The sequence below is a fragment of the Hemibagrus wyckioides genome, linkage group LG12 (genome assembly GCF_019097595.1).
Source record: "Hemibagrus wyckioides isolate EC202008001 linkage group LG12, SWU_Hwy_1.0, whole genome shotgun sequence".
NCBI classification, from domain to species: Eukaryota; Metazoa; Chordata; class Actinopteri; order Siluriformes; family Bagridae; genus Hemibagrus; species Hemibagrus wyckioides.
Genome location: NC_080721.1, coordinates 4,657,996 through 4,802,174, shown reverse-complemented (window position 1 = coordinate 4,802,174; position 144,179 = coordinate 4,657,996).

Here is a 144,179-nt window from a genome sequence, read left to right as displayed (position 1 = left end):
CTATCCTGGCTTTCAATCATCTCCATTAGGGCTGCCTCAAGTCATGGCCAGTCAATTCATTCCCTTTTTGTAGACTTTGACACATCAGGCCTCCCTACCTGCACTTTGTTACTCTCTGTACTTTTCGTTGTGATCATAAGAAAATAATTTCAAAGCTCAGAAGAAAGTGCTTACTAAATGCTGAGTACATTTACCCCGGGTATGTGGTGGTCATGCCATGCCTCGCTCATTTTTTGCTTAATACAATAAACAAAACCATGCAGTGTCTTGTTCTACTTCTTTTCATTTCGAACCACCAAGATTCCTTCTGAACTAGTGGAGTTTCTGATTTGTTCATTTTCTTCCTAAGTGCTGATAACAGTCATCGGCTTCTGAATTTGTGGTCAAGTGTGCAGCCCATAAAAGCCCCTACTAGGTCCTGCATTTCCTCTTTGCCATTCTTATCAAGCAATTGAGTAAGTGGACTCAAGCAGTGCAGTGCTATGATCTTTTGATTTTTGCTAATCTTACTAATATTAAAATCTATTGCATCAGATAGAGTGTGAAGAGGTGCACCATAGGTGACGGTTGAGGCAGGAGAACAAGTTTTGTAAGTAATCCGTACTTCTTGCCTCTGAGAGCTGCATACAGGTTGAAGTGACAGTAGATTTTTCCCTCTTTCTCAAGCTTCTGTTGTCTGTCTCTCTCTCTCTCGCGCGCTCTCTCTCTCTCTCTCTCTCTCTCGTGTGCCTTTGTGTCCCTGGGGATGGCACTCCACTTCACATCTCTTTCATGACTAAGAAACCCTGCTTCCCCATCCACTCACTGTGAGATCGTTCTGGCTACCAATGCAGTATCTGCCATTAGGCCCTTTTCATGTTTGTGTTCAGTTTGTTGTAGCTTTGTGCATGTTCCCCTATGCAATCCTGTTTTCCCCCTATGCTCCAGGTCCATGTCTTACCCTGCCTGGTCATCTACCTGCTTGTCTACACTCGGCTATATCCAGCCTCGCTTTGCCTTCCTTGTAGTCTTCAGGCAGAGTATCCAACCCTCATGCTGTTGACCCTAAATTGAGCCCTGACTTTGACAAAAGCATTGAGTCACGCTCCTTCCTTACACATTGCTATCCTCACTAACACTTCAATAAAACCTGTTTAACCTTGTGTCTGTGTTCTGCTTCTGAGTCCCAAACCCCTCACTGGTGACAAAAGCCTTGCAGCAGGTCAATACCCTGGGATTGATTAATCCACAAGAAGGTGGTTCAGGTTATTTTGAACATTTACAAAAGAGCAGAGGTTGGCCTGTATTTTTGCAAACAAACAGACAAATCACTGACCAATGTGGTTGACCAACAGGGCAGAGATACATGCTTCGAGTCAGAATGTACTGGTGCCCAATTGACCAAATAACTGCTGTATGTTTTTCCCATAACTGACAGTTTTAAAATTGAGACTGTGGTGCATTCAACAGACAATGCACCAAGTATTGCTGTTATCCCCATTGTTTCCACCAGTTGTTGGCGTTACTGATGGCCCATCAGATTAGACCTAGTGTCCCAGGTGAATGGGCGGCTGTAGGACAGCAAACCACAGACCCTGAAATTAAGGTTTGGCTCTTGCCATCATGCTCACTTGTTTACAAGAAGTCTGTGCAAGTGTCTGTGCAAGTGTACATTTTTCAAGGTGATTTGAAATAATGGTTTTCTTCTTTTTCAGAGTCGACTAGAAGCATCTCTTTCTAGGTTAAAGTACATGAGGAACGACTGCTGATAGCATATAAAGCTAGACTAAACTTTTTTTTACTATGCCTCCAACCCTCATGCAAAACAGTGATTTCATTCCCCAATTCCCACATTCCACAACGAGATCTGGAGCATCTTGTGCAATTTAATGTACAGACTAAAGTAAGATACAGATAAAAAGTGGGTTTGCTTAAGGCATCTTTTTTACATTCACTGTGATCAGTAGGTGAATCGCATGGGTTATTGTTCAACACACAATCTCTATATGTTAAACTCAGCTTTCCTACTAAAAATATCTACTGTGCATAGCCAAAGATTTATGGACATCTGACCATCACACGCCAAAACTTTGAGACAAATTGTCTGAAAAGCCTTTGTCTGCTTCAATGAAATTAAGAAGCCCACAAAGTGTGCTATGAAGAAAAATGAAGTGGAAGAACTCAAGTGTCCTGCACCTGAGCTCTGACTTCAAGCCTATTGAACACCTTTGGGATGAACATTGACAGTGCACCAGGAATATGTGCTTGACATCAATACCTGACCTCACTAATGATCTTGAAGCTGAATGTTCAGAAGTTCCCATATGTTGGACATATTGTATATCACGGCCGCAGTAAAAGAATAAATCTGTACTTCCAGGTGAGAATTTGCCCAGTTGTACAGAGAAGGCTCTAAAGCGCTGTGTGGAAGTGACTGCCAACAGTGACTATAATCAAAAAACCATTTCTGTGCTTTGTGGAGGACCATAAAGTGGCTCTACTCTCTAAATTCAGGTAATTGAGTCCACTCTCTAAATTCCAGTAATTAAGTGATTGTGGAAGTATTCTTTAATGTAGGTTAAGATGTACCTTCTTCCATTACATGCCATTACCTACTTGCAAGTGTTTGTGAGGTGGGAACATGGAGTCCATTGTATAACTATGCTGGTTTTTACAGGCTGAATGTTGCTTTATTGCAACCCATGTGCTCTGCGGTGAGTTGGACTGAAGTCATCCGCCTTCAACAGTGTTCACTGTCAAGGAGTACCTATCTCACTTCTCACTTTAAATAAAAAGCAACTTAAGTATTTTGAGTTCTACTGGATCTCACTAAAGAATGGCATTTGCAGTATTTATGAATGCTGTCTGACATTGTCTGGCAGATGTGTTATGATCCCTTGTGAATAATTTATTAATAAAAATGTTTGAATTACGGCATGGAGAAGCTGCCTGGGTCACCCAGGTTCATAGGCATGGCCACTGTCATGAAGTGATGGCAATAGAGGCTCAAAAGATTAAGACCTCCTTCAAGCTTCCACTGAACTCTCTCTGCTCCAAGGGCAGTGTGCTCTGACCACAATTTCCTTGGCTGGAACATGTAAAGAAAATAATTTCATGGTGCTGTAATGCATATGTGACAAACAAAGGTTTCTTCTTGAACTTTGGTATTAGTACTAGGCTAGGTAATATGCAGATAGGAAAAATTTGTTATGAAGGAAACCACACTACCCTCCACTCTGTCATAAAACTATCCATTGGATCAAGCCTACAATGTATGCTCTGAACCAGTTTACCTAGAAATAGCCTTTATTTTTGACATATACATTACAGAACAGTGAAATTCTTTCATATCCATCCTTGGAGGTTGGGGTCAGAGCATTCAAGGGCCCAACAGTGGTAACTTGGCAGGGCTTGGACCCCCGATCTTCTGGTCAACGACCCATAGCTTTAGCCACTTGAGCCAGGTATGTGTGATATAGGTAACCACACAAAATTAACTAATCTCTGTGCTAAATTAATCACTGGGGTTGTTTGTTTTCCTAAATGTAGCATATACAGTGGATAGTTTTTTTATTTATTTATTTGAATAAGAATCTAAAGATGACTTTCAGGTTATTGATACAATCCTCATAAAATGGCTGTGTTTGTATGTTTGTATTAGCACGTGTAATCAGATTAGCACGGACAGCGATATGAACATTAATGAGTCTGGTGACTGTAATATTCCTGAAACTGCTCCCTGTGAGCGAATGTGTTAATGACTCATTGCATATCCTGTACATTCTCTTCTGGATTTAATGATGGATATTCATATTCAGTGAGAAGCATACATCTGTACAACAATACAGAAGCATTGCTGTCTTCACGTCTGGTTTCTAGTGTCAGCTTTATCAAATCATTTTATTTGCTGTCACAAACATGCAATTGATCCACAACTTCACTAGAAATGACAGTAGTCCCCTAAGGTGCAAGCGTCAACTTAACTGATATGAATCAGTTCACAGTGAACTCTTCCTCATCCACCCACTCTGTGTTTTACTGCTTGCTTCTTCTTCTTCTTCTTCTTCTTCTTCTTCTTAGTAAAATGTTCTTGATATTTTACTTAGAGCATATTATTCTTATGAGCCTCCACTAGCTCTCAGGGAGCTTCTGACTCACAGATCACCAGCCTCACTATTCATTTAAATGACACACTTTTTCAGTGTGGGGTGTTTGTGGTTTGTGTAACATTCATGCCCTGAGACCTGATCTGTTTTTTCAAGGATGAATAAGTAAGTAATATGTGTATTTTTTATGTATCCGCATAAACATACATTCAATAAATAGTGTCATTATATAAGTAGTAAATATCTGCTTGAGTAGTTATGTGCAAACGTACTTGGAAGAAAAATCATGGATAAAAGCAAAAGAAAAAGAAAGAAAGAAAATGGCCTGGCAGAATATTTGTACAAGAAATTGATTTCAGGGGAGTAAACATGATCCTGAACATCACTCATATCCTTCTGTTTGAGGTTGGACTAGAGTGAAGATCAGAGCAAGTCAACAGACAGAACATACAGGGCCAATCTACAGCAACATCATGAAGCCTGGTGTGCATCTGATACTCCACGACAAGCTCTCAACCCTGGTCCTGGACCCCCTGAAACATATTTCACATTTATCCTGCTCCTAGTACAACTGATTCTAGTCTAATCTAACCAAATCTAATCTAATCATCTTCTTTACAGTTTTTCCCGTGTTGAAGGGAAGGGAAAAGGCTTAAAGGTGAACGAACAGGGGGTATGCCAGGTCCAGGGATGGGAAACTGTGGGTTGTCTTCCTTCTGAGATCAGTAAGAGAAGAGAATGTTGTGGGTTTTAAAAGAAGCAAGAAGTATCCTTCAGTTACGAAAGGAATATTGTAACTTACGCTTGTGATGTAAGAAGTTCCAGTCACAAAAATCACCAGCTTTCGAAAGTATTATGTTAGAATGTTTTCAAGTACAGTATTTATGTCTATGTAAAATGCCTACCCAATTCTGATTCTGAACACAATCTGAAAGAAAAATGATATCAAAGCTCTCTACACCTTTAATGTGTATAACCAGTATATTGAATTCTTTGAGGTGAAGTACAAAGGATCCAATTTCCTTGGTAATAGCACCGCATTGCCTCATCATCTTAACGTATATGGTGACATTTATTCCTTTAGATAATCTCTCTCTCTCTCTCTCTCTCTCTCTCTCTCTCTCTTTTATGCACACCTTTTCTACAAAATTGAGTAATTCCTTGTGCTGCATCTCAGGGGTTTCAGAAACACATTTATTACAAACCAACAATAGAGCAATGGGATCTCTTCCAATCAAGTCCTTATAATGGCTTCCTCAAATCTAATGATGCCATATTTGCACCCAATACTATGTATTGATTTATGATATTCCATATTTTATACAAATTAAGTCTTAGGGAAGGTTACAGAGCTAAGCCAGGCCGACTGCAATAATCTTAGCTGTTTTCATTTTTACATACAAAATGCCTTCGTGCAAATGTTCAGCCAGGACATCTCGAGTAGAGTTTTAAATTAAATATGTTTGCTAAAATGGGGATGAAGAAATAGACCATTATTGCTAGTAACCACTGTTGGGGTTATCAAAAGCTGTTTATTCATATCTTCCTTCTTTCAAGGTTGAAAAGGCCATTAAATGGGATTTATTGTGCAAATGAACTGCTATTATGAAAATCTACATTTTTACTTCTTTTTATAGACCAACAATTGTACAGAGTATATCTCTGGTACTTGGCAACGAAGGGCTAAGCTTCTTGTTTGCTACATTAAAAAAAAATTCTTTTAGACTAATGATTTCAAAGTTCAAAGAATTGCATAAAAGCTTGGCCACATAATCAGATCCGTGCCTTATTAAGGTCTTGATACTATTTTCTTTGGGAATCTTCACACACTGAGACTCTGGTAATGAACACTTATGCTAAATCATTGCTTTATTTGAGGCATTATATCACTTTCTAATACTTTTTTATGCCATATATTGCCTTTTACAAACCTTCTACCTTTCTGTTTGTCTTCTAGTTTCTAGAACTGGGTGTATTGATTAGCCTAATTTTTGGCTGTAACACCCCACCCTTCCAATCAGAGAGGGGAATGAATGCACACTGACACTGATCTTTCAGCTACCTTCCAGATCAGTCGCAAGGTTCTGATGCAATGCAGGGCAGACCTGCTAGCAGCGAGTTGCAGGAATCCAATCGCAAAAGTAGAATAGGAATTCCCGGATCCTCCTGATCCTGTTCAAGAGAATCCCGCAAGACTGTCAGATTAGTTATGTGTCATCTGTAGCCGTCTGAGACTACCACAAGGTTGCTTGCAGTGACAGATTTTAGATTTGTCCAGGGAGATCACAAGATCTTGACACTCCAGGGATGTACAGCAGCTGCTGGATTTTAGTTTCAGCTGATGGCAAGATGTCATCCAGGCACGCTGAGATCCCTGCAGAAACATGCATGTCGGAGGGAGAAAAGGAGACGATGAGTTGAGTAGCATCAGCATATGTTCACTTCATTCTGCATGCAAATAAATTCTCATGCACATGCATCTGACCCACTTTTTTTGTTCTGACTCTCGTTCATGAAGATACTTACTTTTAAAACACTTGTAAATAAAATTAGCAGGTTTCCCAAGGGTCTGTGTGGTTAGGGAATAGAATATAAGTACAATAATTTGGGACTTTCTGAAGAACAAAGTAGTACAAGCCAACATTTTTTGTGTGTGATTTTATTTCCTGGGGAAAAAAAGAAGTTAACCAATAACTTAGCTAATAAGGCAAATGTTCCAAAAAAGTTCCACTTATCCAGCCCCATCAGCAAAAATTGTGATGACTATTGCCTGAAGCTTATTTTTCTCAGTGAAGAACTGCCCGTGTGCAAGAATCCTCTGAAATAAAAAAAAAAAAAATCGAAATAATCTGAAATCTCCTTCCATCATCACCATCACTGCACTGCTGCACTTTGGACATTAAACTTCCCACGCTGCAGGTGTGCTGACTTCATTTGCCCCCCATTGCCACCACTGAGCCATGGCAGAAATAGAAGAAATAAACCAAGTAAATCATAATTTATTTTTGGCTTTGCCTGAATCAGCTCTGTACCGGTCATATATTTCAATAGCTAGTAAATTGGGTATTATTCTGGGACCATTCAGAAGAAAAACTAATAGCTTTTGCAGCAGTAATTGGAGCCAGTGGTTGTGAAAGGGCTACAGTAAGGCATGATATCAGAATGTTCTCAGCAGATAATGCAATACAAATTACACGCTATTTTTTGCCATTTTCTCTCCATTCTGTCCTTGGGCGTTTGGAGAATTCTTAGATATCCATGCAGAAATATAAGGACTCAGCAGTCTTCAGTTTTAATAGCCCAGAAGTTCCTAAAGTTATAGCAGCAGCAATCCCTAATGAGCCATATTCAATGCATATGAAAAATTACAAGGAATCTCGTTTACACAGATGCAAAATTAATTTGTAATGTGCAGACAGTTACAGATGGTACCATCCACACACACACACACACACACACACAGCCATTGTTTGATGTTTTAATAAGCACCTGAGTGATTGCAGACTGAATTCCCTGTACGCCTGGGCAGAATTAGTTCATTAGCCGCTCCATTTGATTTCTTGGTCCCCTATTCACTGGAGAGAGAGTAAAAGACAGGAAGAGGGAGATAGAGAGAAGACACCTGTCACAAAACACTTAGCATTCAACTGTAATGCCAAGCTTATTTCCTTTTATTGTTCAGTACTTGATATTGGTGCTATGGTCGCAATTGCTGTGATTACTTGCACACAAACCAAATCCTACCAAAGCTGTTCATTTAAATCATGGTAATGAGTGTCTATGAATGAAACTGTAGTCCATTCTGATGCAATCATTAGGACCTTTGTGACCATTGTGAAGGTTAGGTGTGGCTACATATAAGTGCTGGGGGTCCTTACAGATCCTCCATGTCCCCTCTGTAGGCATCATCACTTCAGGCTGGACCGTTCCTTTTCTTCAGAGCGTGTATAATATATTATGAGGAGCAATTCAAGAAATAGATAAAAAAAACAACAACAACAACAACAGAGGGTATTGAATGAAGCCTGAATTCATGAAACAACACACCTCAAATGAAGCATGAGAATATAGAATGAAGCTCTGTGAGAAAAGAAAACGCAACAATATTGAAAAAACCAAAAGGCTATGCTGGCACCACATTGCATTTCCACAGGCATTAACTATATACATTTGTTTGCATACAACTCGGATAACAATTGATTCACAGCAATTTTACGGTGACGTGATACGTTTCTTCTTTTTTGTTGTTTTTTTTGGGCTCTTCACAAGCCTAAACTGAACTAATTGTTTCCAAACAACCGCGGTCTCATGAGGCACCTATTTTGTACAGATAATAGGATATATAATAAATAAACTGGTGAAGGAGTTATGTGCATCATGCAACAAAGTCCACCTTTAAATTAGTTCTATATCACTATGGCCTGAAATTTTTTTCATGCAAGAAAGAACACCTTACTTTAAGAGTGGAATAAAAAAGCTCAATTAATGTTTGTAGGTGATCACAGGACGAAGGCCAAAAGGTCAGAATCTAAAGATGTAGCTGTTTGTGGGCAGTATTGGCTCGAGTGGTTAAGGCTTTGGGTTGTTGATCAGAGGATCGGGTTTCAAACCCCAGCACCACCAAGCTCCACTGTAGGGCAATTGAGCAAGGCCCTTAACCCTCTCTGCTCCAGGGGCTCTGTATCATAGCTGCCCCTGTGCTCTGACCCCAACTTCCTCACCTGGGATATTCCACTGTGCTGTAATGTATGTGTGGCGATAATAAAGGCCCTCAGTTCAGTTTGACCATAATGATCAGCTCCAAGAATTGAGGATAACAAAAGAGGTTTTAAATCCAGACAACACCATCATAACTGTGAAGCATGGGGGTGGCAGCATGAGGTAGATGGCATCAAGTGGATGGAGAATGATTTAGAAATATTGAAACAACCAGCCAGAAATGATTGGAACTAGGTTTTCCTGCAAGACAAGGATCCTGAGTGTCTGTTTAAAATGGCTCAAATTGGAGTGGACATGACACCCTTTTGACCTGAATGTGGACCGAATTATATCGGTTCTGTCAGAAGGAAAAGGGGAAAAGTGTTGTGAGAAGGTTGTGGAAAGCTACTTGATACAAATGATATATAAAAAAAGGCCAGCAAATGAGTGAGTAAGCAGAGATGGTAAATAAAAGCTGAAATAAATCTGTCTTAGCTATTATTCTGAACTCTTACGGAAATAAAGAAGATATCCTAATTGATTTACACATTAAGGTGAAAAGTTTGGAGGTGTAAAACAAAAGGAGTGTGATTGTCTTTAGCCTGGGTGGATGCAAACGTCTGGCTTCAACTCGACCATGCATAATTTCCATTTTCAGGATAGGTGCAGAGTCAGCAGGAAATCTGGTGCCAAAAACAACAACAACAAAATTAATATATTAATTCAAACATGAAGGTATGACCCAAAATAATCCAAGCACAAAACCAACCTATGTTTTTTTTTTTTTTTTTTTTCGTACCCATACTGCATATTAAAATTGCACATTAAAGCGTACCTCCTGCTGCTGTTTCTCTTATCAAGCCTTTGTGTTCAAACACCATCTGCGTCACCGGCTGGTGGACATATTGATGTAGTGGATTGGAAGGACAGTCCTTTAAAAAAAAAAAGAGCCACCATGTTAGGAAGAAGATATAGCTAAAAGTATGCGGACACCGGATCATCACAATCATATGTGCTTGATTTCAAGATTTGCTGTTATAATAAGCTCCACTTCTCTGGGAAATTTTTCCACTAGATCAGGGATCCTGGCCCACAAGATCCATTTTCCTGCAGAGTTTAGCTCTAACCTTAATTAAACACACCTGAGCACGCTAATCAATGTCTTCAGGGTCATTAAAAAAAAATCACAGGTAGAGGAGTTTGATCAGGGTTGGAGCTGAACTCTGCAGTGCATTGGCCCTCCAGGGCAAGATTTGAGGAACCCTGCACTAGATGTTGGAGTGTGGCTGTGGGGATTTGTGTTCATTCAGCTACAAGCGCATTAGTGTGATCAGACACTGATGTTGGGTGAGGAGGTCTGGGGTTCATCCCAATGTGCACAGCATCTGTGCAGTTCTTCCACTCCATCCTTGATAAGACTCGTTTTTACATTTACAGCATTTGGCAGATGCCCTTATCCAGAATAACATTTATCTCATGTATACAACTGGGCAGTTGAGGGTTAGGGGCCTTGCTCAGGGGTCCTGCAGTGGCAGAATGGTGGTCCCAACCTTCTAATACATAAGGCAACACCTTAACCATTGAGCTTAACCACTTCCCCACATGCCCTCTTAGTCCCAGTGACGAGAAATTTGAGGCAACGGTTTGGACGTACATTTGCATGTGATGGTCAAATGTCTACAAACCTTTAACAATGTCTTGTTTAGTGGTGAAATTGCTTCATGGCTCTTGTTCTAGGGAGAGTTTGAGCAATTCTCACTATCAACAGAATATACTTTTGAGTTCAATTGAAGGTCAAAGTCCAAGCTTTAAAGGCAAGATTTTCTTGCATAATTGGACTACTTTTGAATAGGTAGGGTGGGGTTTTTTTGCTCACTCATATGGCAGGAGGATCTGTCAGGAAAACATTCATCAGTTTTTCTTATTCATGCTAGATCTCTCTTCCAAATGTGCAATTAGCTTTAAGCAGTTTGTTAAGCAACTGGTGTTAGAAGCTGGTCAAAAGGTGGCTGCAAACTATAAGTGCTTTTTCCAGCTATTAATAATATAGCATTAACAAAGCCAGATAGTTTGTTTTAAATGTTACAAATCTGTTGTAAGAAAACACACTTTTTAATTGTCACCCACATACCTGTTTAACTAATCACATTTTCCAGGATCGACTGAACGTGAGTTTGAGGAGATTTTTTTACCCAACAAATCCCAGGTGCATAATTTGGCTAATTAATGGTTGGGTTTAGACTTTTTAAGCTCTCTTCCCAAAACGGATCTATGCTCTCTAGAGGAGAATAGCTTTTAATCCTCCATGTGCACAATAGAAATGCGGATGATAACAGTGTTGCTCACACAGCAGCTGTGTGTCCATGTAGGCACATTTATGGATCAAGAGACCTCAGAATGCAGTTAGGTTTCCTGTCATGACTCAGGATTCACGGGTCCTTGATTTCATCAGTATCTAAAAATAGTTTTAAAAGGCCTATTCAACTGTGTCCAGGGTTAACCCCCCAGTCTCCTGGGATAGACTCCAGTCTCCCTGTGACCCTGTATAGGACAAACTGTATGAATGAAGGAAGCCTTATATAAACTTATATAATATGTTCTCTATAAAAGTATGCCATTGACATTTCATTGTCTGTATCGCTTATCCAATCTATACTCAGGTCATGGGGAGGCGTCATCGGGCATCAAGGCAGGATACACCCTGGACGGAGTGCCAACCCATCACAGGGCACACACACTCATTCACTCATGCAATCACACACTACAGGCAATTTAGAGACTCCAATCAGCCTAAAAGCATGTCTTTGGACTGTCGGAGGAAACCGGAGCACCTGGAAGAAACCCACCAAGCACGGGGAGAACACACACAGTGAGCGGGAGCAAGACTTGAACCCAGGACCCTGGAGGTGCGACGCAAACATGCTAATGGTGGTGCTGCTCAGGAAGTGCAGGGTTCGAGCCCTATGTGGCACTGCCAAGCTGCCAATGTTGGGCCTTTGAGCAAGGCCCTTCACCTCTCTGCTCTAAGGCTGGTCAACTGCCTAACAAACTGGGATGTGTATAGAAATAATTTTCACTATAGTCTAATATATACATAACAATAAATCGCTTCTTTTTTCCCTACTTTAAGTCATTGTGTAAGCATATAATTAAATCTGTCACAATATGAATTATAAATGGAAAAGCAGAACCAATTAACGTTCAGTTTCATCCAATCTGAACATGATATAAAAAAATGATATGAAGTAGGGCTGCCCCTTATCAAGGTCAAGGTTAATTTGATTTCAGACAGCCCTGCATAAAACGTGCACAATCTTTGACTTTTTCTTTTCTTCGGAAAATCGGTTGTTCAGCTCGGCTCCTTTTGGGACAAAGCCTAGCACACGTGTGTGCTGGTCAGTGATGCATTGCTAACTGGGGGTACATATGATATGCAGGGTGACCCACCCTAGTGACAGCTTCCCACGGTGTGTGTCTGCTTAAGGTAGATCATCGTGAGTGTGGATTCTTATCTGGACAGCTCAGAAGCCTGGAGGCAGTATACAGAAACTCATGTTTATTCTACTGACAGAGGGATGAGTTGAGTGTGCACTGTGGTCCTAGTACTGAAATTACTTTATTTTCCCGGGGTGGTATAGGTCATATTGAGCAGAACAAGCCATTGCTGCATTGTATGCTTTCAGGGAAGTATTTTCTAGTTTCCTGTTTGCACAAGCCTGAGAGAAGACTGCGGGTCAGAAGGTGGATGTTGAGAGAATGTGTGTATGTGTTTGAGCGAGAGAGAGAGAGAGAGAGAGAGAGAGAGTGCTTATGTGTGTGCCCTTCTTATATAGCTGTTTAAATCTGAAACAGTCAATGGTCCTCATCAGCGAAGGGCCCACCTCATCTTCCTTGTTGATCATAAACAGTTCACTTTAAGGCACTGATTTATTCTGGTGTTTAGGCATTTCTTTTGCATCACTTCTTTCCACACTGGGACAGATTAAAGATGCCGGATTATCTTTAGTTTTAGCTATTCAATCATAAAAGCCATTAAAAATCTCATTTGGTATACAAAATCAATTCACCATGCCATATTCATTATTTATAATACATGGGTTCTAATTTACAGTTTTATTGAACAGAAGTGCAACAATACAATAATAAATGAAACAATGATTCATAATTTGTCTGTTATTACGTGAGAAGTGGGGACGGCTGGGGGTCATATTAGTTGGGAGGGCAAAGCCAATAGTTCAGCAATTAAGCTATTAGAGTCGGCCAATGCATTGTATCCTGGGGTCTCATTGCTGCTGCTACGCCAACAACAACAACAACTAGTACAAATACTAATAATAATATTTATAATAATAATAGATCTGTGCTCAAAGTGACTTGCAGTAATGCATTACAAATGAGTACAATAGACACAGAGGCATTTTGTGTGTAGCATTTTATTGTGAATGTGAACAGATTTTATTTCCATTACTCATTTTGCATGTAATCACATCCCCTCACACTGAGCCTGATGAGAGGGTAAATAATTAAAACAAATAAATAAGAATCCAGTTATTCTTTTTTTTTCATCATTCATTCAGCTTCAGTAAGCATTTTAAGTATCTCGATATGGGTCACAGTGGATCTGGAGCTCATCCAGGGAACACTGGGCAGAAGTTAGGAACAAACCCAGGCTTGGATGTTGGTCATTTTGCTGTAGATTTTGAGATTTTTATATGCTACTAATAAATTAGTGCAACAAAATAAACTGTTTCCTGTTTGTAGAAAAGGATCTTTCTTTCTCCCCCTTATGGTCGAGGTTTTTTTTCTTCCTGATATCACTTCAGTTGTTTCTTACCACCACCGCCTCTGTCTTTCTCATCTAGGGTGAATAGCAATATACATTTTAAACCTTAGAATATTTATATTCCTGTAAATTTGCTTTGCGGCAATGTCCCCTGTTAAAAAGCGCTATACAGATAAAAATCTATTGAATTTTGCCATGTGCAAAAAAATGTAGAAAAAGTGTTAATGACACGGTTTTCTAATCATATTCTTATAAGATCATAAAATCATATTATCTATTAGGTATATTTGTGGCATCTCTAGAACACATGGAGGAAGAAGCAACCATGGGACCCAGACTTAGATGATGATGATGATGGCATTGATGCATTTACTGTATTTTTTTTAAGAGAGAGAGAGAGAAAGAGATGGAGAGAGAGAGAGAAAGAGAGAGAGAGGGAGATTGTCTAGAGAGATTGTCTCCAGTCTGTCTTTAGATAAAGGCCAAAAGCATTTTACTCAGATTTACACCCCGCCCTCTAACACCTGTACAGACCCGATAAACACAACAGATGTGTTCCTACATGCACAAAGAGAAATAATAACAGAATTATTTAAAAAAAATCACAATGATATTCCATGTAAAGGGAACAAATTGCTAGAAAAGCTGTTTTCCAGAGGCTCCATTTCAACAAGCAGGATTTCCTCGAGAGGATTTCAAGCTTTCTTTGCTCCCAAACACACCTGAACCATCTTATAGCGAGCTAGACAATTAGCTCATGAGTTTATTCAGATGTGTGAGCTCAGCGAAGCAGTACTCATTTCCACATTTCAGACAAAGCCGTCTTCTCTAAATTAACAAAATAAAAAAAAAAAAAGAAATGACATGTATACTACGGCATTGTGCTCGGTAAAATGGGAGTACTTTGTAAGATAAATGACATCTAGGCAAAATAATAATAATAAAAAAAAATATCACTTAGCCTGAATTTAGCACATAAAGAGGAAGGGGAAGGGAGACAGAGAGCATTCAATCTAAATATATTTAATATTTGAGAAATATTAGAGATGTCATTCGTTTTTTTTTGTCATTCGATGGAATGCAAAAAAAATCGATTCGAATTCTTTGCTCCTGATATTACTGCATCATGTCTACCTGAACTAATTGACCATGAGGGATATAAAATGATAATGTAATCATTTACAGCAGTTTTAGAAAATGTGCCGTTTTTATTGCTGCAAATCAAACAAATTACAGGTAGCTAATAAAATAAACATGGTTATAGAACTCACTGGTTCGCTACCTCACTCTCGTACAAATTCAGAACGTTAATAATTATCAATCCTCCACTATTTATTTATTTATTTATTTATTTATTTATTTTTATTTGTTTATTTTTTTTTTTATATTATTAACTATTTTTGTGACATTCTATTCTGTGATGCCATTGGCATTTGAATATCTCAGGCATTAATTACTACAAATCCAGTCCAAATAAATAAATGAATAAATAAATAAATAAATTTAACAGATTTGACAGAAACATGATTATGGCTAGTCTCACTGCCGATTCTACTCCCCACATCCATCGCCTTGAGCACACAATGGATCTCTAGACTTGAAAAGAACATGTGCTAATGAGTGCTGAAGGGTCATTGTAGAGAGTGAGACAAACTGTGTTGGGGTCCCACTGCAGTCTGATCGCAGCTCCATTTGCAAAGGAGAGCTGAAGATTATACTCTCACAGGGGACAGGACATTAATAGCAAATAAATCTACTTTTCAGCTCGAATCACTCGAAGTCAAACTGAATAAAGTTCAGAACATAACAGCAAATCATCATCATTTCCCTAAAATCCTACTGCTAGAGCTTCATGTTAGCCAAATAATGGTTGGTTTTTATTAGCATTGTACTAAAATCTATCCATAGAGCAGAATACATAGAGCAGAACTGTTTTTTTCACCCCCAATGCTCCAGCAACATTCAAGATTTGAGGAAATGATTGGAAGAAAGCTCAATGTTTTTTTCCTAATTGAAATTTTCTAATTGTTAAACCTGCAATATAAAATGAACGTGTATTAACCCACATCCAGTATTTCTGTTATTTAGCTTACGATTCTGACCTGATCATGAATCTCCTCCTCATGCTACAAGCCAAGCAGCACAGAGTGCGCAGTAGCACGCAGCACTAAAGCTAACTGTCACTTCCGCTTCTGTTCCGCTTTGTTCTTTGATTATTTAGCCAATGTGTTTTTGTTTTGATTCATGTCCTGTTTCTGCCCCCGTCTTGTCATTTCCTGTTTCCGTCTTGTTTCATGATTAAGCTCACCCTTGTTTCAGTTTCGATCTTGATTTATATATCTATTTAAACCTTTTGTGTGCGTTGTCCTTGTTGTCTGTGTTTGTGACCTGTTCCCTCCTGTTCTCTATGTTATTACCTTCTTTTTTGTCCTGATATTCTGTCTGCCACATTTGGTCACCGCCTGTTTGTTTTTTTTTTTTTTTGTACCTGCATTTTGCCTGACGTTTTAGATTATATAAACAGCTCTCTTGCACTTTGTTAAACTAAAGTTGGGAACTTCTTGTATTTCAGGACCCCACAGCAAGCAGTTTGTTCCTCCATGCGTCGATAAATAGATGACACTTGATTAATGCCCAGATTGTTTGAGACTGGAACATCTTTGAAGAGCATCCTGTCCTAACTGCAGCATAAAGCTGAAAGCAATACCAGACATGCACCTGCTGGCAATTCATTCCCTTCCTCTGACGCAGTGTTGCTGCAGCGGGGATTGAAGTAAGCAGTAGACATGGCTGTGGGGCTTTTCTGCACATTCAAAAGTGCATGAAAGATGCCATCTGATAATAGGACTCGCATAATGACTGCAGGAACAGATGCAGGAGCCCTAGGGCAGAGACCAGTAGAGAAACTGGTAGCCTTAGTGGTGGTACAGATGTCTTATTTTGTGCTGCAAAAGAACTGGTTTGCAAAGGATGAGATATTCTGGTAATTGTCGCTTGGGTCATTAAGAAGGCGACATTTATTCCTGGCCCTTAATGAGATCATTTCAACAATGGGATCTGGAGTAGGAAACAGATCCTACAGGCATTTATGAGAACCATAACAGTGGGGTGCAGTAAAACACTGGGTTAATTCAAAAAAGAGACGGCAAATATCTTGCCCAAACGACATTTCCAACATGTTTTTTTAACCATTTGAGGTTTCTACTTATTGCTAGCACCGGAATAGGTGTTTGTGTCACAAACCCAAGTAGGCACTGATTAAACACTTCCTTCTGTCTGAAACCTGAACTGAGGCAGCAGGTCCCCTCTAAAGCTGTCACAAAGTATGATTTCGAAAACAGCATTACGAAGTGTGTTCCAAAAAGCTACAACAAGGACCATGTATCCTCAGATACACAACAACAAGAACTTTGAACACAAAGGCAGTTTTATGCCAGCATTGGGTATGAGCAAACCTCCACAGCATGATGCAACAATGATTCAGCATGATCCTGGCATCCTTTCTGGAAACTGGAAAATAGTGGGCTGAGTTTTACCTTCTGCAAGTGAAGTGTTTTTTTGTTTTGTTTTTAATAACATCAGATGAGTGGCTACTGAGGTTGACATTTTCATTGTTTACCACAGGGACCAGATCACCTTGCTTGGTTCTTTTCAAGATGATTTCTGGTTCCCAAAAAAAAAAAAGAGAGAGAGGCAAAATCTGCCCCTATGCTAGATCTAAGATACTTAAATATCTCATTAAAATGCATGCCAGACGTCATGCAAAATGGTGAATAAACAAGATTTGGAACACATTCCTTCACTTCCACATAAGCAGAGTGATGTCGAGTGAATTATCTTAAATTTAGGTTAGCTCTAACATCAAAGTTACATTAGAACTATTTATTGGGGTGTTATGGATGACACTGTGATGAGTCTGTTATGAGATTATGCGAATGATGTTAATGTTAAACAAATAGGCTTGGTTCTGTCTGTTGTTGATGTTACTAACAGTCCCTTAATGCCCATCAGGACAGATTTACTGTTCCAGGTGCATCACACACCTTTAAATTATTTTCACTGCAGGTCAGGCACACTCTTATGAGGGTCTGTAGACGCTCCTTATACTGCACATGCCAGTTGTAATTGGGCAAGTGAAAAGTTTTTTCTTCACAGTGGTGAAGCATCTAAAATAAATATCTTAGCTTGCAGTACAAACAACGCTAAAACTTTTCTCTGTCATCAAAATATCTCTCAGGGACTTTTTGATGACATTGACAGTTTAGCCTTTTGAGTAAAGGAAGTGACTGTGCAGGTATATCAGATCCAAGGATAAGATGCAAATTCCTCCATTTAATGGCGTTTGATGCTCTCAGTAGCAACTTCCAACGGATCTTAAGAGAAGTCAGACTTTTGTGAAGCAGTGATCGGGAGCTTTCTTCATTCTGAATGCTGTTTCTTTGTACTCAGTGTGCTCTGCTGCGAGTTTCAGTGATTCTCATCCTCAGTAGAGGACAGCTTCAGGACAGTAGGAGTCATTTTTATTCTCAATAATGACAGTAATAAAATATTGTCAGTGGAGAACAATGAGCAGTAACACTCATCCTTAGCTGAGATCCCTACAGTGTCAGTACTATTTAATGAGTGTTGCTCTGTCCTGATATTCAGGTGTCTTTGGTAAGATCTCAAGTTCTGAACGATACCACTGTGGTGGTTCAGAATGAAAATCAGAATGGTTCTTCTGCAAAGTGGAGACCTGCCAGGCCTGAGACTTTTGACGATTGATCAGTTGGTTATGAGTTCCCAGGATCGCCAAGCTGCCATCGCTGGGCTCTTGAGCAAGGTCCTTTATCCTCAAACTGCTCAGTTGTGTAAAATGAGAAATGTAAGTTGCTCTGGATAAGGGCGTCTGCCAAATGCCATAAATGTAAGTGAGTCACTCAGCTTCACAAGAAGATGAGTGCGACATAATGGGGAATTTTTACAGTCTGTCAATTACGTGCCCCGTGGGTCACATAAAGAGGTAATGACTTTTGGCTATTGATACTCTGCAAGCAAACTCTACAAGTACCAAAGGAAACTTCTCTGGCAGTCCTTCACATAGTGTGTGCACAAGAATATGGAAGGTTAGCTGTGTGAGGCATGCTGTTCTACAGCTGATGTACTTGCAGATTTGATTAAACCCACAAGTTGAAAGACTAATAGGGTCTGCAGAGGACTGCATTTTTCAAATGATAGCACCTATTTAGCGTTCGTTTTTGAAATTGTAATTAGAGGGTGTTTCTAATAGTGTTATAAGGCAAATAGATTAATTTCACACCCAAGGCGAATAAGTCCCTTTAGGAAGCAGGTATTATTGAACACTACCTTTATACAGCCTGGTTTTAATAATGGATTGTTCAAGAATATGCCTCATCTTCAAACAATCAAAATAGTTTTTGTTAAAAAAGAAAATATATGTAGGAAATATGTATCAAAAGAAAGCCCGTAAAATCTAACTGGAACACTAATATGTTTCACGTTATATATTTACATTAAGTGACATCACAAACAGTGTATTTGTGGCAATCATTAATATTTACTTACTGTAATGTCACTGTGCTCTTTGCCTTCAGTGTTTGCTTTTTCCTTTTCTTTTTTTATTTGTTGTTGCTCACCTCTACACCAGTGTAATTGTAGGGAAAGGTAGGCAGTGGTTGTTGTGTATCATTTTACTTTAAAAGGACCATTAGTGAAGAATGCACTATAATCCACCGCTGCCTCTATTTCCGAAACTCTTGATTTGTCTATCCCTGCCTGTAAAGTGCTGCCATTAGTCAGTCTGCAATTGGTATGTTTGACAAGAGTTCTACTGGGGAAAAAAAATATTTCTAAAAATATATTTGAGATGAATGGAAAAGTTAGATACTTTTGTTGTTAGTGTTGTGTGGCTGCAGTCGTTCTCCTCTGAACTTCGGGGTGGGGTAGGGTGAAAAGGAAGGAAGGGAAAAGAAGAGAAAGGAAGAAATGGAGGAAGGGAATGAAAGAGTAAGGAAGAGAAAGGTAGGAAGAGAAAGGAAGAAATGGAGGAAGGGAAAGGAAGAGAAAGGAAGGAAGGGGCAGGAAGAAATGGAGGAAGGGAAAGGAAGAGAAAGGAAGGAAGGGGCAGGAAGAAATGAAGGAAGGGAAAGGAAGAGAAAGGTAGGAAGGGAAAGGAATAAATGAAGGAAGGGATCGAAAGAATAAGGAAGAGAAGAAAGGAAGGAAAAGGAAGAAATGGAGGAAGGGAATGTAAGAGAAAGGAAGAGAAAGGAAGGAAGGGAAAGAAAGAAGTTGAGGAAGAGAAAGGAAGGAAGAGAAAGGAAGGAAGGGGCAGGAAGAAATGAAGGAAGGGAAAGAAAGAGTAAGGAAGATAAAGGAAGGAAGGGAAAGGGTGAAATGAAGGAAGGGGTCGAAAGAGTAAGGAAGAGAAGAAAAGAAGGAAAAGGAAGAAATGGAGGAAGGGAATGTAAGAGAAAGGAAGAGAAAGGAAGGGAAAGAAAGAACTGGAGGAAGAGAAAGGAAGGAAGGGAAAGGAAGAAATGGAGGAAGGGAAAGTAAGAGGAAGGGGCAGGAAGAAAGGAAGGAAGGGAAAGAAAAGTAAGGCAGAGAAAGGAAGGAAGGAAAAGGAAGAAATGGAGGAAGGGAAAGGAAGAGAAAGGAAGGAAGAGCAAGGACGAAAGAAGAAAGGAAAAAAAGGAAAGGAAGGGTAAAGAAAAGAAAGGAAGAAAGGTCACCTCCTCTGGACAAGCACCTTGTGATTTTCTCTCCATTTTAATTAAAAAAAAAACCATTCATACAGTACCTGAAATATATATTTTAATGATTTTAATGAAACATGACCCATGACCAGAAAGACTAAATTAAAATATGACATTTGAGGAGAAGTGGAACTGTGTGCTTAAAGTCAAAGCACGGAATACAAGAAAAAGAAATGTTGTAAAAATATTTCCTTCAGACAATCTCTATGATGAATGTGAGGTCCTTGGCAAACCTGCTGTATAAGCTCTATGCACTGGTAGAGTCAGAGGAAACAGGGCAAAAAGCACTATTCTTTAAGGAATAATGTTCCTTAGGGGAAACATGGCTACTACCAGATCCTGACATCAAGCTGAACAGATTTATTGACCTGTTGGTGAACAGTAGCAGTAAGAGGCTGTAACTATATGTAAGAGGAAACCAAACACTATTATTTAAAGAATGGACACAGATTTGAGGTATAACTCCTCAGGCACGCTTTTAGCGCATAATCTTTATAATTATCCAAACAAATAACAACCCAACAACCAGCTATGGATAATCAAGGACATTAAAATACTTCATGAAGTGAATAAAGACTTGATCTCTCTTAATTTTTGTCATAACTGATGAAACATTAGCAGCTATCTAAGTCAAAGTTCATAGCATAATGCACAATGAAATAAGCCTGCTATATTTACATACTAAAAATTAATTGGAATACAAGAGCAAACAAAACCAAAAGTCGAACCCTTAACACCCTGGATCCCATTTGTCAAGCCAGACATAAACATTTGTAGGATCATATACAAGAAATTAAATGAAAATCCAATTTTTTTTGGAAAAACATTATTCATGCTCGAGTGTTATTTTACAAATAAGAAGATTGCGCTGTCAAGTTTAAATAGCATGTGTGTTTCATATTAAATCACATTAACTAAAGAAATATTAAATACGAAAAGCAAAGAAATCAATCCAACATCTTTCCATTTTCTCTACTTCCTCTCCTACACAGGATAGCGGGGTACCTGGAGTCTATCCCAGCGGACTCGGGGAATCATGTTTTTTAGGGAAACATGGTTACCGCTAGATTCTGACATCAAGCTGGGCAAATTTATTGCTCTGTTGGCGAACAGTAGCAGTAAAAACAAGTGGCATTCAGCGGCTGTAACTTTATAGCAGAGAAAACCAAACAGCGTTGTTTAAAGACTGGACACAATACTGTGGACAATGTAGAGATGCTATTCAGCCTACAACACATGTCTTTGGACTGGGGAAGGAAACTGGAGTACATAGAGAACACGCAAACACCACACACTGGGAGGAGACAAACATGCTAACTTGAGCCACAGTGTCCCCCTTCATCCAACATAAATCCACTAATTGAGACAAAAAAGACCAGTCATTCAGTTCAAAATTATTCAGCTGGATAAGAAGAGGATGAGCTCGGGCAGTACTAGTCAGTTCCACTTGCCACACCATTTACTTTTAATGTTGCACAACACTTTATTAGAGCCGGTACTAATAGAGCAATCAGTCATGCCTCAAGCTGTAATGTGCTGTATAACATTCAGTGTGTTTGGGTTCCTGAGTGTTTTGCTTTTCTAACATGGCATCAAGATGGGCACACAAAGGATTTATGACCAAGAGACATTATAAAAATACAATAAAATAAAATAAACATATTCTCTATTTTATTTTCAACTTTTTTCTTTCTGCCTCCCTTAATTTACATTTAATTCACAGAATTTTCTTTTAATTTAATGTAATTAAAGTTGAATTTAATTCAAATTAAAATCTTAATGTAATTAAAACTGAATTTAATGTAATTAAATTTACATTTAATTCACTGAATTCTTTCTAGATTTTATCCTTGACGGTGTACTGTTAGACTGTTAGAATTTTTATTATTATTTGCATCATTGTGAATCAAAGAAATACCTTCTACAGTACCTTTGCAAAAGTCTATTTTTGTCTATGGATCATCATTTCCACTGTGTGGAAAAAAAGCTTTGCTTTTTATGGAGTTTTGTGTCAACAAATGCAAATCAGCCATGTCGTGCATGCACCCGGTAATTTAGGTATGATTGGCATTCATCCACATACTTTTGTAAATCGAGCAGTAATTTTTAGCTCAGTTTGGCTTATGCAAACGATTGCACACAAGTTTACAAAGCTAATGTTAAATGAGGCTTAAATATTGGTTGTAAACTGTAGTCTGAGGAGGTAAAGAAAAATTTGGAATCTTGGTTGAAGTCTAATTCAAGAAGAGGGCTAATATCACAAAGAAACACAAGAACATGATGCAGTAGTACAAATGCATACAAAATAATTGTTTAATGCAAAACGAGTAAAGACTCGTAAAGTCTGTCCTGGTGCAAAAGATCAATATTAACTTTTTAGATGAGGTTATATTGAATGACTCCTTCTGTGGGCAAGAGTTCAGCAATCTCACAGTTTGAGGAAAGAAGGTGTTTTCAGGCCATGAGTGGTTCTGTAATGTTCGCCAGATGGCAGGAGGGACAGAGAGACCAGGGTTTGGGTCAGTGTTTTCCTTTATAATCCTCCGTGGCCTTTTCAGACCTCTCCTCTCTCCAATGCTTCTGATGTCTGTGATTGCAATACCAATGATGGTCTCAGAGGCTTTAATCACCTGCTGCAAAGCCTCACACTCACTAGCTGTGCAGTTGCCATGCCTCTAAAGCTGGATGTCTGGATGCTTACTCTAGTTGCTCTGTGAAATTTGTCAGAATGTGATGTTTCCGATGGGAACTGCAGACCACATCCACCTCTTTACTCTAAAGTAAATACAGACTAGTATTTGTATTGGGGCTGTGGGCCCAAAGAAACAACGAATGACATCTTAACTGAGGATGGAACAAGAGAAAAGAAGGCAGCTGAATTGAAAATATATTTTGACATGTAGGCTTTCTGTTTCTTAATATTACCAGGGCAATGGTAGACTCTCGGAAGGCTTTGAAAGTTCCCGTGGTGTGACTTGGAACGTATTAATATGTGAATGTCAAACACGCTTTAACTCAATATTTCATGTCACAGGTGAAAAATTGCAGGTGCACTGGAAAACATCTGTAAAGAAGTAATATAGGAACACAAGGTTTGTTCCAGACAATTGACATTTTATATCTCGTTATAACCTGAAAACAATACCTGTAGGATTTAAGGGGTGGGCTGACTCAAATAAGTGAATCTTCTTCAAGTTTCATGAGCAATAGTTTTCAAAATCCCTAAGAACATTTAAAGCTCCTGATAGAGCCTCATGTACAGTACAGCAGCAGCTTTCAACATTGATAGCACTATATCTATGAAATATTAGTCAAGAGGCTCACATCTGACTTTTGCTTTACAATCTTAAAAATAAAAGTGCCAGGAAGAACCAAAAAGGGGTTTTTCACAGCAATTCCATAGAAGAACCATCCTCCCAAAAAAACTTTTTCTTAGTAGCATAAAAAATGTTTTATAGTCCAAAGAAACTTTTTCCGCTATAAGTTCATCATAGTACCATACACCCTGGAAAAAAAACATTTAAGAGCCTTTAATATTTCAAGAGTGAATGTCATTATCTGGCACGTTTTTAGCATAACCCCATAATAGGTATAACAGTCCATAAGCTTGTTTTTATACAGACCTTTGCTCAACTGTATTCAGTCAACAAACCATTACACACGGTTTCCAGATTCCAGCTAAATTTCCAACCCAACTCCATCTTAAATACCACACACACAAGACCTAAAACTTGCGCAAACTACTTCCACATTCAAAAAGGCTTTTTCTCAGCCTTTAAATAGGAAATAAGGTCAGCATGGTGCACATGCATTTCTAATATACAGACATTAATCCAGTTCTTCACTCCATATCCCAGACCATCCTGTCTGAGCTCCTTCTCCACTGAAAATGTTTAGAAATTCAGCATTGTGTAAAAGAATTCCTGCCCCATTGGGTCCCTATTAGCGCTTGTTGCCCACTAGGTGCACTAATACCTCTACAGAGCTACATGGGGCAGTAAGCCTGCTGTCTTATAATTGCACATTTGGAAAAATGACCAACTCAATGGAGTGGCAGCTTCCAGCTTCCAAATCCCCAGAGGCAAGGTCCACTGCTGCCAGGCACGGTCATTAAGAAGAGTCTGAATTGAACATTAACTTAACAAATATAGTACAATCAAATAGTACTCAACTGAAGCCATCGTTGAGGTCCTTAACCCTCAAGTTGTATACTGTAAGTAAGATAGATGTAAGATGCTCTGGATAAGGACGTCTGCCAAATACCATAATAGTAAATATAAATACATTAGCATCTTGTTACCATCACTGGTGTTAAAGTGAGTTACTGAGTGAACGCTGGAACCCTTTATTAACTTTAAAGTTTTAGGATTCACTGACAATAGACACCTACTAATCATGTTAAGGACATTTAAAACAATACAATTGTCAATGAAACAAGATTTAACATTTTTAGATTGATCATAAACGTGTATTTCTTGGACTTACACTGTAATGTACACATTGTGAATGGTGTCTCACGAGTCCCCTGGGATAGACTCCAGGTCTCCTACGACTCTGTGTAGGATAAGTGCTACAGAAGTTAGACAAAAAATGTCAACTAAATGTTTTGGAATGTTTTTTACCCATGATGCATGAGGCTGCTAGTTGAGGTGTAACGAGTGCTATGATATTGTGGTTTCTCCTGCCTTGACCTCATCCTGCAGCTGTTCATATTGTTGGTACATGTGCTCATCTGCATGAGATTCTTCTGCATCAAAACCCAACTTGTGACATATTTTGACCAAAATGTTGCCATGTTCTTTTCCTCTTCCATTCTTTTTCTTCGTTACACTTCTCCCCACTATTCATCATAGGTCTAGGTCCAAGATTTTAGGACCAACAATTTCAAGATCTAAAAATTTTATGAACAATTTTAAATGTACACCACCTTACCTTGGAAAGAGGTTATAGCTCAAAACAGCTAAAGGAGATTATTATTTTATAATAATAAGAAGAAGCCACACATTACATATAGTAGAGTGGAATACTTTTGTTCACATATCACAGCTTTGGAAGTTGGGCTATAACATACTGAAGTTAAAGTATTAATGAATATAATAAACTATTGAGCATCAAAACAATTACAAGCCAAGTGGAAATGAAAGCACAATGAACGAACGTCACTAAGGCAATAATGTACATATACATACTAAATTCAGGCAGCATTAATGAAAATAATCCTGATACCAGTTCTGCTGCCTAGAGGCATTATAGTCTGTATAACCATTCATGCATCAATCTGCACTGACATTTATTGGGAGTTATTTTAAGAATTAATTTCATATACACAGAATTTTTATTTTATGACATACATCCAGCATTTAGGTCCACTTTTTTTTTTATAGCAACACACTTTCCCTCCTATTCATCAATGGAAAGGGACTAGAGGACAGCGCAGATGTGGATGAGTGATGTGTCCTTCTCAGCACAGCAAATATCACAACACACTAATGATTTGTAACATACTGTGCTTAGTGGACTGATAAATCTGGATATTTTTAACATCTAAGCATGCGTATAGAGAGGAAGAATGAACTATTTATTATTTAGAAATAAATTTTTCAATCATCTTGTCTGTCCGTCTGTCTGTCAGTCACTTGAGATACCTAGCTTGCTAGAAAGGATCATAAAGAACATTGTTGAGACTAGGTATGCATCAGTGTGGGGATCTTGCAGTATGCAGTAAAAACAAAGTCTATATTTATTCCTATAGGCTTTATGTTAATAAGTTATTGTCTGGAATGATGTTGCATATAACAACAAGCTAACAGAAATCACTTTTATCACAAAGGCACCTAAACCAGGACAGTAAAGGAAAAGGCACTGAGAACACACAGAAGGGGGGAAAAAACAACATAAAGGAAGGAGAAGAAATGAAATGAAAGAAAGAATCTACACTAAGTTAAGTCAGAGAGAAAGTCTCAGCTGTTCTTGTACAGGAGTCTGGAATGTTGAAGTCCACCCTTCACAAGCACTTGTTTTTTTAAAATATAGATAGATAGATAGATAGATAGATAGATAGATAGATAGATAGATAGATAGATAGATAGATAGATAGATAGATAGATAGAACTTTATTGTCATTGCAAAGTACAGGTACATAGCAACGAAATGCTATAGCAATGAATAGCATCTACCAGAAGTGCAAATAGTAGAAATTGTGCAAATGAACAAGTGCAGATAAATATGTAAATATGTACATCGATAAATAAGGCTATGTTAGAGTGTGCATAGGAAAGCCACTCCAGGTCCTACTTCAGGCAAACGTAATTAAATGCTTTGTCACCTCACATAGTAAATGCATTCTTCTATAAACTTTAATTACTGCCTTAACTTCACCTCACGAAACAGTGTGTAGTTTATTACAGGCACTAATTAGGAAAAACACAAGGAGGTGTGAGTGATAATGGAGACATGTGGTGAGTTGCTAGGACTGCTGGGAAATGTAGTACATTTTAGTTTTAAACCAGCGTTAGCGTTACACGGCTTTACTCGTACATTTAATCAATGTTAAGGGAAGACCGAATTGAGCTTGAGCTTTGACTCCAGTAGAATAAAGATTTTTGCACATGGGACAATTTTTACCTTTATTGTATACACTATGAGTTAGTTTGTTAGTTAGTTTGTTTGTATTTTTCCTTTAGAATCTCTGTTTGTATTGCAGTGTGGGATGAGGAACTAAAGAAAACATCACATGTATGTAATATACTGTGACAATATACGTGACAATTAAAGAACCTTGAACCTTGAAGATGAGAAAGGATTTACAATGAGGGCTTACAAGGAGTGTATAATTATATCTGGAAAACATATGTTATTTTCTAAAAAACCTTTCAAAACAACAGAAAAACAATTACAGCAAAACAACGTTTTATTTTAAGGCCCATTCTATGCCCACATTTCCACATTCCACGTCTTTTCTGAATTGGAAAAGACAAACGGCTCCTTGGCCAAAACCGCCTCCTCAGAACTGCTGGCTTCAAAGACCTCCTGGAGAGACCTCTTCTTGTTTTCATCTTCGATTTCTGAATGTGAAATATGTAAAACTCAGATAAATGTAATGTGGAAAAGAAAACATTTAGAGTTATCAGTACAGTAGCAGTACAGATACAGTAACATTATAGTTATATAAGATCTTCAGTGATGCAAAAGCCAAGGTGAATGTTTTTCATATTGTTCACTGTGTATAAATGTAAATACAAATAATATGAAGAAGAAGAAGAAGAAGACTTTATTTATTTATTTATTTATTTACTAACCCTAAACCTAACCCTAACCTGTGCCAAGGTGTTGGTCTGCCGTGGCGACCCCTCACACACATAGGAAGCAACCAAAACATCAACATCCAGTCAATAATCCATCCCTGAGACTCTCATGTATCTGCTCAGATTTCAGCATGTCTCCCAGACATGTCATCATGGATGGCAGCTCCTCATCTAAAACATAATCCCAGCAAACCTGAACTGCTGTTCATCCCAGTTGATTATGATCTTCCCAAACATCTCACTGGTCTCATCTTCAGTCACTGTGTGCAACCTTAGAGTAACCATGGACAATCAACTGTTTTCCTCTCACATTACTAATCTGACATGCTCATGTAGATTTCTCCTTTACAGCATCAGAAGGATTCCTTTTCACCCACACAGGTCACTCAGGCATTTGACTTTTGTAACTAATCCAAAATGCAACTGCATGACTTCTTTTCAACCTTCTCCAACACCCATTTCTATGCTCCCTTTACCAGCTTTGAGTAGCTGCCTGCATCAGATTTAAAACACTGACGCTTGTCTAGAAAGCCAAAAATGGACCAGCATCCACTTACCTCAAAGGCCACACTTCCTCTGATCCTCCAGCATTGCTCGACTGATCCTACCATCTCTCTCAGGTTACAAGGAAGTCATGCATCAAGACTCTTCCCTGTTCTGGCACCTATAGGTGTCCCTAGATGTTTGAACATCTGAGTCACTGGTAGTCCTCAAATGACCTTCAAAAGACCCACCTATTCCTGAAATACTTTATAGTGCTTTTCTTATAATATTTTCTTCCCAACAGGGTTTTTAGAATCTTAGTCCTAGTCCTAAGACTAGCACTATCACTATCATCTAGGCAGAAATCAGAAAGTATTTATTGATAGAGTCTGTATAGCCAAAATTACTTAGAATCCATGATAGAAAGACAGCTTGTTAATATACTGTGTGTAATCTTCGTGCACAGCGTACCCTTGTCCTAAGACTGTATTGATGTATTTTGTTGCAGCAATGCAAATGGATGTTGTTGATCTTTTCCCCTCTACTTCTTAATAGCTTTCCTTCTTGATAGTGTCTGAGTTGTATAACCTTCATGTTATTGTTCCATGAATCCTGGCCACCAGTCAGTGTCAAGTGGTTATGAAGGCTTTTATTTTGTGTTTCAAGGCTGACTGCTGGTCTGTCTGTTCAGCAGCTTAAATACAGTCTCAGAATTTACACTTTTGTTTCTATTACAGTCTGGATAATTGTTTTAAGAATGATATGATATGATATGATATGATATGATATGATATGATATGATATGATATGATATGATATGATATGATATGATATGATATGGTGAGGTATTGTATGGCATAGTATCATGTGGTATAGTATGGTATGGTATGGTATGGTATGGTATGGTAGGGTATGATGTAGAATGATTTGGGATGGTATAGTATGATGTGGAATGATGACATTGATGGTGCACTGTTACACCTCCATTATCGAGTCCATACTCACCTCTATTATTACTACTTGGTACACTGCTGTCACTGCCAAGGACAAAAGCAGAAGTGTCATTCTGCTGAGAAGGTGGCTGACTACAGTCTGACACCTCTTCAGGACCTGTACACTTCCAGGACCCTGAAGCGGGCAGCTGAGATTGTGGCTGATCTCTCTCACCCTGGACACAATCTTTTTAAGGCACTACCCTCCAACAGGAAGCTGCGGTCCATCAAGACTTAACCGTCACACCACAAAAACAGATTCTGATTCTGTGGTTAGATATGATGTGGTATGGTATGGTATGGTATGGTATGGTATGGTATGGTATGGTATGGTATGGTATGGTAAGAAATGGTATAGAATGGTATGATACAGTTCGGAATGGTATGGTATGGTATGGTATGGTATGACATGGTATGGTATGACATGGTATGGTATGGTATGGTATGGTATGGTATGGTATGGTATGGTATGGTATGGTATGATATGGTATGGTATAGTATGGTATGGTATGGTATGGTATGGTATGGTATCGTATGGTATCGTATGGTATGGTATGGTATGGTATGGTATGGTATGGTATGGTATGGTATGGTATGGTATGGTATGGTATGGTATGGTATGGTATGGTATGGTATGGTATGGTATGGTATGGTATGGTATGGTATGGAATGGTAAGAAATGGAATGGTAAGAAATGGTATGGTATGGTATGGTTTGGTATGGTATCGTATGGTATCGTATGGTATGGTATGGTATGGTATGGCATGGTATGGTATGGTATGGTATGACATGGTATGGTATGGTATGGTATGGTATGGTATGGTATGGTATGGTATGACATGGTATGGTATGGTATGAGATGACATGACATGACATGACATGACATGGTATGTTATGGTATGGTATGAGATGACATGACATGACATGACATGACATGGTATGTTATGGTATGGTATGACATGGTATGGTATGGTATGGTATGAGATGACATGACATGACATGACATGACATGGTATGTTATGGTATGGTATGAGATGACATGACATGACATGACATGGTATGTTATGGTATGGTATGAGATGACATGACATGACATGACATGACATGGTATGTTATGGTATGGTATGACATGGTATGGTATGGTATGGTATGAGATGACATGACATGACATGACATGACATGGTATGTTATGGTATGGTATGAGATGACATGACATGACATGACATGGTATGTTATGGTATGGTATGAGATGGTATGGTATGGCATGGTATGATAATATATGATAAGCTCATACATTCCTGTTTTAAATAACTAACTTCATACTTCCTACACGTATGCGCATGCACAGATTATCATGTGACAGTTTCCCCAGATCACGTACAATTACACCTGCAATTTTTACATCACATGGGTCATTCATACCAACAACTGAAGTGCGCAACACCAATTAAAACACAGTACACTTACAAGATCATCCAAAGAATTCATCTGATACCTATATACATTCCTAACTCTGTGTTAAATACCATAGAGGGAAGCTTGGAAAATATTATATATTTACAAAAGATTGGAACATCTGTTACGCACATGTGGAGTATCATATGCACAGAATAAAACTGTATTATTATATTATAATATACTGTATGGTTACTATGGTTTAACCAAATTCTTCATATGATCTGTCAGTCCCTCCATGATTTAGCAAACTTTGCAATATTCTGAGGCGCTTGCAATTTTTCAAAATAACTGCAGCCAAAGCCATTTTGCATTCACGTGTGTCGAATATGAGTACAGTTATCATAGTATCCCAGAAAGTAATCACATTTGTGTCTTCACTGGTAGGATTTTAAAATAAATTTCCTGTGCTTGTAATTTCACCAATTCAACACAACTTGCATCACAAAATCATACATTTTTGTCAGCTATAATCACAGAAATCTCCATGAAATCCTGGAAGGACAGGTCTCTTTCAACTGCATTCAAATTATACGTCTTTTTCTTCTTTCGGCTTTTCCCTTCAGGGGTCTCCACAGCGAATCATCTCTCTCCACCTATCCCTATCTTCTCCATCCTCAACACTTGCACCCACTAGCTTCATATCCTCATTTATTCCATCCATATACCTCCTCTTTGCCTCCTGCCTGGCAGCTCCATGTCCAACATTCTCCTACCAATATAGTCACTCTCCCTCCTCTGAACATGTCCAAACCATCTTAATCTGTCCTCTCCCTAACTCTGTCCCCCAAATGTCCAACATGAGTTGATGTACTCATTCCTAATCCTGTCCAACCGTGTCACTCCCAAAGAGAACCTCAACAAAGGGGGAACCAAAGAGACAAACAAAAAACAGAAGCTGGGGGAACGAGAAGGCATGTTGCCATCACAGGCAACGTGGATGGAGCCAAATTGTTGAGGAGTACCTGCATCAGTCAGCCCAGAAATCTGCATTTTGGGTGAAAACCTATGTTCCAACAAGCCAACTTCCCAAAGCACAGTACAAAATCTATTAAGAATTGCTTTTTGGGGTTATGTCTTAAATGGGCTGAGGCAAAGTAGAGTGAAAATAAGTAGCATGAGGTAAAAAAACATTTGGATGAGTTGAGAAAGATTGGCATTGAGGAATGATAGAAAATCAAAATGCGTGAAGCTAATAGAGACGCATCTGAGACAAATCAATGCCTTAATTGCTTTAAGGACAGTTCTTACTGAGGTGGTCAACACATAATATTATTAAGTGAGTACTTTTAAAAAGCACCTTTTAGATTTTTTATATTGAAATCATTCTGATGATTTTTGTCTGAGTCAAGGCAAAAGGAGCAGAGATCTCATTCTGATATACTTAGAATATGATGAATTGGGTGATTAATATTTTTTTGTAGGCACTGTATATCTCTCTCATATTTACTCTTAACCTAATATAGGGTCTTGGAAAGTAGAATTTCCTTTCTATGTTTTCCGGACAAAAAATGATCCTAGAAGATACATTGTCAGTAATAGATGCTTGATTTTCTTAAACTTTTCCAATATTTTTATATTATATTATATTATATTATATTATATTATATTATATTATATTATATTATATTATATTATATTATATTATATTAGTTGACTGTAGAAAACCAAGAACCTGAATGTGTTATACAATGCGGTAACAAAACTTGAGACCTCAGTTTGATTGAGAATCTGCAGCAAGACTCGAAAATTGCCGTCCACCAACGATCCTCGTCCAATCTGACAAAGCTTGGGCAATTTTGCCAAGAAGAATGGGCAAAAATATCAGGATCCAGATGTGCAAAGCTGATAGAGAAATCAGTCTCCACTCTGCTCCACTCACTCATTCCCTCTCTCCCTCCTGCCGTTCATCTCTCCATTTACAGTCCCTCGCTCTATTAAAGTTAGATGGTCTAAAAAATAAAAAAGAAAGGAAAAAGAAAAAAAGACCAGTTTCGGAGAAAATGGTTAACCTTGCTGTACTGTATGAATGTGCTGATGGAGGACAAAAGGACCTCATATTTTTAATATGGTGTTGGAATGTTTAATCACGTTCATTATTTCTGAGAAAAGTAATGTTTTGTTAGTGGATTAAATCAAATAAAAATAAATAAATAAAACATTGCATTGGGATTTCACCTCATCAAGCCTTATTTATTTCCACACTCTCAAAGTGCATCTTTGTTCTCGTCCATCAGTCCCAAACACACACTCATCAACCCCTGAGGAGTGAGAAAGCACTGAAGATCAGACGTTTAGCCTATAGTTTAACAGGTCAGGAAGTGCAGAGAGGCTTACTTCTATTTCTAAATCACGCTTCTACTGTATTATTAAAAGATTTCAAAGGCAATCTGTCTTAATTTGACTTCCTGCAAAGCTACTCTGGTTTCTGAACTCGTTAGGGTTATTGTTGTTGTTTTACTTTTCTGTAGGTTTGCTGTGACATAAGGAAAACTCTTTTAAGTTCATAAGAACATCAACATCAACAGCGCAGTTAATTCTTCCAGAAATGAAGCTGTAATCTTTATCCATTGCGCAGGTCAAGCTTGTCTTTCTTTCGCTCATGTATTTTATAGAGTCAAGTCATTCATTCAGTTCATACTAACCATTCATGCCCTGGTGAGTGCAGCTTCATCTCCAGTGCTTTCTCACTAAGCAAATCTTTCGCTCAAATTGTTTGTGTAGCACTGGTATTATTATAGACATGCATTAACACTAGATACAAACCTATGGAACAGTTTATTAGTTTGAGGAAATAAGCTTAATGTCGGTGAAGTCGCTTTCTGCACATAAGAACGCTTATTAAATCGGCAGCACTTATAACCTTTCATTAAGTTTTTAATTTCAAGACAGTGCAGCGTGCAATCACTTCACTTTTAAACACTTTCCCACGTAAACACATGCAGAGCGAAAACCACTAAGGTTCTCCATCTAATTTGGCAGAGTTGAAGAAGTTTTGCATTAAGGAATGGAAGGAAAATCAAAACAAGCTCATATAAAGAGACAACTCAAAGCTGTAATCACTGCGAAAGGGCAGTTCACACCGAGGGTGTGAATACTTCAATACTTCAAAATCAGTTTTGTTTGTTTGTTTTTATTTTTTACATTCAAGTAATTTTGTGGACATCTTTTAAGAACAATTAATTTTTTTTCACTGATTTTTTAAAATTATTATTAATTAATGTATTTATTTATTTATTTATTTATTTATTTATTTATTTATTTATTTATTTATTTATTTTTAATTTTATTATTATTATTATTTTTTTATTTTATTTTTTTTTTATTTTTTTTAGCAGTAAAACTGATGTTGGTGGCTAGGAATATTTTCTATACACACTGTATATCACTCTGACGTTTACCTTGAACTAATGATGACATCCTGATAATAGAATAATAGTAATAATAATATTTACTATTTAAATTTAAGCTATTATTATAAAAATAGTAACAGGGATAATAGTCGATTTACCCCAGTTTTTTATGATCCCACTAAAAATTCTCATTCTCTGTATTTTTGTTTTGTGAATTCAGGACAGAGTCATAATCCAACTAGATACTTCGACAGTAATAGGTACAAAGTGAAAAACATGAAACGAGAGAGAGAGAGAGAGAGAGAGGGAGAGAACACAGACTGTGTAATAGGTTCAGTTTTGTTGAGAGCACAAACAGAAAATGTGAGATCAGTTCTCAGGATTCGCTTAATTTGTCTGTCATGCATTTGAACATGCCCACACATTAATATCTCTTTTTTACTTTTTACTGTTTAGCATCTTTGTACTGCTGATTTCCTTCCAAGTGATTAAACCAAATTGTGTTTGAACAACGGGATGGTCGTTGTTTTTTCAGGATGGCAACAAAGAGGGCACTGAAGTTATTCTTTAAGATCCACAACTTTTATATTCTTTTATTTGTCTGATTGTTTGTTTCTTAATTGACTAGTAGGAATATACTATACACCTTCGGAACAATGGATAAAATCATGCAGATACACAACAGTCTCTAGAGTTTACCCAGAATGGTGTGAAAAACATTGAGTGAGAGATGGTTCTGTTCATGGAAACGTCTTGTTAATACGAGAGATCAGAAGAAAATGGAGAGAGGGGTTTGAGCTAGCAGGAAGGATAGAGTAACTTATAATCATAATCACTCTTTACGGCTGTGGTGAGCAGAAAAGCATCTCAGCATGCACAAGACATCAAGCAGAAGACCATAACAGGAATCTGTGGATATAATGATCATAGACTCAATGAAACTGGACAGCTGAAGACTGGAAAAAGACCATCTGAGTCTATGCCATAGATTCCTGTTCTTGGCTGACGGGAGTAAAACCCGATGTGGTCTTCTGCTGTTCCACTGCAAGGTTTGATGTTTTATGCATGCTGAGATGCTTATTTGCTCACCATAGTTGTAAAGAGTGATTTTTTTTTATTTTTGAGTTATTATAGACTACCAGTCTGTTCATTTTCCCCTGATTTCTTTCGGCATCAAGGTGTTTCAACATGCAGACCCTCCACACAATGTTATTTTTTTTTGCAGACCATTCTGTGTGAACTCTAGAGTGTGTGAAAATCCCAGAAGATCAGAAGTTTCTGAAATACAAGTGGATTCTCGGCGTATGAATTTAATTCGTTCAGAAGGTGAAAATCTGTATTACGGAACAAATTTTCTCGTAAGAAATGCAGATAATCCGTTCCAGTCGCCCAAAAATATGATCAATATTCCTGATATGAAGCGTATGTGGCTGCTGACAATGAACTGACCCAAGCCAAGCATTCCATGTCAAGGCTCCTCACAGGAAGTCGTGCCACCAAGCTTGGGCTAAAAATGGACCGACCTCCCACACCACCAATCTGTCAACAAAAAAATGTGCGAAAAATCACACAGCTTTTGAACGCGAGCCGAAGGCAACGTCGATATCGTGGGTTGACTCTTTCCTAACAGCTTTCACTGACTGAAAAAAAGTTTTGAACGGCTCCCAGATGTAGCCAGCGTTCGGTTTGTTGGTATGCCAAAAATTCTTCCAGAGAAATCTATTTCTTTCAAAATTTCAGGCAAAAATTCATAAGGGAAGGTATTCATATGCCGAGGTTCAGCACATTTAGAAACAACAAACATGCTATGGCTAAAATCACAGAGATCAGATTTTTCCTTTATTCTGAAACACCAACTGATTCTTCTGACCTGGATCTGCATGATCTTATGTAATGCACTGCTGCCACATGATCGGCTGATTAGATAACTGCATGGGTGGTGATTATGTTTAATAAATCATTAGGTTCCTTACAAAGCTGTATCTTTTTCTGGTACTTTTGAGACACAAGCCTTACCACATTATGTAGCCTCAAAAACAACATTTCCTTTAATGTGGCAAAAATAACACACTGGATCAGCTGAATTGAAGATATTTTCTTATTACAATTCTCCTGACAGTCAAGTTGGCACAACAGAACTTGTTGTTCAGACAGCGGATGTACTTAATACAACATTATGCATGTACTGTAGTCAGCTGGGGGGGGGGCAGTTGGTACCTGGATTATCATTCTCCTCACAGTTTGGTTGTGTTTGACCCAAGCGGGCTATGAAAGGATATCCGCAGGAGAGCAGAACATTTCACTGCCCTAAAGAGCATGAATAGATTCGACAGTTTATCACTCACACATTACATTCTACAGATTTCTAAATGATTAATGCTGCTAAAATAAAGTCAGTTATTAAGATGTTTGTCATTTCAATTATTAGATGAATGAGGAATATTTGATTGACGACATGGCTCACAATCATGATTAGCTTTAACGATATTGCTGGAAGTATTTTCTTGATCAGTTGTAATGTTTTCCTAGTCAGTTATTTAAAATGGCATGGTCATGACACGATTTATTCCAAAATGTCTCTGTGGGTCCAGTGATGTTTAAGATTTTTGTAGTGGTTTTCTCAAATACCTACATAATTGCTTGGTGCATATATTATACTGTATCACAGTGCATTATTAATCACTGATTAGCAGAAATAGCGCAGGATTGCTAGTTTGTTAGTCAATGAAATATAAGTGAATTACGGTTATTTTATATGTACAGATAACGAGTTCTGTATTGTCCGATCGGATGTGGCTACGCCATTGCACAGGGACGAGTTCACTGTTTGTTTACATTTAGCATTAATCTGCTCGTAGGCTCGGGTGCAGATGGTCAAGAACATAAACCCTTGTTGTTGTAAAGTTGTGCTTTAATAATTAAAGTTCCTTCAGCGGATTCTCTTTGTTGTGTGCTTCTCTTCACGCCTTCGCGAGAACACAGCAATAATAAAATGGGAGTAAAATTGGGAGTCATTTCAGTGTTCCATTAAAAACTATAGATTATAACCTGTGCCATTAGGAAGACATGAACAGCAATCCGTTCTTGAAGATGATGTGCTGGAAGCAGGAAAAATGGGTGTAGGTGTAAAGATATGACTTTGACAAGGGTCAGATTGTGATGGTTAGACAACTGGGTAAGAGAATCTTCAACACAGGGTGTTTCTTTTGGTTACTACCTATACCAAAATGTAGGACAGAGCATCCAAGCTTATTATGTATGTGGATCTACGCAATATAAAGCAGGTGGTTTTAATGTTATGGCTGATCCGTGTGCATCAGGAAGGAATTGTAATTTCTAATAATTAGGATAATTAGCAGGATTCAGCTTTTAAAGCTTCAGGAACAATTTGTTCGCACCGCTGATGGATTTTAGTCCAAAATGTCCTGTTTCAATGAAAATGTCGTGTACATGCTGACAGACCCCCAACCTGAGTGAATATTCAAATAGCATTTTTTTTTAAAACGAAATTGAATAAACAGAAAGAAAGGGATAGAGAGAGAGAGAGAGAGAGAGAGAGAGTATCAGGCGTTAGAAGTACCTGTCAGCTTAATTAGGGCATGGCTGGCAGAACTGTCACACCCTGCAAAGTGCAGTCATTGACAATCCTCTCAACTTTCTTCCCTGTCCCTCTAACTTGACTCCCGCAGAGTAGATTTAAATATTGTACTGTACTTGTTCCACCCTGTTATTGCTCCACCTCTGTGATGACTTTGCAGCCTCGAGTCTGCTCTGATCTCTCTTCTCTCCTATGCCTACATTCTGTCCTTTCTCATCACTGTCTTCTTACCGCTGTCGAGTTGAAGCACTATGTGAAACAGACCAATCTCGGGTTCAACCCTTCTTCTCCTCTCTCTCTCTCTCTCTCTCGCTCTCTCTCTCATTGGTAGAAGATTATTATGCAGAACCAGCTGCTGTTCAATCCTCATGGCAGTCTGACCTATGTATGTGTCTCTAATTTTGTTTATTTTTTTTTAAATAAAAGATCTGTCCAGAATAATTGTTGATTAATTTGATATGAGAATTTCCACCATGCACATAAACTACTAGACTTAAATTGTATGGTCAGTCAGACACTAAGAAGCAAAGACATCACTTTAGTTTCTGTGGTCAGGATAAAGATCATAAGCAGATGTCGAATATTTACTGGTATTTTACTAGTCCGGACATCACCTCGAGCAATTGTAGTCCTGTTCAGATCAAACTGTTTTAAGGAAATCAGCAAAAAAACAGGCAAAATTTCTTTCTTTTTTACTCAGCAGAATATTCAGCGAAGATTTTCTTCAGCTTTTCTGCAGCTTAAGCTGAACAGTTACTTGTGTTCAGAGATCATTTACGTCACACGTGCATTAAGCAGTTTTGCCTATTTGTGGATTTTTTGGGAGCTCCATTCAGATAATGCAGATCACCTGAGTGTATTTCATGCCATCAAGGTTGCCAGATCTTTCTTGAGTGCTGGTGTTTGATGTGGGGTTTTTTTTTCCCACTATCACATTGACCACTGCCTTTAAATACATGCACTTGCCTGTAAGCCAGAAAAAAAGTTAGAATAGAAAATACAGACTAATGAAGCATTTACTTTGATTGATTTTAATTTCTTTGCTGTGAAATGTAATATAATGTAACTATCCCGAATGTCCCCCCTGGTGCCGGGTTCTGCGAGCCAAGCTGCTCAGGTGATTTCATGCGTTTGCTTTGTTTTCATCACAACATTTGTTTTGTTTCGGTTCATGTCCTGTCTCTGTCCCTGTATTGTCACAGCTTTTTTTTGGTGCGTCATTTAACGCATCCTGATTAGTCTCATCTGTTTTTAGTTTGCTTCAGTGTCCTTGTGTCTTGCTATTTACCAAAACTGTTTGTTTGTATTTTTGTTTTTACACTGTTTTTGCTTGCACTTGGATTTGGACTCTGTTTGTTGATCGCCTGAACTGTGTCCATTCGTTACGGCATTGCCTAGCATTTTGGATGTTTCCTTGTGTTCAATCTACTTACACTTACATCCTCCTCTGCCTCGTAACATGACAGCAACACAAATGTAAGAGACAATTTAAAAATCCACATGTTTTTGGACTCAAGGTCAGGATTCAGGGATCCTGGATCTATGAGGTGGCAATGGCTCTTCTGCCAATAATTAAGAAATAGTGTCATACTTAATATTGGCTTCAAATGACATTCCATATTTCTCATATTAGTCCAAAACATAAATTTCAGCGGTATATATAATGTATGGTTATACTGAATCAAACATCAGTTAGATTCAGTTAGACATCAAGTTGGCAATCAACTAAATGCCGCTCTTCGTTCTAGCTGCTATCAAGCAAGAAAAATGGACTTAGGTCCAAGGTCAAAATCTCACATATTGTAGACATGTCTATGTTTTAGTTCAACTCTGCCACACATATGCAGTTCCTACACAACTGTCTGAATAGCGGTTAAGCCTGGAGTTATGTCTGAGGACAGAATACCAATGTGCACAATTTCGACATTAAATCCTCCTGTGTGCATGACTTAACTTTGAATACGGCCCATACCATATGACCCTGTAACACACGGAATGGTGGGAAGGGTTAAAGAAAAAAATACCCTTTTTAAGAAAGCATACATGGACATGGATAATAATCAACCTGATAATTCAGAAATTGTATTATGTAGGGAAATTATAAATAAATAAATAAATAAATAAATAACAGTAGATACATATTTATTATGTTTAATTTTATTAAATTTTGTAAAAAGAATATTTAAAACACAGCTCCATTCACATTCCTGAGGATCAGGAGATTCTTTAGCTGATATCATACTTTCTTGCCAAAGTCATTGTCTCTGACATTTTCCTAGTTCCTTTTCAACTTAAATACACATTTTATAACATTTTAAATTTGTAATATCCTTAAAAAAATGCTTTCAAATTGCTTTTGAATCTGTACAAATAACAGTAAAGGCATTGTTCTTGTGAAAAGAAAGCTTATTTAATAGTTCCCTTATCATTTAATTCCTCAAACTCATTAAGCTTCTTCAAACGCTGATGCTTTTGGATTCGGTTTGGTGTAAAATGTGCAGTCATTTTGGTTCAGCGGAGAAATGTGTCAGTTTAGTTGCTACAGAGGTATAACATAACATAATGCAGAGTTCCCCCAGTGTCAATACAGCCACTAACCTAATAATAACCTAATAATAAAAGAGCCATTCAGAGCTGACATGGGCCAGGGCAAAAAGAACAGTATGAATGGGGAGCTGACTGGCCTATAAAACTTTATGATCTATTTCACTGAATAAATGTGTGCAGCCAGGAAGAAATGCCACCTTGGCTAACATCCTGTCTGGATATTCTTCTGCGATGCGATTGGCTGGACACAGACTATTGTAGAGCTTAAAGAGTAACATGTAGGGTGTCAGGTAAGTTTTAACATCACCAGGTGTAGGACCTTTAATTATCAATCTTTAATTTGATTTAAAATCATTTCATAATGGCTGATCATCTTTGTATTCACGTATATATGTTGCTCAACTGTGAAGACAAGTTATTTGCATGTAATGACATTCACAAATGTGCACAGACAGCAGGAAGCACTAAATGAATGATTGCAATCAAGGCTGAGAGGCAGAAGTGGAAGTTATTTTGACTCACTTCTATACCAGTAATAAAGAAGCAGATTTCTTTGCTATCAAATGTAATAAAACGTGACATAAAAGCAAGAAACAGTTTAAAAGTCCACCTAATGTTTTTGGAAGTAACCCAAGGTCAGGATGCACCTGGAGAACAACCAGTTAGAGAAACTCACCATTGCAGCTAAAATTTCCTTTCGAGGAAACTCGACGCTGCACCATGGCTGACGCTATGGGAACGATTTTAAGCGGAAGCTCTGTGTGAAATCACGCCGGTTTATCGGCTCGGGTAGGTCATGTGATGTAATGGATCATATAAGGGCATCGATGTCACATCACTCCAGCTTCTACATGTCTGAAGGGAGCGTGAGTGGACACCCGGGGTGTGGCTAGCGACGCAGCGTCTCGTCCCCTTCTCAGGGACCTGGGTTACATACGTAACCTGGTGTAGATTTTCTCAACTAGTTATGATGTAAACAGCTGAGTTTAATCTAGTATTCCACAAAATTAGAGAAATTAAATACAGTTCCAGTTCAGAAGGAGAGAAGATTAAAATTTCTCAGTCCTCAATCTGTTTTCCTTTCATCAGATTTCTCTCTCACTCCAGTTTGCTTTGGGTCTCTCTCTCTCTCTCTCTCTCTCAACAGCTATTTGTAGAAGTTAGACTTGTTTCATGCCTGAAGTTGGAGCATAATGACATTTAACATGTCTGAGCTGGCGTATGATGTATGCGAACAACTTTCCTGCCAATTCTGTCTGACCCCCCCTGACACAGCACTGACTGTGAATTAGTATTGCAGAACTGTCAGAACAACTCACGACAGCTCAAGAACATCAGATAAAAAAGTACTTTTTAAGTATGTCGTCGCCCCCAACATCACCCACCTCCCAACTCAATAATCCTCAATAATCACATTTCTTTTTCCATATTTATGCACTCAGCCTTCAACTTACACACACACACACAAACACACACACACACTCCCTATAATCTTATAGGTTATAGGAATGCCCAGAAGAATCCACTGAGGTATGGCACAGCGTTATTTGTTGTATTGAAATATTAAATACCAAAAAATATTTTAAAAAATGATTCCTGGTATGGGGTGTCACGGTGGCTTAGTGGTTAGCATGTTCGCCTCACACCTCCAGCATCCTCTCTCCTGCTCACTGTGTGTGTGGAGTTTGCATGTTCTCCCCGTGCTTGGTGGGTTTACTCCAGGTGTGCCGTTTTCCTCCCACAGTCCAAAGACATGCTTTTAGGCTGATTGGAGTCTCTAAATTGCCCTAAATAGTTCTAAATAAATAAATAAATTGCTCTAAATAGTGTGTGAGTGGGTGTGTGTGTGTCATGCGATGAGTTGGCACTCCATCCAGGGTGTATCCTGCCCTGATGCCCGATGACGCCTGAGATAGGCACAGGCTCCCCATGACCCGAGGATAGATCGGATAAGCGGTACAGACAATGAAATGAAAATGAAATGATTCCTGGTATTATAGTTTCTGCGCAGAATAGGGAAAGTAAACCTGAAAAATAAATCGCTTCACTCAACAAGCTACAGTGGTGATACAAGGCATCAGCAGTCTGCAAAGGAACACCGAAAAAAATTCAGATTTAGATATGAACTTATGAATTTTCCTAATCTGTCTGCATTTTGTAGGTGAATGAAATCAAAATGAGTGAGTTACACCGCAAAAAAAAAAAAAAAAACCCTGACATTTTAGCCTGACATATATATAGTCACTATAATTTCCTATTACAAGATTAAAAGAAACCAAAGTTTATTAAGATTATTTCTACCATTTTTAAGCTTCAAAATGTTTAAAGTCTGTTCTGTTGGCAGAATATTTTCGCTAGTCGATTTCTTGAAAGAAGCTAAATTATAATTGTCTGCCAATTGAATAAGACCATTTAAAGCTTAAAAACAGTAAACTATCTCTAGAAATAGGCTTAATAGGCTTAACCTTAATTGCAATCCTACAGTAATAAATAGTAGACAAGCTAGACTAAATATATCCATTAAATATATTGAAAAATCAAATACAAAAATGATTTAAAAAATATAAAAATATATATTCAGTTGTTTGCAAAAAATTAAATAAACTCATAAATAAAAAGCGGTTTTATATAGAAGCTTTTAGGAAATATGAAACGCCAGATGTACCCCTTTTTCGGTTTTATATAGAACCTTTTGTCTGAAGAAAATCCAGTGCCCTGGTTCCCGGAATACAGCTGTATCTGTTGGGGCCTAGCTAATTTCATGTGTCATAAAAAATAGTCCTCTCTAACCCAAGCACATTCGACTGGCTTCTCAGCAGGTGCCTTAATAAGTAGAGCAAACCTGTTAGACATGTGAATAAGAGAGGAGTGGTACTCCCCACGGTGAGCCCTAACATTAGCCTTGGCTTTTCGCCAGACTGTCTCTAAGACACCCAAGATACCTGGAACATTCTATACTTCTCCCAGTGTCATTAATCCTCTCTAACATATGGATGTGTACTTCTAATACTACAATCCTCTCTATCAGACGGCCTATTAGGCTACGCTTCTTACAAGTAGCGGTGAAGGAGGAAATTAGCATCGTGTACTAAAGAAAGTCAGTATTGTTGGATGTTACTTTGCAGTTCTTACACAACTGTCTGATTTGATAATGTCAGGCAACAACTAATACCTGTCCCTAACAATCTGAGAACAACATTTCTCAAACACGTTTTTGCAAAAGGAGATCATAAAGAATATAAAGAAAAGAGCAGAAAATGTATTTAAAAGGGGTGGCAATGTTCTGGTTTTTCAAAAAGAAGACACTCTTTTGGTGGGTGGGGGGGGGTGATGGATATAGAGATAATTTTAAGAGAGAAATTTGTTTGTTCACTCTTACACATTTTCTCCTACATTCTTGACTTTCATTCTTGACACGAGTTTGCTGGATGATACCCATTATTGCCTGTTCCTGCTTTTGTGATTGTCTCGTTAATAAAAAAAAAGCCCTCCCTCCATTTGCATCCTATCTTGTGATTCATTAAACTTTTTCAATGTCCATCGAGAAATATTAGATGCCATAAGTGTGCCTTATATCATCATTTGAATGGCCAGGGAATATAAAGCAACTCAATCACATGTATTAAAAATAACATTCTACGGCATGAAATAAAAATCAGTGTGCTTTGACACTTTTGACTTTTCCCTCCTCTTGCTGTAGCCAGTTGTACTTTCCTGCAGATCTTTCACGATCTGTCCCAACAGACCTTGATGACTGATCAAACAGCCATGAAAGTCTTCGCAAGACTTCTTGTTTAAAATTGTATTGAATACATAGAATTCCCCTCAGTGACTCAACAGACAAGCGATTCCTGCTCTTTGTTCACTGGAGTTGCATCAGTGGAAACACTCTCTCTACATTAGCACTGTGAAAAGGAATGGCAAAGAAAAACTGTGACATCTTCAACAGCTTGGAATGAAACTCACTACAACTGTTTTATGTTGTACACATGTTGTTCGCTGAGGGTAGGATAGTTGAGAGGGTAGTTGAGAGGCAAGAATTTGGCCTGTTGTTGCTGCAAGCCTTCTATAATCGACCAATTGGTGCGTGAGTAGGTGAGAATTACAGATAAAGTAATGTAAAGTAAGGCAAATATGCATAATGAAGACCATAAGAACATCATAATGAAACTAATACTAAATTTCAAAATCTATTTTTTAAGGTCTAGCAAAGATGGTGCTGTGGTGGCTCAAGTGATTAAGGCTTTGGGTCATTGATTGGAAGATTGGGGGTTCAAACCCCAGCTCTGCCAAGTTGCCACTGTTGGGCCCTTGAGCAAGTCCCTTAACCCTCTCTGCTCCAGGGGTGCTGTATCATGGCTGACCCTGCGCTCTGACCCCAACCTCCAAGGATGGGATATGTGAAGAAAGAATTTCACTGTGCTCTAATGTATATGTGACGAATAAAGGCTATTTCTTGAGATGAAAAACAGAAGGAATGGTTAATTCCATCCTAATAAATCCAGATACGACATTTGCTTTTCTGTAAGGTGAACTCCAGGTGTATGATCAGTTTATTTTACACTCGTCTATTAACGCCTGAGACTGTGCTGACGACATTATTTTGACAGTCAATTGTCATTTCTTTTGATTCATAGTCTTGGACAACTCATACAAACGAAGGAAATATCCTATCTGTATATATTGAGATAGTAGATTGCAAATACTCTTAAAAAAGTATCAGACCATTAACACAACATAATGAAACTAAAGTTAGAGATATCACAGCTGGACACTTTTTAAGGTCTTAAGAAGAGGACATATCCAGGATAAGGAGGACATATGGTGACTCTAATTTAAATGCTGAAACAGTGGGAATCCCAGCAAACAGATTTGGAAAACAGGTTCATTGCTTAGCACTGATCTGGATGCGGAATTCAAATCTGTTCAAGTCTGTTGGGACGTATTGATATGCGGAACATATGCCAATGGGACGGAAGACAGGAAATTGCTAACGCTTACGATTCTAAATAGTTTCGTGACATTGATCTTTAGGATATTATTTGTTTTATCTGGAAGGGAAATGAAGTCAATGAAACTGTCAGGATAGTGCCGTCAGTGTCTTTCTCTCTGTGGGGAAAAAGTTAATGTTATCACCAACAAATATATACTTATATTGATCCATAATTAGCTATAACCTAATAGTTTTCACAACTACCAGCTAATGCAGGTTTTCTTGTGTGAAAGCATCTTTTCTAATCCTGTAACAGACAGATAAACAGACTGGTTAGTGAGAAATAATAGCTCTATTATGTACGCATGAGCTAATTGAAGCCTGTGATTGGCTTGCTTTGCTCTGATCGATGTCTTCGCCAGGCAGAGAGTAAAACCATTAAAAAAGCACTCAAATGTTTATTTATTTATTTTGTGTATGGTTCTATAAAGAACCTTTAACATCCATGGAAATGCTCCATTCTTTGTAGTAAGAAAAATGTTGTTAAGACCATACAAAGGATCTTTATGATACTATGAAAAATGGGTTCTTCTAAGAACTATTTACTGAAAGATCCTTTTGGGGAAGCAATAATAATTCTTCTATGGCATCACTGCCAAAACCCCTTTTTTAGTTCTTCCTGGCACCCTTATTCTTTAAAGAGTATATGGATAAATGTGGCATCTCTAGAACTGATGTTCCACTCAGAACTCCATGACTTTTATTTTCCCACCTCAACCTGAAAGGGATGAGGAATTCCTTCATTTCAATGACATGTCTTTCTGAGGATGCATGGTTGAGGACAGCTTAGCACAGACAACATTAAACCGTAAATTGTTGTTTCTGTATATATTGTGATTGTAGATTTTGGAATTGAACTCTCGAAAACAGGTTCTGTTCATTTTTATTTATTTATTTATTCATTTATTTATTTATTTATTTATTTATTTATTTATTTATTTATTTATTTATTTATGCACGTCTGGTTTTGATTTAATGCAGTATGTTTTTATTCCATACTTTGTGGCTTCAAGAGCATTAACCCGTTTTTATTGACAGTGTTAAACATGAACATAACCATATAATCTTCCATATCTTCCAGGTCATTATAATCTTTTAGGTTGATTAATAACCAGGCTCCTGATTAAGGTTTCCTAACACTACAGATATAGTGTATTTAGTATAAGATTGGCAATCATGCGCCGAACTATTTGACTGTGACCTTCCTGTTTCCTCTACATCTCTATGTTCTGTCATTCAGACTAATCTCACCTGGGACTGCATGGTTCATAAACAAGCACAAAACTATTTCCCCTTAACACTGGCAGGAGGAGATACTGGGAAGCAGAGGGAATGATGACAGATGCTCTGTCGAATGGTGCCAGACAGCAGAAGAGAGAGCATAACAGAATAAGGGTGCCTTTCCTATCCTCAATTCACAAGACCCAGTCACTATTCATCCCTACTCTGTCACTGATTTCCACAAAAAAAATAAAATAAAAAAATACACAAAGGGTACACAGTCTAGTCCGGACTGATTTAGTCCAGGGCAGTCTAGGGCAGATTTAGTCTAGGGCAGTTGATATAAATGAATGACATGACCATAGACCTACTAGCTTTGTGTCCCTTATGTGGGACAAAAAAGTTTCTGTAATAGTCACGGTGGATGATTGCTCATCACCTGAAGCTAAATCCCAGCATGATTGACCTCTGGAACCTCTGTCTTGGATGTCCAGCTATCATTGTCTGGCTCTGTCATACAGGTTCCACCTTAACATCAACAGCACATTCTGACCTGCTTCAACCAGCTCCTGCTCTGCTCAGACCCCTGATCATCCTGTTGGTGCATTCCAAGCACTGGTTTCCTGCATCTACATGCATAAAGTTTAATACACTAATGCTTGCCTGCAAAACCAAATATAGTCCCCTATCTACCTGCAATCACTCATCAAACCCTTGGTGCCATGTACCCATCTGGCTCAGCTCATGCCACCATCACTTAAAACACAAAGGAAGACAAATACACCTCAAGTACAACTCAACTCTGTACTGGCACCCAGGTGATGGAATGAACTTACTCTGGTTTTCCAAACAGCTGAGTCACTGGCTGTCTTCAAACAAAGACCAAATACACAGACTTTTCACTAAAGACTTAAGCATTATTCTGAATCTACATGCAGTAGCTCTGCTTAAGTGTTCTAGATGGAAATGCAATCATGGTTCTCTCACCAACCACAAGAGGTCACATTCACAATTCTGAACTGCCTGAAACTCTCTCCATTTTATACTGGTGGTGCATTTCTAAACCTTGGATCTCGTCTCTCCTGTGTATGACCTGTTTATAAACTTGTTTGGACGCTGTTTTTGGGGAACTTGGTAGCTAAGTGTTTTAAAAATTACTGATTGGAAAGTTGTGACTTCAAGTCCCAGAACCACTGCCAATGCTGGGTCCTTGAGCAAGGACCTTATCCCTCAACTGCTCAGTTGTATAAATAAGATAAATGTCACTCTGGATAAGGATGTGTGCCAAATGCTGTAAATCTTTGGGTAATTTTTTTTTTTTTTTGCCTGTAGTGTTTAACCTTTTCCTTGATTATTTTCCAGTAAAACTACCTCACCTCTGATGTTCCTGTTTACCACTAAACTAACTTTCAGACATTTGGACTTAAATTCTACCTGTTTTGTTTTGTTTGGAGGGTTTTTCATTAAACAACATATCCCAATGTAACATGAATTATGACAATGAACAATATATGTTTTATTTATACCAACTAGGCAGTCTAGAGAAAAAATCTTTTTCCGTCTCTTTAATTTGGCTTATTTATCAACAATACTCATCTCATTACTTCTAGATAGGAGAGTAAATGAAGAACATAAGCACTATTGAAGCCAATCACACTCAATTCCCCCATTCAATCACTGGCTCCAATTGTGTTTACCATTAAATAATAAATAACAACTGGCAGGCATGGAGCTCTGGGAAAATTGGATCAACTCTTGTGTGACTGCAAAATGGAAGCATTTTCTTTCTTGTATTGATTCTGGATTTGGATCCAGTTACGTGCTGGGGCAGTAAACAGTCAGCGAGATTGGGTAGGATTTGTGCATTTTAATAATCCCGGCACTTCTTATTGAAACTTTCAGGCAGAAGTAAGTTAAAAGAAACCTCTTTACCTATGTGCTTCACTTAAATTGAGTATGTGGCCCATTTCCTGTCTTTTGGCGTGATTTTATTTTAATGAAAGTGTATTGAGTGATAGTTCAGGCATGATGTTGGTGTACATTTTGGCATGCATTTTTGTTCAGTTGCTAAAGGAGGTAAAATAAGGGAAAAGAACAGCTTTCCCACTTCACATTTCCACTAGAAACAATTCACCCATGTGCACCAACTTTCTTTCCATTCCAAATGAACGTATAACAAACAAAAGCTTCTGTCAGTTGTTGTCAGAGTAGCCATGATGAGCAAAATTGAGGTAAGATGTCCTTTGTGTTAGAGCACTTTACAACAAAAAAAACCTCTTTTGCGCTTGGGTGCAATTGTTGTAACATTAAGGAACTTTATTATCTGGATGTAAACTACAACTACTTCCATTCAATCCTACTCTCAGAGCTAATGAATGGCAAGAAATCATGCTATTGTCTGTGCAACTTTTCTGTTATAACAGGTGACTCCATTTTACGATAAATGCTACTTTTTCAGTGCTTTTATTTAAATATATAGGTGTGTGTGTGTGTGTGTGTGTGTGTTAAAATATCTGAGCATAAATACAAACAGATTCTCAAATTGTGTTGTGAAGAGTCATTAGAAAGCATATGTGGTAGAGAAAAGTACTTGGGTAATAGTCTAAATGTTCCACACCTCTTAAGTGATTTTTCTGAACACTTTTTCAAATTAATTTGCAGAAGGAATCTTTGCATCTTCATTTCCCTATTGTCACGTATTCTGTGCTTCTGCATTTGCTTGAGGAGGCACTTATTTATTTTACTATTTTTTAAGAGCAAACAGATACAATTACTCCCGGAGCTACCTTGAATCCTCCTTCAGGAAGTGAAGCACCAGTAAACAAGCAGCAAATAAAAAGATAGCTAGCTCGCAATGTTAAGCGATCAAAAACATGTTAAATATTTTAAACATGGCTCTGACTCTGACCTTATTCAGTGAGCTGTGTTCAAGATGCTCAGCCATTCTTCCTCTGTCATTATCAGTAGTTTTCGCTTGTGAGAGGTTTGGTCCCTGTCTGAGAGAGAATGTTGCATTAAAGACTCGAGAAAAAGGTTAGAGGTTTTATAGATACAGATTGCAAGCCTTCGATGCTAAGGAGGCTTTCACGCTGGCAGTTTATTCTGAAACAGAGCACGATTTGCATGAAAAACTGGTAATGTGAAATCTAGTCTGTGGACCGCAGCATGGTACCAAACCTGAAACTACCTGTAGGAGGTGTTGTGAGTTTTGTTGCACTGGAAGTGTGCCGTGATTCCTATGAAAGTGAGTGGAACTCACAACTCGGGTCTGCACTCGTTCAGGAAGTAAAGTAACCTGGGTTTGTGTTTTAGCTGATGACATCATTAGTTTCCAAAACACAGGGGAACTTGGGGAACTTGGGTGAACTTTGGGGTTACATTGGGTGAACTTTGGGGGTACATTGGGTGAACTTTGGGGGTACATTGGGGGAACATTGGGGGGAGCATTGGGGGGGAACATTGGGGGGATATTGGGGGGGATATTGGGGGGGGTATTGGGGGATGTGGTAGCTTAGTGGTTAAGGCATTGGACTCCTACTCAAAAGGTTGTCAGTTTGAATCCCAGAGGTTCTTAAGGACTTAATGCTTTGGCTCCAGCTCAGTTTGCTGTAAGGATTTAACATGCAACAGGTTATCACTACTTAATGTCCAAACTCTAAATGGTGTTTTAAAAACCATAAAGGATTTTATAGACACTCAGGCAATATTGGGGAATTTTCAGGCAATTCTGGCCTCCACACACTTGAGAAGGTGTAGCTCTTTGTTTTCATTTGATGTACCATTGTCTTATGATGATCTACAGACTTGCTTTCAGCCAAATGAGTGTGTATCCCTAAATATTTCCTCTATCCGTTATCACCAAGAGCAGGATGGCTTCCCATTTTGGATCCATTTTAGACTCTTGAAATTTCTTCATGTCATCTCAGGAAGTTTTTCCACCTCTTGACTTTAATGGATTTATGTAAATCTCTATCTGGATTTTTGTAGAGCTGCCTTTTGTGATAACGTGCATTGTAGGAATCTCCATATGAATAAATCAAATTCTAAAAATTATAATATATCTAATTGAATAAAATGACAAAAAATCTGCTGATGACTATATATATATATATATATATATTTTTTTTAATGAAAGCTTATTCCTATTAAAATGACTTTTCGGATGCTGTATATCGAGCCAAGTCTAACGATGCATTTGCTGCAGGAAAACAACCCAAATAAAGTATATATATATATATATATATATATATGTATATATATATATATATATATTTCTTTTCAAATTCTGACAAATTTGAAATACATTTTTTTAAAGAAAAGCTTTTGCACTTCACATTTCAACTAGTTTGACATAATTCACCCAAGTACACTTCCTTTCCCTTCCCAAATAACAGATAAAAAAATGTGTAACCTGAAATATCCTTACAAAAGCTTCAAGCAGTTGTTGTCAGAATAGCCATGATGAACAGTCAAAGAAAAATGAGGTAAGATGTCACCCTTTGTGTGAGTCCATTTTACAACAAAACAAACTATTTTGTACTCTGGTGCAATAGCTGTAACACCGAGGAATTTCATTTGAATGTAAAATACAACTAATTCCATTCAATCCTGCTCCCAGACATAATAAGTGGTGTAAAATCATGTTGCTTTCTTTATAGTACAACTTTTCTCCATTTTATAATAAAGGCTACGATCCTTATGCCACAAATATTGATAATTTTATTTAAAGATTTATTTATCTGATATTCATTCATATAAAAATATACACTAATTATTGGACTATATTCTGTAGTCCAGAATATCTCTGTCAAGGAAAATATCCTACAGCACATTAAACTTATACTAGAAACCAAGAAATATATCCTATACTGATATCTTGTTGCATTCCTTCTAAGGGATGCACTGATCCTCTACTGAGTTTCAGCATCAGGGCCAATATTGGGGAAAAAAATCTTAGATGGAATCAGATTTGTACTGTGCAGTGAAATCCAATGATGAATTTCACGGAGCATCCTGTTTTCCTCCTGTTATAGAAGCAAATCTTCCAGTATAATTGTGTCACATGACATGAAGCATAGAGTGCAAAGGCGAACGTGTGGCTTAGAGAAGATCATGCATACTCATAAGCCTGAAATATCAGTGGCATACAGACAAAAGATTGTGAAAGAATATCAGGCCGGTTTTGCCAAGGCATGCCGTTCCATCCTCAGCCACACATTCAGTGCAGCGTTGTCGTCTGCCAGTTATGCTTTTTATCACTGCCCTTCCGCATTCATCCCTGCCATGTGCTCGTACACTGAACAGAATGATAATGAAACAGTCGGTGTTTAAATCCGATCAACCATTACACCAGAGAAAGGATTTCTCCTCTTCTACAGCTGGTATATCAGGATGTTCCCTCATTTTAGTTCACACTCTTTTTGCTTTACTCAGTGTGGAAAATTGCTGGTGTTTTATGAACATGCATGCGTTACTTTGAGCATATATTTTCTTTCAGCAGAATAGGGTAGAGCTGTGGTGCTGCGTTTGAGGTTGAAGTGACGGATGTAGCCATTATCCTAAATGTGTCTGAGATATAATGTTAATGATAATAGGCAGAAAGGGAGATATTTTAACAGCTATATGCGGTGAACCCGTACATCGCTTCAGAAAGCTATTCAGGTATTCAAATCAACAACAAAAAAAAAAAATAGGAAGACATACTTTATTTAATTAATTAATTTATTTTATTGATAACACTTTAATGTAAAGTCCACAAATGAGCAATATATTAATACATATTGAATACCTTCATAATGATAAAATACTACATGCACTAACCAGTACATTATATAACATCAATAGCCAGTTATAATAATACCACGATTTATGCAGTAAAGACCGTCTACATTGTCTTTTTGTATATAACCTAGGCTGAGCAAAACTTTACAATACATTTGGCTTGATTCCCATCTCCACCCTCTGTGCTTCAGGGGTTTCCTACAGGTACTCTGGTTTCCTCCTCCAGTCCAAAGGCATGTGTTTGATGACTGATTGGCATCTCAAAATTGTCTGTAGAGTGAATGGATGTGTGATTGCCTTCTGTGATGGTCCATTGGGATAGACTCCACACAACCCTGTGTAGGATAAGCTGTAAAGAAAATGGACGGACGGATGGATGGATGGATGGACGGACGGACAGACTTATGGGTAGATTGCATTGAAATGGATGGATGGATGGACTTATGGATAGATTGCATGGAAATGGATGGATGGAAAGACAGACTAATGGGTAGATTGCACTGAAATGGATGCATGCATGGATGGATGGATGGATCGATGGACAGACTTATGGGTAGGTTTGCATTGAAATGGATGGATGGACTTATGGATAGATTGCATTGAAATGGATGGATGGATGGACGAACAGACTTATGGGTAGATTGCACTGAAATGGATGGATGGATGGATGGCATTATGTCTAGATTGCACTGAAATGGATGGATGGATGGACAGACTTATGGGTAGACTGCATTGAAATGGATGGATGGATGCATGGATGGACAGATTAATGGGTAGATTGCATTGAAATGGATGGATGGACGGACGGACGGACGGACGGACAGACAGACAGACTTATGGGTAGATTGGATGGATGGATGGATGTCCAGTTTCAGTGCAGCTGTGCCCAGGACAGCCTCAAATTCCTGTTCTTGCCTGATTATACTGGAACCTGGTCTTCTGCTGTTGAAGCTGATCTCAGTGTGTGTGTGTGTGTGTGTGTGTGTGTGTTCTCAGCATAGTTGTAAAAAGTTTTTATTAGAACTATCACAGCCTTTAAGTCTCTGGCCATCTTGACTATCTAGGTGTTTCTGGATGCTTTTTGTGTAAACAGTCTAGAGACTGGTGTGTGAATCTCCCATGACTGTCTGGCACCAGCAATCATGCCACAATGAAAGTCATGACTGAGATTGAGATCATAGATTCCCTCATTCTGATGTATGAACTGAATCTGTATCTGCATGGCTTTATGCATTGGACTGCTGCTACAGGTTGAAATGGTTTCCAGACAGACTTTCATAGTGTAATAGTGCAAGTCAGAACATCAGTTCCATCTACTATTTCATTATTTTATGATCAAAATCAAGCAAACTCCACAATATTCAGACGATATTGGGCCAAAACATGTCATGTGGCATCATCACAACACACATTCTGCCAAAGCCCTCTTTGATTCACGTGTGTCAAACCTGAATGCAGCTCTCATAGAAAGTATTTACATATATGACTTTTATATGTAAATATATGACATGATATTAATATATTAATGAATCATGGCATTAGTTAAGCATTTGCTGCACGTGTGGACCTTATAGTAAAGTGTTACCAGTTTATTTTACAAGATCAACCACAACAGAAAGCCTATTGTGTCATTTCATAAGACTGCAGAAGCTATTCCGAGCCTCAACAACCTGATAAATCAATCCTAACACTAAGAGTCACCTAGGAAGAATATCTATATTACCTGTGTTCCTCCACTTCTAAGTTTTAATTGTTACCGCTATCTAAGGAAGGGAATCATCAGCATTTGATCCATAACTTGTTGAAGCCGTTAAGGCAATTTACTGAAACTGTGCTGTAATACTTTATTGTAATTCAAGCCTTTAGAACTTGGCCCATTACGTTTAATAGCAGGACTCATTCCTCTGTATTTTGGCAAAGTGAGCTAACATGAAGCATTATGTTTTATTAAATAGAATCTTACAGCTAAAGCATTTAGAAAAGGAGGTGAATAAAATACAACTTTTTTTATTATTTGCTAGAGATTATGTGGTGAATAAAGGATGGGGGAGATGAACACAAACTGTGTCTCCTTCATCTACTATGAAGTGAGGCATATACAGGTTACTCTGGTGAAGTTTATATAACAATGGCAAATCTAAACGTGTGAGCGTAGGATTACTCAGTGTTTGCCATATGCTTGCCGCCCTTGCCATGCTCCAAGAAATATGTAAATATGTACAAAATACTCCTCTGCATTTGTTTTTCCTCGGGAGATCTCGACAGACTAAGGCCAGATGGATGCTTTATATTTTCCCACCATTGTTAAGTCACTGCATCATGACGTACTTTGATTGCATTTGGGAAAAGGTCAGGGATAAATTGGGTATAAATTTGGGTACTTTTGGTTTTATTGGAAGGGCAACAGCAGGTTGTTCGAAACTCATGGAAATGCAAACAGTGTTTAGCACTGCAAAAGTCACTTAAATGGTGTCATGAATTCCAATGACATAGCTTGAATTCTTCACCTCCTGATTCATCCTGCATGTTTGTTTACAGTCATTTTACAGTATTTGAAATTGCTGTTAGTTACCAAAACCTAAAATCTAGTATATTTTATCTAGCTGGATTTAATTTCACCACTAGACTCGCTAGCTATATTACTATCACCATTAATAAACTCTTCACATCTGCAGGCAGGCTTGTTTCATCTGAGAAAGATTTTGTTTTATGAATTTTAATAGGCAGGAGATGGGTAGAATGTATGCATTTTGTTAGATGTTAAAAGATATTTTGTTTAAGGTATCTTTGCTAGAAAAGAATCAAAGTAGATCATTCGATATAATTTTTTTTATGCCAAAGCTGACAAGTAAGCAATACTTGTCAAGAACCCAACTGGATTTAGTTAAATTAAACTTTTAGGATAGAAACAGAAATAATGACCATTTCTTTTTTGATCACTTTGACATATGAATGTTGAGAATTTCAAGTAATGCATGAATTAAATCGCGTGCTTTCTACCTTTCCCGGCTCCATCAAAGTTAAATGTTTAGCATCACAAAGAATTTGAAATGTGAAGGGAGGCTTTAAATGTAGGTTACGCCTAAGCTCAGATATATTTCTCTGACTAAAATGTGCTTCAATAGTGCCAGAAAATGAAATCGAATGGATGGTTTTTTGTATATTCTCTTATATTTTTTTTTAAAAAAGAACTGCTAGACGGAGGCATGATGGCTTAATAGTTAGCAGGTTTGCCACATGCCATCAGGGTTGGGGGATTGATTTTTGCCTCCAACTAATGTGTAGGGGTTTGTATGTTCTTCCTGTGCTTTGGCTATTCCAGTTTCCTTCCCCAGTCCAAAGGCATATGTTGTAGGCTGATTGGCCTCTCTAAATTGTTGTGATTGGCACTCTGTCCAGGGTGTGCCCCCACCTTGTGCCCCAAGTCGTCTGGGATAGATTCCATATATATATATATATATATATATATATATATATATATATATATATATATATATATATATATATATATATATATATTAACAGCACCTCAGATTAGAGCCGTTATGAAGGCTTTACAGAGCATCAGTAGCAGACATATCTCAATATCAACTGTTCAAAGGACATTATTGTGTATTTTGGCCGCCTTCAGCATTGTAGAAAGAAATAGACATCAGGAAAGACCATGGAATTAGAAGGTGTGTCCAAACTGGTAGTGTATATATATATATATATAGAGAGAGAGAGAGAGAGAGAGAGAGAGAGAGAGAGAGGGAAATCAATTATATCACAAATTTCTAAGAATAAATATTGTATTAAACCTATAGTACAGGGCTCTGTTTGCTTTGTCTAATCAATACAAAATATCTCTGTCTGTACCTTAAAATGCTTTGAATAAAGAAAGCTTTAAAGAATTGTGTTTAGTATTTCAGAGATATAAAGCAGTCTGAAAGCTGAGTGTGCCTGCCTGAATTGTACCATTTAAAGCTAATTTAGCTTTTTCTGGAAAAGTGTTGCTCTACTCATTGTGCTCGAAATGTCAGTTCTAAACTCTGCACAGCAAATGCTTGCTGAGAGCAGCTGACAAACTCGATACTGTTCTCCAAAGTATAAGTTTCCGGTGCTTTTTATTAAGATTGTGGTATCTTACTTTATTCAACGCATTATTTAACACTAACTAAATAAATAAGACTTACTTATTAAGGCTGATATAGAGTTATGTGGAATTATTAGTGATTATTTCTCAATAGAAGTGTACTCCTGGCATTAAAGCCCTGCTCTCAACATGTGGCATGATTTCTTTTGTGTTACTGAATATTGACCACATGGTTAACATTTTTGCCTCGAACCCCCGGGATGGACATGGAGTAGGCTGATTGGCATCCCTAAATTGTTTGTACTGTGGAAATGAGTGTGTGATTGTGTCTTATGATGGGTTTGCATCCAAGCTGTCCTCCACCTTGTGCCCAGAGTCCACAGGATAGACCCATGACCCTGTGTTGGTTGGATGGAAAGATCTATGAATTGATGGATGGATGGATGAATGGAATGAATTTATGCTAAAAAGCTTTGATAGTCAGAGCAAAGAACCCTTTTAAGGTTAAAATTTGCTTTGTGCATGTATTGACATTATTCTGCTATATTTTGCCTTTGTCTTTTATGTTGCTCAGCTGCATTGCAAAATAATTTTTAACATATTTGTATATTAAGGAATTATTGGTGCTTTTTAATACTAAATTAATTTTTGGTTAATGCCAGTTTGTACATTTTGACAGAGAACTTATGAGACATTTTCAGTCAGTATAAACAAATGAATTATTTTATCACCACAAGTCTGATATTAAAGAAGTTAGGACTGTGTTGGCTTTGACGTTTTCCCCTCTGTTTTAGTGGATGAAAAAAACACCTTCAAACACCTTTTAGATGCATATGGACAAGCACTTGGGGCATAACAGAGAGCAGAAAGAACTTTCTATGAATATGTTGCCCCTAGTAGGCTAGGTAAAAACAGAAACACTTATGAAAAACTATAAATTCTTAAAGTCCTGAGTGTCTACTGTCACATGAGCCATTAATAACCACTGTGGAGTGACATGAGAAAGAAAACAAGTGTGAATTATTTTATTTTTTTTTATATATCAGCCTTACACACTTTAATACTAAAATTCATTTTAGTGTTGGTTGTTTGCAGAGAAATAATAATTCTTATAATTAACATTCTGCATATTTACTCATTTTTACACACTATTTTTGATTATTTTCATTTGTTAGATGTTTACAGTCACTGAAATCTACCCCATGTTACTCTATTAAATTATTATTTATTCATTAAAAATATAATTGTAGTGTGTTTACTTAAGCCGTCAATAGTATGAAATATTTAGTTCAACCATGGATAATATTTGAAGGACAGTGAAGGACAAAGCAACAATAAATATTAAATCCATGAGAATTAATAAAACCTATAAAAGATTCTGTATAGACCATTTTCACAGGCTACAAAGGACTCATGAAGCTTGCTCATATTAAGTTAGGGGTCATAAGTTGATTGCAATTGGTCGATTAATGGCCAATCAGTGACCTGGCATTTTTCAAATTTTGAGAAGATACCTTTTTATTGGTTTACAGAGAAAAACGTGTGATGTCCATTCCAATGGACGCAGGGTCTGAAAGGGTTAATGAACCATAAAAATTGGTTCTATATAGAACCTTTTATTCCAAATATGAAGCATCCAGTGGAACACTTTAAAGTTCTTTATAAAGACTTTTATTCTATGAGTGTAGCAGCCTCCTGGTGGTCCCGCGATCTCAGTGCTGTGGCCCGGGTTCGATTCCTGGCAGGGCACTAACCCAACCGAAGGGTTAACTCTTTGTGCCGGTCCCAAGGGTACTGTGATGACCTCAAACATGGAGCAGCCGAAAGAACAACAACAACAACATTCTAAGAGTTTACTACAGATGAAATATTAACATTTTCTGTCCCTTTGTTGGAGAATGGTAAAAGTTTGTATTTTAAAAAATGTATTAAAGAAGTATTTGTATAAAGTTCCTTTGTTCTTATTTGCAAATTGGTAAAAAAAAAAAATTGTACAAATTTCTATACAAATTTGTATAAAAATTTGCAAATGTTGTATGCTCTTACTCATTGGACATCAGGATCAAATGATAGTCAGTTTGTTTTTTCTTTACCCCAACCCATGCAACATTTTCAGCTTACATTAAAATGACATTCTTGGATAATTGTAGAGGAGAAGGATGCAGCTACGGATATTGTTTCTTGCAGGCGAAGCAGACAAATACAAAGTAGGAGAAATGAAACTAGAGTAGCGTAGCAAGGCATTAACATAAACAAGACATAAACAGACAACCGCAGACACAAGCTAGACGCAGAGGGCTGTGCAGGACGTGACTTGGATACCAGTGCTAATTAACGTGAACGCAAATCAGGTGCAAAGCAGTGTCATGATTGTGTGGTGGCTGATGGGATACGTAGTCCTGTGCTGATTTGACAAAACCATGACTGTAGAACCTGTAAAAACCAAAACCTTCTCAAATATACAGTGTGTGTGTGTGTGTGTGTGAAAGTAAAAACATATATAACCATCACTGCCTGTTAGAGTAAAAAAGATAAGTGCTGTTAGGGGAAACAGCGGGGAGTGAGAATGGAAGTCAGGAAAATTGGTGCTGAAAAGTTTTGGCGCCCTTTTGGCATTTCTGTTCTAAACAAAACGAGCATCTCAGCCTGAAATGTCCTGCACACATACGAAGCCGAGGTGGCTTTAAAAAACCTTATTAGAGAGTAAAAAACTCAAGTCCTGCTTTTACATAGTGTGTGATAACATGCGTAACAATTTTCCAGACTGTATTTAATCCACATGGATTTGTCAAATGAAATTGATGACTTTCATACGACTCTGAGACTTGAAAATATTCAGACATGTTGTCTTTGGAACGTTCTTGAAGCAGCTGTGAGCATGCTACATCAGTGATGTTTAGACAGGGGACTGGTTCTTAGCTTTTTAAGGAAAATACTATAGGGATTAGAATAGAATATTAGAATAATATTACAGAGTTGTGAAGAACTGATAACCGCCAGCCACACGTGATAGACTCTCTTACTCACTTTTCCCATTCACAGCTTTATCCTGGTCGGGGTTGGAGTGAATCCGGAGTCTATCCTGGGAAACCTTGGATGGAATTTATTTATTTATTTATTTATTTATTTATTTATTTATTTATTTATTTATTTATTTATTTATGTGGCCATTGTTATTTTATTGTTTATTTGTTTTACACATGTATTATAAGTGGTGTTTATTATTATTATTATTATTATTATTATTATTATTATTATTATTATTATTATTATTATTATTGTTGTTGTTGTTGTTCATGTTTATAGATTAAACCTATACATTTTATTTGCTCTCACATATAGTGGAGTCCATAATCCAGGGTTTAATATAAGAGATTTATTGGGCACACAAAGACCACCTACGCACTCTGCCGTCTAAACACAAGTTGAAAACAGTCAACATTTACTCTGAAGTGTACGTGCAGAGCACACACTTGAGACATGTAGATAAAGCCCAAGGTTTAGACGAGGAAAAACACAAGAAAAGGGAACAAGGACAGAAACATTGTGACACTTCACTCTGTAAGACTATGAGCCTGGGAGTCTGTCTCTCTTTTGCCAGAAGAGTCTCCATGCTTTTTGATGAAAAACCTGATGATTATTAAATCAAAGTGTTAAATGAACATGTGCTTCAACAGACAAGGACCATCTTGAGCTTGCTTTTATTTTTCTCATAAAAAACAAGCTTGAATTACTAACGTTTCATTTCATTTATTGCTTTAAATATTTGATTGTTTTCATTAAAATAAACTTTCTTTTTATTTGTTTTTAATAAAAAAATATCTCAGTGTCTCAGACCTTTCTTCCAACTTCTTGAAGAGGAAAAACTTTTTCACTTTTCTATTTCACACACTGTGGTTCTTGACTCATCGCTGGCCAAAACTAAACAGATATTCGACAGATGAGCTGAGAAAAGCCTCAAAATCCAGTATGTCTGTGTGAGTATAAATACTTTGAAAGTTTATTAAAGAGGTTTATACATTGATAATGTCCTGATCTTTTTCTTGCTTACGGGTATAAATTAAAAATAAAGGAATCCAGACTGATGTCTGTTTATTATTCTGTCTTCTAGTCACCTGTCTCTAAATGTCAGGGTAAATTTAATCAGAGTGTAAAAGAAAGTTAGCTGTCGAAAATTTTATTTGATGATCAGAACAGAAATCGTATCCGAATAAGATCGCAGACGGTTTTTATATCTGTAGAGAAGAAGAAGAAGAAGAAGAAGAAGAAGAAGAAGAAGAAGAAGAAGAATTATCCATCATGATTAAAATAAGCCTAGAATATAACTCTTTATATAACAAAAACATATGAGGCTATGCCTGAAAACCTGATATAACAGTCAGATTCACCGGAGGAGCAGATTAAGCTTAAATTTGCAGACATTTTTAGCATGTATGACTAAAGAGTCAGAAAAAAGGCTCCATTATTGCTGGTGACATGTGATCCCATTAGAGCAGGAAGCCAAGGTGCTACATTTTTCTTTCTCGGCTCATGCTAGAGAAGCTGGCACCTAAAGTCAGCCCTCATCTCCCATCTCTTCTCCATTACCTGCACTGTCAGAGACGCGCCGGCGTTGTTTGCTTCCCTTTCAAAATATTCTACCTGATTGATGGACAGGAAGGGCAGGCGCGACAGAAGCAAAACAGAAAGCGGTCTCGTGTAAAGGGAAGGACAGAGCAAGCATAATATACAAGTAAACATATTGATGTCTATCAATAGGTACTGACATATTCCGATTTTCATAAGGTATGTATTTTTGTGCGAGGTAGGTTCTCAGCATAATTGCATCTGCTAGGTAATAAGCTAAAATGACGAAGGCAGCCCATATATCATCTGTCGTCTGTATTTTTTCCCTCCGTCGCCATGCGTCTAATTCTAGACTCCACTCGTCCTCTCCATGCGTGAGAGTTTTCATATTTCATTAATGAAGAACTTGGAGATGGGAGGGACTCAGGGTTCCTCTGATGACAGGGAATATCAAAGGAGTAATAAATCTTACAGTGTAGTTAGCTGAGGCGGTGAGAAAATAAATGCACGTCTAAAGCAGAGACCGGAGCAGAGCGGAGGGAAAGCATGAAGAAGGACAAGATGAATATATAGAACAGAGGACAATGAGTGGAGGTGGGAGGGAAGACAGAATGGAGCTGCTGGTGAAATCAGGATAGATAGATAGATAGATAGATAGATAGATAGATAGATAGATAGATAGATAGATAGATAGATAGATAGATAGATAGATAGACAGACAGACAGACAGACAGACAGACAGACAGACAGACAGATAGATAGATAGATAGATTTAGATTCTCTCTCTTTTTTTTGTTATAATACATTACACATGACTCAGCTGGGAGACAATTTCACTACAAGTTTTCTCCTAATGAAGACGCCACTCTAGAACTTGCGAATTGATTCGAGAAGAGTGAAAGCTCTGAAATCAATACAGAAGTCCAATATCTGCAATTAGGAGGCAGCGCAGTCATTTCAGATAGGGATGCTTGTAAGCGTCGACACATAATGAAAATTCTGACCTTTGTGACTTCAAGTGGATTGCCATATTCATTAGAGTTTATAGATTAATGCTCTATACAAACCTCATTTATTTAGAGATAATAAATAAATAAATAAATAAATAAATAAATAAATAAATAAATAAATAAATAAATAAATAAACAAACAAGCAAAATTGAAAAAAGACAGATTTTAAGTGCATTGTTTGATTTATTTATTTATTTTTTTTGTATTGGCTATTACACTGGTAGTTTAGTCTGAAACAGAACACAGTGTGCATGATAAACTGAAAGGTGTCATGTGGACGGGGGAAACACAGCATGGTACTGAACCCGAGACTTCCTGTAGGAGGTGGTATGAGTGCGGTTGCACCAGAACTGTGCCATGAACGTGAAAGCAACTCATCCTCGGATCTGCACTTGTTCAGGAAGTTAAATATCATGTGTGTGTTTTTTAGACGATTATTAGTTTCCACAACACACGTGTAACATGAGTGTGAGGCGGTCATTGTGGGACCAATAAAAGAGCTCCAAAATAATAATAATAATAATAATAATAATAATAATAATAATACAAAAAGTAAAGTTGATTTTGTTGTGTTCTCCATGTGCATTTGTGATGTTCCGGGCTTCAATTGAATCAAGTGAATTCTGAGACCAGACCAACACCAGGAACAATCTCTCTCATATTCAGACCACAGCAAACGTGCCCATTGTGAAAACCACTGGAGTTATTTCTTGCTTGTGCTTCTCAAATTGCTATCTCACTTCAAATGAACAGCATTAGAGTTTGCTGGAAAGTATGCCATAACCAGCTCTCCATATCAAGCAGTCTCGAATCAATTGTTCCGGTGCATACGAGTATGAGGTTCTCCATTTTCTCACCAGGCCTAATGAACTGAACCAAAGGGGCAAAAAAGTTTTGATACAACCTAAGTAAAAGCTCCATACTGTATGTGAAAGAAGCCGTAATTTCCATGTTTAATGAATGTCATAAATATTTTATTATACGCTAAGTGGAATATCGTATTTAGCGTAGCACCATATGGTGACAAAATGGACATAATTAGCGCCAAAAGTTCAATTCAATTTAATTAAACGTTATTTACATAATGCTTTTTACAATGAACATACACAAATGTCACAAAGCCGCTTTGCAAATATATTTACATTCAGGATGTAAATAATCAATTTGAACTGTATCTCTGAAAAAGAAAAAAACTATGTGAAAAGGAAACCTTAAGAGGATCCAGAGTCAAAAGGAAACCCATCCTTATCTGGGTGACACCAGATCAGTGTGATTATAAATCCTCTCCGTTCTAAAACTGTGTGTTATAGTCAAAAAATGCATTTGCAATAAACCAGGAAATTCATTCTAGTTTTAAGAAGTGTGTTTTACATTAAAAAGGCCTCCAGAGGATGTGGCTGAAGCTTGTTGTTAAGTAGAATGAGTACAACTGAAAAAAGAGATAGTGAATGTGTGAAAAGAAGTGCTTCCAGCAGCAGATGTACAGTATGGAAGCTATTCTACATTACCATTTTTTTTTTTTGCACACACTTACCATTCAGTTTAATGTACGTTTATAGAATTATTCAGCCAATCACTTTCTGTCAGAAATTAGGGGGCCTCCATGGGTACAAAATCCAGCCTCAAATGCAGGGATAGAAAACACACTGGGGTTTTATTAATAAATAAATAAATAAAAAACCTAAACCAACAAACACAGGAAAACATTAGGAGAAAATTAAGGAAACAAAATGCAAAGACAAGATCCAGAGAAAGAGAAAACTGAAAAGCAAAAAATAAACAGGATACAAAAAGTGGGTAACAAGAGGCAAGGCAAACAATGCACACAAAACAGCAGGTATAGGTTGGGGAGGTAATTAGAGGCACATAAGAAACAAATGTGCCAAGTTGGGAACAGGATAAGGGGCAATGAGAATATATAAAATAAAGAAAGGCACATGGCACTGGACATAATATAAGCAAACCCTGATAAAACATCCTCTGGTGTTCTGGCAGGAAGCCGTCTAAGCTGTCCATGACACAGATTACGGCATGAATATTCACGGTCAAGATCAAGAGTTTCAGTTTATATTCACATCAAACGTAAGATTGAAGAAAATATGTGACTCGGTCCTTGGCATAGTCATGCGTCCAGTTCTGGGTGAAGCTCTGGCCTCTGTAGCCTCAGATTCCTGTTCTTGGGTGATAGGAGTGAAACCTGATGTGGTCCTCTGTATTTTTGTAAAACAACATCTATATGTGTTGATATTTTCTTTTTAATCTTGTCAAGGCTTTCTGCCTACAAAGATCACCTTGAGTACGAAACCAGTGAGAAACAAACAGTATGCAGCTATAAAAACATCTGCATGTGAAAACAGCTGTATGTACAGTGTCTGATTTCCCAGCACAATGAACCCAGGTCATAGTTTGATTAAGTTGTTGGATAGCTCTGTAGTCTAACCATGTGGACCTACTCATAATCACTGTGGTTAATAATTAGAGAAAAATCACAGGGCAGTGCAACATACACAGAGGAAAGAGCTAAGAGTCTCTGACAGCTAAAGGATGGTTGGGAATCAGCTATATTCACTTCAAACTTCAAAATGGGAAAGAAAATGTGATTTCAGTGTCATTGACCCTAGCATGGTTGGCATCTCAATGCTAACCATCCAGTTTTGGGTGAAGCTCCGGCCTCTGTAGCTGCAGGTTCCTGTTCTTTCTGGAAATCGAATTTCTGTTTCGTCACTCAGGATTAAAGTAACCATAAAATGTTGAAATGACCCAAGAAAATGTAGCAAAAAGAACTAGCGCAGTTGATTAGTAGTTATTTCAGCACTGAGTCTAAGAGTGAACAGAGATGTGTCAAATCCAGAGTGACTTTTACCCTCAGGTGGTAAGATTGGTGACTGGAGATGCTTATGATAAAACTAATTACACATTTCCCATCGTAGACATATAATACTTAACGAGTTCTTGATTCAGATTGAGTATATTATGTTGCAGTTTTAGAGGTGGGAGGAGTCATGTGATATCTCAGAATAATGTTAAAATACTAGTGAGATAATATAGAAATGATTAACCACGGAATGCAGGCAGGTATGAAGGAAACCGCCCATGACACATTCAATGGCGTGAATTCACGATGAAGATCAAGATTAAGAGTTTTATTCACATCAGACATCAGCAACTACTTCTTTAAAATGATTATAAAAGGTTTGAGCTGGGTTCAAGATGATTAAATAATAAAAAATACACTCATTCAAACATACAAGTATTTTACAAGTAATTTCACCATGTGTAGGTTAGTTCTTGTCCAGGATATATTGAAGTGTTCCATTACTTGACCTCACTGGACTAAAGTTTGGATAGAAGTTCAGAGCAGGATGTTAATTCTCCGGCACCAGCCAAGCAATCAATAACGGTTGGTTTTCAAGGCCCGCAGCATCAAAAGCTCAGCTGGCAGTCATCAGTTTAAATCGTCCTTCTTATTCATCTTAGTTAACAGTGATAAGATCTTGAATGCTGAGCCAGTGGCTGGAGAACCTGCATGATATAAACATCACTTATAACAGCATAATATGATTAAAGAATCAACAAGACTGGTGGGATTGGGGGGGTAATATCTAATTAATGTCAGTAATTGGTGAAAAACGCTAAGATGTCTGCTGAGGGAGTAAGGGATGTGTTCCCTCGTGGTTGATTGATGTTCACTTCATCAAGGATCTGATAGAACCATGATGGGATTTGATCCAGGCCTGGCCGAGATGGTCAATACCATTTTGTGGTGCTTGCTATGGTAAGTTTGAGGAGTCAAAACAAGTTGGAGTATAAATACTGAAGTGGACGTATTGTTTCTAGGCAACAGAAGTGTATGTCTGTTATAACAGCCACAAATATCCAAGCATGCCAGAGCCTGATAGTGTCGGTCATATTCTCCACAATGTTTCTGCAATTTAGCTATTTCTATTCTTCCTGACTCCAACCTTATTAGACTGTTATCCAAAGTCTCAAACATCTCCTCGTCTGTAATCTTGTTGGTATGAACATAACAAAGCACTGTATCCAGTGATATACAAAACAGATCTATTAAGCGAGCATAAATAAATCAGTAAATCACAAAAATACACAAATGGGAAATGTTTTGAGACGCTTTTCACCTCAGCTAGTTGCTTGTTTAAATCTTCACCTCTGATCCCTTGCATCAACAAGGTGTTTCTGCCCGATGAGTATAACTATTACTGGATGTTTTGTTGTTTTGTGCACCATCCTGTGTATACACTAGTTACTGTGGTGTGTGAAAATCCCAGAAGATAAGCAGTTTCTTAAAAAAGCCAGTCTGGCACCAACATCTATGCTATGCCATGAGAGCTTCATGTTTTTCCTTTTTTTGCAATTCTGATATTCTAATAAATTAGCAATGGGTATACAGGCATTTATTCATAATAAGGTGGTTGGTAAGTGTAGTTTGACGGGAATTGTATTTTTAAACCCTTTTCATTTTCTGATATAAAATCTGTCGGGACTCTTTCAGTGTGAGATGTTTTTTCCTCTCTGCTGGATAACCTTTTAGTGACTGAAGATAACCCCTTCAAATTTGGTCATATTTAGACGCTCATGAACAAGCACTTGGAGCATCTCAGAGAGCAGAAATGGGTTTGATATCAACATTTACTTTGAAGATTGATTTTAAGACTGCGTGAATTGTTTTTATGAATATGTTGCCCTATAGGCTTAGTAAAAAACTGAAATACTTATGAAAAACTACATTTCATACCTTTCATATGAGCCATTAAACACCACAGTGGTGTGTGAAATGACAAGAAAATTCAATGCTGAACATGGACACAACCAAAACAGGCACAAATCTGTAGTTTGTTGAAAAGAAGTTGAAAAGATAACAATCTTCTAGAAAAAAAAATGACGTCCGGATAACCACAATAAGATCAAGATCATTGTTCTTGTCTCAACAGTGCTCTGCCGGCGCTTATGCTGTGTCTGCTAATAGTGAAATATGACATCTCTTTGAAGCACGTCTATAGTTTGACCATGAAAAAACCATGAAAGGAGGGAAAAAAAAGGAAACAGCAGGGAGACTAACCTAGATATTACAGTGTGATAGAGCTGATGCTTACTTGCACGGAAATGTTCTAATATGTACACAAAGGGGGGAAAAAAAAAGATTGCTGTTGTCAAATAAAACACAAGCAAAATGTAGCTGTCAGGCATGATGCATGAGCGGATTATGGGTGTTAACCTTTTCGTTTATTCATGAGGCCTACAGCATGCACAGTTTATTCACTGCCTACAGCGTCATGAATAATTCTATAATAAAAGGCTGCACAGAGCCAGGCTTCAAATGAGCACACAAGTCAGCACACATTCATGAAGTGCTCTCAGTTGTGAGAATCACACTTATCCGCATAATGAGAAGACAAACGTAAGGCTATAATTGGCGTGGCCATGACATCGAGAATATCAAAACAATCACAACATGTATTTGAATGCTAGGGAACGCAGCGTTCAGCTGACACTTTCATTCCACCCACTAGTGCTGCGACAGGTTGGCAGAATAACCCCTCTGCGGCTATCGTATCATTTCCTTCAGCAGTGACGCTGCTGTTAGCCTGGGGTTGTTCCCGTACTCGCAAACCCTCAGAAGTCCTTGTCCGCGGTGACAGCTATTCAAAACAAAAGCGGCGATTTAGGTCATTTCAAGCAATTTCCTTAGCGGCGTCATTATAGCTCTGCTTGGGTGATGATGGTAATGTGGTTGTCAACACATAAGACTCTTATCAAGGGCAAGTATTACATGATATTATTGTATATGCTGGTGTACGCTCCTAGACTTCTTTGTGTAGTTTGTTATTCCCCTGTTTGTTTCCCTTTGGGTGTGCCGCATCAGCTACAGCTTAATTAATTCTCATTATTATCGCCTCCTTTAACGAACACCGAGCACCTCCTGCATTATTACCGCACTGCAGTGAGAGAGGAAGGGAAGGAGGAGTAAAGGGATTGGTCGTGGCAGAGAGCTCTCAAAGTTTGTTCTGAGTAATTAGCCAGAGGAATGATTTTTGTCGAGGAACTATGTTCTTCTACAAACCACATTGTTTAACAGATGGACTGTGGCTATGCTGAGAGGTCCAGCTGAAGAGGAGAGAACATGCATCGGTGTGTGGAGAAAACATGCATGGGTGTGTTCAAATAATTAATCCTGCTGGCTGGTGAGAGGGAAATTTGGTTCTGATGGCATCCTCGCAGGGAAACATGGCGTTCGTTGTATTACATGAGAGAAGAAATGCTGACATAGGCATGGAGGGAATCTCTGTTGGATATTTAATATAAAATATTTCAGATGTACATCTCTTGCCTCAGGTTGAGAAACAATAGTCTGTTATGTTGTTAGGAAATTGAGGGCCACACTCTGAAAATGTGGCTCCTGGTACTGGACAGCAAAGAGATAAAGAGAGTAGCATTGGTGTCCATGGCCCATGGTTCATTCCTGAATTTCTTCCTTGGATTATTTTTTTATTTTCATGGCTGACTGATGGTTGCATAGGAATATAGACCGATGAGTGGATAAATCATTGAAAGGATATGCTGTAGTGGCTAGGTAAATTATAAAGGTGTGTAAGAGAAAGAGTGAGCATCCATGTGCAGAAGATTCAATACAGATCAATGCAAACAGAATGAAATCACACTCCAAACCTCAGTGCTGGTAAAAAAAAAATCAGGCAGAGGTCAAAATGCAAGCAATCAAGTGAGCATAGACTTGGTTAGAAGTGTGGATGGACTTCAATTTACAAAATAAATTAATTCATTAATTGAAAAAAAATCACCTGTCTGCATTGACATTACATAATTAATGACATAAAAAATTTTGAGCTATCTCATTAACCCATTCATCCTATCTGTCTAGTTTATCTAAGCATATCTATTAAAGACGTTCATGTACATTAGCACAAGTGGAAAAAAGGTGGAAACTAACTGGAAGTGAGGTGAGGCGAGTCGCCTGGCATCGATTTGAGGATGTTCATATTAGATGTGTCGATTCCATCGAAGTGTCACCTCACCTCAGGACGTTCTGATACCCGACAACAGAGTAATCTGAAATAGCACTGGGCCATCTGTCTACAGAAGACAGCCAGATGTGAGACGTCTGGTCTGAAGAACCTTCTTTTTGTTGATAGTTAAAAAACATAACCCATAACATGTATGGCTAAATTGCAATAAATTAGCTAGCTACTAAATATATGGACTGTCATTAGCTAGCTAGCGTCATGTTCTCCTACCTCCTTCTGAGTACTACTGAGTAATTTTATTTTTTTTCTGACCGGTGATGCAAAAGAGTCAGCAGAGCAGAGGTTCACTTCATCTTCAGAGCTCCCTGTGCTCAGCTTTCCCAGTCACACACCAAGTAATCAAGAGCTGTGTTGTTAGGCAATAGTTGGCGTTACCAAGTTGTGCAGCGGAGGATGGGTTTACTATTTTTTTTTTTTTTAGCATCTGATTTATTATGACAAACTCACAATCGATTCAGAACACCAATTACATTACAAAATGAATGACTTCTACATGTTTCAGTCGATATAAATATTTCAGGGTTGTTTTGATTATTGGAGGAGTAACCTCCCTTCTATTTAAACTAGATCCCCTCATGCCCCCCACCCGTCTGTTCAGAAACTTCCCCCTGGGGTAATCAAGGCCAGAGAGTAATCTAAGAGACATATCCAAGAAACAGAGTAAAGGTCGTACACATCAATCCAATGCTAAATAACTAAATAAGTTCAGAAGATACAAAATGATTGGCAAGGCGTCCATGAGCTGTTATTCTATTAATTTATATAAGAGTCCATGAGCTGCTTTTCTATTAATTTATATAAGAAGCATGACCTTTTTTGACAGGTAGAGGAAAAATGTCATGTCATAGACAGTGTTTGATCATTTTTGTTCCATGACTTCAGAAATTGAAACATAAATTGAATAGATGATTTATTGAACACTGAGTGATAATTGTTTGTCACTGACATTATGAGGTTATCTAATCTCCTACATGTGGTGTCTGTAGAGAAATAATATATGCATTATCTGATATAAGTAGCCAGGGGTATAAACAGACATGCAATTTTATTGATTAATAACGTCCCTGAAATTAAAAAACATTAAACAACAGAAGATCATGCCTGTGAGGAATACAAGGTCCAATACTTCAATATATGTAAGTTTTAAAACTCTAATGGGTTTAATTTTAGTCCCTCTAAATGGATTTTAGTTATTTATTTATTTTATTAAAGTCCTTCAGGCTTTGGAATAATGATTGTTTTTTGTTATATTGTTATTCTACCTGCCTTTACACCTTTAGTGTTACATTATTTAAATTAATAGATGAATGGAAATAAATAAACAAAACTAAATGAAATTAAAAAAAAAACATACAGAATCACAGTTACCTAAATGGCACGTTGGCAAAAATAGAATTAAATTAAATTAAATTAAATTAAATTAAATTAAATTAAATTAAATTAAATTAAATTAAATTAAATTAAATGTCCAAAATTAATTAAATGATTTTTTGACATCTTTACTATAGGGACACAAAAATGGAACCTATGAACATAACAGCAATACCTACACACTGGAAGTTTAGTCTGAAACAGAGTAGTGTTTGCATAGAAAATTGGTCATGTGTGTTTTAGCTGATTATCACTATATAGTTTCAAAAATAAACGTGTGCCATGAGCGGCAGGGGAATGTTGTGGGACACAGAAACGGTCAGGAGTGCATAAGGTGCAGGACTGTGCATAACAGCATCATAAGTAGAAGTAAGTTGATATGGTTGGGTTCTACATGTGCAATAACCCCCTTATACACGCATTAAATAAGATTATGTTGAATATTGTAAAGACATTCCTGTAGAAAGACTTTTTTGTTTCATAATTTTCCAATGTATACGTTCATAAAGTCCCTTCTCGCTTAGACATGTAATCAATTCAAATAAATAACTAGTAACAATAATAGAATAAAATACAAAATGGGCACCAAAAACATATCTTGCCTCAGGACAACAGAACAGAGGACAGGATTAATGCGATTTTAGTTTCTTTAAAACAGTGAGCTCTGCTTTAATATTAGAGAATGAGGTTAGTGTTATCTTTCACTTTTAATAATTAGACCCTAAATTGAATGTGTTAAAAATAATTAATGCCTACAAACAAAAAAAAAAATTATAACATCGTGTCTCCAACGTTGAATGAAACATTATAATTATGTAATATTGTGCAAGCAAAAAAAAAGTGAGATATTCAGTATATCCTGAATCTTGCTTGTGTTATATTATATTATTGTTATATTATATTATTATATTATATTGCTTTTATGCAACAATAAATTAATATGAAGAATTAATATGACATTTCACACACAATATGGGCAAATATTCAGTTTAGTTTTGCTCCATGATCAGAAACCTGATCCTCAAGGAGCTGCACTCACTTGTCGGGTAACTCTCATTTATTTGTGCATTCCCGTTGAAGGTGCTTCTTTAAAAATGGCGTCACCTCTTCCTTTTCTGTCTCTGACTGGCCAGCTTTCATATTGGAAGTCAGATTTCTGAAATATCCTTTGCTTTGTCCTCTGACGATGTCGCTAACACTGCTGTAGTAATGGCCTTGACAAAGGAAGTGGAATTTTCTGTGGTGAACACAGATGAGTGGAGTGATACACAGAGAAAATATTGATTTACTGGATAAATTAGTGAAGTGTCGTATGAATCAAAATACATGCACATACAGCGTCCCTTTGTTATTTCATTCAGCTCTTACACTATAAAGCTACTAGTGTAGAGCTGTGCAAGTTTACACCGAGTCTCGGAATGTAATTCTGCTTAACAGTAGGGAAGAAACACAAAGCCCCCATGCCGGGTGAAGTGATTAACCATCGGCTTTGTTAAAACACAGCCTTGCCAATCAAGCTGTCCTTTATGTTCACAACTTCATCAGCATGTTATTGGTGCACAAACACGATGCTTCCTCTTCAAAGAAAAATCAGATGAATAATTAAAGATAATGAATGCTTTCCCTCTTGTTTTCCGTGGATACTGAGGGAGCGTTCGGGCGTTCATTCAAGGCATAAATGAATCATCACAAGCTCTGATTTAAGAAGAATCTAGAAGTAATGCATTAGAAGAGAGTCTTGAAGAAGCTAAGGTTGCAGACAATTACAAAGATCTGTTCATTTAAGGGTTTTGATTTTTTGAATTCCTCTTCTGATTGAAGAGTAGCATTATATACCTAGGTATATATACACCAGCTTTTCACTTGACTGATTAGTGGCTTTAGATTTATTTATTTATATTTGTTTGTTTCTTTTGTTAGTTAATTATCATTTTTTTTATTTATCTATCTGTCTGTTTATTCCTTTATTTAGAATAGGTTATTTATTTATTTATTTATTTATTTATTTATTTATTTATTTATTTATTCATTTATTTATTTAGTTGGTTAGTTTTACAAACTAACTTTCTTTAATTATTTTTTTTTATCTCATATTTGTGCACTGTGGCCATATTTGGACAGTTTGGTGGTGAGAGGATCTATCCTGAACTAACAGGCGCTCTCTGTGCTCTCTGCATTTTATTTTTAGGATCCAGATAATAAGGTGATTTATAGATAATGTCCAGATGTTACCCCCCCCCCCCCAATTCCAAAGTTATTCCAGGAGATTTGATGCAATAATCTATTTTTTTTTTTTTAAAAAAACATTTGATTCTCCTTTATTTGTGCTGCTAAACCACATAAATTAAAATAAATTAAAAATGTTATAGGTCACATACACAACTATACAATATACAAAATGTAGTGAACTGTGTTTTTTCAACCGTCCCTGTCCTAAAAATAGAATCAAAATAAAATAAATAAAAACTAAGAATAGAATTACAATCAATATAATTGTCAGGAACAGCTGGACAGTTCCCTGCCAGGCCCAGAGAGGGCGCTGGCAGGTGAACCTTGGAAGCCTGCTTCTTTGTGTGTCTTTTGTTACGCCCTTCCTATTGTTCCTATCCTGATTGTGTCACCTGTATCCCATTAGCCCTAATGTCTACCCCTATAAATAGGGATCCTTGTGTTTGTGTCCTTGTCCATGATTGTTATCTGTACTGTGGTTTCTGTTGGGGTTTTGTTTGCTAGGTTCCATGTCCAAGCTAAGGTCTAGGTTTTGGTTTTGTTTTGTTTAGTTAACCACGCCATGTCTAGTGTTACGTTTGTTTCCCTATGTCGCGTCTTAAATGTAATAAAAGCAGTGCTTCGCTGAATCCTGTGCATGGGTCTCATTACACCGTGTGCTGGCGTGCGCACACACACCACGGGCGTCTGGGGTCGAGACGTTACAATAATAGATTATATTTAAATAAAATATTACAATTACAATAAAAAATAGAATTTAACAATACAGGTAAGATTAGGAAAATGTCATTTAAAATATATATATATGTATATAATATATGATTACAGATCAGTGGCAGAACAGTGTGTCTGTCATGAATAGAAGTGTGCAATATAAATTCATATTTTATGTTGTCACGTACACAACCATACACACTGAGACATGCTGTTCCACTGTACGTCACAAAAAGTACAATAAAAATAGAATAAAAATGGTTACAATACAAAATGGAAATAGAATTATTTGTACAAGCAAAGGAAAAATTCTATAGAGAATATACAAATATATATTGGTGGTAGAACAGTGTGACTATCATGAATGAAGTGCAGTCGTTAGTGCAATCTATGCAGGTTGAGGTAGTGAGGCAGAAACCTTATTGTCTCTGATACTTTGTATAACAGCCCTGTTTGCTCAGCCAATATTTATGCACCTAATTGGCACAATGCAAATTTTGTTGACAATCTAGTCACTCTTCTCTCAGAGCACAAATCTCATTATAGACCCTCGATCATTCCGCCTCCCGTTCTCTTCCCTAAGCTTTCAGGTATTTTCCAGACCTACTCTATATGTTCAGTTTGATGTCAGATGATTTTTCCATCCTAATACCAAACAGTATTCCTTTTTTTCACCTAAACACCTACTCACACATTGATTTTCTTCTTTTACAGCGTTTCTACACTATATCTTCTGTTGAAGCAACGTTGTAATTTCAGGCCATGCTACTCTCCTGTTGTCTCTTTCCCTAAAAAGCCTTCTCCACTGAAAACTTCTCCCTTCTTCTCTCAGGCAGAGTATACTCTCAATCACTTGCTTGCCAAAGTGGTTTCCTGCACATCAATATTACCGCTAGAATATTCCCTTCGTCTAGGAGAATCCCTTAAAGCTGATGTTTGAAGTCATGTTATATCTCCTTTCATCTTTTCAGAAAACACAGCAAAGGTTTCTGAGATTGAAATTGAAAACCTGCAACTTCCATGCCACCGTGTCTGAGCTAGAGATTTTTTCCTAAACAATGAGGTGCTCTTCAATCCGAATTTAATTTGTTTTCTGCAAGACCAGCTGAGCAGACACAATACTTCCAGTTTCAAATGGTGCTCTTGTGTAAACCAATCAGAATGCAAGATTCACCTGTCCAAATATTTGAACCTACGGGCTAATCAACAATCGGTAAATACTAAACAGCAGTTTATCCATTGTTTCGTTTTCTCTACCGCACAATATCATCAGGAGCTTGGAGACTCAAGATTGTCACACCCTGCCACACACTAGAGATACCAGTCAGCCTACAATGCATGTCTTTGTACTGGGGCAGAAAACCAGAATACCAGAGAAACCCCCCAAAATCAGTGGTAGAACATCAACAGATGTTGCATCAGGTGATGAGTCTGAAATGAGATGATAGGATGAGGATAATCATGCATTTTTAGTTCAGGTGACTAAACCCATCAAGCAATGCATGAACTGTCATATACTCCATATTTTTTAAATCTGCTTTTCTGTCTTTTTGTGCTTTTTTTGGACTGGAGAGTTTCCTGACAGCTGGAATTGAAAATGAAGTCCTACATATCACATGCCTGGCTGAGGAAATGTGGATTAATACTAATTATTTGTATTTATATTAATCCAGTTCCGATCCTATTTACTGCCCATGTTTGGTGCCATTTTAACACATATTTCATAATGAACAAACATGTTTAGGAAATAGCATTTAAAGTATATGGATTGATATTCTGCTGTAAGTTAGGTGTGAAAACACACACACACACACACACACACACACACACTAGAAGTAAAATGCCTTTATTTGACCCATACACACACTCTATACTTTACAGTGCAGTGAAATCCATTTCTTTCCAGCTTGTTTGTCTTGAAGTCAGTATCAGAGTGACAGAGTCGCCATGATACAGCTCCCCTGCAGCAAATAGGGCTAAGGACCTTGCTCAAGGGCCCAAAAGGAGCAGCTTTGCAGGAACCCCTGACCCTGTAAACAATAAACCAGAGCCAGCACAATAGCGGTGTGAGCTGGTCTGAACCCAAAAGGCAACTCCCTGTTTCCTAAAGTTCTCATCTCACCTGCTAGGATTTCTTTTTAGAATCCAGATTTGTTCACCATACCTTTTGTTTATAGCCCTATTCAAATTCTAATCCTGGGTGATCTCCCCCGGAAGGAGAATTGCTGACCAAGTACTGTTTTTTTCTCCTTCTGGAAAAAAATAAAGATTGGTCCCCAGTTGGTTATACCTGGTCAGTGGTAGCACAGGAAGCACACTCATGGGTAAATATATTGCAGCTTCAAAGTTTTGAGAGGCTTCCATCTATCTCCTGTATACTGCATAAAGGGAGACACATCTCCCACATACTGCATTTGGGACGCTTCCATCGATCTCCCACACTGTTGCTTAGTGGAGACACGATTCCATCTGTCTCTGATGCCATTCCACCTACATCCTCTGCTTGCTCTGGGTTAGTTCATTCAAGGATCTTCTAAGTTTTTCTTTTCTTTGTACTGTACTGTATTCTTTTAATTTTCTGTGTATCAGGGGGGTGATGTAAACGTACTTGCATTGTCAATGCTTTAATTGAATCTAATTCTCGGTATCTCCAAGTAAAGAGGTGGGGTGTAGGCTTCTGTATACAGTAGTTTAACGGAAATCATCATAACTCCTGCTATTTACACATGCACTTTAATGATCTATGATGATACTTATTCAAAATAACTATAATAATAGCCCAATCGATCACAGAAAACGTTTTATATTTGCATACAATGAAAATACGGCACATGTAAAAGACCTTTCTAAGCATAAAATGATCAAGTAACATTGTTACCTTAATCTAACATGATAGAAAGATCTTGGTGTGCCCTATAGCAGGGTTCATAATGCAGCTTGAGTGAAATTTATACACTATAAATCTAGTGGAAGTCTGTGTAGATGTAGGGATTTGTGTTCATTCAGCTACAAGAGCATTAGTGAGATCAGACACTGATGTTGTAAGAGTGATGAGGTCAGTCGGTGTTCCAGTTCATCCCAACGGTGTTCAGTGGGGTTGAGTCAGAGTCAGAGCTCTGTACAGGATACTACAGGATTCTTCCATTCCAATCTTAACACACCATGTCATCATGGAGCTCTGTGCTTTGTGCACAGGCATATCGTCATTCTGGAAAGCCTCTAAGTTGAGTGACATTCTAGTTAATTGGTAATACTATTATATAATTATAATACTACTGTTACCAATACTATATTGGTCAAATATATATATATATATATATAGAGAGAGAGAGAGAGAGAGAGAGAGAGAGAGTGATAGAAATGTTTACCATAATTCTAATAATGTCTTATAATGATATAGACAATAACTAAAATGGTCTTTAGGGAAGGGACAATAAATATACCAAAATCCATTCTTCATTAATTTCTCAATGCAATTTGATTCAATATTAATGACAATTCGCCATCAGGCAACCATAACATGATACAAAGCACCACTATCAAAGACCATAGTACATGTACTACATGGTGTATAGGTTCTTCCATAGACTCTTGTCTTAAAGTATAGCCTCATGCATTAAATACTACATTCTAAATAATTATTAACTGTATAAAAAAACAGTGAGCCATGGCTGCGCATCTCGTTTCGCTCAAAACAGATTTGCCATTGTGCATATAATGCACTAATTGAGACTAATTTTTGCCCACAACGTGCTTGTGAAAGGCACTGGCAAAAAACCAAAACCACTTTCCCAACTAATTATTTATCCAGATGTGCTGATTTCCTTTTATCTTTGGGAGGACATACTGCACGTTTGAATCCCTAATATGATTGAAATTTCGTATCAGATAGCTGTTATTTGTGCATATTTAGGCTATTAGAGTACACATGTGTACCATATCTCAGTGATTTAAAATGCAAATGAGCTGTCCATTCACAAATATCTGCTATTTTTCAGAACAGAAGCTGAGAGTGAAGCAAGTGCAGGTTTGTCAGTTTAATGAACACAATAACAAAGGTAGAGAATCAACGTCAGTCTCAAGGTCGACATGCAAACAACGGTCAGGCGATCGGCAGACAACGTGAGTTAGGCAAGGCATAAGGATAAAACAAAAAAGCCAGAAACACAGAAAGAAAGCCACAAAATATGAAAGAACCACAGTAAAGCAGATATATATATATGGTAGCTCAAGTGGCTAACCCTAGGCTCTGGGTTGTTGACTGGAAGATTGAGGGTTCAAGCCCCAGCACCGCCAAGTTGCCACTGTTGGGTCCTTGAGCAAGGCCCTTAACCCTCTCTGCTATATCATGGCTGACCCTGCGCTCTGACCCCAACCTCCAAGGCTGGGATATGCAAAGAAAGAATTTCATTGTGCTGTAATGTATATGTGACAAATAAAGGCTATTTCTCTTAAATCATAATAAAATGCCATTTTGAGATGATATTGCTCATTATACTGTGTGATTTTGATGCATTTTATACCACACAATGAAGGCACTTTCAAAAAGATACTTTCTTTACAGTCTTCACACTCTTTGTCTCACATCCTCAAGTCTTGTTCTCAAAAAGGAATTTGTTACACCATTATGAACTGTTAAAGCTCAAATTAGTGCCCCAGTGTGATAGAGCGGGGAAAAAATCCGAGATAAAAAAAAGATTTGTATTTGCATTGTAAAGGTTGCTGTAGAACGTCTACAAATAAGCAACCTGAAGCAAATATAAACAAGGTCTAGCAATCCAGTGGCAAGACTCCATGAGAGGTCCATGAGGATCTTATCCCTTCTGTATCACACCATATGCAAAATTCAGTAAAGTCTGCCAGATTCTTGTGAGACCTTTAACAGATCCTCATGCAAAGGATTTACTACAACTCTTTTGTTCTCTTTATCAGTTTTCCTTTCAGTTTTCATCTGCTGCTGCATTTTATTGAAAAATGAAGTTTTAGATAGCAATTTGTGACTATTCTCATCAAATCTGTCTGCAACCCTTCACCGGGAAGCGATGATAAACACAACTAACATCCCCAAAATTTCAAGACCAACCTTGATTGAACCAAGATATTTATTCTGTCATTAGTGCGAGTGTTACGTGTGAGAACTGTATACAAGTTTTTATTGTTTTTAGCACAAACACAAGCTCTTGCTCAGTAGAAAAGTTAACCCTTTTTGACCAGTACACTCAGTATGAACAAATTAATTATTAAGTCTCATATAAAATGAGTCAGGATATTGTTCAGTATGAGATGGTTTCATGTCTATCAGGACAACCTTTACATAGAATTTTAGGTGTTAAACATTATACCCTTAAATTTCACATGCATTTGGGGCATCTCAGAGAGCAGAAATGGGTTCGAAACCAATGTTTACTTTAAAGATACATTTGTAAGGAATTAAACAATCATTTGTGTTTTTTGGAAGTTTCCTATAAATATTTCACCCCAGTATGCTAAGTTAGAACAGAAATACTTACAAAACACTTTAAGCACTGAGTATCTCCTTACATATGAGCCATTAACCACCACTGTAGAGTGACAACAAAGAATATGGAGACAACCAAATTCCATTTTGTCTGGTAACAACAGTGGTATCTGGTATCAGGAGAGATGTCTTACCATTACAATGATTCTTGATGCTGTATTATTATTTTATTTACTACACTACAGGTAATTAAGAAAAAGTACGCACCTATCATATATAAGGGCACACAACTTGAGCAATGGAGTGAGAAGGTAATCATGACATCCTACATATACAGTAGCTTACTGTTTTTAATTTCAACCAATCGGTTTTACTGGCACAATGAATTATTTATTTTACAGTACAGTAAGCAACTGATATACAGTCTCTTGCACTGTATTCACCCATGTTGTATTTTTCCTGCCTTTACCTGCGCTATTACATTCTGCAACTGAAATAACTTCTTTAGGGATTATATAGCATTAATCTACATCAAAAAAACACCCAGGATATTGTAGAAGAAATGCAACTGCAAATCTTCCTAAAGGAGGTTGTACAGCAAAGGTCAGGGACCAGGTATTGATCAGGAAAGCAACCAAGAAGCCATGGGTAACAGAAAACATGATGCTACCACCATCATGCTTCACTGTGGAAATGGTAATGTGATGTGCAGTGTTGAGTTTCTACTGAGAGAAAGAACACTTGGCCTTTTGTTCATAATATTATTACACTTGTAATATCTAATAATTAGAGGACGTGTGCTACAGCAATGGTGTGTTTCACAGCTCCCATACATAAAAAAAACACAGAGCTAAGGACTGAAAGTAGCCTCATAAAGTGCATCATGTGCAACCTAGTGCAAAACGAGAAAACAGTACAGGACAGAGACACAAAATAGCGCCGACCGGTATACGTTCTGTATAATATGTAATACAGTACAATGTGCCAAAAATAAGAGAACTGTAAACAAAGAGGGTTCTTGTAAACATATACACTTCTGTAATAGCAGCAGTTGGTGGCAGTTTGAGATGTGTGCAAAAACAGCAAGAGCAGGAATTGAGTAAATGTGCAAAAACAGCATGTTACCAGTTATAATACGGGTGTTGCTATAGACATGGATGAATATTGAATTGAATTGAGCCAGATCAGTTCACAGATTTAGATCAAGTATTTATCAGAAAGCAACCAATGGTGCTACCAAAATCACCCTTTGCTGTGAAAATAGTAATGTAAGAGTGATGTGCAGTCTTGAGACAAGAAACAAGAGATCAGACAAGAGAGCCTTGGCCTTTTTGGGTGAACAATTCTATTTAGTGAAAGATAGAACCACTTTTACAGGGTGGGACACCGAAACTTCACTTTTTTGAAGGCGAATGAAAGAAAAATTGTTGCTGATAAACAAAATTCATTTTTTGATAATGAAAGAACATAATTTCAATTTTCAAATTATGCTGTTTTAAACAAAATATCTTGAAGGTGGTGGCCACCGTTCTCTATGCACCGATGCAACCGATTTCTGACGTTTCTCTCTACACGTTCCAACATGTTTGAGGGCAATGTTCCCCGGACAGCTCATCTCGATTCGAGGTGACATCCTGTGAGCGGCGCGCTCGCCCGATCTAACGCCCTGTGATTTTTTTTTATGGGGATACCTCAAGGCAGAGGTTTTTAAACACTGCCCCACAAACCTGCTTCAGCTGAAGAATGTTATTCGGCAGGAAATAGCCTGAATTCCGGTGGACATGTTGGAACATGTAGAGGGAAACGTCAGAAATCGGTTGCAGTCACATCAGTGCACAGAGAACGGTGACCACCACCTTCAAGATATTTTGTTTAAAACAGCATGATTTGAAATTATGTTCTTTCATTATCAAAAAATGAATTTTGTTTATCAGCAACAATTTTTCTTTCATTCGTTAAGAAATGATGCTAAAAATAATGTTAAAAATGATGCTAACGCCACCATGCTTCACTGTGAAAATGTAATTGAAAAAAGGTGATGTTTAATGTTGAGTTTCTTCTGAACATCATGCCTGAGATCCTTGGCCTCTTGGGGTGAATGATTCTATTTAATGAAGGACACCTCCACTTATTTAAAATTCAGTTTTAATAAATAGTTATATTTTTACTTCAATCTTATTATCATTTTACCTGAAACAAATGTATAGTAATTTGTTCATAACACAATTACACAATTAATATCTAAAAAATTTGGGGACTAATATTGGGTACAGTTTCTAGCATTTCTAACAGATCTCAGCTTCTATTTTGATCCAGAGTTTAGTGTTGTATGTTCCTCTAATGCCCTTGAGGGCTTCTTCCAGGTTCTTCAGTTTCCTCCCAGCGCCCACAAATAAGTATCTTGGTGCATTGGGCTAAGATAAATTGCCTTTGGGTGTGAATGAGTGTGTGAAAGTGTATGTGAATGTATGGTGCCTTGCGATGAATTGGCATCCAATTCAGGATGTATTCCCACCAGAATAGGATCTGGATCCAACAAGGTTCTAACCAGGATAAAAGAATTCATATCTACTGATTGGATTATAAGTTGCAGTAGAGGTTAGAAATGAGGTTTGGACCATTTCTCACAATTTGTGTGTTCACTTCACATTCACTTCTTCTTTTTTTATGCAGGCAGATTGTGTTATTACACAAAGATGGATTTAAAATGGTTTTAATATTTATAATAAATTACGATAATATGCGAAGGAATGTGATTAATAGGTAGTTGGATTAGGTAGCTGGGAAGAAAGAAAAATTAAGAGATATTTAAAAAAAAATAAAAAATTAGAGAGTGCATGGAAAGTGTAAATAAAAGTGAGTGACAAGTTATCACTTTTAATTGCCCTTTTTTAAAACTGTCTGCTAAAATTATTGAAGCACTTTTCACATCTTCACAACTTTTATACATTTTATAGGTCTCTTATCGCGTGTTCAATCCTGTTTGCCACTTAAAAAAGTAATAAAAGTAGCATCGTGGTATCACGTCAGTGAAATATGCTAATGTATGTTGACAGTAACAATAATTTCCCTCCCACCTGTTCACCTACCCCTCCAAATTTGTCATAGTCACAAGCCACCCTCTAACAAGCATTATGCAAATTTCCAGAAAGAGGATGAAGCAGCACAAACTGAAAATGGATATACCTTTAGTGCTGCTAACACTGACTTCCTTCGGCTAATTAAGTGAAGATGCTAATTTAGTGAAGATGTTTTTCCCTCCTCCGTTTCGGCTTATTTTCTCTTCTCTTCACACGTGTTCTCAAGGTCTACGGTGTTCAGTCTAAACCCAAACCCTCTCATCTAAAAGTTTAGAATTTTTCTTTTTCTATTTGTCAGTCAGCTACTTAAATGTCAAGATTAGATTGGCTTAAAATACAGTAATGCTGTCATTTTTTGGGGAGAGGAAAGCAGGCAGAACTCCATGTGCAGAACAGTCGCTTGTTTTAACAGGTGTTTCTGGTTCATTTTGTGCCAAAGTTATGTATATATAGGATTTATGGATTATATGGAGTGGCCCTGCGATGGACTGGTGACCTGTCCAGGGTGTACCCCTGCCTTTCGCCCTATGTGCGCTGGGATAGGCTCCAGCAGACCCCCGTGACCCTAATTAGGAATAAAGCGGGTATAGACAATGGATGGATGGATGGATTATATGGATTATATATTATATGTGGAGTTATGGCAAACAAACAGGCAAGTTTTGTACTTCATATTTCTGGAGTGAATTTTCAAGTTTGTGAGAATGACCATTATAGTTTGTGTCCACTTGAATTATTTCTCCTCCTGGGTGATTGTAAATCCCAGCTAAACGCAATCTTGTTTGAAGCTCCACACTGCTCATATTTTACCTGAGGTAAACAATTTATTCTGGCTCTTCATAATATTCCGTTTCACACTGTGCATTTCTAAACCCTTCTTATACGTACATTTGCACCATCATCAACCAAGATTGTATAATTTCACCAAACAAACTCTTTAAACAAGTCTTTTTGTCTCGTGCTTCCATATATGAGACAAAGTTGTTGCGTCAATCATCCTTGACTGTTTTAAAAGGCTTCCAAGTTACACAAAATAAAATAAAAGAAAGAAAAATTTTTTAGACTGTTTATCTAACACGCAGGGTTTCTTACGGTACAATGCATGTGATATGAGGTACATGCTGTTCTGTTTCTGACAGGGTTTCTGTTGCTAAGCATCTAGCCATAACAATCCAACACCGCATCATTTCACACTGTATATGTTTGGCACCGCAATGCAGAATTACCACCGTAACTCCGGGTAAAATCCAGTGCTAACCCCGCTTCTAAATTACAAGTGTCAAACGTTTCTCTACTCAGAGGTTAAACACTGTGTGAAAAGCCTTTATGAGGATGACAGTTGTCTTTGGGTGAATGTGCCAGCTGAAAAGACACAAGAAACTTTAGCCGCCCCATTTGCGATACCAAGGTGATATAATTATATATTTATAGGTCAGTGATCCCCAAACAAGGGGTCATGACCCTGTTTGATTTACAACTGTTTCATTCAATTATCTTAACAAACAAATTTAGAAATGTTAAAGAAAGATAATATGTGCCAAGATTTTAAAGTGCACTTTCAGGCAAGCTATGTAATATGTGCTATTTTATGCTAACAAGTAGGCATGCTTTATGCTATGTACTTTTTGGTGTGACTACTGTAATGGAAAAATTTTAATGTTGTATAGCTAATATAGTGAGAAAGTAGAATGTAGACTTGTACTATTGTCAGAACAGAGGGTGAAGATAACCAAGGTCAACTAATGAATGAAGATATGCTTAGCTAAGCAAAACAAAAGTAAGTAGCCAGTGAATGTTTATGTTACTTTATAAGGAGTTAGTTCCTTTTTCCTATCTATAAAGTGTCTATAAAGTATAACAAATTGTCAAGAAAATTTCTTCGGAGAGTGGTAGGTCCTGTTGCGCAGCAGTACAATAAAATTATAAGCTTTTTTACTCTTGCCCTTGCCTTTCAGTGTGCTATTTTCTCAAGAGTTCCACTACACTACCATGACACACTGCATTAGCAGTAAAGAAAGAACAAATCTCCCTGTCCATCTGCTGCTAAACAAACCAGCCTCAAGCATCCCAAATCACCTACTTATGGACCATTCTAAACTATTATTAAGCACTAATACTAGATGCTATTCCAATCTTTTTAAAACTCATGTCACCTTAGCTGTAAGGTCTGTTTTGTGCATCAGCCTCCTGAATGTTCTAGATTAGTAAATTCTTATGAAAGTAAGGAAAAGTTTTCAATTCGACACCCAATCCTTAACAACAGTCACGACGACACGGGAAAGTTTTGACCAGAAACTGAGCTCTTCGGTGTGTTTAATGTCAATGTGCACAAGAGATCTGAATATTTTACAATTCTATGATATTTTGGCTCTGATTAGAAATTACTTTTTCAGATGTACATATGACACAGAGCGAGCAACGTTACTTCTGAATATGCACGCACGATCATCAGTCTGCATCACAACCACCATGGTGTTTTCCTCCCATCTTGTCGGTTTCTTCTGTACAACATCAGAAGGATTTGACCATTTCTATCCCTACTTAGGTGCTTATTCAGTCTCTGGTCATTTCGAGACTAGACTACTGCAACTCTTTACTGGCGGGTTTACCTCTGAACGCAATTCGTCCACTACAAATGATCCAAAATGCTGCTGCATGACTTGTTTTCAACCTACCTAAGTTCTCCCACACCACCTCACTGTTGAGTTCCCTCTACTGGCTTCTGGTAGCTGCACACATCAGATTCAACACACTGATGCTTGTCTACAAAGCCAAGAATGGACCTTATTACTCCTCGCACTGCACCTTGCTCCCTCAGATCCACCAGCACTGCCCGACTGGTCCCACTATCTCTCAGGGTAAGAAGTAGGTTTACATTTAGACTCTTCTCTGTTCTGGCACCAAGGTCCATACAGCCAAGTAACACTTGAAACACTTAAACTAGCACTAAAAAAAAAACAAAACACCAACTCAGTTTTTTAAGGCTAATAATATCCTACGTCTGAGACTTTAAAGCACTTTGTACGTCACTCTGGATAAAAGTGTCTGCCAAATGCTAGAAATGTAAATGTATGATTTATATTTTATGTTATATGAAATGTATACTGTAATATCTATTTATGGTCATTGCTCTAAAAGTAGGCATTTTTTTTAAAAGATAAATCAGTGATGGATAGTAATTACACAAGCTTCTAATTAGCTTATCAACTTCTGACATGCAGATATTGCAGTGGCTATTTTGGGAACTTTGTGCTCAGTTAACAGCATCTCAGGTGCCAGGCGGTGGTGCAGCGAATGTTCCCATCCCAAAGCAAAAGACTAGAGCACAGGATCCTGCCATTGTGAACTGGAAATTTCTCGCATGCTGTATTCAACCTTCAATTCTTAATTTTATTTCATGTATCAGTTGAGCTCAAGGTTTATTCTGAAGATTCTGAATCCACCAGACCAAAAGCGTTTGGTTGTTGATTTCTGCTTTGTTTTTCTTTTGAGTCATTCAGTTCATCATTTCCTTTGCATTTGTGTGATTCCTCATGTCCTGGGTTGAGCCATGAGGAAATAAAAATGTTCTTTTTTTTCTGCTAACTCCATCTGGAGAGCTCGTGATGTATTAATGACATGGCTTCTGTATAAGCTTACAGTGCCAAAGCTACAAAGCCACTAAGCCACTAACAAATGCCCCAGAAACAACCACCCGCCCATCTGGTCATGTAATCAGACCTTTTCCCAGAATTTTCTTCTGTCACTTCAAACTTGCCAGCAAGTTTTAATGTCAAATAGGAATGCGTTACAGTTCTTAGGAAAGCAAACGTTTAAGTGATCTACAGTCAACCTAATCTCATAGGAAAGAAGGTAACAAAGGTGTGTGAAGTGGTTGGATTTCATTTGGTTGTATATGAATAGTGTTGCATCCCAAATGGCACTTCACACTTAAGCTCTGCACTCTAGTGTATAGTATAGAAAGTTTATAGTAGAGTGTATAGTATAGAAAGTTTAGAAGGTCAGCTAATGGAACACTAACACTTTTTTTTTACTAACAGGAAGTAGAATCCACATGTAATGTGACCCGGCTTGCTTTAGCAGAATACAAAGAAAGGTAAAAATGTTGAAAAATAAACCGTACAATCGAAGCTACTTTTCTAAGATGTCTTGTCATCCATCTTAATTTTATTTTCTAATCCAGCTTGTAGCCCGTGTAGCCCCGCCCCTCATCCATTACATAAGCAAAGCTGCGAGCCAGGTATTTAGTCTTCTTGCTGGGATTTTCAGTGTGAACACACTACTCACACTATATGACACAATAGCATAAAATAGTGCATAAATATGTGATTTGGGATAAACCTTTCAAATGAAAGAGTTTGATCATAAATTAAAGCGGTCATTTATGTAATTATAGCTTAGGTTTGAATACTAAACAACATTATTCAATAGATTAATCGCAGGATTTGTGATCAAAAGTCAAAACAGCCAGATAATATGTAAAGTTAGAATAATGACATGTTGAAACGAGGAGTTCTCAACGCGACCTAATGAAAGATTAATTGAAAGGAACGACGTGACGATTTAACTTTCGTACCGTCATGTAAAAGATTCCGTTTAGAACCGTTTCATCATGCAAAGATGGAATAGAAAGAAAGCAATAAAAAGCATGAATAAGAAGAAGAAATGAATTTGCATAATAGTGAAGAGCATCGCTGAACAATCAACAGTATAATTACATGATTAATGCTTACCCACTGTCACTAACAAATGCTCCATATTGCTTTTTTATTTCATGGTGCTTTCACTCGATGCTGAAACATTAAAACAGCGCTATGCTCTGGTGACACAATAATAATTACCTCATGCCACTGATTGTACTTGCTCATTATTATGCTAGAACTTTGCACAGCTTGTAGTATGAATATTTGTAATTTTACAAGCTTATTTATATTGTTTTTCAGTTGTACTGATGTATATTTTCCCTTTGGGATCAGTCTATCAAGGCTAATTCTTAAGGGCTCGCATTCCTACAAATTAATATCAGGGTATAATATTAAAAAATAATAATTCAGTCCCTTAACATATGATGTGTACTTCCTTTTAATATTATTTGTTTTAAAACAGCGATTTGAACTGATTAAATTTCAGTTTCTTCTGCCAAAGACTCCTGGACTCTATGGACTCTCTGGCTGAATATCTGAGATGCTTCGAAGCCCACACTGCTGTACAATGCTGCAAGTCTCAGTTAAGAGAGAACGGAAACAGTACAGAACTGAAGAAACCTCTGGGGAAAAGATGAGCGTAAGTGATATAGGCAAAAAGACTTGGAGCGATACTTCTAAAGGAAAACATGAAGAGGGAGCAGCTCCGGCTTCTTCCCCAAAACAATCAAATATTGCACATTTAAAGGCCACTTTAAAGCATAGCCCCCTCTCCTGTATTGTTATTCATGAATAATATTTTGGCACCATGGAGTCCAAAGCATATTGGAGAAGGACCACAGAGAGGAATACTTAAATGTGTGCCGGAAGGGGGGAAATGGTGGTATTGACACCACTGTACGATTGGCACAACTTCATTCCAGAGGTTTATGATTAGAAGGAAAATGCACTGGGAGTGAATTGCTAATGGACATCATGAAGTGGCTTTGCATTCGTTCGGAAAAGAACAATGTCAAAGAGCTCTAAAATGGTGGAAATCCTTTCTCAGGAAAAAAAATATATTTCTGTAGGCCAACCATGACATTGCTTTGGTTACAGACTTAAATAGTGTTTAAGGACATGCTAATTTTTACGTTTTGGGGTTTAAATATACTCTGGAAAATACTATAGAATGGCATTTGGGGTATATAATCCTATTACTGTTAATTTTATGTGTTTTGTTTAGCTTTGAATGTCTTTGTCATGTCACTCTAAATAGCTCAAATGAAAGTAGACACTCAGGGATTTAAGAATTTGGCGCTCATAAGTATTTCTGTTTTTATTCAACCTTCTAGGCGCAATATAATCTTTGATAAGTGTAATGTTGACTTCAAACCCATTTCTGCTCTCGGAGATGCCGCAAGTGCTTGTTCATGAGCGTCTAAAATTTGAAGGTGTTATCTTCAAACACTAAAAATTCTCACATTGAAAGCCAGCAGATTCCTGACTCATTTTATATCAGTCTTTCAGCCATAAAATTATACTGATTGAAAATGTCCCATAAGTCCATTTCGATAGAGGATGCCAGTGTACTGCTAAAAAGAATTTTAAAAAAAAGTACACAAAAAGTTTTAGACGGACGTCGGAGGGGACAGGATTTTAATCCTAGACGATGATTAGACCTTATTTTCTAACATGAAGAATACTTAATTAAATTCAGTGGAACAAAGCGCTCTCAGGGGCAGAGTACGGATCTATGTGCAAGAGGTTCATTAAAGAACAAAGCAGAGTCAAAACAGTCCAGGTCTTCAAAAAGCACATCCGAAATGTGATCAATACAGAGTCAAGAGACAGGCGGTGTCCAAAAAAAGAGACCAGAATATATATCAACATCAATGGGCTTGGCAAGGTAAAGCAAGACAAAGCAAGGTCAAGCACAGATAACCGACCCAGATCATAAATCACAAGCTGTACTGTAATCCTTCGTATCAAAGCCAAGGTCCATGTGTTTTTATTCAGTACACAGTGTACAGTTATAGAAAGTAAATTATTAATAATCACATTTGAGTGTTACCCAGATGAGGATGGCTTCTTTTTGGAGTCTGGTTCCTTTCAAGGTTTCTTCCTCATATCATCTCCTCACCACCGTTGCCTCAGGCTGACTCATTAAGAATAAATATAAATATAAATCTTTATATTTTATCTTAAATTTGACAATGTATACTGTTGAATTTTGCAAAAACCTGGCAACCCTGCGGAGTCTGCCGGAATCTCACATAAGGGTCAGTCAGATTTTAAAAAAATAAATAAATAAATATATATATATATAAACATAAATAAATAAAAAAAGAATTTTTGTTCCCACATAGTTTAACCTTGTTATTCTCTACATCCAGTCTGGTATCGGCTGCTACAATGTGAGGAAATTCAGATTGAATGCTGAGCTCTCTCTCTCTCTCTCAAATTAGGCCAAATAAATCTTGTCATCATTCGAGCGAATCCTATAAAAGCTTTGTAAAGGACATCGCTACACAAGGTGAGACAGAAGACAGAGAAACAGAAAGCAGGAGAGATGCTATAAACTGGTATTCCGATAGCGTTCCTAGAATTCATCATAAAGCATGTGTTGTTTTGTAATTTAAATGTAAATATAATGTATTGGGGTTTTTTTTTTATATAAAGCAAGCGAGACTCAAACTTCCGATGGTACTCAAAAGTGTATTCAAAAGTCCTGACATACGGTGCTTTTCCTTGGCAAAAGTACAACGTAATCAGTTCTTACGGCGACACGCTGGACCAGTACAATACATCATAACATCTCTCATGTGTTATGATAATACCCTGAATGCAACACTAAAAAAAAAGATGAATAGAAGGTACATTCTGCTCTTCTATGCTCATTAATCTCATCTGCATGCCAGCGTAAAGCAGAAAGTTGTCGGAAAGCTCGGAGCTCACTGAGGCCTCTCTCGAACACACCTGGAGTGAAAATCAGAGTGCTATATTCCCCCTTCAATTTCAGCTCATCTCCTCTAATAGTGTGCCAGAGCCACTTCAGAAGCACAAGCCTGTACTTGATGGTAGTGGTCTCATGACAGATAGGGCTGGGGAGAGAATTACCAGCTCTCCGTCTCTCTCTCTCTCTCTCACAGAAAGAGCCTCTGCAGGCTATAGCATGATGCATGTGAGATGAAATGGCACAAAAGGCAGATCACCATGGGAGTCTGTTCCCCTCATTGGCACTAATGAGAGGAGGAAGAGCCCAGCAAATCAACTGAGTGCCTGCTATCATTGAGAGGATGTGAACTGGGACAGGCAAGGATGGATGGAAGGGGGGCTCAAAGGCTAGAAGGGAGTGATTTAAGGGAGCAAGGTGATAAGGGACTTTACAAGATGAGCCAAAAGACTGGATAGCAATGGAAAAGAGGATGCATATGTACTGTACGTATATAAGCAAGATTAACTAAATGAAATTCAGATTATTTTTTAGCACTATTTAATTCAGCTTCAACACACACACATAAGAAATGTAGATACTGTTTAATTGTAATATTTTTAACAAACATAGAAATACTGTTGTTTTTCTACAATATGCTTTTCATCCATTTTCTTTATCACTTATCCTACACACAGTCACGGAGAACCTGGAGCCGATCCCAGGAGACTCGGGGCACAAGTTGAGGCAGCCAGACCATCACATGGCCCACACACACACACACACACACAAACACACACACGATTTCAATCAGACCCAAATGTAGGATGAAACAGTCCTTGTTTTTATTACATAACAACATGACATAACTTAAACCTGATATAAAAATAAACAAAACACAAATACCTGAAGACATAAATGGCATCACTGAAACAAAAAGCACAATTAAGATACAAAAAAACAAACGCAACAATGAATAACGACTTGACAAAGATGGACACGAAAGGGCAGGTATAAATAAGGCAACACAGCAGGAATACCTGGAAACAGGTAGCAACATGTGACATAACCACTTGACATTCAACAAGTTGTAGCAATAAACCAGCTAGCATCCCCTCTGCTGGTCTGGCAGGGAATTGTCCCAGTAGTTCCTGAAACACACACACACACACAGCAGAAGCAAGAAACAAACCCGCAGAGGCATCAGCCATCATTTTAGTTTATATTTCTTAAGTTTTAGACTAAATAAAAGTCAAATATTCACTCTGTGCTGTAGCCTCACCTCAGTAGAGTGCTGCAGGAATGAATCCCAAAACCTGGAATGAGTTCGCATTGTAGCTCTTCAGGTTCCATCATCCCAAAGTCACTGTTTTGAAAGTACGTTTTATTCTATGACATGAAATACATCAGTAATGCCCCAATTCGGATTAATTTAAGCTGTAAGTGTTTGGATAAAGACATTTGTTATCAAGTGGGAAAATGAGACTATAGTGGTTGTTAGAGATCAACCGAGCAGGAAATCTCACTAATACTAATAACCCACTCTTGCAAACTATTCCTATAACTTCAACTTCACTCATTCAATTTCATCAATCATAAAGATTGAATGAGTTGAAAGCTTACAAATGGTGACGTTGAAGTCATGTTACTGTGGTGTAGATTATAGTTTATAACCTAACTTTAGCAAAGTAAAATTCTGCCGATTGAATTTAGGCGTAAGAATTCATAAAAGTGATCTTGATGAACAAAATGTATAAGAGTCATTAAATTTTAAAGTTGATCACAGAATGTATTTTCTAATTTGCTCATTTCTGGTTGGCTCAACAAAAATACCTCATCCCTCTAACCAGAGTTCTATGTAGTTACCACCCAATGTCTTGTATTGTCTAAAAATGTTATAGAAGTTTTTCTGACACATCTCCAAGCTCTTTTATATGCCTATGTATCTGGTATCCTCTTCAATTCAGACTGCAGACTGTCAATTCAGACACTGACTTCTTCTTTCTGCAACCATTTCTTTGGTGATGTGCATGTATTTTAGATCCCCTTGTGCACAACTTCCTGAATTTGCAGACTATGATCTTCTGTGATCCTCTGTGAGGACTTCCATGATCCTCACTCTGCACTCAACACATCCCTCTCAAGTCCTCTGATTACTAATGTCACAGAACTTTCTGGAGTGAGTATGTTATTCTTTCCACCCAGAGAGCATGGCCAATTTTGCTCTATTGCCTCTGGGGCATGGTCGGCTGTGGCGTCTTTGAGCTTTGAACTTTTCATTTTGCAACTATAGGGTGAACACTTTACTGTTATGCTACTTTCCAGGGTTATTTTACTTCCACTACAACAACAATGGCCGAGTCAAAGAGTAATAAGAGCCCTTGGAGCATCCATTTGTGTTAAACTGTTAATAAAAAAAAGCAGCATTAAAGCTTTTGTAGCTTTCCAGAGGATGCAGAGCAGAAAAAAACAATGAAACAATGAGTTAGAGCTCAACGGTGACCCTGGAGTACTCCCTGTCCTGCACATTTTAGTGTTTTTCCCGCTCTAATGCTGCCTTCAAGTGCTATCTGAATTGTAATAAATATGATTTTCGCACTGAAAAGTTACACAAGATTGACCCCTCAAGCCATAATTACGGCTGAGATACTCAGAGATCGTTTTATAACCAGAGTTTTTGAGATGGGAGGAGTCCTAAACTTTTAACATACTGAAGAAGAGTACAGTTTCTATTATTAATAAATCTAGAAAACGTATTGGGAGATAAACTTAATTTTGAAGAAAAATCTGGACCCCCACCCAAATATTTATTTTTTTGTAATTTCTGTTCAGTTATTAATAATTTTTATTTAATTATTCAGTGCACATGTATATTTTTAATAAACGTACAGCTATGTGATGGGTGTCCATTGGGTGGCAGTAGCCAGTATATACACTATATTGCCAAAAGTATTCACTCACCCATCCAAATAATCAGAATCAGGTGTTCCAGTCACTTCCATGGCCACAGGTGTATAAAATCAAGCACCTAGGCATGCAGACTGTTTTTACAAACATTTGTGAAAGAATGGCTCGCTCTCAGGAGCTCAGTGAATTCCAGCGTGGAACTGTGATAGGATGCCACCTGTGCAACAAATCCAGTCGTGAAATTTCCTCACTCCTAAATATTCCACAGTCAACTGTCAGCTGTATTATAAGAACGTGGAAGTGTTTGGGAGCGACAGCAACTCAGCCACGAAGTGGTAGGCCACGTAAACTGACGGAGCGGGGTCAGCGGATGCTGAGGCGCATAGTGCGAAGAGGTCGCCAACTTTCTGCAGAGTCAATCGCTACAGACCTCCAAACTTCATGTGGTCTTCAGATTAGCTCAAGAACAGTGTGCAGAGAGCTTCATGGAATGGGTTTCCATGGCCGAGCAGCTGCATCCAAGCCATACATCACCAAGTGCAATGCAAAGCGTCGGATGCGGTGGTGTAAAGCACGCCGCCACTGGACTCTAGAGCAGTGGAGACGCGTTCTCTGGAGTGACGAATCGTGCTTCTCCATCTGGCAATCTGATGGACGAGTCTGGGTTTGGCGGTTGCCAGGAGAACGGTACTTGTCTGACTGCATTGTGCCAAGTGTAAAGTTTGGTGGAGGGGGGATTATGGTGTGGGGTTGTTTTTCAGGAGCTGGGCTTGGCCCCTTAGTTCCAGTGAAAGGAACTCTGAATGCTTCAGCATACCAAGACATTTTGGACAATTCCATGCTCCCAACTTTGTGGGAACAGTTTGGAGCTGGCCCCTTCCTCTTCCAACATGACTGTGCACCAGTGCACAAAGCAAGGTCCATAAAGACATGGATGACAGAGTCTGGTGTGGAGGAACTTGACTGGCCTGCACAGAGTCCTGACCTCAACCCGATAGAACACCTTTGGGATGAATTAGAGCGGAGACTGAGAGCCAGGCCTTCTCGTCCAACATCAGTGTGTGACCTCACAAATGCACTTCTGGAAGAATGGTCAAAAATTCCCATAAACACACTCCTAAATCTTGTGGACAGCCTTCCCAGAAGAGTTGAAGCTGTTATAGCTGCAAAGGGTGGACCGACGTCATATTGAACCCTATGGATTAGGAATGGGATGTCAGTTAAGTTCATATGCGAGTCAAGGCAGGTGAGTGAATACTTTTGGCAATATAGTGTATATATATAAATATATATATATATATATATATATATATATATATATATATATATATATATATATATATATATATATATATATATATATATATATATATATATGATAGAACTTGGTGTCATCCATGTTTCATATTCTTTCTGACAACAAAGCATGTGAATATGACATACTCATAATTACCATTTCAGAATTGGGTAGTACAATCATTCTGATAGCACATGAAGGCAGTATAACATGCCCACTTCCTGTAATTAGCTGATTAGTTGAAGCAGGTGTTTTGAGATCAGGGGAAGCACTTAATCCAGACAGATCTGAAAACTGCATTTTCATTTTTCTCTGTCTTACATTTTGCGTTTTGAAACATTTTACAAATATTGTTTCTTAACATCCCTATACTGCACATGCATTAAAATGTAAGAAGCTTTGGTCTTTGACATTTCCATCAGGTGTTTATTTGCTCTCCGGCTCTTTGAATTGATCTTCAAGAATGCTATCAAACTAAGACACAATTGCAACATCGTCCATCATCTGCTTTATTTTGAGTTGAATGGGTCAGTTGGCTGAGCCACATTACTAGAAAAACATCAATGTTTCTGAATATCTCTGTTGGAAATCTCTAAATATTCAATTCAGTTTAATTTGTATAGCACTCTGCAAAGCTCCTCTTTCCATAGAGAAAAAGATGTGTTTTCAAATTTATCTGAATTAATGCGAGCATAGCTTGGGTACTCCAAAACCAAGAGAAATCACCTGGGATGAAAGGATGAATTTGCATATACACAAAGGAAGTAAATTTTTTTGTAGTCAGCAATGTGCCACTGCCAAATAGAGTGAAGGATGAAGTCCATTGGTGTGAGATGACCATCCATTGAAACTAATGGTTGTGAACAGGATGAACAGGAACGTGAAGTTGAACTCCCACGGCCTGCTCAGTCATCCAATTTAAATATTATTGAACCACTTTGGAGTGTTTCGAAGGAAAAATCCACTAGCATCACATAGTGACCTGGTCAATGTTTTGCAAGAGGAATGGCTGAAAATCCTTCAGTGTGCAGAACTTGTATCTGTCACTCCCAAGACAAATTGATGTTGATCTGGTGGCAAAAGGAGGCCCTACACCATGCAAAAATTATTCTGGTCTAAAACCAGGTTTCATTGTCCAAGCCTGTGTATAGGCTAACATGGCTACAGTATGCAATCTTTTTCCAATCTTTTAGAGTAATCGTATGAAACTGCTAATGTTAATAGCAAAACTAGGCTTCTACTGTTCTGTGCTAGATATTTGTATGCTTTACAAAATGTCTGGTTTAAAAATTATACTACTGATATTACTGATGGTTTGCATCGGACTATGACTTATAAAGCAATAATGCTCTTAAAGTTTCTTTAGAGTTGCACAAGGCTGCTGTACACTAGAAGCTAGAAGTGCAGATTATATAACTGAATCACCAAACATCCAGAGCGAGTTTTGCGGTTTCAGATGAGGCCATGAGGTATTACACATAACAGGTGTTCCTGATCTTCTGGGAGTCGATTGGTCCATCTGCCACACATCTTGTCTGCTGGATAAAAGCACAAGGAATAAGGTAAGAAGCCTTTCCAGCATTATGCCCTGCACAAAAAGGCCAGCTCATGGATAAATTTTTCGTCAATTTCTGCCAGGTAGCTACTTTCCTCAGGGAGCAGGTAATTGCCAACTGTGGTGTAAGCACTGCTACAGTTAGCAAAATCATGACCTTCAATGACACTTCACTCTGAAACCTTCTGCAACTAAAAAAAAAAAAAAAAAAACACACCACTACATTGGAAGCTCTTCTTGGAGTAGCTCCATGCAGTGAATGCAATCACTCATTTCCAGCATCTACACAGGTTTGATTTCTGTCAAGGAAATTACAAAGTGGTCTTCTGTTGTGAATCTGCTAGAGATTTCATTGTTGAAAATATACTGGTACATTTTGATGTAAAACTGATCATCCAACCAACCCAGTGTAGCAAATCGCTCAGCAAAAAGGAATGCGAACAAGTCGTCACACATCTGGGAACACTTGTGGAATGGGTGATAAGAAGAGTTACAAGGAAAATTAGCAAAGCCAGTGTGACACTAGAGATGTGTGTGTGTGTGTGTGTGTGTGTGTGTGTGTGTGTGTGTGTGTGTGTGTGTGTGTGTGTGTGTGTGTGTGTGTGTGTGTGTGTGTGTGTGTGTGTGTAGTTTTTAGAAATGCTAGGGGATCATGGTGGCTTAGTGATTGGCACTGTTGCCTCACAGCAAGAAGGTCCTGGGTTCAAGTCCCGGGTTCAAATAGGCAGGGGCCTTTCTGTGTGGAGTTTGCATGTTCTCCCTGTGCCTGTGCGGGTTTACTCTTGGTACTCCGGTTTCCTCCCACAGTCCAAAAACATGTACATTGGGTTGATTGGTAATTCTAAATTGCCCATAGGTGTGAGTGTGTGTGGTTGTCTGTCTATATGTGTGACCCTGTGATGGACTGGTGACCTGTCCAGGGAGTACCCCTGCCTTGCACCCTATGTGCGCTGGGATAGGCTCCAGCAGATCCCCGTGACCCTAATTTGAAATAAGCGGGTATAGACGATGGATGGATGGAAGTATACACAGTACACAAAAAATACCATTGATTGTTTTGCCACACATTTTAATTATTAGAGGTTGCTCACTGCTGCTAAGGATGACACCACATGGACAGTGTAGAAATACATGGGATTACTGTGACGGGTACCATGTAGAGACCATGGAGATTGCTTTGTACTGAAACTGCCATGATCAGTTTTGTGTGAAAACCTCTATCAGTGAACAATTGTTAACTTTAACAGAAAAGATTTCATGTTAAATCTGTATGGAAAAAGTTGCTCAAATGCTCCGGGTAAACAATTGCTCTGGACTTTGGGGCAGTGGTAGCTCCAGTGGTAAAGGTTCTGGGTTGTTGATTAGGAGGTCTGGGTTCAAACCCCAGCACTGCTGCCACTGTTAGGCAATTGAGCAAGACCCTTAACTCTCTCTGCTCCAGGGGTGTGCTGTGATCCTCAGATGGGATATGTGAAGAAAAGTATTATTCTGTAATGTATGTGTGGTGATAAAGGTTTCTTCTTCTATATAGAGTATTGGAAATTAATTAGAATCACAATCTCAAAGAGGATGGCTTTCCTTCTGAGTCTGGTTCCTCTCAAGGTTTCTTCTTCATATCATCTCAGGAAGTTTTTCCTCAACACTCTTGCCCCTGGCATTCTCATTACAAATAAATATTTTAAATTTAGAATTTTAATTATTTTAAGAATATTATAGAATTATTTATTTCCTGTAAAGCTGCGTTGTGACAATGCTGATTGTTAATATTCTATCAAATTGAATTGAATTAGAAGTGTGCTATCTATTTCTAATGTCTTGCCCAAATTAATAAATGGTTTATTTTGTACAAAATATTCATGTGTATATATTTGGTGTTTTAAAAAAAAATAATTTTGTATATATTTTTTTTTTGGCCAAGGTTTATGTCAGTTACAAAGACAAGCCACTGTAGAACCATCACTGCAAACCGGACTTGACCCCATTATAATTATTAGTTTGGCCTGACTTTTAATGAGTTTGATGAACTTCATTAATGTTTATGAAGGGTCATGCTGTCTCCCATTTGGACTGGCTCCTGGACGGTGCACAACTAAACCACATGGTAACTGTAACACTGGCAATTTAAAAAATAATTTCTCACCTGTTCTAACACACTAATTCAAGGTTGAGTCTCCTAGCACTTGTTTGTCTTGTGCCCCTGCTTATTCCTGCTGCTAATGACTTCCCAGCTGAATCCCTAACCACATGACCTACCTCCTGGAACCTGTTAGCAGTCATTCTTGGTTGTCAAATTTGTTCCTACGCCACACATTCAAGTTTGAGTCTGGTGTCCTCTTCAGTTTCTTCAGCTAAGATATGGGACACTTTTAAAGTTTCTAAATTAAGAATTTGATGGTGCCTGGGAACAAATTTAAAGATGCAGCCGAAGAAATAACCAAGAGGAATTTACAGCAACAGAATCTATTAGTTACAGAAGCTACAGGAGGATATTTGAAATATATATAAATAAATTGTGTAACACTTGAATAGCTGATGGTATTTTAAACTGTAAAATCAACACAACACATTAGGCCCATGTCTCATCTCAGTAAGTGCTATAAAGAGACTTCTTACTCATCCCACCAAGTGTATATGGACCTGCTTTATTAACAATACAACCAGTATATATATTACAACCAACCTGTGCAAACTCATCTCTAAATCAAGGCCATAAATATTCAGACAATGACAAAGTTATTGCACATTCTACCATTAATTTATACACACAATTAATACATACCCATACATAACCACTACCCGATTTCTAATAACACCTAATAGGGACCATAATTTTGGGCGATTGGCAGCTCAGTTCTCAGGTCTAGAGTTGATATCAAGTGTGACATTTGCCTTTGCAATGTACAGTAAAAGTACAGAGAAAATCCATGAGAGATAGCAGAAACATTGAGGGTGGCATTTTATCCAGCAGACATTAAAGGTTCTTCCAGCTGCTCCCTGTTCGGGGTCACCACAGAGGATCATTTGGGCCGCATATTTGAGTTGGCATCGGTTTTACACCGGATGCCCTTCCTGACACAACCCTCCCATTTTATCTGTGCTTGAGACCGGCACTGAGAGTTGACTCCTCAGTGATATTCAACTATTTAGTAAATTCTTAAAAAGGTTGAACACAATGGACCACCAAAATGCCAAATTCCAAAAAAAGAAGACAACTGTGGTGGATGTCAGAACGGTTCTTTCCTTGGTGAAGAAAACTCCTTCAAAACATTTAGCTGGATCAAGGACACCCTCCAGGCAATAGGTGTATTTGTGTCAAAGTCAACAATCAATAGAAGACTTCATCAGAGTGAATAAAGAAGGTTTACAACAGGATGGAAGCCACTGGTAAACCTGAAAAATAGAAAGGCCAGAATAGAGTTTGCCAAAAACATCTAAAAGTACAGATATGGAACAACATCTTGTGCACAGATATCTGATGATCAACATGTACAACATGATATGAAGAGAAAAAAAGAAGAGAGAGAGTGTGGAGAAGAGAAGGAACCTCTCATGATCCCAAGCATACCACACATACACTATCTTCTAGCATGGGCATGGATGGCTGCCAATGAAACTGGTTCCCTTGAATTTATTGATGATTTTATTGCTGCCAAAAGCAGCAGGATGAAATCTGAAGTACCCTTCGATTTTTTTTTTTTTTTCAATGCCCCAAGAACAAGTGAAGACAGCTGCAGTAAAAACCTGGCAGATCATCACCAGGGAAGAAATCTGGCGTTTGGTGACATCTATGGGTTCCAGATTAAAGGCAGTCACTGATTGCAAAAGATTTGCGACCATGAATACTTGGTTGTAATATTTGGATTAAAAGGTTTTCATACAAGTGCTGAAAAATTCCTACATTCATCACCTAATTTTTAGATGTCTGCTTTGTTATGTCATTTAAACTAATAAACCGAAAATAACAATACATTTTTGAATCTCCTGACTTTATATGTTTGTTATAACCATCAAATAAGCTTACATTTTTTTACATTTTCAGCTTTACATTGTTTTGTAAATTAATTACAGATAAATATTGTGATGACAGTAAATTGCCAGAAATGGGCGGACATGATATATCAAACACTGATATCCTCCAAGAAAATAGATAGGAGTAGCAATTAACGCTCTGTATTTCTTGTTTCCCTAACGAATTCTAACTAACCCTAAATAATTATATAATGTATCAGTACCAATTTATTTTGGCTTCATGATTTTTGCACTTATCATCTGCTTTTTGAGTGATGACATGCCTAGCTGATATGTGTGTGTGTGTGTGTGTGTTGCTGTAGTCGACTTCACCTACAGAATGCACGTGAGCAATCACATAGCAGCCTCCTGAGATATCATCTGCATCAGCAGCTCATTCAGGTAGGGTCAGACAGGTTAAGTTCAACAATCAGGGAGGCTTGATTGAGTTTCTTTTTCACATTTACAACCAGCTGGTCCTCTGGAGATCCAATCAAGCACCCACACACAAACAGAAAACACAAATGGCTCAAATTTTTTTCACATCAGCAATCAATCAGGTTCAGTTCATTGAGATCAGGAGCTGAAGTATCTCAGTGGCTTTTCAACAAGACCACTATTATAAGCGAACATTTTCAGCACTTACTTGCTCTTATCACATTTGCCTCTTCCTAATTGTGAGGCCAGGAAAAGAAAGAAAGAAAGTGTAGAATGTTCTTCCCTCTTAAAAAAACCTCTATTAACTAGACTCGGCATGTTATCCAAGAGTAGCAGCATCAGCGTTTATTCTGCTGCAGACTGACTAGGAAGCAGAGCTCTGCAAATTATCACCCTGCTTCATTTTCTTTTTTTTTTGCTCTCTCTGGTCTGTCTCATTACTTTGCCTGAGAGAGCATTTAAGCTGAGCTTATTGCTATTAGCTTAATACCTATTATTTTATGCATTTTCAAATGGACTTTAGATACAAGTGTCAAGCAACATTATTACGAGCTATTGCTACAAGTACAATCTCAAGAACCAAAACGATGTCCCTGGGTTGGAGTTCTACACTATTAAAAATGCTACAGAGATGGAGGAAACTTCGACATTTACTAAGATTCATCACGTCTCAATTGGTTGAGGTGTTTTCCCAATTATCCTGAAGTAAATCCATGGATTGTTTTAGAAGCAGTCCTTCATTTGCTTTTAAGCTAATGGAGATTAGTACTCTTAAATCTTGTAGCGTTACTTAATTTATACTGGTGAACACTGTTACCCTACTTTACTAATACTAATAACTAATAATGAACTAATTCATCATAGTACATGGCACTGTATTATCCATCTCAGTCTGCCTGGTGAACATTTCTATTTCTTATCAAATTTAGAAGCACAGAAAGGGAATTTTCATTTATTTTATCAGCTGGCAAAATGACCAGAAATCAGCAAAGTGCCATCTTTTTTAACAAACCATCTAAATGAAGCAAGAGACAGCATTCTTCAGCTCGAGGTTGGAAGATGGAGACAGTCACAGTAATTCAGCTCACTAGAACCACTTTCAATAGGCTGCTGTCAACAGACTGCCAGAGGCCTGCAATGAATGGCAGTGAAAAAAATCAATCTAATCCCTGTATAGCTCACAACTCTCTCTACATACAGTATGCCTGTGGTCTTCTTCAGAATCCAGATTAGGGAAAAGGACTGGTATTGGCTCCAGTAGACCACTCGGGGGCCATGGTGTATTAAGCTGTTTGCTCTTGGTTTTAGGCGCATTTCTATGAGAACTATCTTCCATGTTATTTATAAACTGGTGTACATGTCTAATGTTTTATGAGCTGCGCATGGGAACATGCGAAATGTGCTTTGATCACATGCATTTTAGAGACGGTCATGCAAAGAGTGAAAAGTCCGTGCAGGAAATCTAAAGGTTTTCACACTGTGCTTGCCCCTAGGTTATCATCATTTTAAATGCCGCACTTTGGTGGCAAATGTGTCCAGTGTGAAATGATGCAGTGTTAGAATGTTATAGCTAGATGCTTAGCATCAGACACAAAATCAGAAATTGAACAGTGCTTTAGCCTCATATCACATGATTGGTACAGTCACCAAAATACTGTGTGTTGTGTTATAAAACTGTCAAATAGTCATGGAAATCATGTCATTTGGAACGAAGAGGAGACCGTTTCATTGTTACAGTTATGGTCAGAAAAGTCTGTTCAGAACAAATTGCATGGCACATTTAGAAATAACTAAGTATTTAAGGAACTGACTGAAACATCAGAGTCTACTATGCGACAAGCTTAGAAAGACCAAAGCTGTGAAACATAAGAATGCATGCTAGTTACTCTTTACTCTCACTCTTTTCTATATATTAATAGTTATGGTTAAATATTTATAGTTTTTTCTAAGTTGTATATTTCCGACTGCTATCACTGTTATCTCAGTAATTTGATCCTTGAGCAAAGAATGGTAGACATGTCCTTTCTGTTTTATTTTAGACCCAATCCTTAAGGATCAGCCATATGTCAAGTGCATATTTCTCACTGATCTGAAAGTGCGAGACAAGCTATTATTTAAAGCAGTTGTGTGCTGTATTTATCCAGTCCTGGTTGTTGACAGTGCAAATATGCAAATAAGAAGGTTAAGCCATGGTTTAGACATTTACATCGTGAAACATCTGATTATTAATAGCCAGGATTAATTGTTTACCCCAGGTAAAGTATGAGCAGTGTGAAATGTGAAACAAGATAATGAAAAGCCCCATAGAGAAATTTATTCAAGTTTGGACAAGTAGTGGTCAGTTTTGCATGTAATTTTCTAATGCAGGTGTAATTTACCATGGGCATTAGGCATGCTGAAGGGAGCTGTTTGTGAACAGTTTGTGTTGCCAGGGATTCGATTTGTTTTGGTGGGTCATTTAGTCCATGTAATGTGTAACATGAAACCCTTGGGGCTTAAATACATACATGTGGGACAGTGAAAAGACATCACAATTACCTTTAAGTGTCATCTGATTTCTGTCAGCAAACCACCATCTTCTAAACTCATTAGTTTTGGTGTATCTGTCTTTTTCTTACTGCAGAGTCATGCTAAATTCAGCACAAACTGACAGGCCCTCAACACAGGGTGACAGCTTCATTTGGTTCTAATTACTTACACCATTCAGGTGCACCAGAGACATTTGTCACTGACACTTTTGAATTACCACATTAGGTTCATTTGGCATTATAGACCTTGTGCAGCTTTTCTTTTCCCTTTACTTAACATGGCCTGCATATAGATGATAGGAAAAGATATGTAGCCTTCAGAGAAAACGAAGTTCATTTCCCAGTGGAATTCTCCAGTGCTTTGTTAAACCCCTAATTCTCCCAAATCATCCATCCATTTTCTTCACCCCCGAGGCACGGAGAGAACATGCAAACTCCACACACACAGCAGAGGCGGGAATCGAACACCCAGCCCTGGAGGTGTGATCTTACAAATCAACCATTCTCAGTTCCACTGTTACCTAATGTATTGACCTTGATTGCATTGTCCTGCTTGCCAGTAGTAAGTAACTAAATGCTCTTCCCTATCTGCTTTAATGCAGTGGGTTCCTAATGAACCACCTCTTGCACAAGAAGTGATTATTAGTACTGGTGTGCTTGAATCTCAATTATTTCGCTTTCAGTAAGCCTGTGCCTAACATAAACTCAGCAAAAACATTAGGTGTAAAGGGTTGGAATGATAATAGCTAAGGCGACCCCAACAACAAGCTGTAGACCTTTAAAATGGAATGGTGCAGTGCAGGAAAAGTACATTTTTTTATGTTTTGTTTACATTATAATCATCCAGCCAATGGCAGTACAAAGATTTATTTAGATTAAAATGCTGCAAATTAAATATACACATCTCAGCAATTGTATCACGCCCATTATAAAGATTAGTTCAGTGGTACATAATTCTGATATTAGTGGCCCAATGTCTACAAGCAATTAACATTTTTTGTGAGTGTTTTTTGTTCCCTCATTGTACTGTATTTTGTTTATGGTTGAGTATGGTAAGATATCTGGTTCCACAACCCCACCATCTTGTTGATTAGCAGACATACAGCTCATATGGTTGGATGGTTTTCCTTCACCCTACCACATGCTATTTATTGCCAAGTCCACTAACATTAAATATCCCTCACCATCTAACCAACCGGAGCAAGTTGGATTTCCTATGTAATGAACCACTAAATCCCCAAGAAGCTGAATAAAGGTCACAGATATTGGCTCAGTACTTTGTCATTAACCATATTAAGGATGTAGAGTCTGGATTAGAATGACTAGAAGGTGGTACTGATCTAGACACTGATGCATACAATGCATTTGTCTAAACAACTTGCTTTACGTGACCATCAATGTCTCATAAGCATTATAAGAAGCACTGGGCGTATTCTTAATACACTTATAAACAAATTAATCTGCCATGTCCACAGCTACATCTGAGATATTTTTATAGGTGTTGACCATACTCGACGTCACACATTTTCTTTTCTACTACTGATTCTTCCAACAATGCACAGAATTCAGCAATTTGAGCAGAGTCTGACTTGTGGCCTTCTGGCAATATCTTGTGACAAGCCATTAGTTCCACTATTGCTTTCCCTGGTGATGGGAACACCCTGCTTACTTCCTCCCTAATCATATTTTCTGTCCAAAATGGACAGAAGAAATTGTCACCCTCTCTTGCCAACCTGTGCCTGTGGGTTTAGCCGTTTTATACATAACTGAGGAGTCCAAAAAACACCCCTGGTCATGTAGGTCCTTTGGTGGAAGCTGTTTGTGAATAGATTGGACCAGTGCATTCTCCATTCCCAAAATACTGGGTTTTTTTGTGCTTGCTATCTCATCACACCACAGAATAAAGGACAGCATGTCTCTATGATAATGGTGCATCTATCCACTTGTTCCCTTAGGAGCTCGGTATAGTACCTTCGATAACGGCTGCAGATGATGATTTGCAATAATAATCTCTGAATACTGGCTTTTCATTAGCAATTAGTTTAGCAAAAACAGTGGGAGGACTGCCTGCCCTGGTTTCGTTGATGGCCAAATGATGCCCAAGGTCATATCACTCAATTTTGTAAATTAGTTGATTGACCTTCCAGCATTCCATAAAACTGACCCTGCAGAGCTTATGCTGATGTGCCAGGTACACATCTGGCCTGAGTAATGTATACCACAGTGTAATGAGTAATTTGGCTAAATGCTTCCAGACACAAATGGCAGCAGGATAATATTTATAGCTAATATTGTACAATGCATCATTTCTTGGCTTTCTTGAAAGATCTCAGCATGTATGCACACACATAAGATGGTATTCAATTGATTCTTTGCCCCTGGTGGATAGCTGGGCTTCACAGAAGAGGACTTTTTACCCATGGGCCCAACTTCCCAAGTTTACTGAGAACTTGTATCCTCCACAGATGGAGTCCAAGAATAATTACAAGCACATTATTTGACACTTTATTGTTATAATTTTGTATGTTTTTTTCCTTGTCAAAAATATCAGCCTTCCTTTTTTCTCTTTAAAACAAAAACTAGAAGTGCCGTTTGAACTATTTTTGGCCAAAATGTTTGGGTGGAATGAAGCTATGAAAAGCAGTGCTTTTATCTCTGCTGTTTTAGCATTGCCTTTATCCAGCAGAAAGCTCTACTTTTCAGTGCAATTTCCAAACAATCCACAGTGAGTACATGTTTTCCACATAGTCAAGTAGAATTTCCTTTGTTGCGTCCAGGACACATCAAGACACTTTTGCAATGCACTACAGATGTAATGTAGCCATTTGCATCTTAGACCATCTCTGTATGTTTTTGAATGATCAGATTGTGAGATGTATTTGATCCAATTCATATCTGTTCCTGACACCATCTACTTGTGATCCAATCACCCAGGGCACAGTTAAATGCCAAGTGTAAATGGGGCCATAGAGGCATAAGTTGTTCTAACTGGAGTTATGTACAGTTTAGGACTACCTTCATGGCTTATTTAACACTGAGTGCAACCATTGTATCTATATATATATATATATATATATATATATATATATATATATATATATATATATATATATATATATATATATATATATATATATATATATATATGGCTGCATTGCACTTTACTTAGTGCGGTAGTTGTCGAATTGCATGGTAGAATGGTCCTTGTGACAAGAAGAACCACAATAATAAAATCCACTTAGAAGCCCTGTGTGCAGCACAGGTCATTCATTCATTCATTCACGTGGAATTAGGAGCACTCTGACACAGTTTGAAAATAGCTCTCTGATGGAATGATGCATTATTGTAAATTTGTAATGCAGATTGTGAACTTGATCTCAATGATTCAGATATCATTGTTTCAAGCTTTTGCAAGTTATCAATTCCTGATTACAGAGGGGACTGTGGCACAATGAACTAATCACATACAATCAGACCCGGCACAGTTGTCTCTGACCCTGCAGGGTCCTTTGTAGATAAATGTTTAATATAGTGCCATATCTACTCAAATAAACAGCTAATTGAAATTGCAAACATGAAAAAGGATAGAAATGGGTTGAATGGGACGTTGAACGTTTATTATATTGCCAGGATCCAGGCAAATAAACCACTATTTGATATTGCAAATTTTCAAAAAGATAGAATGCACCGAATGAGCAGGTTTGTAATGGTCTCTAACAGGTTTTTTTTTTTTTTTTGCTAAGCTTGTTGCAAAATCTTAAGAGCTATTAGAGCAAAAATTCAAGAGTATCCCATTAGTCATTCCAGTTTATGGAAATGATTTTCTTGAAAGAAGGTATTTTCGCTCTTATCTGTCCCGCTTGGATGAATAAAAACATTCCATTGAATAAAATATCTAGCCAAATAGCAAACACTACCTTACAGAGATGTTCAAGCTTCATTTTTTTTCTTCAATAATTCAGTCTTGACTTGACTTGATTCAGTATTGAGCCTCAGGATGACTGAGAATCTTCACAGACATATTCGGTCTTAGTGACTATAATTGGTACAACAACCTCTGAGTCTACTGTGAAGTTTCAATATTACTGAATGTTCTGTAAGACTGTAATAATTTACTGCCAAGGAAATTTTTTGATCATCAAAGAAACCATCCTTTTGCAGTTGGAAGTTATCTTGTACTGTGATCCATGAATGCTGACATCCATTGAATTTGAAATGTCAGTGAATGTGCATTAAGTCATTTCCCTGCAATTGTTTAACTTTTCATGCAAGGATTATGTGACTTGGGACCATAGCTCATCAAATAGCATGTATCTGAGACCACTGCTCAAGCTACTAGTGTGCAACTCTTTGGGTTCACATAGATAGTGATAGTGGACTTCAGCACAAAGCAGGAAAGGAGCTACCAGCCTCTTAGGATCAACAGGACCCCAGTGGACTTTGGTGTTCACATAAGGCAGGACCAGTCAAGTCACATTAACACCCTGGTGAGAAAGGTCTGTCAGTGTCTTTACCACCTTAGATGCTTAAGAGATTTTAAACTGCTCTGTATGGTGCTAAGGAACTTTTACACCTTTATTGTTGAGAGCATCCTGACAGGAAGCATCACAGGTTTGGGAACAACACCAGTCGTGAGCTCTCCATGTCAGTTCCCTGACCTGCTGTCTACCTGAAGCAAGTCGTGCTGGACCAAGGTCAACTAGCTAGTGAAGGGCCTCTGCTGTCCAAAAAAATGGACACTTCTCTCTTTTGCTGTCAGGGAAATGCTTATGCAACCTGAAGGCCAACAATGATAGAATGAGGATGAGCCTTTTGCCATTCGTGACCTCAACACACAAGACTAGAGCTTGGACTTTTCTGGACAGCACCTAATACCTCAGCCAGATCTGTTGCACAGCACATATTGCATATATAAATTTTATTCACTAATATTGCACTAATTTTTTATTTACAACAGTCAAACTGTTCTGCCATTTATCCATGTGTGTGTGTGTGTGTGTGTGTGAACATTGTTTTTGCTTGCTTGTTTTTTTTTATTAATTTTTTTGCTGGAAATGTAATGCATTGTTTGCAAATGTAATTCATTAATTCATTTATTCATTCTCAGTAAATAGATGGTCGAAAAATAAAAGTGGTATGACATTTAGGTTAGACAATATCCTTTGCTTGGCATTAACAGACAACTGCAATACATATTGTGTGAAAGGACTAGCAAGTTTTATTTGTCCTTGGGCTTTTTGTAATTATACTGTACTTCTTTTTAATTGCTTCAATCTAAACAGGAGTTAAATACACTGCATGTGCCTGTTTATAATCACAGTATATAACTCCGTGGAGATACACATAATCAGTGTTTTAATGACCTAAATAATGATGATTATAATTACTACATTTCTCCTTTCTGCTGTTGGGCTGAAGTGTTCTAAAATGACAATGGGACATCCAGGGAAAGATGCTCTGCATAAGCAGAAAAAGTAAATAGCAAAAAGAAAAATTCGGATAGTTTTATAAGTTATAGAAGTTAGTGTACCATCATAGTCACACAAACACACAAAAATATGTAAGAAATCACAAATGGAACAAACAACTTCATGGGCAGAAATGAGTTACTCTCACTGATACTCATTGCTTCAAATATTATACACACAATTTCTTTTAGTGGAATAGATCTATCGCTAGACTATCACGCAGAAATGCAATCACCAGATCTATTATTGCAACAGTGAAATGAATTCACCAATGCTGACTCACAGCTAATACAACAGCGAAAGCAGAAAAGGGCATTTGGATTTCATGAGCCGCTGCTGCTTTTTCATATAAAACCTGGTTCATCTGCAGTTACCAGTTGGTTTTGCAGTGTGTTGGCTGCTAATTAAGAGCATTTCATCTTTTTTAATTTCATGGAAGGAAGCCAGTCATGACAATTAGCAATTAACATTGAATAAAAAAAAAAAAGTTACATGTGCAAACAGAGTCTAATTCATTATCTTGAGAAATGGCAATTAACTTTCAAAAACAGAGCACCCCATGAAGCTGCAATAAAATAGGCTGTGTTAGTGTATCTGATGGCATTTATCTACAAGCAACACAAGCAGCAAAAGAACAGAATTGTTTATCTAAACCCCACCACCCATACCATTCAGTATGTTTTCACTAGCCAAAAAACAATCGGTTCAGAAGAAAAGAGACACAAGAACTCAAGCCCATTCCGCAGCCCGTTGCACATTCTGCAGTTGACAACTTGCCCTGAAATTCTACTTTGATGTGCAGAGCTTTCAAAACAGTTGACAGCAGCTGACGGCTGAGTTAGCAGAGGTGCCTGAGGTCCCCTGTGGAAGAAGAGATTTCCTCTGACATAAAGGCATCAGCTTACAGAAGAAAAGAAGAATAAAGACATAGCCTTTCTAACCACCGATCTGCCAGGCCTGCCTCTCCTTATTGGTGTTAAATTAATCTACCCTCATCCTCATATTAGACAAATATTTTGCCATAGGTCGGTCAGTCTGGAATCAAATGGCTGAAGACAGTTTTCAGTGCCTGTCTCTGAAATTTGCATTTGTTTTGGATGCACTAGTCTAGTAAGTACACTGTGTACCATTTTAACCAGACGTTGTGATTTCCTGTCATGATTCAGCATCTACGCAAAGTTTATAAATGTCAATACAGCTCCTCACTTTAAGATTCTTGTATATTCACTGCATTTACATTTATGGCATTTGGCAGATACACATATCCAGGGTGACTTACAATTTATCTCACTTATCTCACTTATCTCACTTACTCTATACAGAGTTAACGGGCCCAGCAGTGGCAGCTTGGTGGACCTGGTATTCAAGCTTAACCTTCTCATCAGTTGTCCAAAACCTTTAACACTAAGCTACCACATCCCCCACTAAAGGACTCCATTGGAAAACCTGTGGATGAGTTGGTCATATGTAACCAAACTGCTGAGATACACCTACACACCAGGGCTCTACATGTAAAGAGAATCTCCTTTCTGGTCATGGAATAACCCCAGTGTGTTCACTTTACCCTGAATCCAACACAACAACCCACAAATCACATAGAATGAAAAAGAAATCATAGCCTGTAATGAGAACCGCCTGTCTTGAGTCATATTCATTAAATAATGAGCCATGAGTTCAGTGAGGTGATCAGTATATTCCATAGAATGCATGATACCTCAACACTCCACACCTCATGACTGTGCCATCAACATCTCAGGCACCATGCCAGCCTGATCACACATCGACCCACTAAGTGACACAGAATTCAAAGCTATTTAATAATAGATTTCTGAGGCTTTGCACCTGTCCTATATGAGACCCTTCATCTTTCTGCACGATTCTTTTCCATGAAAAGGAAAGGACAACTTGCAGGTATTATGGTAGCCTGAACTTCTGGAGCCATCAACTCCCAAACAAATCAAAATAGCCATTATCTTCATCAAGGTTGGTCTATTGCCATGCCAACAACCAAATCAATGAGGATGATGAAAGGAAGATGGTCTTCAGCATGTTCTCAGGTTATTGTGAATATCTGGTAATGCCAGATTGTCTGGTCAGTGAACCCTCATGTATTTTCAAATTTTCACATACATATACATACACAGTACGACATGCAGTGAAATGTTTTTTCACGACTGTCCAGCATGGAAACATTTATAAAAAGTATGTGAGAAAGAGATCCATAAAAAATAAAGATAAAAATAAAACTAGAGTATCTTAAAAGTATAAAAATAGAAAATAAAGTAAAATAAAATATAATATAGATAAATAAAAATAAAATAAAATATGAAAATATAGGTGTAAATAAAAATACAATATAAATAAAAAATAAAATATGAAAATAGGTGTAAAAATATCAAAATATAGGTGTAAGAATATGAAAATATAGGTGCAAGTAGATAAATTTATATATATATATATATATATATATATATATATATATATATATATATATATATATATATATATATATACACTAACAAAGTGGTATACACACATATATACACATAAATGCAGACATGAACGTGAAGGGATGTATGTGTATATGGCATATATTGAGGTGATCCAGTGTTTATCATTAAAGTGTCCATGTGCTGGAATAATTGTATAAAGTGACTTGTACCAGTCCAGGGTCAAAGTGTCAGTTTGTGCAAATGTGCGAGATTGTGCAAAGTGATGAAAAGTGATGAAAAAAAGCAGAGATAGTCCCCGTATCCGTATCAGGTTCTAGGTGTTTCCTGGGTCAGACTCCGAATGGCCTTCGGGAAGAAGCTCCTCCTCATTCTCTCTGTGTTTGCCTTCATGGAGTGGAAGCACTTCCCTGAACACAACAGAGAAAAGAGTCCATTGTTGGGATGGCTGAGGTCCTTCACAATCTTCCTGGCTCTGATCCGGCACCGCTTGCTGTAGATGTCCTGCAGGTCAGGGAGCTCGGTGTGGATGGTATATTCAGCTGAACGTACCACTCTCTGGAGGGCTTGCCTGTCCTGCATGGTGCTGTTCCCAAACCAGGAAGTGATGCTACCCGTCAGGACGCTCTCAGTGGTACAGGTGTAAAAAGTCTTTAGCACCTGAGAGGGAAGTTTAAAGGCCCTAAAGCGTCTCAGGTGGTATAGACGCTGCCGGGCCTTCTTCACCAGGGTGTTGGTATGACAGGACCAAGTCAAGTGTTGCGTGATGTGAACACCTGGTACCGGAAGCTGTCCACTCTCTCCACTGGGGTTCCGCTGATCGTGGTCGGTTGGTATGACCGCTCCTGCTTTGTACTGAAGTCCACTATTAACTCCTTAGTCTTGCTGATGTTCAGGAGTAGGTTGTTCACCTGGCACCAGCTCTCCAGGTTTTTCCCGAGTATTTCAATACAAACAAGTCAATTAGTTCACTACTCTTTTATAAACTAGTTTTACATACAGGTTGACTACTAATAATTTACAGCCATGCATTTGCCATATGTCAAAACTTTACACAGACCTATTTCTGCTATAAATATACATGTCCTTAGTTTCCCATCTCTCGTTTTTGTACTTCATCAAATTGTAGTTAGTCAATTTCTCCTTAATAAGTCTTACAACTGATTGAAGCATTTTAGGATTTTGACTGAATCACACTAAAGTCTTCACAGATCACTGAATGTTTTAGACATAGGTCTGACAGCTGATAGATGCTAATTTTACCCAGCATTCCACCACTGTAAGATGGGCATGTCCATTAAGTTTGTGCAGACCATGAGCAGTCACTATGCTATCAGTCTGTGTATGAATTCTGCTGTGAAGAAGTGTTGGGTAGTAGACACTCTGAGCCATTGCAGTAAATTTTTTGGAAGTCAATGCAGGCTGAATGAAATGAGCCAGACCTTGAGTTTGACACATGTGGTCTACAGCTATGCCAGCAGCTGAAACAGTTCCTTTCTGACACGATGCCACATCACAGTTGTTGCGATTCACAGGTGTCTATTCTTGACAGCTCACACACTTTCTCTTTGCTTGTGTGTCATCTTGTCCAAACTAGGCTAGCATGGACCCTTCAGTCTGGGATTGGGATTCAGATTGGGGTATGTGGCTTCACAGCTTTAATCAAGTTCCATTATTAGATGCTCAAGGAACATGTTCAAATTGGCTTTGCTACTTGTCCACAGCAAGTATCAAAAAATGCTTGAGTACTGCTCTTGTGAATGGCACTAAGGACCACTATCCTTCTATACACACTAAGTATCAGTTTAAATAGATTTGTTACCTCTCTCCTAGAAGATTTAAATATTATAATATCATCATGGAAGTTGTATATCATGTTTGGAGACAAGAGTCAGATTTAGTTCTTTACTACTCTCCATATTATCACTTTAATATTGTTATTGTGGACAGGCTCACACCCCTCCCTTTTCCCATGGCCCTGATCGCCAGCAGCTAAACACAGAGTTATGATACTCTAGACACAGAAACCCAACAGTTTTTAACAGATTGCAGCAAGGTAAAAGTAATTCTTCTGTATATACTGATTGAAAATGTCTGCTAATTCAATTTCCATGTTGTCAGTGGAACGGAACACCAGTGTATTGCTAGAAAAGGGTTCAATGAAAAACCAAGGAGTATGTCATTCAAATCCATCCACTTCATAAAAAGGAGACCATTTCTCCTTATCCTGCAGATAATTCCTTTCTCTCTCTTTTCTCTGGAAGGCCATTTGCAGTTGTTGTCGTTTGTCGTTTCAAAGCAACAGATATCATGTAGTAATTGCTACCATATCATAAGTCAACTCTTTTTCTGTTGATAGACAAAAAGGACCATCATATAACCAGAAATGTTATGGTTCTTATCCCCAGTTTGTGGGTTCCTTTCATACTGTATATTGTTTCAGACCAATACAGGCATTGGTGGCTACCATCCATAGATCTACAGCTAGATAAATATAGTAGCCTTATATAAAGTGACAAGTTGGACATACAGAGAATTTATTTTGTAGAGAGGGTCATACTCGTTAGTTCCCTAGTTTCCCCAAATGTGGGGGTAAAAGAGAACTCAGTCCGCCAGTAATTAGACAGTTTTTAGCTTTGCAAGATCTATGTCAATGTTCAAGGCAATGTAGTCATAATAGTTCATACAATATAATTGGCAGCCTTATAAACTCTTTTATACTTTTGTGCAAATTTATTTGTGTCCTTAATACTTGTGTAATGTCTTGAGAACATTGCAGGTAAAAACATTTGAAACAGCTGGCGTGGATAATATGTCTTAGTCATTATAATTTGCACCAATTTGTTTCATTTACACCAGTATGTTGTTTATTCAAGTGATATTTATTAGTACATAATCTGTAGAGATATCCAGCCTGTTGAACTATTCTGTTCTATTAAATCTCTTGAAGATTCTCTAGATCCCACTGTTCCTGACCTATTTTGCTCTCTGAACCTGCCTGACCCATCCTGTTGCCTTCCATCTGGTTGGAGTCTCATCACTTGAAGACCACTAACTTGACCCATGTGGACAGCCTGGAGTTACACGGGACTGCTGTGGATTGTACCACTTAGAGACCATGGAGGTGGCTTTGAACTGCTGTTGCCACAGTCAGTTTTGTGCTCAGGTCTCCATCACTGAACATTTAATGGCTTTGGGAGGAAGGAATTTATGTTAAAACTAATGAATTCATAAATTATGCTAATGCTCAAAAGCTCCTGGTGTCTAAACTGCATTTGACTGTATAGTCTAAAAGTCACACTCTCCAGTTTCATCCAGTTGAAGATCCTCTTTAAGTCTGGTTCCTTTTAAGGTTTCTTTTCTCATATCATCTGAGGAAGTTTTCCCTCACCATCCTCACCTCTGGCTTACTTGTTAGGGATAAATACACATTTTAATCTGGAGAGCTCACCTATCTCATTTAACAGAATTGAATCTAAGAATATATCTACAAATGTCACAGAGGGTTATCACTTGACCTATTGTTTTATTGTTTGTTTGTTTTTTTTTTATATTATATTGTTATATATTTTTGTATAGTGTAAATCTGGGAGAGACAACTCTGTGTGTGCTTACAAAGAAACGGTAGATGATGTGTAATCAAGTTAGGTTCTACTTTGTATGGAGACTTTTGGGACCTCTCTGTATAATCTGTAACAAAAGTCAAACATTAGCCCGTTATATCAAAGATTATATATAGTCAAAGATTAGCCTGTTGTATCAAAGATTAATTCTAAATCTGTAGAGACGACCAGACTGTTGAAATGTTCTGTTCTATTAAATCTCTTGATGCTTCTTAGGCAGGTCATCTGGTTCATGTATTTCAGAAACTTGAGTAAAAAAAAAAAGTGAACTGGTGAGCCTGTAGCAGTTCCTCCTCCTTCAAAACCTTCTCCCCAGACAAATCACAGAGATAGAACACATCCTGATAGCAAAAAAAAAGAAAGAAAAGATATCAGGGACTGTTTTACTGCCTCATCACGGTTTGCACTATTTAATTGGAGTCATACTGCTGTCTAATCTCTGGCAAATTCACGACTTGCTTTTTGGTAGATTGATGGATGCCATTCTTTATTATTAGGAAGATGGGACAGCATTATGCAAAGACAGAAATATGATATCTCCATGCCTGTAAGCCAATGTGTTGAGCTTTGCGTGTTATGAGGTCGTGAAAAAAAATTGGTTTGAAAAATGAGTAGGGCTTATTGCCAGGAGTAAACGTCATTAATGCTACATTAGAAGCTGTGTGTGTGTGTGTGTGTGTGTTTGAGGGGGAGTTGAAGAATGAGAGAATGGACAGTCTGATTAGCAAGAGGAAGTTTTCACACACATGAGTGGCAACAGACAAACAAAAGTAAAAAGATGTGTACATGTGGACATGTCTGTCTTAAATTGTAAGAGAAGCAGGACTGAATATAAGAATGTTGGTTAGAGGAAATCAACAAAATCAACCATGTTTATTGTATATAATCACTTTGGCCCAGTGGTTAGCATGTTTGCTTTGCACCTCTGGGATTGAAGGTTTGATTTGCCGTGTGTGTGTGTGTTTAGAGCTTCTGGGGTTTCCTCCAGGTACTCCAGTTTCCTCCCTAGTGCAAAGGCATGCATTATAGATGTTATATTGGTGTCTCTAAATTGTCTGTAGTGTGTAAGGATGTATGTGATTGAGCCCTGCGATGAGTTGGCACCCATTCTAGGGTGTCCCCCACCTTGCACCCTAAAAGTCCCCTGGGATAGACTCCAAACTCCCAGCGACCCAGATAAGGATAAGGGTTACAGGATAAGCGCTACAGAAAATGAATGAATAGATGGATGGAATTTTGCCCACTGGATTGAAGGGTGCCAAAAATACTGGTGTCAACTGAACATATTTCCATGTTTCATTCATTTTGTTTCAGACAGACTATTCAGACAGCTGAGACATCCACTGTTGCCACAGTGATTTGGATAGACTTAACTTGTAAGATGTTTCTGACATTTCTGCCAAAAAAATAGGAATAAGCTCCATTTGGAAACGTGCAGATATAAACGCTTCAGGCTTCATCAATGATGAATTCCTTACTAAGGAACAAAAGAAACATGCATAGACCAACAAACACCTGTTTTGCTTCATTCAGCAAGCCCTAACTAGAGTGTACACCTAGCCAAATATATTCCTAGCTCATCAGTCTCTCTCTGAATGTTTACTCAGGCTGTGTGGGTGATGAATTGCTAAGTGGCTAGAGCTCAGTTCACTGATGGATGGGAGGTGAATATGATGATGTGCCATAGTTTCCAGCTTTTTAGCCCACTCTAAGTTAGAGCCTTATGGTAGCCTTTAGCAATATCTCATTAATTGGTTGTGTCAAACATCTAAAAACAAATCAAAAGTAAGAAAGGAAAAGATCTGAGAAGGGATAGAAAGCCTTCTGCAAGGCCTGTGTTGAGCTAAAAAGCACTGTGATCATTGGAGCAATGTATACAGCTCCCTGTTTATTCAGATGCGAGGCTTTGCTTTCAATGATAATTACAGAGGAAAACATATACAAGAAAAGAAAGAAGGACAGGAAGAAGGTGCCAGAAAAAAAAGAGTAGCTTCAATGACAGCCATCACCAGAATTATTAGTTAGATCAGTCAAACCCACCTAAAGCCCTTAAAAGGAAGTGCATGTTATGTTTGCATTCAAATTCATTTATCAATTAGTGGCTTTGAACAACATCCTGAAACATTAAAGCTATGTTCACACCTACAATGATTTTATTCACCTGTTCTATGAAGTTATAAATGGCATTCCTACTACTGGTTGCCATAGCAATAACATTTATCACTGGACACACCCATATCTAGTCCATCCATCCATCCATTGTCTATATCCGCTTTATTCCTAATTAGGGTAACGGGGATCTGCTGGAGCCTATCCCAGCACACACTGGGCGAAAGGCAGGGGTACACCCTGGACAGGTCACCAGTCCATCACAGGGCCACATATTATAGACAGACAACCACACACTCACTCCTTATTGGTAATTTAGAATTACCAATCAACTTAATGTATGTTTTTTGGACTGTGGGAGGAAACCGGAGTAAACCCACGCAGGGACAGGGAGAACATGCAAACTCCACACAGAAAGGCCCCGCCTGTTCGAACCCGGGATTAGAACCCAGGACTTTCTTGCTGTAAGGCAACCATACCTAGTCACCAAAGCTTTATGTCACTCTTGTTACCAGAAGTCACGTTACGTTTCCTTTGTTCATTGTGCTCATCTGTTCTGTGTTTAGTGATTTCTCACTTTATTTAAGCTCCTGTTGTTTTTCCACATTGTCTTTGTCTAAGTTCTGTTTGTAACATGTGTGTTGTTGGTTTTTTTGGACCTAGGCCTGATCTAGTTTCTGGGCATTTCTTTATGATAATATTTGTTTTTGCGTTTTTGTTCTCAGCTCCTGATAGTAGTTTGTCCAGCACTGAAAATCAAAGAAAATTCTGCATTTGTACCGGCCGTCAGCCTTGTTACGTGACACGCTGTAGAAGTCACCAGTGCTTCACAAAGCCCTCGTCTGATCTGACCACACTGTGGAATTATTTCATTATTCTGTTACTTTCTCTTATGCTACAAATCTGTTTTATTCTTTTTTATGCCGAAGCCTATTATTTGTGAATGTATTTCGCAAAAGGGTTGACTGAAATATACATAAGGGTGGTACACAGTGTCATGTAAAGACCCTTTCATTATACAAAGAGCTAAACTTCTCTGAAGACCCTAAACCCTGTTATATAGTGGGAGGATTTCACACGTTTAATTAGACAGGAAGTCGATTGACAAGGCTGAAACGCAACTCTTACACTCCTGTGTTTCTTCATCTGATGAAAGTCTGCAAATTAAATTCATCTACTGTAAAGATTTCCAGATTTCTCAGCGCAGCCTTTGCATTTGACTGAAATAATGACAACATGATATAATTCTTTCAAGTTTAGGCTTGGATCTCTCGCTTTCGTAGATTTCCTTCATACTAATTATACTAAAAATAGCAAGTAAGTCAAGTCCACTGCAAACAGTATTTTCTCTCCAGATTTTGATCAGTCACACAGCCGTTAGCTAGCTCATCATACATGGGATCTAGAAACGCTTAACATTTAGTACTTCATAATATTGTCAACAGGCTGGCATCAAATACGGGTTCGTTTTGAACTGGCTCTGTACTTATGCCAAGTTCAGTTTCAGGGGAGGTGTCAGAGCCTGTAACCCCAGACACAGCAGGCCCTGAGGAGGAGATTGCTGAAAGTAGAACATTCTGCTCCAGATATTAAAATTATATATAAAATATAAAATGATTGGAGCATGTGACCCTGGAGTAGAACTATAATTAAATAAATAAAAGCATTTATCAAATGATGTCAGTAAGTATTAAAAAATAGTTTTATTATTAATAGTTGTTAAATTACTTCACCCACTGATATGTGACATTTTAAAATAATTCAAAAAAAGGCACCTACACAAAATGGTGTGGTTTGCAGAGACCGGTCTGACGGATCACCACTGTTTAAAACCCCAGAAGTGTTCCTATTCACTCAGCCCTCTTCTTTCTAGCAGAGTTACAGCGGTGTAGCACAGTGTGCTTTAGGGCTGAATCTTGCTCCCTGCCATCATTCACGGCCCTCCATAAAGCTTTTAGAGTCAGCCATTTCGCTGGGCCGCAGGCATTCTCCTTTCTCCACTAGAAGTGATCTAACACCTAAACTCGAAACCATTCTCTGGCCGGATTTATACCTTCTATCCTATTCCTCAACCTTTATCCTTCATTTCAATGGCTTTAGCTCTTTACTGAGTCAACTGTATGGCCTGAACTTCAGCATTAATGTGAATGTTAGACAATTATGCATGGTATATGACTTTGCTACTAAAGATGATCCCTACTGTTTTCCATGGCTGGAATGTTTTATTTGAAACATATATTGAAATAAAGTTTCAGTACAGCTGACTTTGGGATGGTGTTATTTGGCTGATCATTTTTTCAATGGTTTGCTGAAGAAAATCTCTATAGTCATGTAGTCATCAGTCAGTTACGGGGAATACGTTTTTGTTATTTAATGTAATTCCAATGTATAGAGCTATTTCAAATATACACACCTTGTCTTTGTTCTTATAAGTATATCAAGTATTCTTATAAGTCATCAAACACCACAAATTAACAACATTGGTACTTTGTTGCAGCATTATGATTCAATTTTGCCGCAGTCTTTTTGTCTTCAATTCCCACCTGTTACTCGGACTTGGAATTTCTAAATTCTCCATGGATTTTCAGCAAATTCAAATCAGAGACTGATACAAGGCCAGCTTGAGCTATTTTGGCTGCATGATTGGGGTCATCATCTTGGGGAAAACATTTGTTTTTTTACTACTTTCAGTTTGTTTACTGCTCACAGGGAAGCAGCCAGATATCATGATGCTCCCACCACCAAGTTTCACTGTGACTATACCATTAGAAGAAGCCTTTATTTGTCACCTACACATTATAGCACAATGAAATTCTTTTCTTTTCATATCCCAGCATGGGAAGAGCACATGATACCGTATTCCTGGAGCAGAGAAGGTTAATGACACAACAGTGGAGGCTTGGTGGTGCTGAGGCTTGAACCCTCAACCTTTCATATGTGTCTTTGCATTGATTGTTACTTGTTTTATGAGATCTTCCCTACCAGTGGTAACAAGTTGCAAGTGCAATTTGCACAAAAAACTTTTTTTTTTACAGCATTTATGTCTAGAAATTGCTTTATTTTCTAATATTTAATGCATGAGGTTAAAATTGATCTCACAAAAAAAAAAAAGTCTACAAGACACATATATCCACTTACAATCTCAGGCACAAGCCACAAATAAGAAAAAAAAAACTTTGGATTTAAGCTGTAAAACATACAGGAAATATATTTTAATATTATTATCTGGAATAAATGCTGCAAACTGCTAGTGGTGACCTCCTGATGGTTTATAACTATCTTATCACTGTTCTTGTAATGGCACATGGATTATGGCATAGTGTGAGTGCCTGGGAGTGATCTTATTATATAAAGCTACTTTATAGTAGGTAACTGATAAAGCATGGATATGCATTAAATTCTTACAATTGAGTTATTTGACAATGAGATGCTTCATTCTCCAATGGCTATAGGTATGTAAAGGTATATAAACTAGCAGGATTGGATTTCCTGATGTGGTCAGGTTTATGCTTGTCACAAAGAGTCAGTAGGAATACAGCAGAGGGAAGAGAGAGCTTCTGGCATTGAAAGAAGACAAAATAACTTTGAACAGGAATGATTTAGATTTATTCACACAATATATTTATATACTTTTATAGGAAACATCTACAGATGTGCGTAGCTACTCTACCTGTCTCTCACAACAGTGCCTGGAGTTTAAACCCATAGCCTACCGGTCATGAGCTCTAAGCCTTATCTACTGGGCAGATTTTACAATGTAACTGTAGCAGGAAACAACAATTATATATAAAATCTATAAGTACACACTTTCTAGCCAGCATAAACCAACTAATGTAAAATCAATATTACCTTTACAAAGACACGGCATAACAATCTATTAAAGATGCCATAAAATGTCCATATTAGCTAGCTAGTTTACAGAAGAAGAAGAAGAAGAAGAAGAAGAAGAAGTAATCAAAGCGCTAATTAAAAAGCACAGTAATATAGTCATTTAAACAGATTTCAGATAAATCTATAAAGAAAACTTACAAAGATAAATTGTAATGAAATAAAACAAACCCCAATCATTACAGCATAATTATAAACACTAGTATATTTTCAAGATTTAAAACCTAGCTTGTTACCTGTAGCTACCATTAAAACTTTTAATTTTGATTGGTTTAGAGATCGATTTGTTTAATTCTAAGTCTTCACGTTTCCTAGTATGAAATCGCCTAGCATTTCCTGTCTTTAGGCCTCAAGAAACAACCTTTCAATACAAACTTATGTTTAATAAATAATCCTTAATGTTTCTTTTGCATTCTATCCAGAAAATATGCATTTGAAATAAACATTTCCACTATTAACAAGCACAGGAGACTATTCTGAGGAGACTGCAAGCCAAGAAAAAGTGATCTAGTGGGCAGATTGAGGTATCTTTAGGTGGCATTTGCACTGCAATTTGTTCTTTTACAGGCTGTGGTCTTTAGGAAATAAAACGAAGAAACCATACAATGTCTTTTGCAAACATTTTAGCCACCCTCATATTTTCAGATACATTTGTCCTTTGTGCCTATTTCATTCCTAATACATCTAGTGATATAAAGCTTTAGAGCTAAACATTACTATACTACACTACTGCCAGTCAGAATTGCCACACAGTCATCAGCGAAACCATTTCTAACGCTTTAGAAGCATGAACCATCTACACACTGATGCACTACTCACCTTAAGGCTGCACATGTTCAAGAGAGACACACAAGAATAGGGGTGTTGCCTGAGAAGCACAGCATCTTGCTCCTGAAGCTTAAGCCAAAACACGGTTAATACTTGTTTAGGAACTCGTTCTCATTTTTGCAAAATGAGACACAACAACCTACAGATGGTTGTCTGCCCTATCAACATTTCCATTTAAGCAACAAAGCCAAGCTGACAGCCATAACTTTGATGCAGATGGTCTTTCAAGATGTGCTCAAAGTGTCTGCATCGATGATCATCTTTCTCACAAAGAGCAAGCGTTTGTCAATTCACATTACATCACTTACTTGTGGGTGATACTGATTCTGGTTCCGTATCATAGACTGTCTTAGAATCACCTTTATAATGAACATAGTGTACCTGTGGTCTTTATTACGACTACTTTGGTGAACCATGATAGTAGGGGTGTGTTGTAATCTTCTCTCTATGACTGTATCTGTTAAGTGCTTCATGTATTTATATATATATATATATATATATATATATATATATATATATATATATATATATATATATATATATATATATATATGTGTGTGTGTGTGTGTGTGGGTGTGGGTGTGGGTGTATGTGTATAATTAGATTTGAACCAGAACTTTGGTCTGACCTAAACTGGTAGACCGTGAACCTAGCCACTGTGCCCCCAGAAGCACTGAAAAAAAATACTGCAAAAAGAAAGTCATTTCTATTCGCAATACATAACCACAAATAGCAATCCGAAGAACTTTATCCAACTCCTGAACTTGTACAGTACCCCAGCTACTTCACTTGCATTTATAATTGCTCTCAACAGGATGCCCTGTGGGACTTTCTGCCAAGCTGCCAAGCTTTCTAATTTGACAGAGTGAGATAACTATCTTCTTAAAACAACAAAGTCTCATATCAGGGAACTATTGTTTATCATTGAGAACCATATTTTATCAGAAATTTTATCATGAATTATTTACCATTTTCTGTTTGTGGATTTCTCGCATTCTAGTAAGATCATAAAAGTTCACTGGACACTCGCAAAGTTTACTAAAAAAAAAAAAGTTTATTCTAGTCAAAATTCATTATATGTTTATTTGACTTTCCAGTAAAGTCTATTTTAACTCGCATTTCACATTAAATAATAATGTAGAATGATGAAACACATGGGCATACTGTAGAGTGTGGTCAGCGTGGGTTATATATAAATTACAGCACATTTCTTTTGTACATTTAAGGTCAGTTTGTGTAGACATTTTTATTTACTTTTGACCTCAGAGGCAGTGTTTAGATCAGGCTACTGGAACAAACCATAAGATGTAGTGCACTTACTATAAAAAAATATCTCTATGTGTAAAGAATCTTTTAAGCCAAATAATGTTTTACAATTGAGTTACATCTCTACAAGATTCTTAGTACTTTGTTTTAAGTAAGATGGCTGAAGAATCAGGATTCCAAGAGCCAGGGTAATAATAAAAGACATGATTTATTGCGCACATGAAGACAACCTGGGCATTCAATTCAACTGACTTTTATAACTCAAGACCATATAGATTATGTCTGAGGCTAAACTAATAGAAAAACAGGAACAAAAATATCAATGAGATCAGTGAACAAATGAGACACACATATACACTACTCACAAAAAGTTAAGGATATTTGGCTTTTGGGTGAAATTTATGGAAAATGTAAAAAGTGCACACTACAGTGGTATTATATCATGAAAGTAGGGCATTTAAGTAGAAGCATGCAGTGGTGATTTCCTCATCTCAAACAATTTATTGAAACAAAAGCCAACAACAGTGGTGGGTATACCACAACAAAAAATGTCAATGTCTCAATAATTTGTCATGTGCCCTTGACCATCAATTACAGCTTGACAACAACGTCTCATGCTGTTCACGAGTCGACTTATTGTCTGCTGAGGCTTGGCATTCCAATCTTCTTGAAGGGCGGCCCTCAGGTCATTAAGGTTCTGGGGTGCAGGATTACGAGCCTCTACATGGCGACTCGGCTGATCCCATAGGTTTTCTATGGGATTCAGGTCTGGAGAAAGTGCAGGCCACTCCATTTGAGGTACCCCAGCCTCCAGCAGCCGTTCCCTAATGATGCGGCCTCGATAAGCTGGAGCATTGTTGTCCATGAAGATGAAATTAGGACTGTGTTGTTCATGCAGGGGCACAATGACTGGATTAATGATATTATTCAGGTAGTATTGGCTTGTCACTGTACCATTCACAAGATATAGGGCAGATCTGTATTGAGTAGACACACCTGCCCAGACTGTAACACCACCACAACAGTGGCTGATGCATAGCGCTCTCCTTGACGTCTCCAACATCATTGGCAGCCATCATTTCTGCTCAACGTTAATCGACTTTCATCAGAGAACAGCACTGAGGCCCACTGGTCCCTCGTCCAGCGTAAATGCTCCCTAGCACGCAGACCACGCTGAAGTAAACAGTTTCGAATGGTCTGACATGACACTTGGGTGCCTCTCACCTTCCTTAAATGTGCCTGGAGTTGAGTGGCATTCATCATCCGGTTCCGCAGGGCACTGTTCACAATGAAGCAGTCATCTACGTGGGATGTGACCAAAGGATGTCCACTTCTAAGCCTTTCCGTGACTCTTCCACTCTCTCTGTATCTCTGTCGCAACCTGCTGATGACACTCTGTGACACTGTAAGCTCAGTGGCCACTTCCCTCTGAGAACATCCTGTTTGAAGCCTCACAATGGCGAGGTACTGTTGATCAATTGTTAGGTGTGGTCTTGATCTCATGATGTCAAAATGTGAACAGCATGATGAAGAGGACTGTCTAAACACCATTTCTAATTGAACCAGAAAATTTATTGGTCGATTCATGAATCAAACACCAGTTGTGAATTTTGCCGTTAAGCACCTTGTTAGAGAGCAAGTTATGCAAAAAGTACTGAAACACTGAACAGTTGGACATGTGCATTCAAAAGTGTAAAGAAGGTCAAATTAAGTTCACCTGTAAAGGTTATAGTGCATTTTAGATGCATCCTGAAATTTCACCCGAAAGCCGTATATTCTTAACTTTTTGTGAGTAGTGTACATCATGAGGAAGCAAAAATCATGATCATCGAATTAAATCTAGTATTTTCATCACATAATCATAAAAAGAAGCTAGCCCCAGGTCCCTATACATTATACACTGAACCTGCATACAGTATTCATGTTGTCTTCATACTATCTTCTTCACATCAAATAGCTTCTCTTTCACTGCTGTGCTCTGCACCTGATACAGTATTCTTTTGTTCAGTTTTATTTGTATAGTGCTTTTAACAGTGGACACTGTCACAAAGGGAGCTTTACAGGAATATGAAAATTTCTAAAACTTTAAATTTTGATTTATCTCTAATGAGCAAGACAGATCTGGTCTCAGGTCTCAGGGAGGTTTTCCTCACCACCATCACCTCTGATGCTTTTGGTACCTTTCAGCAACTTCTACATATGAGCATCAGAGTAATTTCTGAATTTATTAAAGTGTTAACATTTTTAAAATTCCCTTCTTCCAACGCCATCAGATGCTCAATGACCGAGACCCGAGTGTTAAACTGACCACAGCGACAGCAGTTCAAAGCCTCCTCCATGATCTCCAAGTGGACCTATCCACAGCAGTCCCATGGATCTCCAGGCTGTCCACATGAGTCCATCCACAGCAGCAGTGAGCACTCTCTAAGTGATGAGATTTCAACCAGAAGTAGGGCTGGATCAGGCAGGTCCAGAGAGCAAAAGAGGTCAGGAAGACTGGGTTCATGTGTAGCTCGACAGTATGACTCTTTATAGAGTAGTTCTTTGAATGATTACTTAGCATTTGGCTTAGTGTATTTGTTTTTTTTTCTTTGTCTGTTTGCAAAAATTGCAGATATCAGTCACTTCTGATTCCCATGTCATAATGTTCTGAAGAAATATAATATATATGGCATAATTTCACTAAAGCATACAGCTATAATGCAGAACAGAACAATAACGTCTAACTTTTCAGCTCACTGGTGGCTCTTATCCTGAGATAACCTAGCACCATCTATGCATTGCTCTAATCAATGATCCTTGGGTTCAGACCCGCAGGAGGTTAATGATGTGGTGACCATGTGCTCCTACAAAAGATGGCTGAAGTATCTTCCTTATCCATTTACTAAACCATACTCATACACAGTCCTAAATAGGATCAGCTCTCAGATATATCTCACTACAGGTTGATCTTAATAAACATTCATTTAAAAAATTATGAAACACATGTTCCGTTGTTCCAGAATTCAGAACATACCAGTTCCTTTTAGTGCTCTAACATCAACTATTTGTTCTCAAATGTAAATACTGAAGTGGATTGCTCTGTACATGGTTCAATTTTAAAAACCTACACTTTTGTTTCTCCTCGTCCTTCTGTGCATTTTCCATTCGTCAGTTTCCCACCTTTCACCTTGACAGCTCCCCACACTAAATCATAAGGCAGCTGAACACTTGAAGGAAAGCTCTAACTGCCCTCTTTTGTATACATGAGCTCACATACGCCCATGATTGGTTAGTGTCACTATGACTGATAGAAGACAGAGTAATGCCGTCCCACCCACCCAGACAGTATGTCCAGACAGTCTTATGGACCTCCAGCTACAGAGGACATATTTGACGTGAGCTGCGTCCCAAACAACATACTATATACTACAGTATGTGCTTACTCTGTGCACAGTGTACGAGTTTTACACTACACTACTCACACTATTTATACTGCAATGTTATACTACTATTTAATTACTATGTAAGTATATAATTTGGGACACAACTATTTGGGACTGCAATCTGGTGAACATAAGACTTTTCTGTTGTGCCCTTAGAAGTAAATAATATAGTATTTTGCAGATAAAAAACACTTTTGCGGCAAAGATGCAAAGATACATGCTGATGGAAAAGAAAAACATTTCCTTATCACCTCAAGAGCAGCATGTAAAAATTTTCTAGTTGCTGGTCAATCTAAGGGATCTTCATGATAAGACATGGAGAGCATATCGTCTCACATCTGTTATAAAATTCTATTTATTAATAAATAAATGAATAAAAAGATTTTATTGGGATCATCATAAACAGGGTAACACATTGTTATCTTAAAAGACCACTGTAATTCCTAAAGTCTAAAGCAGGAAATTAGACAGGGAATATTTATTTTGAAGAAGCAGGCTTGAACACCCCAGGAGCAGAAAGCACTCATGGCCAAGGAACATGACAGTGCTGAGACTTGATCGTATGCTGAAATGACCAATAGATCATCTCCGAGCATAAATATTGAGTCACAGCTGGATCCCAGAAGTGGACAAAGTCATCACTGTGTGACTCTGGAGAATCTAAAGAATAATAATCTAAAGTATTCCCTATTTGTTTAACTCTATTTCTGGGAGGCCAAAGAGCAGAATTTGTACGCATTCCTGTTCATCATTGTCATGTCAAACTCCACACTGGTGGTTCATATGAAAATAGACATTCTGGACTTTAAGAATGTGTAGTTTTCATAAGTATTTCATTTACAATGCTATTTGAGCTACCTGATAAACATGATCAATATGGCAACCAGTGGTAGAAAACACCTACTGGCAACTTCACAGCACAGCGACTAGCAAATAGTTGAGATAAAATCACAGTATGTGTGAACGTAGCATCAGAAATCTTACAGCAATCCATCAGTGCCGAATGAGACTTCATGCCTTCCTTTTTATTCTCCAGATCTTATTTAAATTCTTATAGTAATCTCAGGGTTTCTCCTAAGATTTTAATAAGAAGAAACCAGTGAATCCTTAGTGAATACAATATTAAAATATTTTATATTTACCTAGAGATAAAGAATAGTTGATCTTTGTTAAGCTTTACAAGTAGGAGTAGCTTCCATTCCTTTCATTATTCCAACGACAGTGCGAGTAGAGCGTCGACTAAACAGTACATGTTCAAGCCACGTGAAACAAAATATACACCATTTTCCAGGAGAATACAACTGAAATGACTGTGCAGAGTGTGCTGAGGTAATTTCCTGCCCATTCTGATCTGACACCCCTCACTGAGATTTAATTTTCTCAATCCCCTTAAGATAGCTTCTGAGGTTTTAGTACTGTAGCCATATGTGCGGCAGTCTGGAAAAATCCGTCCAAGTTGCTGAAGCTGAGCTCTGGAAAATGGCCAAAAAGATGGAGGGAAAAAAAATTGGGTTTTATGCCAATTATATAATATAAACTTATAAATAAAAGTTACCTTTAAATAAACACATTGAAAAACCTATAAATAAAATAATATAAACTTTGACATATCTACTTTAAGAAAATGTGAATCTATATTTAAATATATAAATGATGCAGAAATGTCTTTTTTTATTATTAAGTTATTATTTTTTTTTATAGTTCTAAATGTGTCATTTAAGGCGTCAGGAAAACAAACAGTCTTCCATAAAGATGTACAAAACCTTTCTTGTGTCATTTCCTCATGTTTTGATCAGGTTTCTGGAGAGTTCCATGCTATAAAAACTGTGAATCATTTCCATTGGTAATCAAATCCCAGCTCTCAAACGGTCCATGATGCTCATTAAAACAGAAAAGACCATTTTTTTTACACACTCAGGATACATGATAGACAGAACAAAACGGATTCATTTAATCAGTGATCATTTCCCCCACTGAACTGTGATTAGTTGAGGGTAGAAACATGACTAAGGCTCTGATTCATCAAATGCCACAAGTGGCTTCTACCTCAGGTGATGAGACAGAGGGTGATGTGGATGAAGCTGATAATTAAGGTGAGATTTCATTTCCCACTGTAAACCTAGAATTTCTTTCAAATTTGGCATGTTGTTTTTCCCCAAAAGATCATTAAGACTACGATCTTTGAGCCAAGTGGGACGTCTTTCAGTGGAAATGGAATCAAGCAGACAGATATACAAAAGAGAAACTTTTCTGTTCTGAATAACGTGTAGTTTTGAGAACATCAGATTTTGACCATGTGAAGGATCAAAGAGCTCTTTATTACTCTTTGTTCAATAAAAAGAAACTTTTATGAGGAACTGAAAATGGCCCATTGTGTTTAAGAGCCTTGTGAAAAGAAACCTTCACAAAAAGTAATATGATTAAACTATAATTTTCATTTTTAACACATGCATTAAAAAAAAAATGAAACTGCTAGAATAATATTCCGATTTATTCTTTCAGCAAGTGCAGTGGCTTACAAGTGGGTTGAATCTACATACCCATTATTTAAGCTTTAAATCCAGAACCTCAATAATCTAGTATTTACACATATCTTTAAAGAATTGCTCTGCAACACCATGCATTCTAGAGTTCGCTTAACATTCAGAGCTTTCCTTCAGTAGCTTTCCATCAGCCATAACATTAAAACCACCTGTCTAATATTGTGTAGGTTTCAAAACAGCTCCAGTACAGTAGCTCTTCTGTTGAATCGGACCAGACCAGGATATAACCTTCACTTTCCTCACACCTCAATGAACCCTGGGTATCCACTAGGTAGGTACGAATCGCAGCATTCCAGGACGCAGCCCTGCTGTTTTTGGAGATGCTAAGACCCAGATGTCTGGCTGTCACAATCAAAGTCTCTCCTACCCATTTTCCCTGCTTTCAACACATAAACTTCAGGTAGTTACTGTTCACATTTACATTTATGTGGCATTTGACAGACGTCTTTATCCAGAGTGAGTGAAGGTTAAGCTTTGGCAGCTTAGCAGTGCTAAGATTTGAGCTAACAGCTTTCTGTAGGTAGTCCAGTAATCAGTAGTCAACCATCTCAGCCACTACTGGCCATTTTTTTAGAGTGATTTGCCTAATATATCCCACCCTTTACAAGTCTCTCTGTAATGAGGTAATCAGCGTTATCCACCTGTCAGGGGTTTTAAAGTATTTGGTGTATCCTATAATGTATCCTGTATGTTTAACTAACAGTCCCAATAACAGCTATATGACTATAATTTCTGCGATAATATTTATAGCACGAAACTGTTATTTGACACTAATGAGCATGTAGTTTGAGATATATAATTAACAGAGATGCAAGAAAAACTCCGGCTCATATTTATTGGCTCCTTTACAAGGTATACTTGTAGGAGGTCAGTTATTAGTCCAGACTCCTGACCAATACACGAGTATGAGTACATGTTTTTTTGCTACACTGACACCAAAATGAGTAAAACCTACTAATCAGGGATTTTACAGAACATTTTATTTCCCTCTGTTTATGTTTCCTGTGTGTTCATGCACATAGACAACCAGGCTCATAGCTGCTTTTTCATATGATGTGTATTAGCAGGTTTTAACTGTGCTAAGGATCAAGTACAGTTGCAGTGGAGATTTGGAACAAAGCACTTCAGTACAGCAGTAATTTATGCATGTTTTTGTTTTCACTGCACCTGAATCCCTGGATGATTAAGACAAACATCCTGGATAACGTGTCCTCTTTTCACCCACCTAGCATCATCTATAGACATTGTTTCTCACTTAACCAGCATTGTTGGTTGCTGTGCTTTATATTCAAAATGTTTTATTAAGTAGCTTAAAGAGTTGGTGGACAGTTTGCAGTCTACTTTGCTTTGACTGGCATTATTAACCACAAAATATGTCCAGATCAGTGAGAACTGTTAATTAGTGTGACAACATACACATGGTATTGCATAATAACAGATGAGCATATTTTTATGGGTAAATGAGCAAGGAATCTGTAGCACTGTATCCCTGTTACAGACTGTAGCACATCTGTTGCTATGTACTGTTTGCTAACCCCTCTCCACAGAAAGCATACGACTACTGACCAAATATTATCGGGATCCTGGATTATTCCCAACCTTTCAGCAGTGACACTGCATCCCAACAACAGTAATGCACCTGATACTCGTAGCACTGCGAACACCATTAACATACCACTGCCATGTCGGTATCAGTGCTGGGCTGAGAGCTGTCTCCCGCCCACATAACACTGCCTCAGCAATGATCCTACGCTGCTCAGTTCCGTCGATGTATGGAGGAGTAGAGGGACTGGCAAATGGTCCATGCTGGCAGATGGGATACAGTCTGTAATTGTATGGGGACGGAACCGAACACGAATACATTATGTGTAAAAATATAGATACAAACAGGAGGCACATTTTTTAATTAGAAAGTATGCCAGAAGTGCATCAGATAGACATAAGAGGTGTGTGAAAAAAAAGAGTTTAAATAACAATCAGGTTCATTAACACAAATATGTTAGGGTCCTTAATAACTCAATTTAATTCAGTCCAATTTTATTTGTATAATGCTTTTCATTTTGGACATTCAAAGAAGCTTTACAGAAATATAAAAATCTAGAATTAAAATAAAATGTATATTTATCCCTACTAAGCAAGTCTAAAGCAACAGTGGTGAGGAAAAACTCCTTGAGACAATAAGAGGAAGAAACCTTTAGAGGAACCAGGTTCTAAAGAGAACATGCCTTCATTTGGGAGACACCAGAGAGTGTGATTATAAATAATGTCCTTTCTCCAGCTGTATATAGTCACATGCAGTTCATTATAGATTTCATATTAATTCCTTCCTGCCAAAGCTATCAAGTGTTTCTATGGCAGAGACCCGAGAGCACAGCAGTTCGAAGTCGGCTCCATGGTCTCCAAGTGGTCACCTGGAGCAACACATTTCTTCATTAATATGACTATCAAAGTTGCCATTTCTACCTCAGGGTTTTATTCTAGTGTTTTAGTGCTTTCCTAAAGCATCGTAATAGTGTTAATATTTAATTTTGTAACCTCCAGTTCAGATCTGATAAAAGGACCAATAAGCAGGCTATATCTAAACTGTTTATTTTTGGTTATTAGGCAATTTGAATACAAGTGGTAAAGTATTAATAATTAAATGTCTTTATTGTTCAGCTAACACAGCACGGAAGCACTGTTTCTGTCCAGCCCAAGCAATCAATTCCTATATTCATATCATGTCTCAGAAGGCAGACAGAGAGTGACATTTCAGAGCCCAAGACACTGTGCTGTCTCTGGCTCCATGTGCTCCATGTAAAGCAGAAGCATTCTCTTTAGTAAAACGATGAATATGATGAATGTGTAAGGTGTGGGACACAAAGCCATTTTTCTTTTCTGGGCTACAACAGGATGGCTCGCTTAGCAGATTTTAAAGGAGATGATATTAGTGCATTATGGTGGCAAAATTATCAAGTAGATATGATTTCTACATGGAATAAACTGTCATGTGAAATAAACAAACTGATTTTTTGCACCTCAGAATAGATATGGGGTCCTGAGCAAAGAATAAGAATCCTAACTTTCTCTCCAAAATCACATTGAAAAGAACCTTTTTTGTGTGTGCAACATTCACTTCCTCACCTCCCTTCAAGCAATATGTTTTATCTCCACCTACACCAACAACTTTAGATGATGGTAAAGGTGTTTGCGTAGGTAGAGACAAAACTTCTCTTTAGAGAACATTCAGAGGCTTCCTGACCCATCCACGCATTCTTACCTTTTCAGTCTGCCCTCTTTTCTCCTTCCCTCACTCTTGTGTTCACCTTCTCATTAATGCACTGGCATGATTGGGACCCCATTTGTTGCTCGCTCCATGACACTTCCATTAAGATGGTGTCACGATAGCCTGAAGACATTTAGCATTTTTGTTTACACATGAATATCAGGTACTGAGTCATATTTTTCTGTTTAAATCCTTTACATGATTTTAATGGTTTGTTTGATAAAGGAAAATAAAACGTGATGAGCAGACAATGGGATCAATAGTATCATTTCTTATCTCCATGACTTTTCCCACTCTATTAGGACACAATGCAGAGTTGATTTCTACCTCAAACCACAACACTGTGCTGATAAAGCAAATTCCTTGCAAATGTAACCAGCTAGGTTGTTCACAGATACTCACCATAGATAGCAGGTGTAATGAGCAACCTTAAATAATTGCACAGTTTTAGCAATTAGCTTGACACAAAATGGAGTATAGAAGACACTGATGCTGGAATCTGGAAAATGTTAGAGTTCACATTATACAAAAGTTGCGTCCCAAATGACATACTACACACTTACGCTACGCACTATGTGCTCCAGTGTACAAATATTAGAGGGCTAAAACAGAAGGGCTTGTTAAAATCAACACCTATATACTGCATATACATACATATATGAATTCTAATAGAGATCAATAATGAAAAAAAATTTTCAAGTCTTTCCAAAGAATCTCAGTCAGATTAAAGCCTGTACTCAGACTTGCCCGTATTAACACATTCTTGGGTTCGAACCACTCAAAATTGTAGCTTCACAGTATGCTTAGGACTGTCCAGTTGGAAGGTGAACCTCCTAGAGCTAGTCTCACCAGTGTTTTCTTCTAGCCCTAGTCTTTCTTCTCCACCCATCTTGCCCTCAATCCTGTCATTCAATTCTGATCTCAGAGACGTTTTTCCAAATGTTTTATATTTTATTCTCAGCACTGCTCCATGAAGCCCAGCTTTGAGGAGATACCTTAACTGGACAAATTGACTTATTTAACTTATTTAATCTGTAATGACTAATTATACCAGAACGACATTGGGTTTTAGATTTGATAGCAGTAGGAGTGTATCTCCACACACACACACACACTTTAATAAGGTGACCTGTGTAATCTCAATTAAGTCCATTTCAGATCCAGGTGTTTAACACTACAAAATAGCAAATGAGTTCGGGGGGGCTTGAGCCTTGATATGTGCAAGCACAAGTACTGATGTGTTACGTCCAGTGACGTGGTCTTACTGTTATTTAGTATTAGAAGAGTTGTGTTCTATCATGTTTATGTTTCTGTGTGTTTTCTTTTTCCCCTTGTCTCTTTTTTTGACTCCTCCTACTTACCTATTTAACAGGTAGTTGATTGTCCTCAGCAGTGCCGGTTTATCAATTATGAGTGAGGCGATGTAAAGCCAACGTTTCTGTCTTTGTCCTGCTCAGTAGCAGTAGTAGTAGTAGCAGCAGTAGAAGTAGTAGTAGTAGCAGCAAGTAAAACAGCAGTAGTTAGTAAATAGTAGTTGCAGCAGCAGCAGCAGTAGCAGCAAACATGACAGCAAATAGTTAAGCTGCTAGTTGTAGCAGCTGTTGCAACAGCAGCAGCAGTAGCTGCAGTGAGCAACAACAGCTGCTGCCGCAGCTGCAGCTGCCACAGCAGCTGCTACAGCGGCAGCGCGTTGCTGTTGCTGTTGCCGCTTGCCAACCAGCAGCAGCAGCTGCTGCCTGCTGCGCTGCTGCTGCTGCTTCGCAGCAGCTGTTGCTGCTGCTGTTGCTGCTGCTACCAGCTGCTGCTGTTATTGTTGCCAAGCAGCTGTTGCACCAGCGCTGCGTTGCTGGCTGTTGTTGCTGCTGTTGCTGCTGCTGCCAGCAGCAGCAGCAGCTGCTGCTGTTGCCGCTGTCGCGTTGCTGTTGCTGCCGCTGCATGTTGCTAAGCTGCCGCTGCTGGCTGTTGCCGTCGCTGCGTTGCTGCCGCCAACCGCTGTTGCTGCTTGCTGCTGCTGCCGCTGTTGCCGCTGTTGGTTGCCGCTGTTGCTGCCGCTGCTCAGCTGTTGCCGCCGCCGCTGGTTGCTGCCGCTGCTGGTTAAGGTTGCTGCGCTGCTTGTTGTTGCTGCTGTTGGTTGCTGCTGTTGCTTGCCGCTGTTGTTGCTTGCTGCCAAGCTGCTGCTGCCGCTGCTGTTGCTGTTGTTGCTGCTGCCGCTGTTGCTGCTGCTGTGCTGCCGCTGCCTGCTGCCGCTGCTGCTGTTTGCTGCTGCTGCCGCTGCTGCCGCTGTTGCTGCCGCTGCTGTTGCTGCTGTTGCTGTCAGCCGCGCTGTTGCTGCCGCTGTTGTTGCTGCTGCTGTTGCTGCCATTGGTTGCTGTTATTGCTGCTGCTGCTGCCGCTGGTTGTTGCCGTTGCTGCTGCTGTTGCTGCTGCCGCTGCTGTTGCTGCTGCTGCCGCTGGTTGCTGCTGCTGTTGCTGCTGGTTAGTTGCTGCCGCTGTTGCTGCTGCTGTCAGCTGCTGCTGCTGCTGCTGCCGCTTGTTGGCTGCTGCTGCTGCTGCTGCCGCTGCTGCTGCTGCTGCTGCTGTCAGCTGCTGCTGCTGCCAGCTGCTGCTGCGTTGCCGCTGCTGCTGGTTGCTGCCAGCTGTTGCTGCCTGCTGCTGCTGTTGCTGCAGCTGCCGCTGTTGCTGCTGCTGCCAAGGCCAGCCGCTGCTGCTGCTGCTGCTGCTGCCGCTGTTTGCTGCCGCTGCTGTTGCTGCTGCCAGCTGTTGTTGTTAGTTGCTGCTGCTGTTGCTGCTGCTGTTGCGTTGCTGCCGCTGCTGCTGTTGCTGCTGCTGTTGCTGCTGCTGTTGCCGCTGTTGCTGCTGCTGTTGCTGCTGTCGGCTGTTGCTGCCAGCTGCCGTTGCTGCCCAGCAGCTGCTGTTGCTGTTGTTGCTGCCGCTGCCAGTTGCTGTTGTTAGTTGCTGCTGTTGCCGCTGCTGCTGCTGCTGTTGCTTGCTCGCTGCTGGTTAGTTAGTTGCCGCTGTTGCTGCTGCTGCTGCTGTTGTCTGCTGGCTGCTGCTGCTGCTGTTGTTGCCCTGTTGCTGTTGCTGCTGCTTGTCAGCTGCCGCTGCTGCTGCTGCCAGCGTTGCTGCTGCTGCTGCTGCTGCTGTTGCTGCCGCTGTTGCTGCTGCTGCTGCTGCCGCTGTTGTTGTTGCTGCTGGCTGCCGCCTGGTCGCTGCTGGTTGCTGCCGCTGCTGTTGCCGCTGCTGCTGCTGCTGTCTGCCGCTGCTGCTGTTGCTGCTGGCCAAGGTTGCTGCGTTGCTGCTGCTGCCGCTGCTGTCTGCTGCGTTGCTGCTGCTGTTGCCGCCAACCGTTGCCTGTTGCTGTTGCTGCTGTTGCTGCCGCTGCTGCTCGCTGCTGCTGCACAGCTGTTGCTGCTGCCGCTGCTGCTGCCGCTGCTGCTGTTGCTGCTGCTGCCGCTGCTGGTTGCTGCTGGTTGCTGTTGCCAGCTGTTGCTGCTGCCGCTGCTGCTACGCTGCTGCTGCTGTTGCTCAGCTGCTGTTGCTGCTGCCAGCTGTTGCCGCTGTTGTTGTTGCTGCTGCTGCTGTCGCTGTTGGTTGTTGCTGCTGCCGCTGTTGCCGCTGTTGCTGCTGTCTGCTGCTGCCAGCTTGCTGCTGCCAGCACTGCTGTTGTTGCTGCTGTTGCGTTAGCTGCTGCTGCTGCTGCCGTTGGCTGCTGCTGCTGTTGCTGTTGCTGCTGCTGCCGCTGGCTGTTGTTTGCCGCTGGCTGCTGCTGCCGCTGGCCGCTGCTGCTGCTGCGTTGCTGTTCGTTGCTGCGTTGCTGCCGCTGCTGTTGCTGGTTGCTGCTGCGCTGTTGCTGCTGCTGCTGCCGCCGCTGCTGCTGCCGCTGCTAGTTGCTGCCGCTGCTGCTGCTGCCGCTGCTGCTGCTGCCGCTGCTGCCAACCGCTGTTGCCGCTGCCGCTGCTGCTGTTGTCAGCTGCTGCTGCTGCTTGCTGCTGCTGCTGCTGCTGCTGCTGCTGCTGCTGCTGCCGCTGCTGCTGCTGCCGCTGCTGCTGTTGCCGCTGCTGCTGCTGCTGTTGCCGGTTGCTGCTGGGTTGCTGCCGCTGTTGCTGCCGTCGCTGGTTGCTGCTGCTGCCGCTGCTGCTGCTGCTGCCGCTGTTGCTGCCGCTGCTGCTGCTGCTGCCGCTGCTGCTGCTGCTGCTGTTGCTGTTGCCGCTGCTGCTGCCAAACCCGCTGCTGCAGCTGCCGCTGCTGCTGCTGCTGCTGCTGCTGGTTGCTGGCCGCTGCTGCTGCTGCCGCTGTTGCTGCTGTTGCTGCTGCCAGCCAACCGTTGCTGCCGCTGCTGCTGCTGGTTGCTGCTGCTGCCGCTGCTGCTGCTTGCTGCTGCTGCTGCTGCTAGCTGTTGCTGTTGTTCAAGGCTGCTTGTTGTTATTGCTGCCGTTGCTTGCTGTTGCTGCTGCTGTTGCTGTTGTTGTTGCTGCTGTTGTCACAGTTGCTGTTGCTGTTGCTGTTCGCCGTTGTTGTTGCTGGTTGCTGTTGGTTGTTGCCGGGCTGTTGCCATCCGTTGTTGTTATGCTGCTTAGGTGCCAACAGCTGTTGCTGCTGCTGTCATTGTTGCTGTTGCTGCCGTTGCTGGTTGTCAGCCGCTTGGTTGTTGTTGCTGCCGCGTCTGGCCAGCTGCCATGCCGCTGTTGTTGCTGTTAGCTTAAGTTGTTGTTGCTGTTACAGTTCGCCGCCGCTGTTGCTGCTGCTGCCAAATCGTTGACCGTTGCTGTTGTTGTTGCTGCTGTTATCGCTGCCGCAGCTGTTGCTGCTGCCAGTTGCTGCCGTTGTTGCTGCTGTTGCTGCTGCCGCTGCTGCTCGTCGCTGGGTTGTTGCTGCTGCTGTTGCTGCTGCTGCTGCTGTCTGCTGCCGCTAGTTATTGCTGGCTGCCGCCAGCTGTTGCTGCCAGCTGCTAGCTGCTGCTGCGCTGCTGCTGTTGCTGCTGCTGCTGTCAGCTTGTCAGCTGCCGCTGCTGGTTGCTGCTGTTGCTGTTGCTGCTGCTGCTGCCAGCTGCTGGTTGCTGTTGTGCTTGCTGCTGTTGCTGTTGCTGTTGCCAGCAAGTTATGCTGTCTGTTAGCTGCTGCTGCTGCCGCCTTGTCTGCTGCTAGCTGTTGCTGCTGCAGTTCAGCTGTTGCTGTTAAGCGTTAACAGCTGCTAAGCGTTAGTCTGCCACCGTTGCTGCCGCTGCTGTTGTTAGTTGTTGCTGCGTTGCAGCAGCAGGTTATGTTGCTGTCAGCAGCAGGCTGCTGTTTTACATATAGCTGAAAGGTTGCTGTTGTTGAGCAGCTATAGCAGCAGTTGTTATTGGTTGCTGTTGCTCGCTGCTGTTGTTGCCGCTACGTTGTTGCCGTTGCTGGTTTGCTGCCGCCGCTGCGTTGGTTGCCGCTGTTGTCGCTGCTGTCATTGCTTCGTCATTGCCGCTGGTTGCCGTTGCCAAGGCCGTTGCGCTGCTGCTACGCTGTCAGCTGCTGGGTTGCCGCCGTTGCTGCTGCTGCTGGCTGCCGCTGTTGCTGCTGCTGCCGCTGCTGCTGGGTTGCTGCCAACCGTTCGCCGTTACGCTGCTGCTTGCCGCTGTTGCTATTGCTGCGCTGCTGCTGCTGCTACCGCAAATAACCAGGTTGCTGTTGCTGGCCGCCCGCTCTAGTTGCTGCCGGGTTGCTGCTGTTGCTGCCTGCCGCTGCCGCTGCTGCTGCTGCCCGCTGCCGCCTGCTAGTTGCTGCTCGTTTGCCTGCGTTGCTGCCGCTGCTGCTGCCGCCGCTGCCGCTGGTTAGCTATTGCCAGCAGTTGCTACTGCTAGTTCCGCTAAGGTCATTGTTGCTGTTAGTTAGCTGGGCAGTTAACCCAGCTGCCAACCAGCTACTGTTCCAGCTGTTGCTTTAGCAAACATTCGCCCGCTGTCTGCTGCTACAGTTACCTGCTCGCTGAACCAGCCAGCTTAATCAAGACCCGTTGAGCTTAGCACGTCAGCGTTGCTGCTGTCATGGCCGCTAGTTAAACTGCAAATCGTTCGTTGCCAACAGCTGGGTTGTTGCTTGCTTGCTGCTGCAGTTGCTGCTACAGCTCAGTTGCTGCTGGTTGTTAGCTGCTTGCTCACCAGCAAACAGCGTCAGCTGTTGTTAGCTGCTCCTGTCAGCTAGCTGGCATGTTGCTGCCTGCTGTTACAGCTGGGTTGCTGCTAGTTAGTTGCTGAAGTGGTCGCCGGTCAGCTGCCAGTTGCTGCGTTCGTACAAATTAGTTGCCGCTGCTGTCATTGCTGCTGCTATCGCTTGTCAAGCAGCAGAAGGTTGTTGCGTTGTTGTTGTCACAGCTGGCTAAACGTTACCGCTGTTGAGCTGTTGCCAGTTGTTGCTGTTCTCACAGCAAAGAGCAGAGCAGCAGTTACGCTGTTAACAGTTAGCGTCCAGTTGCGCTGTTGTTGCTGTCGCTGCCAAATGGCGAGCTGGTTCAGCTGCGTTGTTGCTGCTGCGTTACATTGTTACAGTTGCCACTGCTAGTTGCTATTGCTGGTTGCCTCAGCTTTCAAATCAAGCTGGTTGTTGCTGCTGCTTGCCAAGCTGTTAACCACGCTGTTGGCCGCCGCTGTTGCTGCTGTTGGTTGCTGGTTAGCTGCTGTCTGTCGCTGTTATTGGGCTGTTTCTTTCGCTGGAGCCGTTATTGTTTGCCGCTGACAAATCGTTAACCGTTAGTTGCTAGTTGCCGCTCAAGTTGCTGTGCCGCTGGAACCGTTGCCGCCAAGCCAGCGTTGCTGCTGGTTAGTTGTTGCTGCCGCTGCTGTTAAGCTGGGTTACAGCAGCTGTTGCTAGCCGGCCGTTGTTGCTGCCGTTATGCTAAGGCTCGCTCAACAGCTGCTGCTGTTGCTCGCTGTTGCTGTTATGTTGCTGTTGTCGTGCAGTTAAGTTGCCAGCAAATTGCTGCCGCTGCTGCTGCTGCTTATTGCCGCTATACAAGTTAGCTAGTTAGCAGCCACGCTGCTGTCATTGCTACTGTTCGCAGTATAAACTGTTGCCGCTGCTAGTTGCGCTGCTGTCTAGTTGTTGCTGTTAGCTGCTCGCTCTGCTGTTAGTTTGTTGCTCGCTGTTGCTTGCTGAGCCGGTCGTTAGTTGTTGCTCGTTTGAGCTGACAAACCAACCGTCGCCGTTAAGTTGCCGCTGCTGCTGCTCAGCTATTGTTGCTCAGTTGCAGTTGCTGCTGCTGCCGCTGTTGCTGTTGTTGCTGCTGTTAAGGTTGTTGTTGTTGTTGTTGCCACAGTCGCTGCTGTCAGTTGTTGTCAGCTGCTCGCCGTTGTTGCCGCAGCCATAAGTCAGCGCGTATTGTTGCTGTTGCCGTCAGCGTTGTTGTTGTTGCCGCTGCCGGGTTGCCGTTGTTGCTGCTTGAGCGGTTGGCCAGTTGTTGTTGGCTGCTGTTGCTGCCGTTGTTGTTGTCGCTGTCAGCTGTTGTTAGCGTTGTTGCTGTTAAGCGTCATTACTGTTGTTGGGCTTGCCGCTGTTGCACCGCTGTTGCTGTTGTTGTCGGGCTGTTGTTGGGCCGCGTTCAATCCCAGCCGCAGTCCGGCTGCTACACCGGCTGTACCGGCAAGGTCGCGTCACTGCTTGTTGGTTAGCTGTCGCTGGTACTGTCACAGATCTGCCGTTGTTATGTTGACCGGTCGTCTGCTTGTTACCGCTGTTGCCTGGCTGTCAGTTGTTAGCTGCAACCGCTGGGGCAAATGGTTGCTGCTAAATCGTCGCCGTTGCTTCGCTTGGGCTGCCGTCATTGCTGTTGCACAAGGTTATTGCTCGCTACTGTTGTTGCTTCGCCATGTTCGTTGCCAATAAGGGTTGCTCGTTTGCTGCTCGTTAGCGTTATCTGCTGCCGCTGCTGCTGTGGGCCTCCGTTGTCAACCAGCCAGCTGCCAGCGTTAAATTGCGTTGCTTGCAGTTGCTCGCCTGGGCTCGCCAGTCTGTCGCTGCTGCGTTGTTGTCACATAAATTGAGCTGCCGTCACAAGTTATTTGCTTAGTTGCCGCCAATGACAAGCGCTGCTGCTGTTGACTCAAGGCCAGCTATGCTAAGGTTGCCAGCTGTTAAGCATGCTGCCGAAACTTGTTGCAAGTATGGGAGGTTACAACAGTGGCAGCAAAGTTCGTTATTTGCTGCTGCTGTTGTTACAAATAAAGGTTGCTGTTAGTATATAATAAGGTTAGTTAGTTATGTTAGTTACATGTTATTATATTGTCAAAGTAAAGGTTGTTGCTATAGCCGCCAAAGGCCGCCATGCTCGTTGCTCGCTGCTGCTGTTGCTCAGCTGCTGCTGTTCATTATGCCGTTACTGTTGCTGCTGCTGCTGTTGCCGCTGTTGTTGCTGCTGCTGCTGCCAGTTCGTTACAAACGGTTGTCAACTGGGTTGTCGTCTAAGCTTCAAGCTGGCTTGTTGCTGTTGTTGTCATTGTTGCTGTCAGCTGGTTGCAGCTGCCGCCCATTATTACTGATTGTTGCCGTCGCTGGTTGCTGCTGCTTGCCGTTGCTGTTGCCGTTGCTGTTGCTGCGCCGGGCCAACCAATCGTTGGGTCACTATTGCCTGGTTATTGCCGCTGGCTGCCGTCGTCATGTTGTTGGTTGTTACCGCTAGCTGTTCGCTGTTAAGCTGCTTGCCGCTGCTGGTAAATGCCCGCCAAACGTTGGTTACAAGCCGTCGCTGTTGCTGTTACTAGCTGCTGCCGTCGCCAGTAGTTATGCCAGCCAAAGTTCGCTGTTGCTGCTGTTGCCAGTTTGCCGTCGCTGGTTACTGTCGGCCGTTGCCGCTCGCTGTTGCTCGCTGTCAGTTGTTGCTGCTGTTGCGTTGTCGCTGCTCGTTACTGCGTCGCTATCGCTGGGTTGCTGTTGTCAAGCTGTTGCTGTCAGTACTGTTGCAGCTGTCGCAAACTGAGCGCACCAGTTGTCAGTTAGTTATGCTGTTGCTGTTGCCAACACCGTATTGCTGTTGCTTGCCAACCGTTAAGCTGTTGCCGCTAACAGCAAATTAGCTGCTTGTTGCTGTTAAAGCTCACAAGGCAGGTTGCCAGCTGTTGTTGTTGCCGCTGTTGCTGGTTATGTTTGCTGTTCGCTGTTGTCGCTGTTGTTAAGCTGTTGCTGTTGCTGCTGCTAGTTAACCCAGCTGCTAGTTGTTGTTAAGCCGCTGTTATGGTTGCTGTTGCCAGTTGTTGTTAACATGCAGCAGCAGTTGTTGTTAGTATGTTGTTGTCAGCTGCTGTTGTTGCTACAAGTTGTTAACAGCAGTTGCTGTTGTTGCCGTTGTTGTCGCAGAGCTGTTGTTGCTATGTTGTTGGTTAAAATTGTTGGCTGCCGTTGCGCTGTTGTCGTTTGCTGTCACACAAGGTTGCTGCGTTGTTGTTGTCGTTCGGTTGTTGTTGCGTCGCTGGCGTCATTGCCATGTTGTTGCTGCCAGCGTCATTGCTGTTGTTATATTAGTATGGTCTGCTGTTAAGGTTGCAGCTGCTGCTGTTCGCTGGTTATACTGCTAGCTGCTGGTTAAGCGACACGTTGCCAAGTTGGTTGTTGTTGGTATGCTGCCGTCGCTGCTTGCTATACCCGTTACGCTGGTTAGCTGCTGTTAAGCCCACGCTGTCGAACCAGTATTGCTGTTGCTGCCAACAGTTGCTGCTGTCAAGCTGTTAGTCGCTCAGCTGGCTCGTTACCACATTGCCGCTGTCAGTTGCTCGCCGTTGCCGTTGCTGTCACGTGCCGCTGTCAATCATAGCCAAGCTGGGTTGTTGCCAGTTGCTGCGCCAACACCGCTCTGTTGTCAGCCAAACTGCTGTTGCGTTCAGCTGTCCAGCAGCGCTACAAATCGTTATGTTCCCGGCGCGTTGGCTTTGCCGCTGCCAAGCTGTTGCCGCTTGTTGCTGCTGTCGCTGTTGGGCAGCTGCTGCTTAGCATGTTCATGCCGTTGCTCGCCTGCTGGTTGTCAGCTGTTGCTCAACCGCCACTGTTGCTATGTTGTCGCTGCTGCCGTCGCCAGGTTACTGTCAGCTGGTTACAAATCAGCTTGCTGGTTATGGTTGCCGTTGCTCGTTATGCTGCCGCTTTGCTGCAACTGAGCTGCCGCTTGTTGCTTTGCCAAGCTGCTGTTAGTTAAGGTTGTCGCAGCGTTATGTACCTGTCTAGCACTGTCTGCTGTTGCCAGCGTTGCTGCCGTTGTTGCTCGCTGCCGTTGTTGTTAAGCTGCTGTTGTCCAGCTAGTTACAGCACCATATGTTGCCGCTAGTTGGTTACAGCAGCAGCATAGCTGCCAAGCAGCTATATAACCAGCAGCATAGCTGTTATGCCGCTAGCAGCGTTAGCTATTGTTGCTGGTTATGTACCAGCGTTAAAATGCCAGCTGTTGCTGCCGCTGCTCGCTGCGCTGTTGCCAGCCATAAGCTGCGTTGCAATCTGTTGCCGCTGCTGTTGTTGTTTGCCGCTGTTGCTGTCGCTACGTTGTTGCGCAGTTGCCGTTAAGCTAATCGCTGGCCGCTGTTGCTACGCTGCCAACAGCCGCTTAAGCTGTTGTTGTTGCCTCGTGTCGTAACCGTTACTACAAGGGCATTGCTATTGCTGCTGTTAAATAAATCGTTGCCGCTGCTGTTGCTGCTGCTGTTGTTGTCAGCTGTTGCTAAACTGGGTTGTTGCCTGTTGCCGTCGCTAGCGTTGCCGCTAAAAACCGCTGTCAGCTGCTAGTTGCTGCTTGCTTAAGCTAGTTGCCGCTTGTTAACCTGGTTATGTTGCTGTCATTGCTGCTGTTGCTTACATGTTCGCTGCCTGCTGCTGCTGCTGCTGTTACCGGGCTGTTGGGCTGCTGTTATGCTGTTGTTGGGTTGTCAGTTGCTCAACCAGCATGTTGTTGTTCAAAGTTGCCGCTGTTATTGTTGTCTGTTGCCGCTGTTGCCGCTAAGGTTGTTGCTAAACAAGGAAACTGCTGCTAAGCGTTGCTGTTCGGTCGGTTGCTGTTGTCAGGCTGTTGGTTAGTTGAGCAACAGCAAGCTGCCGGCTGCTGCTTGCTGTTGTCATAAGCAACATAAGGTTGCTGTTGCTGCCAGCTGCTAAGTTGCTGCTGTAGTTGCTTTGTTGGCAATCACTGCTGTCAAGGTTGCTGTTAGCAGGCACCTGCTTGCCTAGTTACTAGTTAAGCAGCTGGTTATGCTCGTTGTTGTCAGTGCTCACTTGTTGTTGCTTAGTTTCAACATAGTGCTATTGTTAGCTGCTGCTGTTAGTTGGCGGTTGTTGAGCAACATATTAGTTATTGCTGTTAAGGTTGCTGGTTACTGAGCTGCTGTTAGCTGTTATTGCGTCGCCGTTGTTGTTGGTTAAGCTGTTATGTCACAAATGCAGTTGTCGCCTGTTGTTGCTATGTTGCCGTTGCAGCAGCCAAACAGTAGCTGAGTGAGTTAACCGGAGTTGTCCGCTGCGCGCAGCATGCCGCAGTTGGGTTAGTTGCCAAATACTGGGTTATTGCTGTCGCCGTTACTACTGTTACGTCATTGCTGCCGCCAGCGGCGCTGTTGCCAATCAGCTGCTACGTTGCCTGTTGTTAGCTGCTGGGCCAGTTGCTGCCCGCCAGCCGCCTGGCCAGTTGTTCCGCTAGTTGCTGCTGCCGGCCGGGCTGTTGCTCTGTCAGCTGTTGCTAGCCGCTGCAAACGCAGCTGCTCGCCGCATGCTGCTGCTGCCGTCACTGCTGCTGCTTAGTTGTTGCTGTTAGTTGCCTGCTAGCTGCAGCTGTTTGCTTGCTTGCTGCCGTCAGCCAGGCTGTTGCTTGCCTGCTGCTGCCGCTGCTTGCCGGTCAGCGTTGCTGCTGCTGTTGCTGCTGTTGTTGCCTCAGTTGCTGTGGTTAGTTGCTGCCGCTACTGTTGTTGCTACAAGGTTGCCGCCGCCAGCAGCTGCTGTTATAAGGTTGTTGTTGTTAAGGTTGTTGTTGTCATTGCTGTTGTTGTTGTCAGTCTAAGGTTGTTGTTGCTGTTAGTTGTTATTGTTATATCACTATGTTAGTTATTATGTTATCAGCATGCAGCAGCAGCAGCAGCAGCGCGGCCAGCAGCTGCTGCTGCTGCTAGCAGCAGCTGCTGCTGCCGCCGCGCAGCTGCAGCTAGTAGCAGGCAGCAGCAGCAGTTAAGCAGCAGCAGTTGGGCTGCAGTTGCTGTTGCCGCTGTTAGCAGCAGCAGTAGCAGCAGTAGCAGCAGCAGTGCAGCAAAGTAGTTCCACGGAAGACGCCATCACCACAACCCTCCATCTGGCCCTCACACACCTGGACTGCAGACTCCTACGTTCGAATGCTGTTCATCGATTTCAGTTCAGCATTCAACACAATCATCCCTCAGCAGCTGATTAAGAAGCTGAGTCTCCTGGGCCTGAACACCTCTCTCTGCAACTGGATCCTGGATTTCCTGACTGGGAGACCTCAGTCAGTCCGGATCGGGAGCAGTATCTCCAGCTCCACCACACTGAGCACTGGAGCACCTCAGGGCTGTGTGCTCAGTCCATTGCTGTTCACTCTGCTGACTCACGACTGTGCAGCAATGCACAGCTCCAACCACATCGTCAAGTTCGCTGATGACACGACCGTGGTGGGTCTCATCAGCAAGAACGACGAGTCAGCATACAGAGAGGAGGTGCAACATCTAACAGCCTGGTGCAGAGCCAACAACCTCTCCCTGAACGTCGACAAGACCAAAGAGATGGTTGTTGACTTCAGGAGAGCACAGTGTGACCATTCTCCGCTGTCCATCGATGGCTCCTCTGTGGAGATCGTCAAGAGCATCAAATTCCTTGGTGTCCATCTGGCGGAGAACTTCACCTGGTCACTCAACACCAGCTCCATCACCAAGAAAGCCCAGCAGCGCCTCTACTTCCTGAGGAGGCTGAGTAAAGCCCATCTCCCTCCCCCCATCCTGTCTGTGTTCTACAGAGGGACCATCGAGAGCGTCCTGAGCAGCTGCATCACTGCCTGGTTTGGGAACTGCACCGTCTCAGATCGCAAGACCCTTCAGCGGATAGTGAGGACAGCTGAGAAGATCATCGGAGTCTCTCTCCCCTCTATCACAGACATTTACACCGCACGCTGCATCCGCAAAGCCATCAGCATTGTGGCTGACCCCACACACCCCTCACACACACTCTTCACCCTCCTGCCATCTGGAAAGAGGTACCGGAGCATTCGGGCCCTCACAACCAGACTGTGTAACAGTTTCTTTCCTCAAGCCATTAGGCTCCTCAACACCCGGGACTGAACTGTTCACACACACTCTCACTCAGGACTGAACTGTTCTACACTCTCTCACACACACACACTCTCACTCAGGACTGAACTGTATAGTAACTCTCTGTCTCTCTCACACACAGATACACACACTCTCTCTTGACTGTGT